Raw genomic sequence first — 144,179 nt, forward strand, 5'->3', positions numbered from 1 at the left:
AATAGGATGAACACAAGAGATGCCAAGATTTAATGTGGAAACCCAATTCGAGAAAAATCACCAATTGTAGCTAGTTACCAATTTTCACTCTTCTATAGTGAGCCCTGTTAGGAGACAATGATGTTAAAGGTTATAAAACACACTGTTAGGTGTGAACTTGTTAGAGGATTTAATCACCCTATTAGGAGTGGCCTTGTTAGAGGTCTTTAGACACTTCAATCTAGAAATGCCACCTTGTTAGAGGATTTATAAATAGTTGTTAAGATAACTCTGTTAAGAGATTTAGATCACTGCTACAATGGTTAGAGAGTAACAATGAGATGGACTGATTTCTTATGCAACTATATTTTTTATTATAGATCTCAATTCTAGCTTGTATACTTGATCCTTTCTGATTTAATGTATCTTTGCAGCTCCATAAGGATATTCTACTTACTCTTTTGATTCACTTCTTCTTAGCATCTTCTATTCTTCCATTCACCTTCGCACATTCAATCCTCAACTTGACCTTATACTTATGCATTTTAAAGTCAGCTTGAATAAAAATTAGATAATTAAAATTCATCTCCTCAATCAACTAGAATCAACAAACAAATCTATTAAACTAAATATGCCAAAACAAGAAAATCCTTCATTAGTCGACCCTGCTTGGTAGACACTAACTCAGAAATGATTTTTTAGTGTTAACCAAGTGAACTTAGTTAACACTACATCTTCACAAACTTTCTTTGGTAACTGAGTGAGCTTGGTTAAATTAGTTTAATCCAACTTTCCCTTCATTAAGCGAGTGAGCTCAATTAACACTCAACTTCTACAAAATTCTGTTTGTCTCCCAAGTGAACTCGGTTGACACTATTTTGTAAACTTGGTAGATATTGGAATGCTTGATAGAAATAGGAAACTATCTTCATCACCCAAGTGATCTCGGCATACACTGATTGGAAAAGATATGACATTTTGTGTAACATCAAAAACAATACATAATTAACCAATTTTTTTCAACAATCTCCTTCTTTGGCATTGATGGCAATACAACATGTCATAATACAATGAAATTTTAGATCAAAATAATAGTAAGGAAAATATCCTTAGTTTCATTATGATTCTCATGCATGAGAACTCCCTCTATTAGTGTAAACTCCCTTTGCCTTCAGTTTCTCCCTTTCTCAGCAAACGTTGTCTTCAACATCTTCTTCTAATAGAAGACTCTGCCTCTTTGATATCACACCAAGTTCTTCTTCTTTGACATCTCTACAAATTCTTCCTTATCACAAAACTCTCTCTTTATAAAATTTTTGTGAATAGGGTAGTAAACTCTCCCTCTTTGACATCTCATGCCAAAGACAATATTCTATGAATATCAATGTAACTCATGTACTAATTCATATGCAATATGTCCTTTTGATACTAAATCAACTTGACTAATCTTCTACATGATCCAATTGATGCATCACTAAACTTCACATAGTGAGCTTCAAATAGAGGAAGAACCCCTAACTTACCTCTTAGATACGAAAGTGCATCTTTAAGCAATGGCTTAGTGAATATGTTTGCACTTTGTTCTTTAGTATTCACATACTCCAATCTTACCTCTTTATCTTGCACCAATTCTCTTAGAAAATGATATTTTATTGCAATGTAATTGGCCTTGGTATGCATCACAAAAAAATTTGATATATTAATTTCATTGGTGTTATCACATAAGATAACCATTGGATTCTTGATCTCTACCTTCATACCTGCTATCAGTTTCTTGAACCAAACAACATTGGAGCAATTAACTGCTATTCCCACATACTATGCCTCTATTGTAGACTGAGAAATATAATTCTACTTCTTACTTGTCTAAGACACTAGTCTCTTACCAAGAAAGAATTCTCCACCACTGGTGCTCTTCCTATCATCAACACTTTCTTCCCATTCAACATCTGTGAAGGATTTCAAATCTAGATTGCCTCCTTTCTTATACCATAATCCATAGTCTTCAGTACCCTTTAGATACCTCATGATTCTCATGATTTCGATCATATGATTTTCATTAGGATTCGCTGAGAATCTTGCCACCATATCAACTGCTAATGCAATATCAGGTATTGTATGCACTACATATTGCAATTTTCCAATCATTGATCTATATGTGGTCTGATCTACCTCCTTCGAATCATAATTTTTGGAAATCTTATGTCTAGTAGATACAAGTGTTCCAATTGGTCTTGAATCTTTCATTCCAATCTTCTTTAGTATCTCCTTAATATATTTGGATTGATTAATGTAATTACCATCTTTCTTTTGTTGAATCTGTAATTTTATCTCTCCAAACATGTACATCTTAAATTCTTTACCCATCTCTTTTGAAAAGGCTTTTCACAAGTCATCATTTCTAATAACTAATATTTCATCCATAATTATTTGTGCCAATACAATCCTCTTGTCTAGTCCTTCTTTGATATATAGGTTGTTGTTATTGTTTGTTCTTTAAAAACCAAACTTCATCAAATAGTTATGAATTCTTTCATACCAGCCTTTGGGAGCTTTCTTGAGACCATACAATGCTTTATACAATTTACAAACCATTTTTTTTTTTTCTAGGATCTACAAAACCTTCAGGTTGTTCTATGCAAACTTCCTCTTCAAGAATTCCATTCAAAAATGTAGACTTCACCTACATTTGATAAACTTTAAATCCTCTATGTACAACATAAGAAAGTAGAGTTCTAACACCTTCTAATCTTGCAATAGGAGAAAAAGTTTCACCATAATCAATATCTTCTTCTTGAGAATAACCTTTGCATACTAACCTTTTTTTTTTTTGAAAACTTCTCCATCTTCATTCAATATATTTCTAAAAACCCACTTTGTGCCAATTACATTCTTATCCTTGGGTCTAGGAAAAAGAGTCTAGGTCTTATTTTTGTTTATATATTTTATCTCTTCATTCATAGCTTCTATCCAAACTTCATTATTAAAGGCATCTTTAACTGATCTAGGTTCAAATTTAGTAGGAAAACATCTACCTTTCAATTTGTTCCATGTCATTGTTCCATCTAACTTGTCTCCAATGATTTGATCAAGTGCATGGTGCCTTCTGACATATTTCTCTAACATAGGTACTTTGGATTTAGAACTTGTACTGTAGCCTCACCGTGATCTTATATATCAAGCTTGGGTTCATTGTCTATGACTCAAGTACTTTAGACTCAATTTTCTCTAGTTGTAACTTGGTGGCCTCTGATTGTGACTTGGGTCCTTCAAACTGTGACTCAATTTGCACTAGTTGCAACTCAGGTACCTCTTGAGATTTTGGGGACTCAAGAGGTGAAGTATCCTAACTTCTAACTAGATTTTGAAATGTATCAAGTTCAAAGTAAATAAACCTTTTGTAATCCTCAAGTTCTTTGTTGATCTCTTCTTCACTCTTTTTTGCAAACTCATCAATTCTCACATGTGCACTTTCTATGATCTTATGAGCAGATAAATTCAAACATTTATATGCTCTACTTCTACTAGAGTATCCTAGGAATATACTTTCACCTTTGACATCAAATTTACCTTTCCTAGTCTCTTTCAGAATATAATATTTTCTACCAAATACTTTCAAGTAACTTACATTAGGTTTGTAGCCATACTAGTTCATAAGGAGTTTGATTTGAGTCCTTCTTTAGCTATACTTTGTTAAAGGTATGCACTATAGTAGTGATTGCTGACTTCCAATATTTGATTGCAACATTCTTTTCTATCATCAAAGTTCTTGCACAATCCATGATAGATCTATCCTTTCTTTTAGCTATACCATTTTGCTGAGGTGTACCGGGGGCTAATATGTATCTTTTGATTCCTCTTTAGTTCAGAATTCATTGAACTCATTAGAGATGAATTCACCACCTCTATCTAACCTCAAACACTTTAACTTATTTTTAGTTTCCCTCTCTACTCTTTCTAGATACCACTTAAACTTTTGAAAATCTTCAGACTTCTCTTTCAGATACACTATGTAGTCATCATTCTAGAATATTTATCAACAAAAAAGAATAAAGTACTTATCTCCACTATAGTTCTCAATTCCAATAGGTCCACATAAGTCAGTATGAACCAACTCTAAGACTTCTTTAGAATGATAGTTCTTTCTTTTAAAACTTGTCTTTCCCATCTTGCCAATTTTGACAATTTTTGCATAGGCCCATATTAGGTTTCCTCAATCTAGGAGTACCTCTCACTCTTTTGTTCTTGCTTATCTTGATAATGTTATCAAAGTTCACATGAAATAATCTTTTATGCCATAACCAACTTTCTTCTACTTGAGCAATGAAACATGAACTTTCACTAACATCTAGGTAGAATAAATTACCTTTAGTTTATTTACCAAACCCAACTAGATTTCCTTTTCCATCTGGCATCTTGGCCTTCCCATTCATGAATTCTACCTTAAATCCAATGTTATTCAAATGTGCCACACTCAGTAGATTATGCTTTAGTCCTTCAACCCAATAAACATTATCACATCTAAGTTCATTGGTTAGTGTGATACAAGTGAGATACAACCTTTTCCCTTTATGCAATATGGTTCATTGTTTCAAATCTCACACTTCCACCATCATAATGTTCCATATGTTCAAACTTTTTTTTTTCACCATTCATATGATGAGAGAAACCACTATAAATAATCCATGTATCATTTTTTCTAGCATGAGAGATAAGTGTCATTTTATCTCCTTCATCATCATATTCATCTTTTACAACAATATAAACCATTTCATCATCTTCACTAGTATATGAATATTTAGTTATAAAAAAAGATTTATTACCTTTGTCCTTGTAGTCCTTGAAGTTCTTGAAATCCTTCTTGCTTTTGTACTTGATGTATTTCTTTTTATCTTTGTCTTATTTGTTTGGACATATTGCAGCAATGTGTCCAACTTCTTCACAAGAAAAATAGATTAAAGGAATTTTACCTTTGTACTTTCCTTTTCTTTTTGAATACCTTCTTGTAAGAAATGCTTCAATGTCTTCAAGATCACTATCAAAACTATTTTCCTCTTCACTTTTAGATTTTTTTCCTTTAGACTTTGAATATTTCTTCTTCTTCAGTGATAACTTGGCTTTGAATGCAGACTTAATATTTCTAGAACTAGGAGTATAATTATCATAATTATCTAGTTCAAATGCAGTCAGTGTTCCAACTAAAGCATCCAAAGTCATCTTTTTATTTAGATCATAGCCCATCTCTTGAATAGTAGACACTTTGATTGCATAGATAGGAAGAAGGGTTCTAAGTACCTTGCTTACCACTATCACATCTTCAATTGTTCCTCCAGAGGCTTTGATAGTACTGACACTAGCTTTGAGTCTCTCAACAAATTTTGTAATGTTTTCATCCTCTTTCATCTTCATCTGATCAAACTAACCTCTCAAGCTATCTACCTTGGCTCTTTTCACATTATCATCACCTCCATAAATAACCTTAAATTTGGTCCACATGTCATGAGTAGTAGCACAACTCTTGACCTCATCAAATTCAACATAGTTAAGAGTTAATACAATGTCAATCATCATAATGTTATGATTTTTCTTTTCAGCAATCTGTTCCACAATCAATGTTCCAGTAGGATCCTTGTAAGCATTTTCCAAATATTTCAAACCTGAAAAACTAATGGTTTCCAAGTGCAACTTTTTAAGTTTCTACCATGCCTTGAAGTTATCTCTATTCAACTTGGGAATCTCTATTCTATAAGACATCTTGATCTTTAGCATAGGTCCTTGAAACCTTCTCTGCAAGCACCAAGAAGATCTAATACCAATTTTTGGAAATATAAGAGGAGTCACTGAGAGGGGAGGGGTGAATTAGTTACCACTAAAATAAATCCCAAATCCCTTAGATGCCAACATAGAACACAAACTTCACTGAAAATACTAATACTTGACAAACACATAGGCACTCGGTTAATACTAATATTATGTTGTAACTTAGTAAAATTCCTAATATGCAATTCTCTTGATATTATCTATAATTAACCTTACTTATCTTAAATGCATACACATAAAATAAATGGCATGAACACAAGAGACACCAAGATTTAATGTGGAAACTCAATTTGGGAAAAACCACCAATTGCAACTAATTACTGATTTTCACTCTTCTGATGTGAGCCCTGTTGGAAATAGATGGAGTAACTAAGAGGGGGGTGAATTAGTTACCACAAAATATATTTTTATAGATCCTTTAAAAGTCTGACAAAACTAATTATTGTTGTCACTCGGTAAACATACTAAAAATGTTGTAACTCGGTAAATGTAGAGTATGTTTTACTTTAGCAGATCTAATATCAATAGTAAGAATTAGTAAACATGAGAGAAAAGGAATGAACATAGAGATACTAGATTTAATGTGAAAACCCAATATGGGAAAAACCACCAATGTAACTAGTTATTGTTTTTCACTCTTCCGAAGTGAGCCCTGTTAGGAGCCAACTTAGTTAAATGTTACAAAACACATTGTTAGGGGTGGCCTTGCAAGAGGTATTTAAAATAATTCAATGGAATTATCACCTAGTTAGAGGACTTACAACTAATTGTTAAACCAACTCTATTAAGAGATTTTGGATCACTGCTACAATGGTAAGAAAGTAACAATGAAATGACCTGATTGAGATGCAACAAAATTATTGATTATAGATCTTTGTTTTGCTTCACAAAAGCTTGATCCTTCCTAATCAAATGTTACTTTGCTGCTCCATAAGGATATCTGACCATCCTTTAAGTTTTCTCACACACTTTCCTTCTTAATCAATCAATACACTTGGATACTCGCACACACTAGAATCTCAACTTGACCTTTCATTTATACCATCTAGATTATCATGTTAGCTTAATTAAAACTTACAATTACCAATAATCATTACCATAGTTAGCTAGAAAACAATACTTGAAATACTTAAACTTCATATCCCAAATAGAAAAATACTTCAATAGCCATCCCAGCTTGGTAAACACTGGTCCTAAGATGATTCCCTATGTTAACCAATAGAAGCTTGGTTAATACTACGAACTTGCAAAATCCTTTGGCAACTAAGTGAGCTCGGTTAATACTAACTCTGTCCAACTTTCCTTCATTAACCATGAGAACTCAGTTAGCACTGCCTTCTACCATAATTTCCTTCAATGCCCGAGTGAGCTCGATAGACACTGTCTCCATAGAGTAATTTCTAGGAATGCTCGGTAGACAAGAAAATTTGTCTTGTTGACCAAGTGAGCTCGATAAGCATTGACTGACAACTAATATGACATTTGTGTAACATCAAAGAAAAAACACAATTAGTCAGTTGTATCCAACAATATCCCTCTTTGGCATTGATGGAAACACATGTCATAGAAAAATGAAATTTGAGAACAATATTTTCTCTAACAGAAATTTTCTCCCTCTTAGATTTTATATCACAAGCTTCTCTTTTATGTAGTAATCTCCCTCTATGAAGGGATTTCATAGCTTCTTTCTCAAAATAAATTTCAAAAATATATGACAATAAACTCTCCTTCTTTGACAACACATGCCAAAGACAACACATACCAAATGAGAATCAATGTACCTTGAGTACTGATTCAAATGCAATATTCCCTTGATTATGCAACATCAACTAATTGATCTTCAACATAGTTCTTATTGATGCATCACTAAAACTTCATTTAGTGAGCTTCAGATAGGGGAATGACCCCTAACTTACCTCTTAGATACAGGAATGCATACTTAGGTAATGGCTTGATAAATATGCCTGCAATGTATTCTTTTGTGTGAACATATTCCAATCTAATTTCATTTTCCTACATTAGTTCTTTGACAAAATGATATTTTATAGCAATATGCTTAGTTTTGGAATGCATTACTAGATTCTTTGATATGTTAATTGCACTGGTTTTATCACAATATATGACAATTGGTTCTTTGATCTCAACCTTCATGCCTTCTAACAACTATTTAAATCAAACAATGTTAGAACAATTTACTGTTGTTGCAACATATTCTACTTCTGCCATGGATTGGGATGTGTAGTTTTTCTTCTTGCTTGTCCAAGATACCAGTCTTTTACCAAGAAAGAATACTCCACCACTTGTACTTTTTTTGTCATCATTATTTTCTACCCAATCAGCATCAATAAACACTTTTAGGTCCAAATTTTCTCTAAGATTACACCATAAACCATATTCTTCAATGCCTTTCAAATATCTCAAGATTCTTTTGATTGCTATCATATGATTTTCTCTGGGTTTTTTCGAGAATCTTGCAGCTATATCAATTGCAAGAGCAATATTGGGTCTTTTATGAACTACGTACTATAATTTTCCAATCATTGATCTATACAAGGTCTGCTCTACCTCTTTTGAATCATCATCTTTGGTAAGCTTTAATCTAGTACACATGGAGGTTCCAACTAGTTTTGAATCTTCCATACCAAACTTCTTGAGTACCTCCTTGATATACTTAGACTAAGTGATGTAGATATCATTCCTGCTCTATTGTATCTAAAGTCCAACAAAGAACTTAATCTCACCAAACATAGACATTTCAAATTCTTTATTCATTTGCTCTAAAAAAAATTGTATAGATCATCATTCCCTTTAAATAAAGTATCATCCACAAATATTTTTGCCAATACAATCTTGTTATCTAGTCCTTGCTTGATGTACAAACTACTATTATCATTAGTTCTCTAGAAACCAATCTGTATAAGGTAGTTGTGAAACATCTCATACCATGCTTTAAGAGCTTGTTTTAGACTATATAAAGCTTTGTGTAGCTTGCAAACCATGTCCCTTTTTTTTGGATCAATAAAACCTTCTAGTTGTTCAATGTAGACTTCTTCATCAAGAATACCATTGAGAAATGTAGATTTAACATCCATCTGATATACCTTAAATCCTTTATGTGTTGCATATGCAAGTAAGGTCCTGACACCTTCCAATCTTGCAACAGGAGAAAAAATTTCACCATAATCAATGCCTTCTTCTTGAGAGTAGACTTTACAAACCAATCTAGTTTTGTTTCTTGATACCTTACCATCTTCATTCAACTTATTCTTGAATACCCATTTTGTTCCAATCATATTTTTCTCTTTAGGCCTAGGAACAAGGGCCCAAGTTTTTTTCTTCTCTATTTTCTCTATTTCTTCATTCATAGCCTCAATCCAACTTTATTTTCCAATGCATCTTTAATATTTCTAGGTTCAAAATTAGCAAGTAAACATGTACCTTTTAGCTTATTTCTTGTCACAGTACCTTCTAATTTATCTCCAATAATCTAATTAGGTGCATAATGTCATCTAACATACTTGGCTAATATAGGTTCCTTGCCTTTTGAATGAATTACATTGGCTTCTTCTTGAACTTCAACTTCTAGCTCTGGTTGCTCAGACTCGATAGGCATTGGCTTGATAGCTTCAGAATGTGACTCGAGTCCTTATGACTTGGTTTGAACTTCTTGCAACTCGATAACTAAGGAAGACTCGGGAGTAGAGGTCTCCTTATTGATAGATGTGTCTGGCAATGTATTAAGTTTGATGTAAACAAATCTCCTGTAATCTTCTAGTTCCTTTTTTCTTTCTTCTTCAATCCTTTCTGCAAACTCATCAATTCTCACATGTGCACTTTCTATAATTTTGTGAGTAGACAAATTTAAACATTTATATGCCTTGCTTTTGTTGGAGTATCCTAGAAATATACCTTCATCACTTTTTACATCAAATTTTCCTTTTCTAGATTCTTTCAAGATATAACATTTACTTCCAAATACTTTCAGGTAGCTTACATTGGGTTTGTAGCTATACCATAATTCATAGGGAGTTTTATATGAGTCATTCTTCAACTGTACTTGGTTTAAGGTATGAACTGCAGTGCTAATGGCTTCCTTCCAGTATTTGATAGCAACATTCTTTTCAATCATTAGAGTCCTTGCACAATCCATGATGAATCTGTTTCTCCTTTCAGCTATTCCATTCTTCTTGGGAGTTCTAGGGGTTGATACCTATCTTTTGATTCCTCTTTCAATGCAAAAGTTGTTGAATTCATTGGAGATAAATTCACCACCTCTGTCTGATCTTAAGAATTTTAATCTTTTCCATGTTTCTTTCTCTACTCTTGCCAAATACTATTTGAATTTCTCAAATGCTTATGACTTCTCTCTTAAATGCATAACAGTCATCATTCTAGAGTAGTCATCAACAAAAAGAATAAAGAATTTTTCTCTACTATAGCTCTCTATTCCAATAGATCCACACAAATTAGTATGCACAATTTTTAAGATATTTTCAGATTGATAGTTTTTTCTTTTAAAACTAGTCTTTCCTATTTTGTCAATTTGACAATTCTTGCATAGTCCAACATCTGGTTTCTTCAAACTAGGAATGCCTATTAGTTTCCTAAATTTTCTTATTTTCACCATATTATCAAAATTTATGTCACATAACCTTTTGTGCCATAACCAACTTTCTTCAACTTGAGCAATAAAACATGAGAAATCACCAAGATTAACATAAAATAGGTTACCTTTTGTTTGTTTGCTTGATCTAATCAGTTTTCTTTTGTCATCCAATACTCTTGCCTTGTCGTGCATGAACTCTACCTTGAATCCAATGTTGATTAGTTGTGCCACACTCAGCAGATTATGTTTTAGTCCTTCAACCCAATAGGCATTTTTACATACAAGTTCTTTGATTAATGAGATCCAACCTTTCCCTTTTATACAACAAGGTTCATTGTTTCCAAACCTTGCACTACCACCATCATAGTCTTCAAAGTGTTCAAACTTTGTTTAATCACCAGTCATATGATGTGAACATCCACTATCTATGATCCATGTATCATTTTTTCTCACATGAGAGATAACTACCATCTTATCTTCTTCTTCATCAGATTCATCTTTTATAGCAATGTAAACTATTTCATCTTCATTGTTATTAGAATCTTTATCCATAAAACAAGTCTTCTTACCTTTTTTCTTGAATGATTTGTGATTTTTGAAATCCATTTTGTCTTTGTACTTGTGACTTTTCTACTTATCCTTGCTTTCTTTTTTTGGGCACCTGGCAGCAATATGACCAATTTCTTCACGTGAAAAATAGATTAGGGGAACTTTACCTTTGTATTTTCCTCTTCCTCTAGAATATTTCTTTGCAAGTAAAGCTTCAACAACTCCAAGATTACTATCAAAAATTTCCTTTGATTCTTCTTCACTTTTTGACTAAATGTTCTTTATTTTCTTGCCTTTCTCTTTAAGTGAAAGCTTGGCCTCAAATGTAGATTCAATATTCTTGGAAGCTGGAACATAATTGTCATAGTTGTCTAACTCAAAAGCTGTTAATCTTCCTATTAAGGTATCCAAAGTTATCTTATGATTTGTTTCACACCTCATTTCTTGAATAGAAGATACTCTAATTGCATAGATAGGAAGCAATGTTTTGAGAACTTTACTTACAATAGTTTATTCCTTGATTTCTCCTCCAAATGCTCTAATTGCACTGACACTGGCTTTGATTATGTTCGCATATTTGGCAATATTTTCATCTTCTCTCATTCTCATTTGATCAAACTATATTCTAAGGCTTTCTACTTTGTCTCTCTTCACATTTTCATCACCACCATAGATGTCCTTTAGCTTATTCCACATTTCAAAAGTAGTTTTGCAGTCCTTGATCTCATCAAATTCCTTATAGCTAAGAGCATATGAAATATCTATCATCATGGTTTTATGGTTATTTTTATCAGTAATATCTCCAATAGATAATGTACCAGTATGAGTTGTGTGTTCTTCATCAAGGTATTTCAAGCCTAAATCACCAATGGAAGCCAAATGAAGTCACATAAGTCCCTACCATGTTGAAAAGTTGTCTCTGTTAAGCTTTAGAATTTCTCTCTTTTAAGACATCTTGATCTTTAGCTTAGGTCCTTGAAACCTTTCATGTATGCACCAAAAGCTTTTATACCAATTTTTGGAAATAGATGGAGTAACTCAGAGGGGGGGTGAATTAGTTACCACAAAATATTTTTTTACAAATCTTTTAAAAGTCTGACAAACCTAATGATTGTTGTCACTCGGTAAACATACTAAAAATGTTGTAACTCGATAAATGTAGAGTATGTTTTACTTTAGCAAATCTAACATCAATAGTAATAATTAGCAAACATGAGAGAAAAGGAATGAACACAAAGAAACTAGATTTAATGTGGAAACCCAATATGAAAAAAACCACCAATGTAACTAGTTACTATTGTTCACTCTTCTGAAGTGAGCCTTGTTAGGAGCCAACCTGATTAAAGGTTACAAAACACACTGTTAGGTGTGACCTTGTGAGAGGATTTAATCACCCTATTAGGAGTGGCCTTGCAAGAGGTCTTTAAAATAATTCAATGGAACTATCACCTAGTTAGAGGATTTAAAATTGGCTATTAAACCAACTCTGTTAAGAGATTTTGGATCATTGCTATAATGGTAGAAAGTAACAATGAAATGACCTGATTGAGATGCAACTAAATTTTTGATTACAAATCTCTGTTCTGCTTCACAAAATCTTGATCCTTCTTGATCAAATATTACTTTGTTGTTCCACAAGGATATTTGACCATCCTTCAAGATCGCTCACACACTTTCCTTCTCAATCAATCAATACAATTGCATACTCGCACACACTAGAATCTCAACTTGACCTTTCATTTATACCATCTAGGTTATCAAGTTAGCTTAATTACAACTTACAATGACCAATAGTCATTACCACAATTAGCTAGAAAACAATAATTGAAATAATTAAACTTTATATCCCAAACAGCAAAATCCTTCAATAGCCAACCCAGCTCGATAAGCATTGGTCTTGAGACGATTCCCTATGCTAACCAACAAAAATTTGGTTAATACTGCGAACTTGCAAAATCCTTTGGCAACTGAGTGAACTTGGTTAATACTAACTCTATCCAAATTTTCTTTGTTAACAATGAGAACTTGGTTAGTACTGCTTTCTACCATAATTTCCTTCAAGACCCAAGTGAGCTCAGTAGACACTGTCTTCACAAAGTAATTTCCAGGAATGCTCAGGAGATGAGAAAAATTGTCTTGTTGACTAAGTGAGCTTGGTAAGCACTAACTAACAACTGATATGACACTTGTGTAACATCAAAGACAACACACAATTAGTCAACTGTATCCAACAAGCCTTGTTAGGAGCCAAACCTATTGAAGGTTACAAAACACACTATTATGTGTGACCCTATTAGAGGATTTAATCACCCTATTAGGAGTGGGCTTGTTAGAGGTCTTTAGGCACTTCAATCTAGAAATTCCATCTTGTTAGAGGATTTAAAAATAGTTGTTAAGCCAACTCTATTAAGAGATTTAGATCACTACTACAATGGTTAGAGGGTAACAATGAGATGACTTGATCTTTGATGCAACTGAATTACTAATTATAGATTTCAATTTTGGCTTGTATACTTGATCCTTTCTAATCAAATGTATCTTCGTAGCTCTACAAGGATATCCTACTTATCCTTTTTATTCACTTCCTCTTAGCATCTTCTATTCTTCCATTCACCTTCACACATTCAATCCTCAACTTGACCTTATACTTATACCTTATGCATTGTCAAGTAGGTTTGAATATGTAACGCCCCGCTCGGGAACCCAAGAGAATTAAACCTAACATGTTACAATGTTTACTGAACTAATTTTTTTTTTTAAATTTAAACAACATCCAGATAACATTAATGCGGAAGCAACATGAACATACACATCAAATACACATTTGCAATTACAGATATAGTTTCAATTCCTCAAGGGTTCCTTTACGTTGAGTCACATTTAATAATTTTAAATTAATTAGTTTAAGTTTCAAGTACAATGTCTCAAGATCATAAAGAAATAATAAATACATAATCGCATAAGCAAATGCATAAGTATACTAATACAATGAATGTACGTCCACTAAATAACATCCACTGCACATGTCGCAGGGTATGATAAAGGTACATCTTCTACAACGAACATCCAACAGCTGGCAATCTGAAGGGGGACCCAAATGGTAAGAAGGCACTACCTCCCGACCACGTGGTTACCTAGTCAGGCTTCCACTCCCACCGTGCAGGGAAGATAATGAATGATCCACAAACGGCTATCAAACATAAAACATTCCTAGGCAAGGTACCCCTAATAGCCAAAACTACCTCAAAGGTAACACATACTACTCAAGAAGATAAAATAAACCAGAAAGAAAGAACACTCAATCCAATACTGACATCACATAACCAAACATCATACACAAACCAAGTATAAACCAAATACCAATATCACAAGATAAAGTCAACGAAAGATAATCATCTCAAGTCAAAAGCCACATGTCAAAAGTACAACATCCATGAATCACCAATCATCCTCAATGAAAGTAAGTAACTATAATAAACACATCTGACAATGGATACACCACCAACAATAAGTACACCACCAGAGGTACACACAAAATCTACAGAGGAGACTCAGGCTACATACTAGGGAGTGTCATCACATGGCTGCTTGAGTTACCCTGGACTGATCTCTTAAGAGACCCCGGACCCTCAAGCATTAAGTTACCCAGGACTAGTTACTTTGAACCCCGGACCCTCAACATCACACATATGGAAAACTAGAAAGCCCTCTCAAGAAGACGAGGCACTCATCTCATTCCCATCCTTAGTCTATACAAGCACTAAAGGCATGGGTAGATCAAATATCTCTAACTTATCTTTTTAGTGTGTTTTCCCCCCCATAAATTTTAATCACTAGGTTATCACTTATTACATAACTTGCATTAGGTTACCCTGGTACTGACCACTTTGGGTCCCAGACCCCTATGCAAGCCACTCCCAAGTCACGTACCTAGACAACCTCTCCTAAGCACATAAAAACACAGTTGTGTCCCATACCACAACACCCATAAAAATCAAACTTGGTTCCTTAATAGGCAACCTGATAACAAGATGGTTCTCCCATTCGAGTACACATAACTGCTCCACAAGATAAACCTCATAAATATAATCTCCAATTTGAATCACATAACACATCATGACAACCAGCCATATAAATAGTATACAATAAATAGTGTACTCTCTAGACTGGTCGACATCTAATCAACACCAAAATTCAAAAGCATAGATAGTACAAGCAACATCACAATTTCATAGTTTGGGTTTGATTTGAAAAGACATAATAGAGTCAAAAATAACGTTTTCAATTTGCATTTAAATGAACGTTTAAGTGTATAAGATTCTCAGTTTATTCCACAAGTCAACTCTACAAAATTACCCCATTTATTTATTTAAGTTATAAAAAAATTAACACTCTACTAATTGTAAAAGAAACCCTCCAATTTTATTAGAATTAATATTATAAATTAAATAAATAAATTCACATCTTCGTTAAATAGCTTTTATTATTAATCATTCTTAATTAAAACAAATTTAATTAAGAACCAATAATTTATTTAATTACTAATAAAACATTATTAAATAAGATTAGATTTAATATTGAAATTTATTAATAAAATGAAACTTGTTCATAATTATTAATAATTTACATATATTAAATTTAATATAAATAGCAATCTAATTCCAAAAAAAAAAAAAAAAATTATAATTGGCCGACGGCATTCTAGCCGTGCGGCCTCTTTTTATATATAAAGGCTATCGCAGGTACTGCGATCTGCAGTACACTACGCATCGCAGGTACTGCGATCTGCAGTACTCTGCGCATCGCAAGTACTGCGATTCGAGAGGTAGGATGGTTATAATAATTTTTATTTATTTTTATTTATTTTTAAATTTAAAATTATAATAATATTTCATAAAACGTTTTATTATTGTTATTATTATAATTAAAACATTTGTATATTTTATAAAATAATTATATAACTTTCTTTTTATCTCATATATATATATATATATATATATATATCATTTTTTTACAATACTTGTTCTAGTTCATTTTAAAATATATATCTATTTTTAATCCATGATTTTAGTCTAATAGGAAAAATAAATCGAACCCTTTGAATTTTCAATCCTAAGATTTTCATTTCCACAAACAAACCCTTTCTAAATTTAAATTTCTAAATTCCAATTTAATTCAAAAGCCCAGATCCTGATTTATTACCAATTTCTTTCAATTGCAGAACGAGGTTATTTAAATAGTTTTTCAATCCGGATTCACAGATGGAATCGAAAAGCAAAAGATGTAGAACGAAGGGTGGCAAGATTCATACAACGAAATTTGAGAAATCAATTTTCAACAAGCACGAAGAAGACAGAGATCCGAAAATATTTCTACAATGGTTCACAAACCCTACCTTGATCTGATGCTAACAACTTGTTGAAACCTTTGCTAATCCAAACCCTTCAAAGCTTTCAAAGATTTCTTTGTTCCCCTTCCAAAAGTGTGTTCCCTGAAACCTGTGTCTGAAAAACTTTCCCCAAATAATGACCCCAAAACCCTCTACTATAGAATCTAATTAACCTTTAGGGTTTCTATCTCCACAACTCTAAAATAATAATTACTTTATTTAATTAATTCATTCATGCACAATTAATTTCCCTTTTAATTAAAATTATTATTTTATTATTCCTTTCATGCACATTAAGTGAATTGTTAAATTACTTTATTTAACTTTCCACTTTACTTTAATAAATTTATAACTTTTTAAATCTCATGTGCACATTATTAAAATATCTTTATTCAAGTTCACATTTTTATCTTTTAATTAATTTTATTTTTAACTCATGCATAAATCATGCGAACTATAATCTTTATGATAATTAAATATCTTTTCACTTTTAATTTCATTTTTTTTTAGAAACTTAATTGATAAAATATTTATTAACTTAAATAACAATAATATTTAGCATTTATTTAAAAATGCACTCTAAATATATTATTATTAAATTAAATAAATATAATCACGTTCTAAATTTAAACTTTAACTTTTATCTCCAATATTTAATTCTTTCTTATTTAATTAATTCATTCATGCACAATTAATTTTCTTTTTAATTAAGATATTCTTTTATTAATCCTTCATGCACTTTAAGTATATTGTTAAATTACTTTATTTAATTTTCCACTTTGACTTTGCTTTTAAAGTTAATTTATAATTTTAATCTCATGCATACTTTATTAAAATACTTTTATTCAAGTTCACATGTTTTTATCTTTTAAATTAATTTCTATATTTTAAACTTATCCATGCAAACTTAGATCTTTTTCATAATTTAATATCTTTCTCCTTTTAATATACTTTTGAACGTTTAATTTGATAAATATTTATTAACTTAAATAACAATAATATTTAGGATTTATTTAAAAATGAACTCTAAATATATTATTATTAAATTAAATAAATATTATCATGTTCTAAATTTAATCCTAAAACTTTTATCTTCAATTTAATTCTTTATATTTAATTAATTTCTCAATTAATTAAATATAATTAAATATTCATAATATCATAATAATTCTCCATTAAATTAAATTATTAATTTAATCTATTAATTAGACTTAATTAATAAAAATTCATCAAAGACTCACAAAACAACATACACACAAAATACTCATGGGTTTAAAAAGGGTAGACAGTCTGTTACGAGTCCTCCTTGCAGGACAAGTATTATAGGCTTAAAGCTAGGATTGGACCTGATCATTATCTTCCCATTCTCACCATTTGAGTATTTGTAATAGGGCATGCTCATCCTGGCAATTTAGGGAAGTCGATGCCCGGTACCTGCATCCTGCATAAAAGATGAGCATGTACTTGTATATAATATATCTAAACTAAACAGACAATGGCGGGGAGTGGTTCATCGTGTAGATCCCGACTAGCAGGTGACTACGACTCCCTCCCTTAACCACATCAAACACTTTAGACAGAAAGATAAAATAAACACGCACACCATACGCATGCAAGTATGGGGTAAGTATCGTAAAAATCACAAATCTAAGATCAAATGCGTACATATAATAATGCATCTCTATCAAAACAACATAATCATCATTAAAGACATCACGCTAACATTTTTATAAAAGAAGTCACATTTACTAACTAGGATCATTAATATATCATTAACAACACATGAATGAAATCAACTAAGCAATAATAACTGATACATTTGTAATCAAAGTCATGAAATAATATCATAATATTACAAATCTAGTATCTCTAAAAGTAATCAATGCATAAAATCAGCCTAAGGAATTTGACAATGATAACAGAAATGTGAACTAGGGGCAGGCACTACAGAATACAACTTAGAATAATTAATATTCATCTCCTCAGTTGGCTGGAACCAAAAAAAAATCTATTAAACTCAATATGCCAAAACAAAAAAATCCTTCATTAGCCCACCCTACTCGATAGACACTAACTTAGAAATGGTTTTCCTATCTTAATCAAGTGAACTCGATTAACACTGCGTCTTCACAAACTTCCTTTGATAATTGAGTGAGCTTGATTAACACTGGTTTCATCCAACTTTTCCTTCATTAACCGAGTGAGTTCAATTGGAAAACACTAGAATGTTTGATAAATACAAGAAATTATCTTCATCACTCGAGTAATCTCGACATACATTGATTGAAAAATATATGACATTTTGTGTAACATCAAAGACAATACACAATTAACCAATTGTTTTCAATAGATTATTATCTATTTTTAGTTTAAGGTTATTTTCATGATGATGTCCAATTATTATATTTTAGTTGATGATTATAGTTACCTTCATAATGATAGAATTCATATATTAGGACATGATATTATTTATATTATAGCTAATAGTTGTACTTATCCCATACTTGCATGTGTATGGTGAACATATCTATTTTATATTTCTATTTGACATGCTTGATGTGGTTATGGGAGGGAGTTGTAGTCACCTAGATTTAGGATCTATACAATGTACCACTCCTCATCATTTTCTATTATATGTAGATATATATTTATACATGTTCATATAATGTGTACTGCCTACCCCCAATTTACATTTTCCTAGTTTACATTTTTGCTATCATTGCCAAACTCTTTTAGGCTAGTTTTATGTTTGATGATTAGTAGCATGATTTTGGAATTATCAGATATTGTTTCAGATTCAGTTGATATATGATGAGATTACTTGGTACTCTATACTTCATGTATGCATAATGATTATTACAATTTTTTTCAGTTATTGATGATGTTTAGTTAGACGTATTATCATATATGTTTTCTTATGGATACTTAGCCCATAGTGCATATGTATGGTGTGCATGTTTGTTTTCTTTATGTATGGTGTTTTTGATGTGGTTAAGAGAGTCATAGTCACCTACTAGTCAGGATCTACATGATGCACCACTTCCTGCCATTGCTTGTTTAGCTTAGTATATATTGTGTATGTAAATGTGTGGATTTTATGCAGTTTACAGGTACCGGGTATCGACTTCCCTGAATTGCTAGGATGAGCATACCCTACCACATTATCTCAATGGTAAGAGAGGGGAGATAAATTCTTAAGTCCAAATCCTAAATCTTTAAGCCATTTGTCCTAGAAAATTAGGACAAGTATCTGAGTCATGTACCCTCTGAATGCATCGGATAATGTCAATTCGTGATTATAACCCTTTAGTTTGATTTTGTATGTATTTTTCTATGATGGGTTTTCATATTTTACTTTATGGATCTTTAGTGAATTTTCTATTAATTAAGTCTAATTAAAAGATTTAATTAATGATTTAATTTAATAGAAAATTATTATGATATTTTAATATTTAATTATATTTAATTAATTGGGAAATTAATTAAATAAAAAGAATTAAATCTGAAGATAAAAGTTATAAGTATAAATTTGGAAAGTAATAATATTTATTTTATTTAATAATAATATATATTTAGAGTTCATTTATAAATAAATGCTAGCTAATATTATTATTTAAGTTAATAAATAGTTATCAAATTTAATGTTCAAAAATAAATTTAGAAGTGGGAAAAGAAATTAATTTATTAAAAATTTCATGATCACATGATACGTGCATGAGATTAAATCTAATAAATTAATCTGAAAAGAAGTCAAGTGAAAATTTAAATAAAGTAACTTAATTAATTAATGAATGTGCATGGAAAAGATAAAAAGAAAGATAAATAAAAGCTAATAAGGAGTTAAGCATTGTGAGCAACGAGTTTTCTCGGATGAACACACAATTAGTGCCTTGATCTTTGGGAGAGAACTCCATATCACAACTTGGGGGCACATTTTCGAATCACCGCAAATTTTGGAGAAGGAAGAAATTTTTAGAAAAGAGGAGGTTCTAAGAGGAAGAATTTTCTCTACAGTTTTCTGGGGTGTAGTGATTAGCATCAGTGTCCAAGTAGACACTTGTGATTTTTCCATATCTTAATATGCTCTTTTCTTTCCTATCTTCATCGTGTCTATTAAATGGTTGTCTGGCTAATTTTGTAATGAATATATCATATTAAGAGTTTCTAGTACTTTCATAAATTCTTTTGTACATGGAACGTTCTTAATTGATCAATAAAATCTTTCTTTCAATGGATTTAAATTTGAGAATTAAACAAGGAAAGGGTTTTGTATTGAAATTGAAAATTTAAATGAAAAAAAAAAAATTTGACCAGTCGGCTGTGTTAAAATTCTTTAGAATAACTGAGAGGGGGGTGAATCAGTTATTCAAAGATCAATAATGTCCAATACAATTTTTTTAATAAAACAGGGGTGAATCAAAAGTACTAGCCCTTTTACTTTCTTGTCAAATCCTTAATGGCATATAATTGAAATTATCATGCATGTGATTAAACATTAAACAATCATGAAAATTAAACATGCATCACCATATAACACAAAGGATTTTGGTGACCCAGAAACCCTCCAGGAATAAGAAGGTAAAACTAGGGTGGAGATGATATCCACAAAATAACTATGCAATTGATTTCAACCACTTCTGATGGTTTTCCCTGTTAAAGGCATGCCCTGTTAAAGGCTTTACACACTATAAAATGTGACCCTGTTAAAGGATTTCTACACCCTATTAGAAGTGTGCCTTGTTAGAGGACTTAAGAACATTCAACTTAGAATGCCACCCTATTAAAGGATTTACATAGAGCTATTAGGCCCACCCAAGTCCATGGGATTTACAGTCACCTTCTCAAAAGAATCTTTTATCCCTCTCTAAGGATCTCATATCCTTCTCCTAAGGATCTCTTATCCTTCTCCTGAGGATCTCTTATCCTTCTCCTAGGGATCTTCTATCCTTTTCCTGAGGCTTATCCACCTAGTTGTTAAGCTAACCTAGCAATATAGGATTTCAATATCTAATACAATGGTAAGAAAGTATTAGAAAGGTTTTGACCTGATAAAGATTGCAACTCTAACCTTGCAGATTTCATATCACTCTTCAATTCTTTTCTTTTCTTGGCTTTTATTCCTTACAGTGCTAATATTTTGTCCACCCTTCAAGATCTATCTCCTTGAGTTCTTCCACTCATTATGCCAATGCACTCTATGGTCACTTGATCAACTCGAAGTCTTGATGCTCTGTGCTTACTCCTCACTGTGTCCTCTGCTTGACACTTCACACTAGCCTTCTCTTGGCTTCTTCACACGACCACACTTATGACCAACTCCCTCTCACACCCACGCTTGATCTCTAACCTGTAACTCCTTATAAAGAAGTTATGTTCTTCATTTCTTCATCAAATCTTCCCGCTCATCAATTTGATTTAATCTTTGAGAAAATGATATTATTTTCCCTCCAAATTGTTTCTTCTAGAAACTTCATGATAAATCCATTAGCATTCACCTTGAATTGGTTTGCATGATTTACATAAAATTCTGTGACATCTACTCATCATCCTTATCATCCAACTAATTCACAAAATTCAATGTAACAAACTTATTGTTACTGATCTGACGAATCTTTTGTCTTAACAAATAATGTAGCATCTCAACATCATTGGTTTATTGATGCTCAGCACCTAAAGTCTTTTCTTGAGTTACTCGGCACTTGAACAATTACTCAACATCTAAACAATTACTCGACACCTAAACAATTACTTGGCATCTAGATATTCTTATGTTACTCAGCACCTGAAGGATTGCTTGACACACACTAAAGTTGAACTTGCTCGGCTTCAACTAAGAATTTGCTTAGCTCTCTCTTAGTTAGGCTTTACAAATGACTTAGTTAAACCTTACATCTTTGATGTGTCTCAGTGTGTCCATCCTCTTAGAGTATGTCATCAATACACTATTTCATCAATGGCTTAGTTGATCCTTATACTTCATTACAACATCATAACTTCAACCTTTCTCTAGGTGCACTAGTTACATCTTATTGATTGCCTCCTCCTTGTCAATCAACCAATTGATAGTATTTGGATCACTTAGGCAATTGTCATTCTTGCAAGTAGCAAGTTTGACATCAATGACAAAACCATGATTGAAAACATTCTTTACCAATTCCATTATTCTTCATTCATGATCTTTTCAATCATTTCCAACAGCTTGTATTTTCCCTATTAGATTACTGCTAGAAATTTTATTAATATATATATATATATATATATAGTTTGCATGAGAAACATTTTTTAGAACTTTTTTTTTTAAATATTTTTAAAAATATAATAAAAAATGGAGGGAGAGGGAATTACCCCGTTACCCCCTGTTGCATCCTACAACTACTACCTATCATCACAGGTACTACAACAATAAGGGTACATAGTACCTGCTGTCACCGAAGGCCCTACAAAAATAAGGTACTGTGGTAGGCCACAAGCCTTTTAATAAACCAACGGGCTATAATTGCTAGTTTAATATTTTTTTGTAAAGGTTTTTAAATTTTTATTAAAATTTTAATTTAATTAAAGTTTTTAATAATATTTATTATAATTTATTTTTTTAATATTATTTTATTAATAAAGTTTATTAAAAGATTTTAATTTATAATAATTAGTAAATGATATTTAATATGGTTATTAATTTATTTAAAATTAATTTTAAAAAATTAATTAAATGTTATTTAATAGACATTAGTTTATTTAAAATTTAATTTAATTTAAATTATCATGAGCATTAGTTAGTAAGATAAGAGAATTACTATTATTCTATCAAAAATCAATAGGAATCTTACCTTAGCAAACTCAAACAAATATAATACTTACCCTTAGTAAATTTTAGAAAATTGAATTCAAAATATGGGGGGTAAATCTTTGTTTTATTTAAACAAATTCATGCATTAACTATAGGGTAAAGGAGGAATCTTTTTAACTTGAAACATACACTGGAATAAAAATGGAAACCTTGTATTTATCCCAACCATGTGATTCAAAATAAACCAAAACATGTACTTGCATCTTCTTTCTATATGCTATCTATATTTTGGGTTTGGGATTGACTAGATTGTGACCAGTTCTAGGACGTCTACTAGAGGCTTGGGGGTTTTGTGAGTGTAGTATCATGCTGACTCGATCTTGATTACTTTTACTTAACCATGGTATGTGATGGTATGCTCTATGTTGAGTATGTTTATATTGTTGTTTACTATTTTTAGTGCCTTGTGGGATGGCAAGATTTATGCTATGAGATATCTGACTTAACCATTTTTTGAGTCCTCGATCAATTATATTTGAGTTTCTTTCTAGTCGCTTTGATAGGACTAAATTGTTTGCTATTTTCTTGATGATTTCATATTGTGACATGTTTGACTTAACCATTTTTAGTCATTGATTAGTATTATTGGGATACTTTCTGATTTCTCATTGAGAACCAATGGATATTGTGATTTACCTATGATGCTTTCTAGTCATTTGTATAGGATTGAGGTGAATTTTACTATGATTATGTGATTTGTGATTTCATGAGCCTAGGGTCAGAAATCTATATGTAGTGTCAGGAAGTGGCTTGCAATGGGGGTTGAGGCCTTAAGTGGTTGCAGAGTAACCCATTGTAAGTTGTTTAATAAGTGAAAACATTACACTAAATGAGAGTAAAATGAACCTAATAAGAGTCTTTGTATGTTCTCACCCATGCCTTGAGTGCTAGTACAAACTAGGATGGGAGTAGAGAGAATGCTTGGTTGTGACCTTGCATCTGTAGTATGCCTTTTCAGTACAAGAGGATACTAGTGGCCGCATAAGGATCACTAGGGGGTCGAGGTCCTGAGAGACTACCAAGGTAACTCTAGTGTGATTCGTGTGATGACACTTGCTCGCTTACATAGTAGGTTTCCTATGTATCTTGTGTGCCTCTAGGTGTAGATGTCAACCTATCTTAGAACCCTTTGAGTTAGAATACTTTTAGGATTTCCTAGACTTAGAGAGTATTTTGGTATTTGATTTGATATCCTATTTGGGACTGGAGACTATCTCCTCAGCGCGATGGGAGTGGGCCATTTAGGTTCCACGTCGTTGGGTGGTAGTGATTTTTCACTCTTACCATTGAGATTCATCCATAGTCACCATGGCTAGAGCTTCCTTGTCTGCAGTTACTTTCATTCTTTCTATGTATTATTATGATGGATGGTTATATTTCATGATGGATGTTAGATCTTTTATGATGGATGGATGTATCATGTATGGTGGATGCTTTCATTTATTTTCATTGTACTTTGTATCATGGATCCAAGGAGGATGATGTATTTCTATTTCCACACATGTATATTCTTTTAAGCCTTTCATACGTTGTGACATGTACAGTGGATGATTGAGCATTCCGAATTTCATTTGCCAAGAGGCATTCAGAACAAATGTATTTTATTTAAATGGATATTGGACTTTATAATTATTCTTTCATATGGATGTGATTTTGATGGATTTAGTATTAGATTAAATTTATATGTGATTCAACATTTTGGGATCCTTAAGAAATGTAACTTGTTATGTATGCTTAATTTGATTGTATGTTATTGCTTCTGCTACTATGTTTTTGATGTGTATGTTATTCTTTCTTCTTTCAAAAATAATAATGCTACTAAACTTAGTAAAACTTTAGATTTTTTTTTTTTGGATCCCTTAGTGGGGTGTTACATATTGTGCATGTTTGGAGGTACTAGATATTAACTTCCTTAAATTTCTAAGATGAGCATTCCCTATTGCAATATCTCAATGGTAAGAGAGGGAAGATAATGTGATAAAGGACACTCCCCTTACTAAAATGAATGCACACAACTTAATAGAGAAATAATAGAAAATTGAAAGCACAATAAATTGACTTCTTATTATCTAAAACAAAATAGAATTACAATATTCAAAAATACAACATGAAAAGCCATGTTTACAATTTCTTTATAGTATTCTACAAGCCAGACCCACATATCATTTCCCTCCAGAATTGTCTTAGACAACCAAATGAGCCTTCTTTATATAATTATAAAAAATCTAACCCTAAACTTTGAGGCCAACCAACACAAAAATATTACTATTCATATTTTATTATGTTAGAGTAGGCCCCATAAAACTTTGAAACTCAAAATAATTTACAACACTTGAATCATGCAAGCTCCAATCAATCAAGGTTTAACCCCCTTTCTAGAGCCTCTAAATCCTTCAAAAATGATTTTAAATTTTTTGTACCTCGTTGTCAATACCAAATATTTTAATATCTTCCAAAGTAGACTTGATCTTGCAATAAAACTTAATTGGTAGGCTGATATATCCAAAGTTAACCTCCAGGGAGGAAATTAGAACATTCCAAGCTTAATTGAATAACTTACTCAAAATAGTAATCTTCTTAAAATAGCAATTTTGTACTAAGATAATCCTTATTGAAAAGATAAACTAGAAAATATATCTAGGTGATGCAATACTTTCCTTACACCCAAGATGCTCCTCCATCAAACACCCAAAATAATTTGAGAAGTGGCCCTATCACATCTTAGGTGTTCAAAGGAAAACAAGGATGGTTAGCCTTATCCCTTGTCATTCATGATGAGTCGTCAATAGTTTTTCCTTTTCATTTTACCATATATATTCTTTATATGCCATGTTCCTTGTGCTTTTTCCAACATGAGTGCCCAAAATATCTTTAATTTATTTTATAGCTGAAATAGTTGATGGAATAATCCACTTCTCTTTTGTGACCTCGTCCTCAACACATCCTTTATGATACTCTATCAAATCTAAAATATTATCGTCAACTTATTATATGTTCCAATTGGAAATATCTCCTTCTTTAAATGAATCATGACTTCATGTCCAATCTAAAATTCATTATGCCTCTTTTTTCTCATCTTCATTAGCCTTATAATAAGTTTTTATTTTTAATATATTTTCTCACGCCCTCATAAAAATTATTCAAATATCCTACGAAGTCTTCATCTTGATCAGCACTACTTGTCTCTCATTTTTCCAACTTCCTTTACTCAAAAATATTTCTAGGACTATTTGTTAGCCCCAAATGATAATGTAATTGGTGATTCTATGAATGTATGTGAAAGATTCATATCATTTGTTATATTGTCATTGATGTCAAAGTCTTAGTTGGTTAGACATCATGCTAAATCCATAGAATGCCATATCATTTAATTGATGAAGAGGATTTGATTGATGAAGAGGATATGAAGTATGATGAAGATAGAATTGATAAGTATGGCATTCAATGGGTACTTGAATGAGCTAGACAATGACAAGGTTAATGAAGGGAGACTATATTCACCGAGTGACTATAGTATTGCTCAAGTGATTTAAAAAGAAAAAGGTAAACACAATATTGTCTAGGTGAGTCTATATTACCCAAGTAAATGTTATTTTTATTGATTAACAATTGGATGATTAAGTTTAGAGATTTGGAATCTAAGGCTAAGTTTTGATAGAAATCTGAAAAGTTCAAGATGCTCTAAGGAACAAGTCAAAGTTTGTTACAAGATCAATGATTGGGAAAATTTGATAAGGATCTAATAATGGAGATTGAAGAAGGATAATGATGGACACAAAGTTCTATGAAAGCTATATTTCTTTAGTGTCCAAACTCATTGTATAAATTTTTGAATCTAGAAATTTGGTATGAATTTGAGATTGATGATTGTGATTAAGCAACAAAATATGGAAGATTATGGAAGTGTGGAGATGAATATTTAAGGAGGAAGTCAAGACAATTTTAAGTTGTTGGTTCAAAGCTAATTTAATAACTGATCATATTACTGGAGTGTTAAGTTATTGTTAATGTAAAGTTGAAGAAATTGAAAGAATATAGTTGAGCCAAGAGAACTAATTAGTGGAAGGAAAAAGAGAAGGTGTTAATTAGTCAGTCAAAAGTAAAGAGTAAGAAAGGAACATAATAGAGACTTGAACAAGAAAAGTTTGTTTCTATTCTTAACATATCTTTTCTACTATTACATTTTAACCACTGCAAAAAAAAAATATCAAAATAATCAAGTGGACCTAACAAGTTTTTAAATTTTTACGGTGAGATCGATTAGTGGTGTTTGTAAGTCCTTTAAATCAAGCCACTCTTTAGCCAGGAACTAGGAGTGAAAAGGTCTAGATGATCTTTTGGTAAAATCACATTGAAAATGTGTATATAACATTTGATAAAGTTGGATCCTAACACAGATCACTTTAGAAGAGTGAATATTGTTGGATTGCTAATTCTCGGTGGTTTTTTCCCTTCACAGGGTTTCCACATTAAAATCATGGATTCAAAAGTGTGAATGTTATTGTGTTGCAAGTTATTTTACATGTTTTATAGTTTACTACAACTCATTAACAAATAAGTTGATGATCAATTATAGCTAAGTAAGTTTACAAATACTCAGCAATGAAAAGAATAGTAAATTAATAGTTTGGAATAAAGTGATCAAAATAGTTAAAGATAACTTTAATTGTTACACCAAGTGATTGGTGTTAAATTTTATAACATTTTTTTGGTATTGAAATAGTTTGAAGGGACTATATGATAATTGGAAATAATTGATTTGTCTCCTCCCCTCTCAGATATCTAACAATTGGTATCAAAATATAGTGCTTGGAGAAATAATTTTAAAGGAACTTGAGCTAAAAATTGAAGATGTATAAGAGAGAGGTACCAAAGTTGAATAAGAAAAAAAATTCATCATCACAAGACCAAATGAAGTTACATCATTCTAGCATTGGAGATAATGTCACACATTGGTTGGGGAATGAATATACTACACCTGTTAGTCACTTGATTGTGGAGAAAATGAATGAGAAAAGAAATTATAATAGTTTGATGATTGAGTTTGCATCTTCTCTCAATGATGTTGAGTACACAAATGTGGGATAAACTGAAACTTGTACATGGAGGAGATGATAATGTTAGAAGAGCCTAAGCTAAAAGTTTGAGAAGTAGGATGATATGAGAATGAAAGAAGGTGAGAATGTTCTACAATATGTGAACTAGATAAAGGATGGTGTAAGTGCATTTAGAGCTTCTGAGGAACCATCATTGATTCTGAAATTGTTCATAAAGTTCTCAAAACTCTTCTTCATGTTTATGCTATCAAAATTTCTACAACCCAAGAAGTAAAAGATATACTTGGAAATGATCTGGCACTTTATATTCTAGTTGTTCAATTGACTATATTTGAGTTGATAAATTATGACAATAGTATGGTTACAATGGGAAAGTCATTTAAGTCTTCATTGACCATCAATAATTCCAAGAAAGAGAATAAAAGTAAAAAAATAAATGGATTTTGAAATTGAAGATGATTTGGATGAGTTTGAAGCATTTCTTCCAAGAAGTTTGTCAAGAGGTACAGGTAAATACAAAGGTAAACTTCTCTTGATTTGTTTCAAATGTAATAAGGTTGGTCACTTTGCTACTCATGTCCCAACAAAAGTAAGTCTGATAGAAATGATAGAAATGACAAGAAAGATTCCAAGTACATGAAGAGAAAGGACTAAAAAGACAAAGGAAAGAAGTCATGCCACATTTTTGAAGAAGAACATGTCGAGTCTAGTTCTAAAGATGAAAAGGAAGTAGTTGAAATGGTTTATGTTGCAATCAAGGAAGATCCAAATGGTAAAAGTAATGAGAATGAAACTGCCCTTTTTTCACATGTTAGTAAGAATGACTCATGGATTATTGAAAGTAGTTTCTCATATCACATGACTGGTGATCTAAGTGAGTTTGATAAATTTGAAGAAATTGATGATGGTGCAATTGTTAAGCTAGGAAATGATGTTCCATGCCCAGTGAAAGGAAAAGGATCATTATTTTTGAATGATAAGATAAGATGTGATGGTGATGGTTCAATCACTTAAACATAATGTTTTGAGTATTGCACAATTAAATAACTCAAGTCACAAACTAAAATTTGAGAAAAGAAAGGTCAAGATCTTTGATGATGAAGGCAATTCGATTAGAATAGGAATACAAACAAAATGTACCTTATCCTGCCTTGATCATACAATTGAAACATGTTTATTGAGTAGAATTGAGGATGTGTGGTTATAGCATAAAAGGTTGTGTCATCTAAACTTTGAGAACATGGTGAAAATTAGTAGAAAGAAAAGAGTAAGAGGCTTACAAAATCTATAAAAGAAAAAGAATTCTATGTGCAAAAAATATCAGCTCAGTAAGATAACAAAGTCTAGTTTTTCTAGAAAGTCTCACACTTTAAATGATATCTTCAAATTGGTGCGTACAAATCTAAATGGTCCAATTGACAATGATAGTTACTATGGTGATAAATATTGCATATTATTTGTTGAGGATAACTCAAGGATGATGATTATGATGTTCATGAAGGTGAAATAACATGCTTTTGATATGTTCAAATGGTATAAAGCTATAGTTTGGTAAATCTTCTAAATATTTAAGATCTTATAGAGGTGGTGATTATATGAATGTTGATTTCACTAACTTTTATGTTGATAAAGTTATTAAAAGAGAGTTATCTACAACAAGGACACCACAATTGAAAGGTATTGTTGAAGGGATAAATAGATCAATTATGGATTGTGGAAGGATATTGATGATTAAGAAGGAGGTTTCTCAAATATTCTGGAGAGAAGCAATTGGTATTCTTGTTTACACTATCAACCGAGTTCAATTGAAGAAAGGAACAAACAAGACTCCCTATAAACTTTGGTATGGTCATGAACCAAATATAAGTTATTTCAAAATATTTGGAAGTAGATGTTATATTCACAAAGACAAAAGGAATGGAAAAATTGATGTTAAAGGAGATGAAGTTATATTTTTTGGTTTTTCATCTAAAAATAAAGCCTATTAATATTTGAAAAAAGCTAATAACAAGATGATTGAAAGTGTAAATGTAAGATTTGATGAATTTTCAAAGAGGAATGATGTGGAAAGTAAGAAGGAACTTGAAGATTACAAAAAAAAAATTATGTCTATAAAGAGGCTCTTGATACTCTACCTGAGTTATAATACATAGCTATGGAGAACCAGACTATAACAAAAAAGTCACATACTTCTATTCCAAAGCACTAAACAATTCAACCTAAGCAGGAAGTTGAACCTCTATACAGTGAAGGAAATGTTGAAAATCAAAGGACTAAACCTATATTGGCCAAATATGTGAGGAAGAATCATTCACCTGAATAGATACCTGGAGATATAAGTGTTGGAGTACAAACAAGAACAAAGTTAAGAGAAGGTGCATGTTTAATAGATGATTTTGAACCAATAATAGTAAAGTTACATTGGATGATGATTATTGGGTTAATTCTATGAATGAGGAGATTGATCTGATTAAGAAGATCAATACCTGAACACTATTACTAAGACCTACTAATAAAAATGTGATTGGAACCAAATGGATTTCATTTTATTTTATTTTTAAAAAGTTAAAAGAGAATGGAGAAGTGGTAAGGAAAAAGGAAAGATTGGTTTGTAAAGGTTATACACAAGAAAAAACAATAGATTATGGTGAAACTTTTTCACCTATGGAAATATTGGAAGGATTAAGAATACTATTGGCTTATGCTACATACAAGAATTTAAAGTATATCAAATGGATGTCAAATCTAAATTTTTGAATGAAAATTTTGAATAAGAAGTCTTTATTGAACAACTTGAATGATTCATTGAAATTGAAAAGAAGAACATGGTCTAGAAGTTGAACAAAGCATTGTATGGACTTAAACAAGCCCCAAGAACATGGTACGAAAGATTGCACTCTTATCAGATTAAAATTGGATTTGCTAGAACAAGTGAAAATAGTAGTCTATATTTGAAATATGATTATAAAGATATGGTGTTGATTTTTGAAATATTTGGAGGAAATGACATATTGAGTAAGACATTTTTTGAACAAATGAATTGTGAATTTGAGATGTCTATGTTTGGTGAGATAAAAAAAAAGTCATTGGATTACAAGTTCATTAAACAAAGAAAGGCATATACATAACTCAATCTAAGTATGTGAAAGAAATCTTGAAGACATTTGGAATAGATGATTCCAAACTAGTTGGTACACATGGTGACTAGAGTAAAACTATCAAAAGAAGACACTACTAGTGAGGTAAATGAAACACTATGCAGATCTATGATTGGAAAGCTATAGTATCTGTGCATAGTAGACTAGATATTATATCACTATTTGTTGGAATTGTTTCAAGGTTTTCATGTAATCCAAAGGAGACTCATATGATTATTGTGATAAGGATATTTAGATGTCTCGATAAAACTAAAGATTATGGCCTATATTATAAGAAAGAGGGTGATTTTAATCTTAAAGTATATATAGATGTTGATTGGGATGCTAATGTTGATGACAGAAAAAGCACAGATGATGGAGCTTTCTTTTTAGGAGAAAAATTAATAGCATGGATAAGAAATAAATAGATTTGTATTTCACAATCTACTATTGAAGTTGAATATGTTCATGCTACAATTAATTTTTCAAATATTGTATGGATTAGGCAATTGTTGAAAGTAATGCAAGAAGAGGTAACTGAGCCTATTACTATTTACTATGATATTACTAGTCCCATAAATATTTCAAATAATCATGTGATGCATGCAAAAAAAAAATCATATATCAATCAAATATCATTATTTGAGAAGCAAAGTTCAAGAGAAACAAGTGAATCTTGAATATGTGAAGTCTAAGGAACAAATTTGATATATTTACCAAGTCATTACCCAAGCATACTTTTGAGTATCTAAGAGGTAAACTAAGGTTCATACTCTATCCAAAATTCACTAGGTGAAGAGACATGTTGCATTGATTCGTGGATAAATTGTAATATATTTAAGGAGTTGATGCATATAGTTCACACTTTAGGAGCATTACTAAATTTGTGAAGTTGATTGTGATGAAATTGATATATATTGTACATGCAAGGTACAAGGATAACTACAAGGTATTATAAGTTTCATGATGAATTTTATAATGACCATTGGCATTGTTGTCAAAGAAGAAGAGAGTAACTAAATAGGAGAATATACTGAAGCGAGAGAAGTTGTCTAAGAGAAGAATGGAGATCATAACCTAAGGGGGAGATATGTTGAAGATGATTTTTATTGTTACTACTAAAGATATAGACCAAGTACATATAATCAACTAGAATGAAGACAAGAGCTACAAAGTTGTATTTTTGTCAATTCATAACTTTTATTATCTTATGTGGTGTAAGTGCTCCAAGAGTTGCTTGCACTACTCCTCAAGAGACCTAGCTTGTCTCTTTTGGGAACCTAGTCCACCTAGGTCCCCGATTGGCTTAGATTATTAAATAACACCAATCCAAACTCTTTTCCAAGAGTTTGACCCTTTGTGCTTACCCTCAAAAGACTAACACACTAGTTTAGTACTCTTCTCTACACACACTTAGAGAGATCTAAGTGCAATTTTCTCACAAACTTCATCCTTCCAGGAAAGTTCATCCATCAACATGAGATCATTTCATTTTCTTCCATTTATGTCCATTTGGAAAGATATCTATACCTTTTCCTTAATGATTTCAAGTTTTTGTCTCTAAGAAGCCTAATTCGGCCTAGTTTTAATTAGCCCTTGGAATTGATTAATTCCTCTTTCTTGCAAAAACTCTCCAAAAAACCTCATTAAAAACTCTATATTCAAGAACCCTTTTGGATTTTCTAGATTATTTTTTAGGTCTTAAACCCATAAGTTTTTTGTACAGGTGATTCCTATTATGTAGGCCAAATAGGACTAAAAGGCCTATTTCCTAGGACTAGTCTACAAACTTGTTTGGAAACTTACCTAAATGGATTGGTCAGACCTCAATCTCTAGGATATATCAAGATATGACTATCCCCTTCCTAAAACTATACTTTTTCTATACAATACTTCTATTCCCTACACTTAATCATTTGTTTCAGCAATGTCAAACCTCTAACCGGGCATTACTAGCTCGCCTAGGGCTTGAGTTTAAAAATAGCTCCCCAAACTTCCAAAATTGCTAATCCTAGATATATGTACACACTAATGACTTCCATAACCTTTCCACTACCCTTAGGTATTTCCCATGGTTATATTTCATTGGAGAGCCATTTCTTTATAGGTTGGTCAACAAAGATCTAGTGAATAGGCTATATGGAAACCGATTTACTAAAGCAACTAAAATATCTCTATACTCAAAGTAAAAAAAATGAAAAACACTTAAAAATAATCCTATTACATGAATCCAATGAAATTTTTACTCCTTCAATCCATGTAGGATTACTCAAGATGAAAATTCTCAATCTGCACACTAATCATAGTCACAGTCACTATTATTTCTACAAAAACTTCCTATAATGCATCCTCTCAACTCAAGATTGAGCCTTCAATAAGTAGTAGATACCTTTATTCTAGTTTTTAGGCCATCTTAGTGGATGATCCACTCCTCATACTTATGGAATCCAATGTAACCAAGTTACACGCAATATTTGCAATAAATTGCAAAAGTTGCATGACAACTTTTTGACAACATTTGGCATCTTTGCATTTATGCCATGATCCTTGTTTCTACAACCTCTAACCCCTTTATGTCAATACATAAACCACATAAATGACCTTAGAGCATCTTTTCCAGCTATTCTATGTGTTAGGACACATTTAAAGACCTCAACTCATTATTTCCTCTACACATTAAGCAATTAAAATAGCAACTAACAATGGCTATTTGTGTGACCTTGGTCCTAATGACTAACTCACCTAGACAACAATACAAATGAACTTCTAATGTCTAAAATAAAACTAACCTATGCTCTTGACTTGGCTAGAGTCAAGTACAAGCCAACAATCATTCAAACAATGGAGGTTTCCTAGGTGTGCTCATGCACCATCCTCCCCAAAATGAAAAGATAAATCCATCCTTGGATTGAGGACATTTGGATCTATCCTCAACTTCTTGAATTCTGATTCCTTTATCCATACAATATCAACATATATCAATCCATACATCTTAATCAAGTGTTTCATGTATTCCTTTGTTCTAGTATTTTTATAGAATCTTGTTTCCAGTCTTTTGTCTAGTCTTGTTGTTGTAGCAGTTGGTAATTGGAGATCTTGTACATCTTTGACCACTTCATGAAGAGTCTAATCCACTTCTTTTTGTGTACCCTTATAATGGACTAAATCTACAATGTTGAATATTTGTGATAGTCCACTATCTTCTAGCAGTCCAGCCTTGAATGCATTATCACCATACTTAGCCTATATAGGACAAGGTCCTATCCTCTTCATCTGCAACTTGTGAGGGACTTCCTTCTTTAGTCTTGACTTGTTAAGATGCACCATGACTAAGTCACCAACATTGAACTCAACTACCCTTCCACTTTCTTCCACCTTTACTTTATGTTTCTCGATGTTTTCTATCAATGTTTTTCTCATTGTCTCAGGAACCTCTTTCATGGCATATGAAAAATCATTACCATACCCACTTGCCTTCACTCCATCTTTCAAATCTCTTAGTTCATAGACACCCCTAGGATTTAGTCCATAAACTATCTCATATGGACTCTTCCTTGTAGATCTATTTATTATGTCATTGTAGACATATACAACTTGTCTAATCAGTTGATTCTACTATTGTCTATACTCCTTTTTCAAGCATCTTAGAATATTTTCAAGGCTCCTATTAACAACCTCAGTTTGACCATTAGTTTGGAGGTGGTAAGCTAATCTAAAGGACAAATTGGTTCCTAATCTTTGCCAAAGAGTCTTCCAAAAATGACTCATAAACTTAGTGTCCCTGTTTGACATAATGTTGATAAGTAGCCCATGGATTCTCACAATCTCTTTGAAGAATAGGGAAGTTGTGTGAGTGGCATCACTAGTGCTCTTCAATGGCACAAAGGGAGCCATTTTGCTAAACCTATCTACAACCACATACACACTATCCATGCCTCCTCTTTTCTTGGGTAACCCAACTAAAAAATTTATGCTTAGACATTCCAATGGCCTAGTAGAGATTGGTAGTGGTTGGCAAAGACCAATATTTATAGAAGTGCCCTTAGTTTTCTGACATATGACACAAATTTCCACATACCTCCTGACATCAAGATTCATTCTAGGCCAATAGTAAAACCTTGAAACAAGATCTTGGCTCTTACTTATCCCAAAATGACCACTCAATGCTCCATTATGCTTTCTTGTATCAAATTCTCTCTAATAGAGCTTTTAAGAACACACAATGATTCTCTTTGAACAAAAGAACACTTTGCAAGGTATATTCAGAATACCTACTATGAAAGTGATTCATGTATTCATCACATACCTTATATATGTTAGAAAATTTCACATCATCTACATATAGATCCTTGAAATGATCTATCCCCAGGCTCTTCAACTAAATTTCTTGGAGTGTGAGTTCCCTTCTAGACAATGCATCTGTCACCTTGTTTAGAACGCCCTTCTTGTGCTTGATATTGAAGGTATATGCATGTAGGTATTCAACCCACTTCATGTGTTTGTGACTCAACTTTTCTTGTGAATTCAAGAAACTAAGTGCTTGATTGTCTGAATACACTATGAATTCCTTGGGAAGCAAATAATGCCTCTAATTTCTTAGAGCTTGGACCAATTCATACATTTCTAGATCATAAGATGATTATTTCTTCTTGGCTTCACTTAAATTTTTAGAATGAAAAGCTATTGGTTCTCCCTCTTGGCTTAAAATAGCCCTAATTGCTACATTGCTAGCATCACACTCAATAGTGAAAAGCCTTTCAAATCTTGGAAACACTAAAATAGGTTGAGTAGCTATCTTCTCCTTGAGTAACTCAAAGCTCTTTTGAGAATGATCATTCCACACAAACTTGGTTTTCATTTCTCCCTTGATAGTATTTAACATAGGAGCATAAATTGCACTAAACTGTTTTATGAATTTCTTATAGTATTGTGCAAGACCGTGAAAACTTCTTACCTCTGTTGTTGACTTTGGAGTAGGCCAATTCATGATAGCTTCAACTTTGCTTGTATCCATTTTTAGTTGACCATGTGCTAGAACAAACCTAAGGTACATGAGCTCTATTTTGATGAACTCTCACTTCTCCAAGTTGATCATCAACTTCTCCTCATGTAACTTCTTGAAAATAATGTCAAGTTGTTCTAGGCATTCACTCCTTGTCTTACTATAGACTAGTATATCATCCAGATATACAATTACAAACTTGCCTATGTAGTCCTTGAGAACTTCATTCATGAGTCTCATGAATGTGGAGGGGGCATTAGCTAATCCAAATGGCATGACAAGCCATTCATATATCCCTTCATTGGTCTTGAAGGTTGTTTTCTACTCATCTCTTTCATTTGGTGATAACCACTCTTCAAGTCTATCTTGCTATAGTACTTGGCTTCACTTAGATAGTCCATTAGGTCTTCAATCCTAGGAATAGTTAACCTATACCTAATGGTTATCCTATTTATGGCTCTTGAATCCATACAAAGCCTCCAAATTCCTCCTTTCTTTGGTGCAAATACAGTAAGTATGACACATGGACTAATACTCTTCCTAATTAGGCCTTGGTTTAGGATTTCTTGTATTTGTCTTTTTATTTCCTTTTTTTTTAAGGATTATCTTGTAGGTTGCTTTGTTAGGTAGGGTAGCTCCCAGGATAAGGCCTATCCTATGGCTTATAGCTCTTTTAGGAGATAAGGTTGATGGTTGTCTATCACTTACAATACCTTAGTAAGCTTGTAGCATCCCTTGAATCTCTTTAGGTAACTCTTCCCTCTTAGTCTCCTTCTCTTCATTTCCCTCCTTTGGTCTCAAAACCAAAGCAAAACCTACACCTTCACTTTCTTCCATGGTTTGTTAGAACTCCTTTTTACTCACCATGAGTACATTTAGAATAGTTGTCTTTGCTTCAGCCTCTTCCAACAATGATTGTATCTTGAAAGTCACACTTTCCTTCTTAAAAGTATAAGAGTTATTTTCTACATCATGGATAGCCATGGTCTACCTAGGAGCAAATGACATGCATCCATAGGCAACACATAACATAACACTTTATCTTTATACCTTCAATTTATAAATCCACCCATGCTTGCTCATTTACTAACACATTTTGGCCTTTGTTTAGCCATGTGACCTTATAAGGATTAGTGTGGAGTATCCTTGTTAGTTTTAGCTTGATGACTGCTTCCTCTGGCACTATGTTGTCAGTAGATCCTGATTCAATGATAAGTCTACACACTTTAACCATCATTATGTACTTTATCCTAAATAAATATCTTCTTTGGCTTGGCTCCTCCTTCACTGGCTCTTTGATCAAAGTTCTCCTCATCATGAGGTTCTCTCCTTCTTTTGAATTCAGTGGTACTTCAGCATGCTTGTCTGTTGTATTAGACTCATCTTGAACTAAGTTTTTCCTCTTGTCACCTCCTTGTGATGGACCACCTTTCTCTGGACAGCTATATGCAGGGTGGCCCATTTAATTACAATGGTAGCACTTCATATTAGCAAATTAGTTACCTCTTCCTCCTTGTCCACCACTCCTTCCTCTAGAGTTAGAGTTTCTTCCTCTACCACCTCTACTTGAGCTTCCCTCTTGCTACTCAATGAAATTTTACCTCACCTTGAGCCCTTGAATCTGATCCTTTTCTACCATAGCCACCTCTTTGACCTCTATTATCCTTGCTCTTAGCTTTACCTTTAGAGGTTTATTGCTTCCTCTTTCTTTTCTCTTCAATCTTCAAGGACATTTGATAACATTGCCTAATGGTTTTGAAATTTAATAGGCTCATCTCTTCTTGAATAGACCATTTGAGGTCATTCAAGTACCTTCCAAGCTTAATGTTTTCTTCTTCAACTACCTTAGACCTTAAACACAATTTTTGAAATTCCTCGACATATGTTTGGACATCCAAATATTTTTTTCTAAGATTTTGTCTCCTCCTATAAAGCTAAACTTCATAGTCATCAAGAAGGTAGGTCTACTTCACCTTGGTTACCATGCCCTTCTAGGTAACTATGGGACCTTTCCCATCCTTCTCTCTTTTAGTTTGCACAAACTTCCACCAAGTAAGAGCTAAACCTCTTAATCTAGACTTGGCCACCACAAATTTTTGTTCCTTAGAGATACCATCACATTAAAAATTATTCTCAATGTTGTCAATCTAGTCCACAACTAAATCTAGATCCATTTTTCCACTAAATAGTAGTACTTCTTCTAGAGCTTTTCCACTCAATGCTTTTAATGCCTTTACGAATGGCTCTTCAGGAAGAACAGGGTCAGGGGTTGGTGCTTCTTCTTCCAACTCTAGTTCCTTCTCCATTAATTCTTTTTCTTCTTTTAGGTTAATCTTCTCTTTGATTGTATCAACTTTGTCTTGGACTTTACCCAAGAGTTGCTCCATTTGAGCTATTCTTTCTCTTTATGAATTGTTATCTTCTTCTTGTTCTTCAACCTTCTTAGCTAACTCAATGTTAGTCACCATGGTTGTGTCTTATACTATTTGAATTGGTGTATTATATCTCATTGATTCTATGGTGTATTATCCTATAACTATAATTATTATGTATAGTTCTTCCATTCCCTGCACTTAATCATTGTTTCAGTACTGCCAAACCTCTAATTAGGCATTCCTAGTTTGCATAAGACTTGAGTTTAAAAATAGCTCCCAAAAGTTCCACATCTCCTAATCCTATAAATATGTACACTAATGACTCCTCTAACCTTTCCATCTATCCTTAGGTATTTCCCATGGTTAGATTTCATGAGGTAACCATTTCTTTACAGATTGGTTAGCACAGATCCAGTAAATAAGCTATATGCGAACCAATTTACTAAAGCAACTAAACTATCTCTACACTCAAAGTAAAAAAAATGAAAACACTTAGAACTAATCTTATTACATGAATCAAATTTAATTTTTACTCCTTAAATTCATATAGCATCACTCAAGATAAAAATGCTCAATCTGCACACTAATCACAGTCATAATCACTATTATTTCTAAATCATGCCCAAAGCCTTACTTAGGAATAGTTAATTAAATCTAAGGATTAATTATCCCACCATGAGGTGCATTTAATTTTTCAACCTAGGGACATATACTTGAAATGGTTAGCATGGTATGTGCACTAGGTTCCCTAAAGAGTCATTATGCTTATGCTGCAGGAAAGTAAAATACATATAAAGAACTTACACTAGTGTTGTAGGAAAGTAACACTCTTAACTCCTTACTAAAATGAATTCTCTAAATGAAACTCTATTCTAACTTATATTTCAACCCAGGCCATCCACTATAACTACTCTTATAGATGTTGCAAGAACATTCATGAAGTACAATGATGCAGGAATAAATTATAACTTCTATTTGAAATACTAGAAATATTGGAAGTAAATCTATAGTACTCTAATCTAATCCACCTCCTAAGTGGGCCCCCTTGGTTAGCTCCTAATAATCTACTAACATAGAATGTGAACCAAGAATTACTTCATTATATTTTTAAAATTCCTTACATAAGGACAATATATAAAACTACACATAACTCGCTATAAGAGACAACAATGTTTTTCCATAAAAATTTTCCAACCTCCTAAAACTATCGATCCAATCTCTATAAATTGAGGATCAACACTTATTCTAAAATAGAAAAGACAAAAAACTGACTAAATATCTACTAGAGAAGGAGAGGGAAATATAATAGCCCGCGGAATAAGCAATAAATTTTGGGCCATCAATTCAACACACTAGTAAACACAAAGGGAATATAGCAATGCTTCATCCCTACATTCCTAGAATAATGGCTCCTCCTTTGTAGTAGTCATGTCTTCTGGTGCCATAATGATTCCTCTGCTACAGCTAGGCCTTGATGCTTCTTCGTGAATGTTGTCGACTACTCTCCAGCTTCTTCCTTTCCTAGCAAGTTAGTTTTGATACAAAAATATTTACGCAAATAAGAATAATCAAACTAAATCCAAATATTAGAGCACACATTTTGATGGTTATATGAAATATTACATTATATGTATAGTATTGGAAAAATATGACATAACTATCTACCCATGGTTTAACAGTTCTATCTAGACTTTATCATAAGTTCAACTGGTTATGAGTTCACAAATGTCCTTGCAATATTAAAAATAGAGTATTAAAATTAATAGAAAATAGAGGCAATAATTGGCCTCATCATCTACCCCCTAGTAAATTTAATGATTTTCCTCAAGAATTGCATCTTTTGGCAATTGATCAAAAGTCTGCAACCTCAGTCCTCCTTCACTTTTTATTCCTAAAAGTGTAGTATAGTCCTCTTGTTCTTTCCCATACTTCCCTCCTAGGATCCTCTTGCAACCTATCAAGTCATTCAAAGTTGATGTCATATAGGGGAAAAAGGAGCATGGGTGGTTGCATCATTAATGGACACCAAAGTTTTGGTCTAATTTTCCTTCCTAGTTGCATGTATTTTGGTGCACGATGAAGGGTTGCCTCTAGGTTGATAGGGTTGTGTGGTTTTGACCTTCTAAATCCCTCAGGTAGTCTACTCCATTTGCTTTTGAGACCAGCCATGGCTCTTTGAAAGAAAAAGTAAGGCATGGTATCATACTCTGCATACAATTTTGTTCTAACCTTGAATATATTTTTTCTTATTTCCTTGTGAACATCTCCATAGGTCAACCTAAACCAATCCCTAAGGATTTCTTCTGGTGTATTTCTTTCTGCTCTTAATGGTAGGGGTTCTATTCTTGCTTGTTCTCTATAATTGTTCAGTTATCTATCATAGTTTTCCTCATTGTGCATCCAAGACATTAAGGCCCTAAGGTGTATATCCCCTATATAAAATTGAGGTTCTATTGGGATAGTAAAATTATGCATATACAATTCACATAGTAAAGTTTGTTGCCATGATGGAAGGGTTTGGTACAAACCATAAAATTCCTAAGCTGACCAAAATTTTGTATCTATATCTTTGAGGGTCATCATCAACTGGAATAAGAGGAATTATTCTTTTAAATAGATGGCATAGATCCTAGGTGGTGGCCTACAAGTAATTATTTGGTCAGCCAACTTAAGGGTACGATCCATCTTTTTCTTGTCTCGCCAATTGCTCTTTTAATTCTATAATTTCTTCACCTTGGTCTGTTATTACCTTCTTCATTTTCTTTAAGTTTTCTTACCATAGGGTTTTTGTTAACACATATTTATCATATAGCTTAAAAATAAGCATTTGTAAGCTAATTGGGCCACTTTCTTCATCTCAGTTATTTTTCTTCCATTCTTCCCTCCATGAGCATTTCAATAATCTTATAAACCATGTTTTCTTATAGAAAACTAGGGTAATTTCTAAACAAGCTAGCTGGTGCATTATTGGGTCTTCTTCTTCTTTATGGCTTGGGGTATCATGTTGGCTTACTTGGGAATAATTTTGGCATTCATTCATCTCAGCTTTAAATTTCTCATTAGGATTCTAGAGAATGTCTAGAATTTAAAGTTGACTAGGGAAATCATCTGGGATAACTTGTACTGGAGGTTCTTCATCAGATTGTTTAGGTAAAGTGGACTGGGTTTATGAGGGCACTTTAGAAACTTGTCCTCTCATTTTAGGGCTTCTTCACATAGGAATTTCTTCAAGCACCACAACCTTTTATTGCTAACCCTCTTTAGTGTCTCTACTGTAGGAGTGGCTGCTATAGGAACCAACTTTATTTCCTTCCATTTTAGACTGTAGACTTTCATTTTTTTGCTACTAAAACTGAAGTTTATTCTTGTAACTTCCATTTTCTTTTTGATTGGGTAGAAGTAGGTACATTTCTCATTTGAGTAGATAAAGGTACATTTTCTTGCACATTTTTAGTTTCTGCACCTTGGGTGCCTTGCTTAATATTTGTGTCAATGGAAATTGCATTATCTTGCCTAGGCTACACATTAGGGGCAATTTGAGTCTGTAGGGTTTTATGCTAGACAAATTCTTCCCATGACATAAGAGAGACATCCCTAAGAGATCTTTCTATGAGAAATTTAATTAGGGCATCTTGAGTAATAAAATTTTCCTTTCCTTTCTTGGTTTCCTTTGCACTAATGCATAACATATTAAACAATGAATTAGGGATATTTACTAGAAAATTTTGCCATACATAACTAAGTAACTTAAAATAATGTGTGTGTAAATTAGAAAATCTTCCTTCATAGGTAAAATACTTGATAATATGGATGGCCAACTCATTGTATGATAGAGGAATAGACATAATTTTGCACCCCTACTTAGTAATCTCCAATAGAGGGTCACCTGGTAGGGAAAATTGGGCCCTAGCTAATCTAGCATTGTACTCATTGGGGTAGTGTTCCCCTGTTGTTGGTAGCCCAATTACTTCTACTATTTATTCCCCTGTGGCAATGACTATCATTCCTCATATTGTTGCTTCACCTTCTTTAAATGTATTTGTAAATTTAGTAGCTGCTTCTTCATCAAACTCTATTAATTTCAAGAAATATCCTAGCAAACCACATGCATTGAATCTTCTTGCTTCTTCTACATCAAAAAGTGAAACACTATGATCTATTGGTTCATGTCGCTACAACTAACCTCCCATTTGTGCTTACTAATATCAACCTCTACTCTATTTTCAACAATTACCCTCTTCCCTTCTATGAATTTCAAACTTCTTTGTAAAACCATGGACCCTTTTCACATTCTTTTGGTGTTTCTATCATGAATAATAATAATGTGGTTTTAATAAAATGAATCATAGATATGTGATAATTTCTTCAAATTTAATTTGAGTCACATCTAATTTAATTTGAGTCACATCTTGGTTTGACAATGAGGGGTTTTTTTGGGAATAAAGGTATGACACTTGACACTTGCGTACTATGGCAACAAGATTTTAATCAAACAAAGGGAAAATATAGATTTTAGGATCTTTAATGAGTAAATTGAAATCTCATTTGGAATTAGTAACCCTCCCTACACCCTACAAAACATGCACAAGTATCCTCACTTGTCATACTTGGTAGGAGGTACAGAATGAGCATAATGTTGCAATGATATATTTAATGTAGTAGTAGATATAACCAACTAAATATATGCACTAAAAATGAATAAAATTTGAAAAGCTTATACTTTTCAATTTGATCATTGCACATGCTAGAAAAAGGTGGTGAGAGTGGAAGAATGAAAGTGACATCATATGTCAATAGACTCACCATATTATTAAAAGCATAGAAAAATGATTATGTGGAAGGTGGATGAGTGGTAGAGAAAGAAATGAAATGAGTTTAAAAAGAAGAATTTAGAAAGTGAATGAGAATTGAACTTTATGTAAAAATAATTTATTTTTTATGGGCATGCTCAAAGGGATTCTTATTGAAGAGTTGCAGGAAGAAGGTTGGCACCCTCTACTGCAAGAAGTGTTACCTGTTGTTCATTTGAAATTGCTACAAGATTTCTTCTTTCATTTGGGGCTGGAGATACAACTTTAGTCGATGTCCACTTACTAATAACTTGAATTTTACTAGATCAATTATGATTAACTGGACTACTCCATTTGCAAATGTATGGCTTATTTCATAGGGACCTAGCCATTGTGTCTGTAGCTTGCCTAGTATTTCTTTGAATCAGGAATCATAAAGTAATGCCCAATCTCCAATTTGAAATTGCTTACTCTTAATGTGGGAGGTGTTCCATTTTTTTCTTTACTTCTATATGATTTTTGTGTGTTCTAGGGTAGACTTGCAAATTTCATCCAAAGAATTAAGATTTAGTAAGCACTCTCTTTATGCTGCAGGAAGATCAATGTTTAACTTCGATGTTGTTCTTAAATTTTTGTGTTCAAATTCAATGGGTAGCATTGCTTCTTTTTTGTACAATAGTTTGAGTGGTGTGAACCCTATGGTGGTCTTCCATGTTGTTCAATATGCCCAGATAGCTTATGGTAGTCTGTTGCTCCAATCTCTGTGGTGCAAATGAACTGTCTTTGTCAAGATGGCTTGTATCTCCCAATTTGTAACTTCTACTTGTCCATTAGTTTGAGGATGATAGGGGCTTAATTTTTGATGTTTGATATTATATTCTATCATGAGTTATATTATTAGATTAGAAGTGAATTGAGCACCCTAGTCAGTAACAAGTTCTTTGGGTGTGAAATATCGAGGAAAGATTTCTTCATACATAAATTTGGCAACTTTATGATCACGGGCATGCTTCATGGCTTTGACTTTGACCCATTTTGTTAGGTAGTCAATTCATATGAGGATGTATGATTTCCCATTGGATGGAGGATCTATTGGACCAATGAAGTCCATGCCCCATTTGTTGAATGATGTTACCACCACCTATGGATTGAGAGGCATTTCATCTAATATTGTTGGTCAGCCCATCCTCTAGCATTTGTCACACTTTCATGTATAATTGGTTACATCTTTATGAAGTGTAGGCCAATAGTAACCAATTGTTAAAATATTCAATGTTGTTCTTTTTGTTACAAAGTGCCCCCACATGGCTCATTATGACTTGCATGTATAATTTCATATGTCTCATCTTCTCGCACACATCTCCTCATAACTTGATTAGGTCCAGTGTAAAATAGTGTGTTATCAATTAAGAGAAATGGAATCTTTTCTCTACAAGCAACCTATTATCCTTGTAAGAGAAATGTGCGGGTATTTTGTTACTTATAATGTAATTAGCTATGTCTTCATACCATGGGGTTTGGACAAAAATATGAAATAAATGCTCATTTGGAAATGTATCATCTATAAAAATAGTATCTTTTTCATCATGGTGGATTCTAGATAGATAATCAGCTACCACATTCACTTTCCCAAGCTTGTCAATGATTGTGATATCAAATTCCTACAAAAGAAGTAGTCATCTTGTTGACCTACCTATGATGGTAGGTTTTTTCATGAGATAATTAATTACTACATGGTTAGTATGAAAAAATATGAGATAACCAATTACATAATGCCAAAAAAAAATTAGAGCATAAAGTACTGCTAATAGTTCTTTTTCAGTCACTGTATCGTTTAATTTTTGTCCATGAACACTCTTACTGATATAGTAGATTGCATTTTCAAGGTTTTGAGAATTTTTTCATAGGATTGTACCTATGGCATAGTCAGAAGCATCTATATGTATTTGAAAAGGAAAAAGTCTAATTAGGACCCCTAAGTATTGGTGCAGTTGTCAACAGTGACTTGAGCTACTGGAAGGAGTCATCACATTCCTTTGTCTAAGAAAATTTAGCCTCTTTGGTAAGAAAGGAATATAGAGGACTAGCTATCTAAATAAAAAATTTGTTAAACCTCCTATAATAGCCAGCATGCCCTAGGAAAAATTTGACTTCTTTTTTCTTTATGGGAATAGGGAGTGTGAGAATTACCTCTATTTTCATAGGGTCTACCTAGATTCTAGATTCAAAGATAAAATGTCCTAAGACCATGCCTTCCTGCATCATCAAAAAGAATTTCTCACTATTGAGAGATAGGTTGTGTTCTTCACATCAGATTAGTACTTTCTCCAAGTTTTTTAGGGCTTTCCCAAATGTGATACCAAACGTAGTGAAGTCGTCTGTGTATATCTCCATGCAATCATGTGATATGTCAACAAAGATGTTGATTATAGCTCTCTGAAAAGTAACAGGTGCATTGTATAAGCCAAATGGTAATACAAAATAAGCATAGGTACCCCAAGGAAATTTAAATGTGGTCTTATCTTGATCTTTTGGAGCAATAATTATCTAATTATAACCAATCAGTAGTACATTTCCCCCTATTTTTCTACCAAAATTTTTGACCAAAGGCCATATTGGCCTATGATTTCATGTTTTTTTAATTTTTATCCCTATGTTGGTCAAAATTTTGACCAAACTAGGGTTCTATGCCTGAGTTGGTTGAAATTTTGACCAACTTGGGTTCATAACAAACAAAAAAAAAAATTTGGCACGGGAGCTTTTTGAGGTAAAACATTCCCTATATTTTTCTAAGGTAGCTAAGGGTTAGAAATTTGAATTAATCCTAGATTTTGGCAATCAATGAGGTGAACTAGGCACTATGGTACCACTGCCTCTACTTTTGATGTTGAATGAAATGTAACTACTTCTGATCGAGTTGATGCCTATGTTGAATTGAATGAACAAATGTTGTTGATGGTACAAAGTGATAAATCTATAGAGGCAACTACCTTAGGCCTTAGAATTTTAGGGAGGGGTGTTCATGTGGGAGTTCCCACACTAGTTGGGGGTAGATTCTTTCCCTATGGACCTTAAGAGCTCAAAAGAAGGTCTATAATGTTGGGGATGTGGGATAGCTACCTCTAGTCCTGATTCTCTCTACTATTATCGCCCTAACAAGTTAACACTTCCATTCCCCTTCCATCCATAATAGAAGTATAATAATGTGGCATTTGGAAGGAAGTTAGGGCCATATTACTTTAAGTCTTCTACTTCTCAATTGAGGAGGAGGGATAAGCGAAAGGGGTATGGAACTCAGGAACAGAGATGGGGATAGGAGCTCCCACTGCTTGGGTTAAACCAAGACTAGTTCGACTAGCCAAATGAAGAAATATCCTACTATCTGGGGTTCGAGTAGATGGGTTTTTCTAGTATCCTAACAAGGGCATTACAATCTTCCTTCTTCAGGTGAGTTTTTAGTTTTTAAGTTCAAGAATTCATTATTTAGATGAAAATTTGTTAGACCCACCTGAGATTTTGAAGTGTTACCTATTTCATGAAAGCAACCGATGGCCTAAGAAGAAATACCCTCTTACAAGAGTTGAACATTCAAACCAACCCTTTAATCATATGCATCTAATCATATATGCTTGATTTGGCCTTAAAATGGGATTTAATCACTTCACCCACCTACTAGGCCAGTGCAGACAAGCAAAAATAGTCTTCATACGAGACAAAGGGCTTTTGCCAAATCCTCATTAATTATTCTGTCTATACCTTCTTCTTCACTTCTTCTTCTATGCCTGATAAAGAAAATCTCTTCCCACGTGAGTATTTGATTACAAGGTTCTTCTTGCACTTTAAGGCATATAAACTTTGAAATCTAAGTCAATCAAGCATACCCATCAAATCTATTACTTGCCACAGATCTTTGTAGTTTTGTGAGTTGTCAAATTTGGGACATGAGAAAACTTTAAATGTTGTAAATTCTTTAGCAGTTTTCATGCATTTTCATAGTCTAATTTTTTTCTCTTGAATTTTAATAGTCTTGACTAAGCCAACATATATTCTCTAAGTATCCTCATTTCAAATCATTTAAACTCTATTATTTTTTGAATTGAATCAAATTCAATTACGTTAGGCCTCAATTCTTTTTTCTAGGGTTTAACAATCGTGCAACTCAATCAAATATGTATTCTTGTGCTCTAAATCATGCAATTTTTGTTAGTTTTGAGGGTTTCATAATCTTGACAACAACACATGGTCATCTGCAACCCTCCATACAAAAACACATTATGCCCCCCCCCCACACTTTCTTTATAACTGGGGCCTCAACCTATGGAAATATTACATTTGGAATGGCCTCGAGATTCCCAAATACAAGAGTTGTTGGTTTCAATAAAATAGGAAATCTCTACAACTATTTAACCAAATGAAATATCATGGATGCCAAAATACACTTAAGTTGATGATTTAGCTTATATAGTGCATGGAACTTTAAAAGTGTGAAATTAAAAACACAAATATAACCATTAAAAACTATAATGATAGTGAAGAGATTTATCAATATGCAACAATATGACTTTATTAATATCTCAATCTACATACATCAGGTTTCAAGACAAGCCATGATCTATAGAACTTTACTCTTAATGGCATCACTCCATATACTTGTTGCATATGTCATTCTCCTTGGCAAAGAAAAACATCTCCAAGTTTCAAGGTTCCTTCACATTGATTACGTTTGGATGATTATATTGTCTCTAAATGTTGATTACTTATTGCCTTACTAGAATAAAATGCCCTTGTTCATTTGATTATGTTCTTCTCTCTTGTTCTATATTATATATTAATGGTCTTAATTTGAACTTGTGAGTACATTATTTTTTACTTACTTGTTGATTAGATTGATGCTTTTAGGGATTTATTTCATGAGATTTTCCTCTCTGATGAATACAATACTTTTTAACACTCTCAATTCCCACATATAACAAACAATAGTATCTTTTTGTTGAGACATTCTAATAGGTGAATTAGTTAAATTTCTTAACATAGTAGTCTTAACAAGCTATTGTAAATCAAAAATTCATGAGATAGGCGGACAGATGGGAGTGCAAGTTCAAATTTCAAATCTTGAGATAGGTGGGAAGTCACAGGGTGGTGGACCTCGACCACCAAGCACACAGGAGGGGATCCAAGCAGGCAGCGGAGAGGAATCAGGAGATGGGGACCCACTTGAGGACATTCCAGGGAATAACCCAAAGTGTTGGGCCTCACTCTTTGGTGTCAAGCCATCTAGTAAGTCCTCTTTCCCTCTGATTAAGGTTGTGTCAGGTCTGGAAAAGGGATGTTGCACGATTGCTATTCCAGATGAGATTGTTGATCATAGCATTGCCTCAATGTCCTCAACACTCATCGGGAAGTTTATTGGCCCAAGACCAAATATTGATGTGGTCCAAGCCTACACTTTGAAAAAATGGAGCTTGAAAGGTCAGGTCAGTGTCACAACAATGGCTAAGGGTTTTCTCTCTTTTGAGTTCACCTATCAAGAGGACATGGCTGACATTCTGTGTGAAAGTCCTTGGAGCTTTGGAAGGGCCACCCTCATGCTTCAAAAATGGACATCTCAATTGGACTTAAATGATTCATTCCCTCAACAAGCTCCTGTATGGGTCAAACTCCCAGAGCTGCCATTAGAGTTTTGGAATGAGGATGTCTTTAAGGGAGTGGCTAGCTCTTTTGGAGAGCTCCTCTCCATCGACCCAATCACAGCTTCTAAGAGTAAGCTGATTTATGCAAGCATCTGCATTGGAGTGAAGGAAGCGAATGATATGCCTGAAGTGGTTTTTTTTCAGTCCAAACTAGGCACTCATATCCAACAGTTGGACTTTGAGAGTGTCCCTTTTGGGTGTTTTCACTATCTAAAAACCAGTCAGAAGGAATTTCAGTGCCCAAAATCTAAGACTTCTAGAAAGAAGAATCCCCCTTCTTCCTCCCAACCGAGGATGAAGAAAGTTTGGGAAAAGAAGACCATAGTACAAGAATAAAAGGGCCTTTCTATGGAGACCTAAATTGTAGCAGAAGCTCCTAAGAGGAAAAGCAAAGAAGGAGAGCTTCTCAAGTCAAGTCCCAGTTCCTCTCTACCTTTAAACAATCCCCAAATGTTTGGGGATGAATAGGTCAAGGAAAGGACCCTCAAGCCTAGAGAAGAGGAAGGTAAGGATGTCTCACAGAAAGGTTTTCAGGAGGCTAGTATGGACCTTTTCCCTAGTGAGGAATAGCCAGTTTTGGGCTCCATGGAAGAGGTTAAGGAAAGAGAAAATAAGGAAATCATTGTCTTTTAGGACCCAGAGTAAAACTTGGTCTCCACCAGAGTAGTAGTGACAGAACAAGAAAAAAGGAGGACTTGTTGAAAGATCAAGACCAAAGGGTAGATCTTCACAGCACCCCAAGGAATGGTAATAAGGCTTCTAGATCCTTGAAGTTCGATAAGAAGGGAGAGATACCTAGGAAGAATCAAAATAGAGATCTATCCAAGGCTTCTCCAGCAGTGACCAAGAGCAGTTGCAAACTAGATGTGGGCTCTATAACCAAAGCAGGTAGAAAATTAGAAAGGGAGTCCAGAGAAGAGGAGACCAGAAGGTTCTTGGTGAATGGGTGCCAAAGCACCCTGAAGGATTTTTCTAAGAGTAAAAAATGAAGATCATCTCATGGAATATTAGCAGCCTAAATGGTGGCCACAAATAGGAAATTATTAGGAATCTGATTAGGGACCAGAGATCAGACATTTTGATGATCCAAGAAACAAAAATGAGAAAGGATTCTTTGAGAAATATAAAGTTCAGTAACATGATGAGCGGTGAGGCTTCGAACTCTGATGGAGCTTCTAGGGGCCTGCTAACTTTATACAAGATAAAACTTTTTAGGGTGGAATCGATTTTCAATGCAGGTAACATTCTTTTATGTAAAATGTTCCATATCCATTCCAATGAATTTTGGTTCTTGCTCAACATTTATGCCCTCAACAACAAGAGAGATAGAAAATCCTACTAGTCTAGAGCAGAAGGGCTGGTATAGAATAGTAACTTGAATAAAGGCATCATTATGGGAGATTTCAATACCCCTCTTCTAGATAAGGAGAAGAAGGGTGGTCTACCTTAGGACTAGGATAGCAAGCATGATCTTTCTAACTTCATCAATGGTTTGGTTTTTCTAGTTCTAGACCTAATGGGAGGTGACTTTACTTGGTCCAATAAATGCTTAGGCAAGCAGTGTATTCAGGTTAGACTGGATAGAGCCCTCATTTCTCCTGAATGGTTGTAGTCCTCTTGCAAGTTAGCTCTTTTTCCTAGAGTTGGGTCCGACCACTCCCCCATCTCCCTCTTGATTGTCCCTTTTGACCCCTATAGACCTCCTCCCTTCCAATTTGAGAAAATGTGGACCTCCCACCCTGGCCTTTTAGAGAGAATAAAGGGTTGGTGGAGGATAGATGTGGAAGGCACTGTTATGTTCAGGGTAGCTATAAAACTTAGTAATGTTAAAAGGATGGTAAAAGCTTGGAATAAGTCAGATTTTGGTCATTTATTCTCTCAGAAAGAGTATCTCTCTACTAATCTCATGTCTATTCAAGCCTCCATTCAAGAAAATGGGTATGATGCCTCGAATAGTGAAGAAGAGTTGTCCATCCTATCTGATTTACATGATATCATTAGCAAAGAGGAAAAGTTTTGGAGGCAAAGATCTAGAATCAATTGGCTCAAGGAAGGAGACTAGAACACAAAGTTCTTCCATTTATCCACTCTCAAACACAGAGCTAACAATAGGATATTTGGCCTGAAGAAAGATCAGGGAGTGTTGACTAAGGAAGAAGATATTTCACTTGAAGCAGCCTCTTTTTTCTTCTCCCTTCTTTTTTTGGATCCTTGTATCTCTAAGGTGGACCAGGATGACATTGTCTCTTGCATCCCTCAGATCCTCCAATTGCACCATAATAATATGCTCTGGGCCATTCCTTTTGATTTTGAAGTGAGAGAAGCTCTTTTTTCTCTTCCAATGGATAAGTCACCTGGACCTAATGGTTTTCCCACCTTCTTTTTCCAAACATACTGGCCTATCATTATGAAGGATGTTGTTAAGGCAGTTCAAGAGTTCTTTGGAGCCAAAAGTATTCTGAAGGAAATCAACTCCACATTCTTAGTTCTTATTCCCAAAGTGCCAGGTGCTGACACTCTGGATAAGTTCAGACCCATCAACTTATGCAACTCATTTTATAAGATCATCTCAAAGGTGCTCACTTTGAGGCTGCTTAAGCTTCTCCCCCTAATTATTTCTCAACAACAATTTGGTTTTGTCCCGAGCAGACAGATTTTAGATTCGATCATTATGGTGCATGAAGTTATTCACTCTATGGAAGCTGGAGAGAGAGAAGGGATGTTACTCAAACTTGACATGTCCAAAGCTTACAATCAGGTGGATTGGTCTTTTTTGGAGGTTGTGTTGAAGGCTTTTGGCTTTTATGTCAAATCATGCAAGCTAATCTCCCAGCTAGTCACCACCCCCTCTCTTGCAATTTTAGTGAATGGATCCCCCTCTGATTTCTTCAAACCTACTAGAGGCCTTCATCAGGGGGATCCTCTATCACCAATACTCTTTATCATCTTGGCGGAATGTATTGGCAGGCTCATGGAGAAGAAAAAGAAAGAAGGGAGGATCAAAGGTTTTAAACCTTCTTCCAAATGCACCCCCTTCATGCATCAGCAATTTGTTGATGATACTATTATGGGTGGAGAGGCCTCGATCAAGGAGGCTAAGGCTATGAAAGACACTTTGAACACCTATTCTAGTGGGTCAGGGCAGCTCATCAATTGGGACAAAAGCTCTATTTTCTCCATCAACACTCCGAAGGAAAGACAGTAGAGAATCTCCAGAATCTTGGGATGTCAGGTGGGGAAGCTTCCTTCTACCTACCTTGGTCTCCCATTGGGTTCAACCCCTTCTAATTCCTTCTAGAATGGCATCATGGATAGGTTCAGTAAGAAGTTGGCTAGCTGGAAAGGAGCCACTCTTAGCCAAGCTAGAAAATGTCAACTAGTTAAATCCATCCTCCAAAACCTGCCAATATATGCCCTGAGCCTTTTCACCATACTTAGGAAATACGTCGAGAGGATGGAGAAAATCCAAAGGGATTTTTTATGGATGGGAACTAAAAGGAATAAAAGGTACCCCTTAGTTGCTTGGGACAAATTTTTCCTCCCTAAGAAGAATGGAGGTCTGGGAATCAGAAAGCTCACTCACATCAACAAGGCCCTCCTAGAAAAGAAAATTTGGCACATCTTTAGTAGCATGTGGGAATGGAGAGACACTGTGGTAAATAAGTATATAAAAAGGCCCTCTATTTAGTTCACTCTATTCAGTGAGGATATCCCTAGAGGCTCAGCTGTTTGGAATGGATTCTTAAAAGCCAGGGACTCGGCTAATTCTAAAGTCTCCTGGAAGCTGGGAAATGGGGAGAACATTCTATTTTGGTCTGACGGCTAGCTTTCCCAGGGCCCCCTCATAAATAACTCTAGCTATGGAGTTTGGGATAATGATTACATCAGCCTTTTTGGGCACAAAGTCAGCAATTATAGGACTGAACAGGGATGGAAGGACCTTTCCATTATCTCAAAGGACCTCAAACCAATTATGATCATGCTTAATTCCTTATCCCTTAGCAACAATAAGGATGAGTTGGTTTGGAGGGATAATGCCAATGGGCTCTATTTCGTCACCTCTGGGTACTCTGCTTTATGGAGCTCAAAAGAGTCCCCCCCTTGGCCAAGGGCCTAGCTCCTGGGCCTAATGCCCAAAGTCAGCATGTTTTTTGGTTGGCACTTCAGGACAAAACTCTCACCCAGGAGAATCTCATTAAAAGAGGTCATATTATGCCTAGCAGATGTGTTTTGTGCAAAGAAGAGTCAGAGACAGGTAATCATTTGTTCGTTCTATGCTCTTACTCTAGGACTATTTGGGGCTTCCTCACCCAGGACCTTGGCCACAGCTGGTACTTTCCTTCCAACCTTTTGGACTTTTTTTGTCAATGGCAGGGCATGTTCAATGGGTCTACCTTGCAGGAAATTAGCTCCTAGCTCCTGCCCCATTTTTGTTGGAGCATATGGAAGGAGAGAAACAATCAAATTTTTAGAGATAGGGAGGAGCAAGCTTTAGTTGTTGGAAGGAAGATCTTCAGTAACATAAAGGAAAAAAAATTTGTGAGGAAGGGGGGAGCTTTTGAGAAAGGAGGCAGGAAAAAGGAGAAGGTAAAAGACAAAGTGAGGAAAAGATAGGAAGCCAAGTGGCTCCTCCCCCTTGAAGGCTAGCACAAAGCCAACTTCGACAGAGCCTCCAAGGGCAACCCTGGATCCTCAGGTAGTGGAGGTGTGGTTAGAAATTAAAATGGAGATAGTGTGTGGCTTTTGCTCTCCTGTTGGGTTTCCAAACAAATCATTTTGCAAAAGCCAACGCAACGTGCAATGTTGTTAAACTAGCTTTTGAAATAGGGGTCACCAATTTATGGCTTGAAGGGGACTCAAATAACATTATTAAGTGCATCAATGGCAATTTGTATCCATCGTGGATGATTACAAATCTCATTAATGAGACTAGAGAGACCCTTGCTAAATTCAATAAATTCCATGCCACCCATACTTTTTGGGAAGCAAACCCGGTTGCCGACAGGTTTGCGAATATAGGGGTCGACACAGACCAAAAAATGACTTGGCTTCCCAAAACTTATTTGCTGGAAGACATTAAATGCCTGATTGACTTGGATAAAATCCAAGGAAGTACGAAGGAAATCAAGTTTTAATTATGAATATGAAAGGGTTAAGAAATAAGGGTACTTTTCATAATAGAAGCATGGAAATTTGTAAATGCAATAATCCTTTATTGATTAATTGCCATGCTTTGTGGGTTGTCTATTGCAATCATTTCAAGGGCAATAACAGGGTTATTTTTCTCTGTTCTTCACTTACTCTCAGTGGCCCATTCCAGTCACAAAGTGAAAAGCACATGAGTAAAGTGGGTGTGCAGTGTGCAGAGATGGTGGGCAAGAGATGTAGAAAGGAGCCAATGGGGAACTTTGAGAAATGGAGAAGTAGGCCAAAAGTGTGGGAAAAGCTTGAAGAGGGTGGGGTTACCAAATATATCATGAAGCTGCATGGTTTTGATCAAGAGGTGACCAAAAGTATGGTGGGGTTTAAGGTGAATGGCATCTACTTTCGAATAACGGAGGAGGTGATTACGGCTATCACCAAAATCCCTATCGAGGGTTTCAAATTCTTCAGGGATAAGAAGCTCTCCGCCAACACGGTTAGGGACTTTGTGGAGAGTGAGATGGAATTGAAGGAATTGAAAAAGATTGACACCTACTATGTCCCTAACTCCATGAAGAAGCGGTGGAGGTATGTTCTGAAAGCTGTCATTGAGTACATTACTCTGGACCCAAGGTTTGGTAGAGCCTGAACCCACCACTTTGTCATTTTGAATCATTTTTGAAAGAAAGCCAGAATTTCTTTCCCTTTTTATCTTTTAACCTCTTTGAGCAAGGTGGTGGATAACTTCAAAAAGAAGCCCATATCTAACCCAGCTCTACACGAGGGGTTGTTGCTACTTATCCACGAGCACTTCAAAGCTCAGACTATAAGCATCACCCCCCTCAGACAGAGATTGTGGAGTTTGGAAGTTCCAGTTACTCCTCTGACTCGAATGAAATTCAAAGCCTCGACTCTGAGAAAGGTGGGATCTCTTCTTCAGGGAAAGTAGTGACTTACCATGCTAAAAAATCCCCCTCCCCCATAACCCCAAGCAGAAAAAGCCCTAGGGATCTTGGGTAGAAGCGGGCTGAGAAGGCTGAGGAGGGAGATAGCGATGATGAGGAGGAACCAGAGTCTAAGGAGGTGGTTAAGGAGACGCAGGAGGAAATAAAGGAGGAAAGTGGAAGGAAGAAATGCAAGAGGGAGAGTTTGGAGGATGTGCACTCTCAATTTGAGGAGGCATCTATGTTGCCCCTTTCTCCTGTCCATCTCCATCTTGAGGAGTAGAAAGAGGAGAAAGTTGGGTATGCGGAAGGGGAAGTGCAGACCAATGATAGGAGGAAAGCGTGGATCAACTTCAATGTCAAGACTGCCAAGATGAGCATCTTCAGGGAGGCCATGAATCCCCAAATCCTTGTAGATAATCAAGAAGAGTAGTGGCTAGAAGAACTAATTGATCCGACGATTGTGGCTATTTCAGACAGAGCTAGGGAGACAGGTATGAACCTCTTAAATAATGCTCGCAATAGTATGATTGATAATTTTAGATCAATCAAATGGCTTTTCCATGAGCTTGAGGAAGTTAAAGATCAGGTGAAACATATTGAGGCTACAAGGAAAGGCATGGATGCCAGCAGGAGGACGGATTCCGCTGACAGGCTTAGTCTGGCTGAAAAAAGGATACACAACTTGGAAAACTATAATCACAACCTTGTAAATTAGATGTTTTCCTTGTTAAGCTCCATTAACAACAATATCATTTCTCTCATGGGTTGGATCAAAGACAGAGAAATGCATGAAGATGAGGATGGAAAAGACAGGGATGAGGCCAGAATGGAGGATGACTCTGCAAAGAACAACTTCATTCCTAATCAGGACCAAGGGAATCAAAGGGCACAACAAATGGAAATGGAGGAGATTCAATTGGCCTTTGAGGCTGCTCAGGTGATGCATGATCTGGAGCAAAAGAATGAGGAATAACTCTCGCCTATTCTTTTGTTTATCTTTGTCTTTTGGCTTTTTGTTTTGGCTTTAGGCTATGGTATCTTTTTCCTGGTCTTTTCTCAAAACTCTTCTCTTTGGCTGGGTTTAATGCTTATTATCAGCCTTTGAACTTATACTTTTTTGGCTGGGCTTTCATGCTTATTATCAGCCTATTTTTGTACTAACTTTTGGGTTTCAAGTTCCCTGTAAAACCTATTTATCTAATCAAAAACAAACAATAGTATCTTGACTTTAACCAAATACTAATGCTATGCATAAGATATAAGAAATTTAGTACTCATTATAGCTGGTACTTGATTACTAATGCTATAATATTCCTTGTTGATTGCATTTTTGTATCTCTAACAACCAACATCATACTAGGATCTTGTTGTTCCATACAAAATTTCATCATATAAAATCATTATTCTAGAGGCAACATCATGAAATCATTCAATTCAAGACACTTATGATAGGTCCCCCAATCCTATCCTTACTAAATTGATAACATTCAAGGTTTATTACCCTTATTTAATTACCATATTCACAAGATCATCAGTCACTATGTTGCAATGTTTCTCAAGAGCATAAGTTCAAAGGGTCATCAACTTAATCATCAATAAATCTTCCTTATCAATAAAATCTCATTCTTTCCATTCAAGGTTTCAAACATATTTATCAATCCAAGATCCTTTTCCAATGTCCTTATAACCTACACACACAAAACCTTTACTCTATTGCCAAGTTTCATTATTAACATACCTTGTCCAAATACCCATTCTAACAAACAAGATTCTTACATTGTTGTCAAAAACCAATCAATGAACTCATTATCATAATGAAATTATAATCTTCATTATATAATACCTCCAATGTTGAATTAGATATCTTTGGGGATCAAGCACTATCAAACTCTTACAATATCATTGAGAAATCAACAGTGAAGTACAATAACATAATATTGTCTATTACTTATAACAAGCAATATATATGCAATGTTAGCATTTGAAGTATGTTAATGAGATTTCATTTAATCTCAGCTTTTGGAATCTTCAACATAAGGAAACCTTAGTCCTTCCAATTCATAATCCTAAATGAATTGGTGAATCAAACTTCACAAAAGAATAATGGTCCAAAATTATTGTCAATATTTGGACAACTAAGCTGAAGTTTTCATGCAAATTATATTGTTTATCTTCATCAAAACATCCACCCAAGAGTATAGAGCACCCATTAAATTTTCCTCTTCCTTATTAACCTATTTTCATTGTTCACAAACCCTTATATAGTATTCTTTTTATTAATAAGACTTGTTACAATTAGAATACATGGATCTTACTATTTTAAGCCACTAGGGCATCGTGAGATTCTCACATGGAACCACTTATCAATGCAAATTCAAAACCAAATGAAAGATTGCTAAGTTTACTATCAAATTCCATAATATTAGAATTTTTGACTAGTTACCTAGCAAGGGTTTCAAAAATCTTACACAAAACATAGATATCTTCCTCATTATTAATGAAATATAATCCCAAAAAAACCACAATGTGAGAACTCAACGCTCTTTCATGCTATGCAAATGAATCTTCATAAATAAGTCAAATATACTATAAAGAGATTATGTAAACAATGCTTTAAATATGCTGAAATAAGTCATATTTATATTTTTTGATAGTTAATTTTATTTTATCTATTCTATGCACTAGTGATTGTAAGATTCTTTATCTTGAATATGTTAGCATAGTAAATCAAAAGCATCTTGGTTTGGTGGCACTAGTTTTCAATTAGTTTTAACAAAGAAATAAGTGATCATTGTTAATTGACAAACCCTTAGGTTAGAGAATAAATATGATTTTCACCTTACAGTGAACTATGGGTACAAAAACCATCTTCCAGTTGTGAAGCATCCTTATTCAAGGGGATCAATATCCTTTCTCTTCAATTGAATCGAGTGCAGAGCTTGTGTTGCATCAAATGGGTATACTACATTATTGAGTGGTATATTGAAATAAAGAAACACAACTTCTGCACACTTGATTCCAATAAAGAGAGAAAGCACATGGATCCTTGATGTTTGATGAAGGTGCTTCAAGACTGAAAGATGGTATCCTACCATTCATACCTAAAAATAAATTTCATGATCTAATATGTCCTTCCAATGCATAATGCTCATCTGTATACATGACTGCCAACATGAGTCATCCTTAGACTCATGTACTCTCATAGTGCATCCACCACATAAGCCATCCCATATTTCCACCATAACTTATATTCAACATCTCATGAAGAGTTACAATGTTCCTTCATAGATCATAGGGAAGATCTTATATGATATCTCAAAAATTCTTTCGAGGCAATGAAGATGGGATACCATCTTTCAATTGTGAAGCATCCTTATCCAAAGGAGATTGATGTCCTTTCTCTTCAATCAAATTAGGTGAAGAGGTTCCTTTACATCTATTGGATATGCCACATAATTGAGTGGTATATTGAAACGAAGCAAAGAAACTTGTGCACACCTGATTCCAATAAAGAGAGAATGTTGTGTAATCTCATAATGCATCCAACCCAAGCTATCCCATACATCCATCATAACATATATCCGATATCCCATGAAGAGTTACAACATGCCTTCATAGCTCTTAAGTTATTTTCAATCAAGACTTGACAACTCATGTTGTGTCTATCTAGATTGACTTAAGATCCATTCTAACTTGTCATAGAACCCATCATATTTTGGGGAGATAAAAAGGGGATAGAGAAAAAGAAGAATAAGAATGAGAGCATAGAGTAAGAGAAGGGATAGATAAAAGATAGAATAAGCCATGGGGGGCAAGCAAAAATAGCATGAGGTCAAAGAGTATCTTGGGTTTGAATCATAATAGGGTCCTAAATGTGCCTTCTTACTTTCCCATAAAAAAATTGTGCAAGATGTAAAATGTTTTTCATTTTCTTGTCTAGAACCTTTGGTTTGAAAAACAACATGAGTGTGATATTTCATGATGTTCCAGTTTTTAATGGTTCCCTTAAGTTCATTATTCTAGGTTTTGAGAAATTATAGAGGTTTTTGTACCCTTTCAAAAGTATTATCTATCTTGTTTCCTTGGTGTTTTCTCTGCCCAAGAACTATAGAATGATTTAGATCTCATTATCCAATCTTGAAAGAGTGCTTTATATTACTAGATAAAATGGATGATTCTATGGGTGAAAAATAGCATGTTGTGCAAAATGTCTTAATCATTGATTTGCTTGTAGTAAAACTCCAAAATAGAAGGAAGCACATGCTAGTTGTTGAATGAATATGGATGTACACAGTACACTGAAACCAAAACCTTCATAAATTTCAAGCATGACCTATCTACAAAGGCACATAAAGTCTCATGACATTGTTCAAAAGCAGAACCTGCATCACAAGAACCAATGACAATTAACATTGATGTGTATGATTTCAACATAAAAATTTAAATGGTAGAATATTCCTCTACAGAATCAAGTTTATGTGCTTTGAAACAATCTCAAGAAATATTCATAACCTAACAACAATTTCCATAGACTTAACTAAAATGCCTCAAGTTCTAAATCATTCTAGAGAAAATAGTAATTCATATTATTTTCAAAACCTCTCACAGATAGGTAAATAATAAATAACTAAAGAGAGATACAGAGTGACTAGCCAAGAAAGAGATTTGGGACAATGTAGATTATATAAAATGATAAAGCTACATAACACAATGGCTAATTAGATAGCATCTTTAAAAAAAATAGAAAAGCTGGTTATAGTGAATTTTAATGTATTTTGAGAGAAGTAATTATATTGCTGCTAGTTTTGGGAAGAAAACATCAACCACTTTCACCTATGATTTCACCAAACTAGATATTATAGGTCCTTAACATGAATTTATTGAACACATTGTTGTTTTGTAGGGAGAAATATGAAAATATTTTCCTTATATATGAAGTTCTATGTTGATAAGACCAATAAACAACAAATAGAAACATATATATATATATATATGAAAAATAGCATAAAATAGCAACAAAACTGAAACATGAAAATAGCATGGCCTAGAGGAACCCAAAATGTGGATAAACTATAATAACCCCAAGTGGTTATAGCCTTTTCTAACTCCAATTTCTTAACTATTCAAACATTTGACATTTTGTCAAACACTTGAGAAGCAAACTTAACACCACCAAAATTAAACCGATCCAACTCTAGAGTCTTATGTTGATAGATTGCCAAACTTATATGCCTTCCTTTCCACTTGTGATTAATGCTTTCATATTTTTTTATGTTGAATTTTATTCTTTCCTACTATATATTTTCTATTTTTGTACCCATTTCTACCTTGTTTTGATAATATAGTTTTCTAGTTGATACCAAAGCTATAAACATTGCTAACTAGAAATACAGGTATAATTGGGTCTCCTCTGTCTAATTTAGGTTAGTTTATACTTTATAGATTAGTTCTATTTTATTTTTCTCTCATTTTTTGGCTCATTATGATTCATTTCCCCCTTTAAAAGATGTTCTCAAATCTTTTTTGATTATTGCATAGTTCTAGGCCCTCGGATTAACATGGATGGAACTTTCAAAAAAAAGTTCTATGAATGACTTTGCCATTTGAAATTGAAGAAAAAATCAAATCCAATTTTATAGAGAAACTAATTTAGTTGGTGCACAGGACTCCTAAGCAGACCTATAGCCAATAGGTAAGTCACACATCAGTTTGTGCAAAAATAGAATTTGAATCCAACTATTCTCATGCCTTTTCTTTAGCCTATTCTCATGTCTTTGCTTCAGCTTGCTCTAGAAACATATGAATTATTTAATGACATTATGCTCCTTTCAGAAAGGCAAATTGTCTATTATGGACCAAGAGAAAATGTACTTGATTTTTTGAAAGTTGTGGATTTAAATGTCCTGAAAGAAAGGGTACAGTAGACTTTTTACAGGAGGTATACATATTTTTAGAACCACAGTATAGTAAAATTTGAACTTTATAAAGAATGGATTTTTTAAAGATCTGATTCTATCTAATTTAGTGATGGATTTTCTTATCCTAGATCAAATTTTCTTTGTTTATGGATTATGTGCTTTTTTCACTGTGGATATGGATGCTTAACCAAAAGATCAAACTAAACCTTTGCAAGGTTTTCACTTTCATTATCTTTCTCCAAGATGTGCATACATGATATACATGAACTTTGCAGGTAACTTCATTAAAGGACCAAGAGCAATATTGGGCAGATAGAGATATACCATATCTCTATATCTCATTAGAGTAGACACCCTAATTAGTAGCAAATGCATCAGGCACACATCATTTTCTTGATTTATTAAGAGGACAAAAATAATGCTCATGAAGCCCTAAGATAGAGTTTTCACTTCGTTCAATCAAGACATGATGTCAAAATCTAATCAAGTTGAGGGAACTTGATGGAAACCTCCTTAAATTAGGATTTGAATGGTATTCAAAAGAAAATTTAAAAGTTTACAATTTATTTTAAAAAGACACTTAGACAATTTTGATGGTTTGCAGTGCTTGTGGTAACATTTCTATGGTTTCATCGAATCCAATCTTGACCTATGCCTCCACCTCATGTTTCTTAATTAATCAATGTTTTCTGTTTAAATTCCTCAACATGTAGACTAATTTGATCAAGCACACATGTGCACTACATATATTTTTAGTGCATACTATTCCTGTGAACATTCATAGCACAGGAGGCCATTGAGTGTTGCACCTATTGTCTTTGCTAGTGTAATGCCTTCTTTGGCAAGTCACCAATGTTGAGAATCCTTTGGGTTATTTAAAACCTCCATTTGCCCCCATTTTTATGCTTCTTGGTTATTAAAATTATTTTTGGAGTTATCTCTACAACTTTCTTGACCATTCTGAGTAGTTTTCATAACTCTTTGTTCATCTTGCATTATTGTTCCACCCTCCTTCATTGCAAAGTAACACATATTGACCTTTATTCCAACAAGCTTTGACTTCTTGGCTTTGGAGGGGAATTTTTCTTGTACTAACTCTTGTAGATTTGAATAAGCATATCATATTTCCTTTATCTTTTCTTCTCATATCTATAATTTTTTATCTAATCATCTTTATCTTAGCTTCTATGGATTTGGAATCATTGAAACATGGGTTTGACTTTGGCATGCTTCTTTAAAAAAAACCACAAGATTTTCCTCATGTGTGTGTGTAGGTTTGAGGAGTGGATTGAAGTGGCACATTGGGAGTTTCCATTGGAGGGTTGCAATTCCTCTCTCCTTTCTCTTATCTTTAAATCATATACTTTTAGTTTGTACTTTGCTTTTTGTTTCATGTTCTTAGTTGCTGATTTATATTTGTTGGTGTAAATAAGTATTTACTTATTACACTTTGGTTCATTTTACTTAGGTTAATGTGTTATTTTATTATTTATTTAGGTGAGACACTTAGGAGTTTGCGTACTCTCATGAGTTTTCATGTTGACAACACTGGAGTAAACATTATTTTATTATTTATTTAGGTGAGACACTTAGGATTTTGCGTACTCTCATGAGTTGTCATGTTGACAACACTGGAGTAAACAACTCTAAATTTAGCACATGGTGTCTACAACACTGGAGTTTGCATCATTAACTAATTTGTCATGTAGACAACACAATTATTCACACTCCTAATTTAGCACATGGTGTCTACAAAAATATTTTGCATGCTACACCATTCTAGGCTTATCCTCTCATCATTGCACTTACTCATGTGCTTAATGGAGGATAACCCATATCTGGTGGACATGTGCCTAGTTGTATGACTTATCATGTTGTTGATTCCTATGCATTGTGGAGGCATTCTAGAGGCCTTTAAATACAAGCACTCCTAGTATACTTACAATCAATATTGAATGAATATATCATCATTCTGATCATACTCTCCTTGGTCTACTATTGTGCTTGTGTTTGAGTTCCTTCATCTTGGGTGAATTTTTCTCTAAGGAAAATTCTTATATGGCATCAGAGCCATGGGAGATTCTCTTCACATAGCCATTTGAGACCATTCTTGCTTCAGCACCTCAACCTAGATTCGGAGAATTCACAAAAATCACGAGCATCTAGAGCCAACATAGACCTTCCCATTGTGTCCAGAATATTAATTTAGTGAAAATTGGCTATAAATTCCCTATGTTGGGACAAAGTTGATTTTGAGGCAAAAAAAAATTACAAACTCGCACCTAAAGACCCAATTTGAAAACTAGGTATGGTCATTTAATCGATCTGTTAATCTATTGTTCAAATCTAAATTTTAATTTCTCTACTTTTTCATCAATTTTTTTCTACAATTTTTGTGGAAATTCTCAAAAAATAATTTTTCCTAGTCAAGCTTGTAGAGAAAAAAAAAATTTAGAACAGGGTAGTGACACCCCAACCCTGCAAGGAATATTCGTAGTTATTTCTATAGAATATTCCTAACTAATCGGTGGGCTTCATCTACAAATTTCTAGTGGCAATTAAATCTAGCATTCATAACACCAGACTAGACTACATATTTTTTAGCAAATATAGTACATAATCGGCAAGCTCAACTCATCACCAACCCTACCATTTTAATTATCTCCTGTTGGTCAACTCTTTTAAACACTTGAAGGGTTCACAACCATGGCAATGTGGTATTTTTAATACCAAAAACCGGCATCAATTTTTAAATTTTTGGCTCCTACACAAAATTTTGACCATCAATAATTCCTCCTGGCCCCCGCTACTCAACCAGACACGTGGAGAGTCCATGTGACAACCTCCACCTACCACATAGCATTAGAAGATTGATCCACCTCTATCGACTGCCACATCATCCTATGTACACACATGGACATATCTACTTGCTTACTCAATGACAATGTACAAATCTAGTCAGCTTTGTATACCACATCAACTAGGACACACCATCCTTTTTTGTATGGTATGTACCATTCCATACATGTTGACATCATCGTCTATACAAGACACACTAGTGTTGACGCCATCCAAGAGGCTAAAATTCATTGACATCATCAAGTTCACTAACCTAAATTTGACGATCATATGACCATCATCTAGGGGAAAATTAGAACTATTATGATGGTCATATGACCATAAAATTTAATTTCATCTTTTTCTGATCCAACCCTCTCCAGGTTTATTTTCAATTTAATAGTTTGACTTTGGGAGGTCATATCTCTATCATTCAGACTCCAAATTAGGTGTAATTTTTTTGATTTTGGGTAGAATTTCCTAAAAAAATTAGTGGTGTAGCTCTTTTCTATTTTTTGGTGCATGGATTTGTCAAAACTTGCATTTTTGGCAACTATACATGTCCAATCCTACATTTTGCAACTTCAAATGCATCATACGGGCTCATCTAGAAATGAAAATAGGTTTTTTTTTTTTGAAAGTTCATTATTTTTCATCTACTTTCTAGATCTACAATTAGATTATTAGTTGTGTGGATAAAAGTATCACTTTTAGAATTAGGTCCTTTTCTGCATTGTAATACTTTGATATATCTTTAGAATTGTTGTATATCTGAGATACATTGTAATGTTCTAGTTTTGAACTCCATAAGGAGGTTGTAAAAGGAAAAATTAGAAGTTTGATATGGCCTAAATTAGTAAGTGGCCATTATAAACGCACTACATAGAAAGTTCCAAAAGCATCTTTTTTAGGGGGGTTTCTTGATTGAGTGAAAAGGGCAGGTGTTCTTGGTGTTGTGTTCCTCTTTTTCTACCACTTTTCTTTCATTTTCTCCATCATGGGAAATTTTAAGTTTCCAAAATTAACTCCACATAACTATGCTACATGGTCCATTAAAATGTGGTGTCATTTAATGCATAAAGGAGTTTCTCAATATGTAGATGGTACCCTTCCTAAACCAATAGCTAATCAAGTATCTGCTAGTGAAATCATTGATTGGCAAACAATGGATAGGAAAGCCCTAGGCGATATTTGTTTGGGGGTTGAAGACAAGATCATATATCAAATTTAGAAGTCTCGTACATCCAAGGAAGCTTGGGATACCCTCCAAAACCTATATGATAAGGTGTCTGAGGAAGATGTTTTCAAAATTGAAGATGAGCTTGTCTCCTTAGATCCTAAGGCATTTGATTCCACATAGGATTTTATCATAAAGGTGAATAAATTAAGAATGAAGCTTGATGATTATGGGAGTCCTATTAAAGATGATAGATTAATCTATCTTATTCATAATAAGTTGCCATCTAAGTACTCCACATTTGTTTCTATTTATAGCACTTCAAAGACTACATTAGGGTCTACCTATCAAAAAGTATCTTTTGATCATCATGCTAAACTATTGGATAAAGAAGAAAAGAAGTTGAAATCAATGGGGATTCTCAATTCACCAAATTCTAAGGCATTGGTAGCAAATAATGAGGGTTCTCAAAATTCAGCTAGTCAATCTTCAAACAAAGGAAAGGGAAAGAATAAGAAATGGAAGAATAACAAATCAAAAGGATGCAACAAAGACAACACCATCATCAAATCAACAAGGCAAGTCTTCAAATTCAAATAAGAAGGGACACAATAATAAGGATAATAAAAAGTGTGCTTATTGCAAGAAATTGGGTCATGAAGAACATGAGTGTTATCATAAAAAGATTGATGAGTTAAAAAACATCATGAAGAAACATAATGTTCCACTACCTAATTCTTACAAAGAGAAAGGATCTTCTTCAGATTTAAAGGGCAAAGGACAAGCACTCATGGAAAATTCAAGTTCTTCAAAGGAATGGATTCTTGACTCAGGTGCCTCATTTCATATGGGTTCTTCAAAAGGAGATTTTTCTTCATTGAAGCAATCAAAGGTACCACACATCTTTGTGGGAGATGATACTAAAATGGAAATTGAAGGGAAAGGAAATGTGGAGATGGAAAATAGAGAATTCAAAGATGTTCTCTATGTTCCTAACCTAAGTTCTAATCTCCTCTCAATTTACCAAATCACTCACCTTGGAGATGGTCACAAACTTGAGTTCCTTTATGACTCAGTAAAGGTGCATAGTTTAAAAGATGATTCATTGGTTGCAGTGGGGAAAGTTAATCATGAAAAAAGGTTGTATTCTTTCTCCCACTTTGTGCCCAAGTCTCCTTCACAAGCCTTGTTGACTCAATCCAATTCTCAAAAAAAATTATGGCATGAGTGGTTTGGTCATCTTGCCTTCCACTATCTTTAGCAACTTTGCTTAAACAAAATGGTCAAAGGTCTACCTACAATCAACTTTTCCCAAGGTGATTTTTCAATAGGTTTAGTGGATATGTATCTAGAGGAGAAGTTACATGAAGGGAAGTCTTCAAGAGCACCATTTGTTCTTTAGTTGGTTCACATGGTACTAGCAAGTCCTTTTGCAGTGACATCAGTCAACCAGGGTCACTACATACTTACTTTCATTAATGACTTTTTATAGTATACTTGGGTCTACTTTCTTCATCACAAGAATGAAGTTTTGGACAAGCTTCTAGCCTTCAAGACTCATGTTGAACAAAAATAGAGGAAAGCTATCAAATTTCTAAGGATGGACAATGAAAGAAGATATGTGAACAAAAGACTAAAAGACTTTTGCAAACTTGAGGGTATTGATCTTCAGAATCCACCAGCATTTAGTTTGCACAAGATAGATGTTGCAACATTGAGGATACAAACTTTTAAGTTAATGGCAAGTTGCATGATACAAGCCAAGTTTTTAGATCCATCACTTGAAGTTGAAGCAATCAACAATGCCAATCACATACTGAATAAGTCTCCTCATCCTACCTTACATGGCAAGACTCCTTTTGAGGCATGGTGGGGTAGAAAACCAGTTGTTAGTCACTTCAGAGTCTTCGATTGTCTAGCATGGTCAAACATATCTTCCAAGGGATGTAAGGCACCACCACCTAGGCCTTGTACTTTTATTGGATATGAAGATGATGTGAAGGCATATAGACTTATGGATCCTGAGACACATGAGATCTTTATGGAGAAGGATGTACACTTTAAGGAAAGTTCACCAAGCTTATTCTCTATTCCTCTCCACACTTCATATATTATGGAAACTAATAGTGACACTAGTGATAATGCTTCAATAGATTCAGATACACGGGGTTCTATCACCAGTTGCAACGAAAGGTCATGACATCAGCACATTCCACATGCATGTATTGCCACAATGATAGGTCCAACACAGAAGGGTACACCTTGTCTTCTAGCTCCAGTAACAAAGGATGACTATATAGCAGATATTTCAGGTTTGTTTGTGGAGTCATACATAGCAGATTTGGGGGACATCATTGATGATATACATCTTCTCTTTGATGGAGAAGATCCTTCTTTAGTCATTATGAGGGCTCACTCTGACCCTCATGTTTATTCTCTACATGATCAATCTTCATAGGTTGATGTGATTATGGATACTTATGTACAGTAGTTGCAGGAGGTCTCTTTATTAGTTGAGAAGATAGTACATTCTTTGGGATAGGTTCTACATTCATCCTTGACAGGGACAATTAAGCAGGTTTCACAGGCATCGGTAATCATCAAGATTCTTTCCACACACAGTGAAAGCATCTCATTTGTACCTATGGTATTGTTTCTTCCAAAGGGGAGGAACACTATTCAACATTCCTTTATTAGCTTCTACATCAGAGCAACTATCAGTGATTGGCACTCTTCATTTGGGGGGGAGACTATCTTGTCTCTCTTCTTCTTCTCTCTTATCGAGGGGAGCTTTTCCTCTTTTGGGATAGTGTTATTCTCACATTTCTCTATTGTATATACTTGATGTATGTCGTAATGGGGGGGTCTTGATTACTCCATGCATCTAGTTTTTTCATCTCTCTTTTTGGGGGAGGGTTTTTCCCATGAGGTTTTCCCTCTTTCTCCACTTTATGAGAGATTGCATTTCATTATGTACATGGGTAACTAACATGGCCTAGTAGTCGGGACCCATTATACATTTCATTCTAGCTTCCGTAAGCTTATGTGCATTCCCCTAAGTTGCACTTAAGGGGGGTGTTGGTGTAAATAAGTATTTAGTTATTACACTTTAATTAAGTTTACTTAGGTTAATGCATTATTTTATTGTATTATTTTATTATTTATTTAGGTGAGACACTTAGGAGTTTGCATACTCTCATAAGTTGTCATGTTGACAACATTGGAATAAGCAACTCTAAATTCAGCACATGGTGTCTACAACACTAGAGTTTGCATCATTAACTAAGTTTTCATGTACATAATACAGTTATTTGCACTCCTAATTTAGCACATGGTATCTACAACATTATTTTTCATGCTACATCATTGTAGGCTTATCCTCTCATCATCACACTTACTCCTGTGCTTAATGAAGGATAACCCATATTTGGTGGACATGTGTTTGGTTGTATGAATTATAATTTTGTTGATTCCTATGCATTCTAGAAGCATTCTAGAGGCCTTTTATATACAGGCACTCCTAGTGTACTTACAATCAATATTGAATGAATATATCATCATTTTGATCATACTCTCTTTGGTCTACTGTTGTGCTCGTGTTTGAGTTCCTTGGTCTTGGTTGAATTTTTCTCTAAGGAAAATTCTTAAAATATTGAACTTACCATTTATAATAGATGCCCTTGTCAATCACAAACCATTTTAATGTATATCCAAGATAGTTTTAGAACCAACAATATATTGAAAACTTATATTCATGTTTCTTAATATGGCTATGGTAGAAATATGGTGATCCAGACATAAGGAAGACCAGTTTCTAAATCTTTATGGACATCTAGGTTGTTAATTGGTGATCAATAACAAATATAGAAATTTCATGGAAGGTTTTGTTAGTCATATATAAAATCAAATGATTCATGGAGAATCCTTTTCTACACCTGTCAGATACATCCAATTACAATTTTTTGTTTTCTAGAAATGTATAGGCAGTAATGGATGTGCATGGTTTGTTTTGTTCCTAAAATGATGTTCACCCTGAGCTTTATTTGAATAGGCAATAGAAAGAAACATAGTTGTTGGGTCAAAGGTGTGGATTGAGGACATAGAGTTGGCATGAGTGGATGGTGAGGTGATTGAAGTTGTAAATGGGTAAGCTAAAGTTCTTTTAAGTAGAGGAAAAATGATAAATGTTTCTACACATTTGATTAGACCATCTTTCTTGGCTTGCATAAATGTGGGCTATGGTCCCTTGATTTATAAAACTTTACTGTGAGTGAATGAATGTCTTTTCCTATGTTAGGATATGCATGATCCTTTTCATCACTACAGAAGTGTCAATTTCTATTTGTAATTATGGATGATATTAAATGCTTTATTGTTGCATATAGGCTCTAGGTTTCCATGATTGGGGTTGAAGAGTTTTTATTTTTTGGTTGTTTAATTTTTGATGCAGTTATTTAGTGCTATTCAAAAGGTTCATCCTAGGGATCTAGATATACAACCTGGAGGGTAGATGATATGACTAAACTGGCGTATTTCAATGAACCAGGTGTTTTATATAGTCTCAAGAGAATATATGGATTGTGTGACATCTATGTGAGTGATATGAATATGTAATCTTTCTTTCTATTGCAACAGAAGAAAAAAATTCTAGCATTCATGAGGTCATGTCAATAGCATTATTTTGTTGGAGAAGTTTTGGAGGCTATTTCCTAGAGGTTCCTAGAAAATAAATTTTATGTTGGTTTTGTAAAATTAGCTTGGAGTGAAATAGTAAATTTTTTAATATTCAATGATGTGTCATCATGGTGAACACTCCTTACATGGCCTTTGTGTGTGCATCTTGATAATTATGTGATTTTTTATTCGTGTCTTGTGAGCATTTAGTAATTAATGTTGTAATGAACTTGTGGTAATAGGCAATCTTATATACCATTGCAATAAATGACATTTAAATTTTTTATTATAATAAATATATAGTTTTTTCATCCCTATCTTGCATGTTTTCATATGGTTTTCTCCATGTCAAATGGCTTCCTAGATGGCTTATTTCTATAATGTCTTGAATAATTAATGATAGAGCATTTTTTGTCTCTAATGATTTCTTTTGCAATGGAGATAGACATATATAGGAAATATCTTAATTGTTGTCAACCCATTTACAAAGCTTCCAATTCTATAAGATGTTCACATGATGGAGAAGTATAGAGATGCCCCCTTTGGAGAATTGAGTGCCCATGTTCTTGCAATTGCTAATGCTTCATATCAGTAAACTTTTCAATAACTGAATGGCATCAGAGACTATGTTTTTTTGGTTGATTATTGATGATAGAAAAGTTTACTTTTATTTTTCTCATTTTGACATTGTTATTATAGGGCAATGATCAATAAACAATGCAGCCAATCAATCCTGGTTAGTGGAGCAAGTGGAGCAGGAAAAATAGAAACAACAAAACTCATAATGTAGTACTTAGCCTATATTGGCAGTCGGTCTATGACAAATCATAGAACAGTTGAACAATAAGTTCTAGAAGTAAGAATTTTTCCTTTATGGATCCATGTTGAAGAATTTTTTCTTTGGACAACAACTAAACCTTTCTTGATAGGAGTTGAAGTTGCCACATATATCTGATCTTCTAGTTCATTATATGCTAAAAGTACTTATGTTGGTTTTTTTTTTTCTCCAGTCAAATCTACTTTTAGAGGAATTTGGCAATGCAAAAACAATTTGAAGTGATAACTCAAGGTGAATCAAGTTCGTATACTAGTTTTGTCTTTGTATTGCACTGCTACCTACAATTATTTTCCAGTTAATAGAGTGAGAAAAACTTGCAACTTAATATGATTTCATATAAAGACTACTTGCAAAGTAACTTTACGCTCAAAGTTTGGATACATTTTGTATTTATTGATGATAACTAATCTTTACAGAGATGAAAGGGTCATTATATATAATAGTCATTAGACAATGTAATTTTGAAAAGTTGCCACCTTTAAAGCACACAAATTGGAAATTTCATCGCACACTGACGCATTGTATTTCTAAAAGCATTGAGAGACATTTGTACTATTGGGATAGGGTGCCACCCGCATATAAGACCACACAAAGAACTCAAAGCTACAATAACAATACCACCTTTTCAGCTATCAAAAATTGAGAATATCCCAACAAAGGAGACACATACCCTTACAATAGTTTTCCAGTGATTGCTAGCCCTACTCACCATGCTTTTTCTTGTCATTTGTGGCTGAATCCATACTAGAAAAATTAACTCTAGTAGTTTTTTTCCTTCTAGAGTGTCATTTAAATATGGAAGAAGAGAATCAAAAAAGAATTTTGCAGCAATAATATTCATTTCCACATAACTGATATTAAAGAAAGTTATGCAAAACAAGCAAGTTATGCGAAAGTTATTTCCACGACCCTTACAACCACAATGTCAACCTCATGGAGATTAGAAACCTTATATTAATTGGTGGCTTTGACCCCAAAAAATTTGGCTACATCTGCATCACTCACATAATTGATGGTGCCCTATGCATAAATGTCCATTTGTTCCATGTTGTATCAATCAAGTGTTTCTTATCCAAGCCATTTAATTTGCAACATTTTAAATCTTTGCAAAGATAAAGTTGGAGTAGGAGAATTTTTCTTTTCAAACATGTCCTCTAATTGTAAAGCATCCATTCCATTATCTGTTGAACAAGATATGTCTTGTTTGTTGAATAGGTAATGGAATGGACTCTTTACAATCAAAGGACACCTTTGAGAAGAAAATTTTTCCTGCTCCAACTTTATCTTTGCAGAGATTTAAAAGGTTGCAAATTAAATGGCTTGGATAAGATAAAATTGCTTGATACAACATAAAAAATATTTTTGACCAAACATTGGTCGAAATTTTGACCAATTCTTGATAGTTTTCTACCAAGAATTGGTCAAAATTTCCACCAATTATTTTTAAAAATTGACCAAACATTGGTGGAAATTTTGACCAATTCTTGATAGTTTTCTACCAAGACTTGGTCAAAATTTCCACCAGTTATAAAAAAAAATTGACCAAACATTGGTGGAAATTTCAACCAATTCTTAATAGTTTTCTACCAAGAATTGGTCAAAATTTCCACGAATTCTAAAAAAATTCAACCAAACATTGGTGCAAATTTCGACCAACAATGACAAATTAGAGCTACCAAAAAATTAAAAAAAATTGACGAACGTATTGATCAAAATTTTGACCAACCTATAGGTTGGTCAAAATTTTGAGGAGAAAAATTCCCATGAACTGCTTAGTCAAAATTCATCAAAAAATGACTTCAAATTTACTAGTGACTGTATCCATCAAGAAATAAGAAGTATTTCTTTCCAGCCAAAGTATCCAAAACTTGATCAATAAAGGGTAAAGGAAAGTGATCTTTGTGGAATTATTTAACCCTCTATAATCTACACATATCCACCACTTACCTCCTTTCTTAGGTACAATAACTAATGGTGATACTCATTTGCTATCAAAGATTGGATAGATGAATCTAGCATCTAACAACTTCTACAACTTAGTCTTAACTATCTCATGCAATGCTAGATTTATTATCCTCTGAGGCTGATGGAGTGACAAGCTTCTATTATTGATGTAGATCCCATGGGTGTAGAGTTTAGGGCTCATTCCTACCATATCCCCATAATCCCAAGCAAAGGATTTTTCATGTTGATTAAGGAGCTTGGTTAACAATCCCTATTGTGATTGGGACAACTTGTTGTTTAAATGGAGATTACGACCAAGAGAAAGTTCCACAATAGTTGTTAACCCTACCATTAACACTTCTAGTACTAGACTTGTAGCTACTTCACTTGGCAATAATTGATCAATTATCTTAGGGTTTGCTAGGTAGACACAGTCTTCATAGGTACATAGCTTTAAGATAGAACTCTCAACAATATCTCTGGCCACTATACATTTATTGGTAAGAATGCTCTATATCACATCATCTTCCTCCTACATTTTCAAAAAAGATTACCTCTAAAACATCATGAGCTAGGCTACAAAATTCAACTCTTCCTCTTTGTCCCCTAAATCTGGAAAATAGGTTCTCTCAAGTCTAGTTGGGGTTGGGTAGGTGGATATAGCATTAGCTTCCTTATGGTTTGACCATTTTAAATTGTCATACTACCTCATCTGCAACTAATTTTAGCATCAGTGGTGGCTAACTAGGGTCTCCCTAATATGACAAGATAGCCAACAAGTTTTACTTTAGGTGATAGGATAAGAAAATCAACAAGGTATTCCCATGAATCTAAAGTCACTATCACATCTTCTATGAGACCATCTGGAGTAACATTTGAACTATCAGCGAGTTATAACATTGTGGGAGTTGTCCTTAAGCCTTCTATGTGTAACATATGCATTGTATCTTTACTCATCACATTTATTATTTCTCCCAAATCAACTAAAGCATTTTTCACAACCTATCCATTTATTATCAAATTAAGTACTTGACTACCAGGATCTAAATAATTTGGTATCACTACCTTCCCTAACATGATATATACTAATTGCTTGACAACATGGACTATTTGAGGATCTTTCTTCTTCTTTTGTGGCTTCTTAAGGCATGCTTCCTTAATAGCCTTTCTATAAAAAGGGACATCCTTGATAGATTAGAATAGAGGGATTTGGATGTGCATGCTTTTTAGCTACTCATCAATAGAAAATGTCTCTTCCTCTTGGGACATAGATTTCTCTTTATTTAGCTTATGTGGAAAGGGAGGATTCACTGAGGCATGGTTAGTAGTCCTCCTAGGTACATCAATTGGTAGGTTCATATTTGGTAGTGTAGCTTCCAGATGTGGTGTTGTAGGAGTGCCTACAACTTCCATCATAATAGGATATTTTTGTGTAGGCAGAGTTGTACCAGATCTCAAATGGATATCAAATATCTCTATTGAATAAGTAGGACATTGTTGAGTATCAGTAGTATACATTTGTTGTTGTTGTTTCTTGTTGTTTGGATTTGGTTGAGATTGAGTAGGCAATTGGGTTGGCTTAGGATAAACATTATTTACTACAGGAAGTGGCATTATTGTAGATGGTTGCACTAGAGGCAGTAGTTGTGGGTCACTATAATTTTGGTTAGGCCACTGTGGAGGCCCCCTCCATTGGTTATTTTGGTGCCAACTTCCTTGTGGTGGTTGCCATTGATTCTGTTGATTTTTCCACTAGTTATTTTGTTGATTAGGCCACTAGTTGTTTTTCTAGTTTTACCATTGATTATTTTGTTAATTAGGCCACTAGTTGTTTTGCTATTTTTTCCAGGGAGGTTGGGAGTACTAAGAAGGATTCTGATAACTTTGGTTTTTCTACTGATTATTGTAAGGATTTGAAAATTGTAGATGATCTTGAGGCATACCTTCTCTTAAAGCCCATGGTCGATGTTGAGCAATGAAGAACACTTGATCATTGTCCCTATTTATCTTCATGTACTCAATTGGAAAATGTTGATTCTCTAGGCTAGCTACTAGCTTACATGTGTAGTCTTGCTTTTGTTTATGATAGTGAGGACAGTACTCTACCAATCATGATTCAGCCTTTGCATGCTTCTTCTTTGCAGTCATGGTGTGGAGATGTGTAGCAACATCATTTATGATATCCTACTTGAAATCTAAGATTAAATTAGATATCTCAAGCTTTGAAATGCCCTGACTAATCCCTTTAGTGTTTGTGGACTAGTACCCTCTGCATTTCTTCATAGTTGACCTTGAGTAGTTAAGACATATTTTTTCTTGAGGTCATCCCAAGAAGATTGGTATATATCACCACTAGCCATTAGGTCTAATACTTCCAGATAATTATCATTTACCCCTCTTAAGAAGATTAGTTTCTAGGAATCCTCTGCTAGTACATGTCAGGGGTTCTTCTACATTGTGTACAAAAAACATGAAACATAGTCTTCTAATATTTCATCCTCCTTTAGTGATATTCTAAAAATGTCATCTCCCCTTGGATCACTCTCCTTGTATTAATCTTTGTATTTCTCTAGAAATAGAGTCTACATCTCATCCCAGGTACCTATTGCATTGGCTCCTAAGCCCATGAACCATTGTAAGGATGATTATTTCAGTGTTGTTGTAAACAACTTGAGCTAGTGGGCATCAGTATTATAGTCAAAGATACAACATAGTGTGTTGAACTCAAACAAGAAAATATCAGGATCCTTAGTTAAAAGGCCATAAAACTTTGGAAGAGTAGCTGGGGGTATATTTTTTAGACTAGCATTGTTTATGAGGCTCAAGAAAAGAAATGGAAAAGTGTGGTGTGTCATTACTAGAGGTATTTGATAATGGGGTTGCTGTTGAAAAGGAGCATTAGCTATGGGATTGCTAACAACAAGTGGATTTGGACCAAAACTATCAAGATGGCTAGCCAAGATTCCAACAAAAGGCTGAAGACTACTTGTATCCAAAGAGTCTACTCTAGAGGAAGATACTACAAGAAAATCAAGACTTGCATCCTCAAAAGACAACTCAACTTCTTCAATTTCATCATTCAAATTAACAAACCCTCATGGAAGAAATTTGCCATATTCATCTCATCATCTTCCTCTTTGATGCATGCAATTGACTTCTTCATGCTTGTGAAGTAATTTTTAGGACTAGAAATCTCTTAAAAACTAGAGATATAAAAAAACTATGACTCAAAAAGATTTTCCTAGCTTGACACCATCCCCAATAGTAGTGCCAAAAATGGTCTGCCTCACAATAGATGTGTGATAATCATGCCCAAAGCCTTACTTAAGAATAGTTTATTTAATCTAAGGATTACTTCTCCCATAATGACATCCATTTAATTTTTCAACCCAGGGATGTATACTTGAAATAGTCAGCACGGTATGTACGCTAAGTTCCTTGAAGAGTCATTATGCTTATGCTGCACGAAAGTAAAATGCATATAAACAACCTACACTAGTGTTGTAGGAAAGTAACACACAATGAAAATCTATGCTAACCTATATTTCAACCCAGCCCATCCACTATAACTACTCTTGCAAATGTTGTAGGAACATTCACAAAGTACAATGTTGCAGGAAGAAACTATAACTTCTATCTGAAACACTAGAAATGCTGGAAGTAAATCTACACTACTCTAATCTAATCCACCTCCCAAATGGGCCCTCTTGGTTGTCTTCTACTAATCTACTAACACATAATGTAAACCAAGAATTACTTCATTATATTTCAAAAACTCCTTACATAAGAACAATACATAAAACTGCAGATAACTTGCTACAAGATACAACAATGTTTTTCCATAAACTTTTTCCAACCTCTCTAAACTATCGATCCAATTCCTATAAATAGAGGATCGACACTTATTCTAAAAATAGAAAAGAAAAAAAACTGATTAAAGATCTATTAATGTGATCAAGTTTCCACAATCCATCATAGTTTTGTGCATCAGTTTCTGGATTAGATTGTGTGAAATATAACAGCCTGTGGAGTAAGCAATAAAGTTTGGGCGATCAATTCAGTACAATAGTAAATGCAGAGGGAATATAGCAACACTTCATCTCTGAATTCCTAAAAATATTGGCTCCTCCTTTGTAGTATTTGTGTCTTCTAGTGCCATAATGATTCCTCCACCATAGCTAGGCCTTGACATTCCTTCTTGAATGCTATTGACCACTCTCTAGCTTCTTTTTTTCCTAGCAAGTTAGTTGTAATGCAAAAATATTTACGCAAATAAGCATAATCAAACTAAATCCAAATATTAGAACACACATTCTAATGGTTATATGAAATACTTTATTATATGTATAGTATTGGAAAAATATGACATCACTATCTACCTATGGTTTAACAGTTCTATCTAGACTTTATCATAAGTTCAACTGGTTATGAGTTCACAAATGTCCTGGTAGTATTATAAATAGACTATTAAAATTAATATAAAATAGAGGCAATAATTGGCCTCATTAGTTTCTACAAAAATTTCTTACAATGCATCCTCTCAACTCAACATTGAGCCTTTAATAAGTAGTAGATGCCTTTCCCCTAGTTTTTAGGCCATCTTAGTGAATTAGCCACTCCTCATACTTAGGGAATCCAATGTAACCGATTTGCATGCAATATTTGCAATAAATTGCAAAAGCTACATGACAACTTTTTGACAACATTTGGCATCTTTGCATTTATGCCATGATCCTTGTTTCTAGCACCTCTAACCCATCTAGATTGATACATAAACCACATAAATGACCTTAGAGAATCTTTCCCACCTATTCTATGTGTTAGGACACACTTAAAGACTCCAACTCACTATTTCCTCTACACACTAAGTAATTGAAATAACAACTAACAATGGTTGTTTGTGTGACCTTAGTCCTAATGACTAACTCACCTAGCCAACAATGCAAATGACCTTCTAAGGTCTAAAAGAAAACTAACCTATGCTCTTGACATGGCTAGAGTTAAGTGCAAGCCAACAATCATTCAAACAATGGAAGTTTCTTAGATGTGCTCTTGCACCATTATGAATATATGTAAAAGAGTCATATCAATTGTTATATTGTCATTTATGTCAAAGTATTAGTTGGGTATAAATTATGATAACTCAGTAGAGTACCATATCATTTGATCGATGAAGAGGATTTTAAATAAGTATGATGAAGACAAAAATGATAAGTATGGTATTCAATAGGTACTTGAATAATTTGGATAGTGATAATGTATTATTGGTTTGATTTTTTTACAATAATTTATTGTTGTAATGTATTGAAGATCATATTCTTAACCAAGTGACAAGGTTAATGAATGAAGATTATATTCATCAAGTGACTATGTTATTTCCTGAGTAATTGGAAAAGAAAAAGGGAAATACAGTATTTTCTGACCAAGCCAATATTAACCGAGTTCTATATAACCTGAGTAAATTTTTTGTTTATTGAGTAATAGCTAGATGAACAAGTTTGGAGATTTGGAATCTAAGGCTAACTTTTGATGGAAATTTTGAAAGTTTGAGATGGTCTAAGACATGAATCAAATATTGTTACAAGATCAACAATTGGGAAAATTCAATAAGGATTTGATGATGGAGATTGAAGAAGGATAAGAATGGACACAAAGTTCTATGAAAGTTATATTTTTTGAGTGTCTAAATTCATTGTATGAAGTTTAGAATATAGAAATTTGGTATGAATCTAAGATCAATGATTGTGATTAAGTGGAAAAATATGGAAGAATATGGAAGCTTGGAGATGAATATTTAAGGAGGAAGTCAAGATAATTTTAGGTTGGTTCAAAGCTAATTTAATTAATAATCATATTAATGGAGTCTTAATTTATTGTAAATGTGAAGTTGAATAAAGTGAAAGAAGATAGTTGAGCTAAGAGAACCAAGTAGTATACATAGAAAGATAAGGTGTTAATGAGCTAGTCAAAAGTACATAGTGAAAGGAAATCCAAGAGAGAGATCAAATAAAGACATGAATAGAATAGAGATCTAACTAAGAAAAGGTAGTTTCTATTCTTAACAAATCATTTTTATTGTTACTTTTTAACCATTATAACAAAAAATATCTAAAGAACCAAGTGGACCTAACAAATCTATAAAATCTTATATTTAGTGGCATTTGAAAGTCCTTTAAATCAAGCCTCTCTTTAGTCTAGAACAAGGAGTGATAAATTCTAGATGATCTTTTGCTAAAATCCTCTAACAAGATCATATTAACAATATGTATGTAACCTTTAACAAGGTTGGATCCTAGTACAGATCATTTTAAAAGAGTGAATATTTTTGGGTTGTTGATCACAAGTGGTTTTTCCCTTCACAAGGTTTCCATGTTAAATTGATGGTGTCAAATTTGTAATTTGTATTTGTCTTGCAAGTTTTTTTACATATTTTACATTTTCTTGCAACTTGGTAACAACTAAGTTTATGATTGGCTATAACTAAGTAAGTATACTGATACTCGATAATGCAAAGAACAGTAATTTTTAGATTAATGTAAAAACATATTTTGAGGGGACTTGAAACCCCTTACAAAAACAAAAGATATGTGAGAAGGATAACTAGGTTTTACAACGACCTGAAACATAAAATTCACAACAAACCATCAAAAAGCTAGGTTTTACAAGAACCTAAAACTATAAAAAGTTTTAAACATAGTGCAAACCTAGGTTTTACAAGGACCTTGAACCTAGAGTTAAAATAGTAAAAAGTTGGAAATGACACAAAAAAATAGAAGACCAAAACCAACAACCCAACCAAAGACCAGACACTTGCAAACCAAACCAATAACTAAATAAGGTCTTTAATAACCTTAGCTAATTCCTTGCCAACCTCCATAGTACTCTAAAGGATATCTTCTACAATGGAACCAAGAGCCTCAATAGTTGCCTTATTGTACTCTATCTCTTTCTTTAGCTTGGACCACCTGGAATCTTGGCCACAACCACATCAAGAGACATGATATCATCATTACTATTTTTCCCTAAACTGGTATCCATGACACATAAGATGAAATTCACCATCTTCATTTTGTTCCCACTATCTTCAACTAGTTTCCAAAGTTCCATTTCATACTCTTTAATGCTCTCAAGTATGTTCCCAACTTGACTTTCCAATTTGGTTCTCTTAATTTTTTCTTGATCTAGTTCTTACTACATCTTGCCCATTTTTTTCTTTAGCACAATTGTTTCATTGTAGAGCTAGGAGTCAACTTGGAGGGAAGCATCTACTTTCAGCTTGGCTTTGTGAAGAAAAGATAGATTCACCGAATTAGTTTCATTTCTAATCTCTTCACCAAGCTTTTCCTAGAATCATTGGTAATTTCTTGGGTTTCCTTAATATGGAGTTGGTTCTTAGTATTTGAACATGTTTGTTCCATTATCTCCTTTTGGTTCTCCTTATTCAGGCACTGATCTTTCATGAAAAGGGATTTTCCTTCATCATTATTTTGTGTTTCAATATCCATTTTTGTGGGTGTAGGCTGATAACTTTGGTTCCCATCATTCTGCCCCAAAGGCCTCAAAAACATTTTTTGACACCATATTCCTTTCTTTACTACTTTCCCCATCATGCTTAACCATAGAAATACCCCTGCTTCCAGAGTACCCATCTAGATTAGAGCTAAAATTTCTCATTTCCGTATTATCCTCTTCATCTACAATTTTCTCAAATTTCATAGCTTCCTCAATATTTTTCTTCTTTTTCTCCCTCTTTTTCTCCTTCTTAGAGCCCTTACTATCACTAAAACCTTCCTTAGTTTTAACCTTTATTTTCTTATCACTTAAATTTTGATGATGGTCACTGCTAAGCGATTTATGCTTCTTTTTTGTAATAGGAAAAGGTTTTATTGTATTATTTTTTATAATAGTTTTCAATTAAGAATCAAAAATTAGTAAGTTGACAATTTTGAATAAAGTGATTGAAATAGTTAAACGATAAGTTGTATTATTACACTAAGTTATTTCTATTAGATTTTGTGAAGTTTTGGTGATACTAAAATAGTTCAAAGGAACTTTATGATAAACTAGACATAATTCATTCACCCTACTAGTTATCTAACACTATTTTCATATACTATATGGAATGGTGATTTATCAACACTCCTATTGATAGAGTTATTTTATGAAAATTCTACTTGTAGTAAAATTAAATCCCATCCCTTTGGCTTACCTCCAACCAAATATATCAATAGGTTCCCCAAACTCATATTCACCACTTACATATATTCCTCAATTCGTAGATGATGTACTAAGCTTGCAAATGGGGTTGCAAGCTTTGGGTTTAACCATGGAGGAAACTCTATAGTTAAGCGTGCTTAGGATAGAGTAGTACTGGGATGGGTGACCTCCTAGGAAGCCCTGGTGCTTCACCCCTATGAGCATCACCTAGATCCAATGAGTTCTAAGTGTTCCATTTATTCTCATGAGGGATGGATTCATGTTGAAACACTACTCATGAAATATGGGTCATGAGTTTGACTCAAAATCACACAGTTAAATCCTGATAGCAATATCACAATTTTACTTGTTGTGGAAATTATCTCCTACTTATCAATTGATGAGCTTAAGGGGCTTTATAATGAATGGCTCATAAGGCACAACACTTGGTGAAGGTTTTTCAAATGGGGTCGCAAGCTTTGGGTTTAACCATGGAGGAAACTATGTAGTTAAGCACCCTCAGGCTGAAGTAGTAATGGGATGGGTGACCTCCTAGGAAGTCCCATTGATTCACCCCTTTGAGCATCACCTAGATCCAATGACTGATAAGTGTTCCATTTATTCTCATGAGATATGGATTCATGTTGAATCACTACTCATGAAATATGGGTCAATGAGTTTGACACAAAATCACACAGTTAAATCTTGATAGCAATATCATAATTTGACTTGCTGTGGAAATTATCTCCTACTTATCAATTAAAATATATTTTTAACTTCTTCCATAATGTTCTCCAAAAGTACAAAACAAGCTTAGTATCTAAATGTGAAACTATGCTCTTCAATAGACCATGTAGTCTCACCACTTCTCTGAATAATATTTGTTCCACGTAAACAACATTATTAGTCATCTTGTTAGGAATGAGATGTGTCATCTTTTAAAACCTTTCAACCACCACAAAAATTAAATCATGTCCTCTTTGAGTTCTTGATAAACCAAGAACAAAGTCCATGCTAATATCATCCTTTGGTTTCTCTAGTATAGGTAGTGGTTTATATAACTCTATATTTTACTTGAATATTGCTAGCCATGTTTTCCTTCCCACCAAAATTTGAGTTTTACCTACCAAAGGTGGCCAATCATGTTTTCAAATATTTAAATGACCTAATGTTATAAAATATAGATTTAAAACCTTGGGTTATATTTTATTTCCTAAGTCTTCATGTGATCGTGTGTTATAAAGATCCGAATGGGCCCACATCTTCTCATCCATCTGATCTTCCAGAATCTATGGTCGTCACGTTGTTGCTATCAAAAGTTCCATGACCATTTTCCATAATGACATAGAAAAAATGGGACATGTGGACATGTGGGACCTTTTACAACTATGGGTCCTAGGCAAAAGGGATGTTAGAATTAGTTTGCGTAAAGCAAGGTTTTGATTGGTCAAGGTACTTGTTGAGCTATCATTTTGTATGATGCTTAATGGCAAGAATCCTTTTGAACTCCTCTCTTGAAAATCTAATATGAGATCAACTCCAAGGTTCTGAGTGATCTTGTGATCTACTAGAATCCACTCAGTTGAATATAAATGTATTTTTTCACAAGAGGTCTTTGATAGTTCGAACGATTCGGATAAGATGTAGAATCTACTTGTTATCTCAAAAGAAGAAAACACATGAAAAGAAATATATATTTTTCTATTTTTTAATGAATGCAATCTAACAATGCAACTATATGAATTCCTAAATTAACCAAATGTTTGTAAAAGCAATAATGAACATAGGGTAACAAGAAGTTTAAGCAAATAACTTTGAAAAGTAAATTCCTAACGGACATAAACTATGGAAACAACATGTTTGCGAGTTAAGCTTTTGAAAAGATCAGTAAATAACCAATGAAAATAGGAGCAGTGCTTCCTTAATTCCACTAGTGTAATCATCGATGAGAATTCAATAACTTTAAGATGTTTCACTTTTCATCAAATCACAAGGCCACAAAAAGTGTGTTCATGTGAGACAAAAAGCTATGCAAGAACAAGATGGATGATCTCTTCTCGAACTAAGTACATCAATAGAATTTTTAGACTTGTAACAAATACCAAAATTAAAATATTGCACAACCAAAATAATTCAATAAAACTATTGGCTCAATTACACTTCATGAACATACATTCACAAAATATAACACACTTAGGTAGGAATCACTATACTCCAAATGCGAGCACCAAAAGTATATATTATTGCATCAAAATAATGGCGGCTCAAAATAAATGTTACATTCCTAAATTTATAAGAGATTTTCTCCTCAATTTGTGTTGAGAGTGAGAGATCTCTTTATGCAAACATATGCTTCTAGACTAATAAAACAAATCTAATTATGTACAAACTAACTATCTAACTAGTGCTAAGTAGGACTCCATCCATATTTATATCATTAAATAGCTACATGAGCCTTTACATGTCTTAAAACAAAGAAAGCATGAAAAAATAAGAAAAATAAATCCTTTAGATGATGTAGGAGTATCTGGAAGTGCCAAAAATAGAAACTCCATGCTCACTAGGCATCTATAGGAGTTAAAGTATCATCACAATGTGTTTCTAATGCATGGAAAGCTCTAAATTTAGAACTGGTAGTTAACTATCGACACACCTCTAACTTCTTCAAAAACCTCTAGCACACCTCTAAAAAAGTGCACCTGCACACCTAATGCACCTACAAACCTAACACACATGCACACCTCGGAAGTAGGTTCAAAAAATGCAAAATTTCACCAAGTGTCAAAACTGAAATTTTGGCTTCTAGGTTTTGTTCCCCTTTTTATCAAAGATATGTTTAGGTATTTGCCCTTGAATTTCTCAATAATCTTAGTGACTTAAGTTGCATCCAAAAAATATAATGCTTCATATTTTTTCTTCAATTTTTGCCCATAATTACCTACTTCAATGTGAGTCTCTATAAAATCTTTGAGTTTCATATCCAAATCTAATAATGCTTCTTCAGTTCTAAATGTTTGTCTAATACCACCATCATTAGAAGCTTCTTCAAAAAAATTCCAGAACTATTCAACAACTAATTCTATAGCTATAAATTTATCCCTTGAATCATCTGCAAAAATATCTAAACATGCATCACTATAATATTTCTCTACCTCCAAAATTTGCTCTTGGGTTTGATCCTTGAGCTTATGAATCTTCACATGTAATATTTTCATTATTTCATTGTCATCTACAATCTTCTCTATCCAATCATCAATTTTATCTAATTCTTCCACTATGAATACCTCCAATAACATCTGATACCTTTGACCCTTGATTGATTGTAATGCATGCAAGTCCTTGCCCCAAGTATGTACTTTGTCTATCAAACCAAAATCCTAATTCAAAATAGCCACTAGCTTATTTGCATTATCTTACACATGGTGTAGTAACTTAAGATTCTACTATATAATATGGACACCTTTTTTCTTCAAAAATCTCTTGCCATTGGTGACAAGCTTTGAAAAATGGGTCTAGTTGTACTGTCTCCTTATCCCTTTTCTCCAATGTTGTATTCAAAGTTTCCTTGGGATTTTCAGGATCTAAAGGACCAACAAGTTCATTTAGATATCCTTTTAGGATCTCATTTTGTCTCTTAAGTGTTATCAATTCTATCTCATCTTGTTCTAAATGCCTAAACACTTCTTTAATTCCAATTGTCATAATCAACTTAGCAGTGTCCAACGTGTGTTTCCCAAGTGTAATCTCCTTCACCTAATAATCTCTTGGAGTTGATCCTTCAATATTTTCATTTGTAGGAGGCATAGAAACATGAGAAAATAAATCTTGGTGCTGATCACTCATGATAAAGGCCAATGCTTGTGCATCCTTTGGTGGTGACTCAGGTTTCTTGAGAACTTTAATCAATTCTATCCTATCTTCTTCCTCAGTAGTGAATTTTTTCCTTTTGTTTCTAATTACTTCTTTCCTCAGTTATCTTAGGATATGCTCCACCAAAGATTTTCCTTTTGATGATGAAGGATTTTTCTCCTCTATGCTCTTCCTCTTATCACTCCTCTCCTGAGTCTTCTCCCTTTGTGAGAGATCCACATTGGGAATCTCTGTATCTATGGAGTCCATAGTTCTCACCTTTGTGTCTTGGGAAGTCTATTGAGGATATTCACTTATTTGTCCTTCCTTTGACACTTCATTGGTAGATACTTATTGTAGATATTCCTCTTGTTCTACTTGAATATGTTCTTCTTCATTATTTGGAGGAAGAGGAGTAGTTGATCCTTTATCCGCACAAAATGTGACTTGAGTTGGTGATGGTGGAGCTACTTCAAGCCCTTGTGGCTCAGGTGGAAATTAACTCCAACTCTCCTATTGAGGTTGATTAGTTGGAGTGTCTATTATTTTGTCTCCCACCAATTTAAGGCCAACCAGCATAAAATCAAAATCTGACATCTTGAAGACATTAGTCCCTTCACCCTCTTGCTCATCAATCCATTGATGCAGTACATCTTCTAATGTAGTAGACTAAATAAGGTGCTTAATAATGGATGATGGCATAATTGTGGAGCTCCTTCTCCATTCTAAATATATGGCTCTAGCTAGATGAGTCCTTTAATTCAAAGGAAGGATATCTTTTTCTTCCTCATCATCCTCTTCTTCCTCTCCTTCTGGGATAACTTATGGGACTAATGGGAAAGGAATAACTCTTTTAATCACTTTTTGTCTCCTCTTAACCAAAGTCTTGATCTTTCTTCTCTTAGGAGAAAATGAGGAGGCTTGTTCTTCTTGTTGTAGTGGAGACACTTCTTGTACTTCTATTTCATCTTCTCCTTGCCCTTGTTTAGTTGGTGGCACTTGAGGATTATCCTAGGCTTGTGTAGCTTCCACATTCTCTAAACCTTGAACATTCTTTGCCCCTTCTTGTGGTGGTGCTTGAATTTGTTCCTCTTTTGGCTTAGCTTGTTCGAGAGAAGTCCTCTTCCTCTTGCCTTTACCCTTTTGAGCCCTATAATATCCAACTTCTCTATCAAGTTGGTGCACTATTTCCAACCTCACTAGGGACTAAGCTATAAAAGTGGGTACTATCACCTTAGCTCCTCAACCTCTTGTTGGGTGGGTTGTAGCATAGAATACTACCTCTTGAGGAATTGGATCCAGTTTTAAAGGCCTCTTAATCCAATCCTTGATCAATTTGATGACATGTCTAGCCTTGTGATTAATATCTAAGATTTCTTCCTTATCAACCTCAACATTCATAATGGGTTGATCACCAATCTTGTCCCTATTGAACAATGGATCAAAGAAATCTTTAGTATCTTGTTACAAAACCTTTAAAGGAACCTTAATCTTCAAAGCATTAATTTCTAGATAGAGAGTCATCCCACAATAATCCCTTATTTGGATGTCATAGTCATCTACTATGCTCATCCAATGATCCTCGATTGCATCTCCATGTTGAAATATCTTACCAGCTAAGTAATGTACTCTTTCGATGTTATCAAAATAGGGCCAAGAAGAATTATATTCATCCAAAGGATATTGATCCCACTTAGACACAAAAGATGGAATATCTTGTCTCCAGACTAGACTGAATGGTCCTATAGTAATGGGCCACACCCAGGTTATCTTATGCTACTTCCTAACTATTTCATATATAGATAAGAGTTATTGAGTGATCTCTGGCAATATAAGTTTGTCACTTGGATATCTAGGGAATTTCTTGGGATTGAGAGTGGTACCTGCTACCCTCAAATAAGTAAATGTTTGATATTGGATGTAGTAGGCTCCAACTTCTGAAATCTTTGTCATTGCCTCCTCTGACATCCTCTTCACATAATCCCCTTTAATGAACTAGATAATTGCAAATATAAATACATCATTCACTATCATGTATTCCTTGTTGTGCTCTAGAAGCTTTTTCTTCACCAACTGGGGATAAACTATATATGGTCATGCATTTGCATCTTGCATACTCCCCTTTTTAAACAATCTCGGATAGTTCATTGCCCTTGTAGCTAATAGGTACACCAAATAAGATGTCATGTAGAACTTACAATTATTCTTAACTGACACTAGATGCTCACCCAAGTTCTCACTAAGAATTGAAGCCCAATCAATTGGCATCTCCATTATTTTGATAGTCTCAATAAAATGCACTATCCATATGTTTAGGTGTCCCAACGTAGGTTACCCCATGACTCCACTTAAGATTATTATAGAATATTTGATATCTTCTTTCATGTAACCTCTCGTCATGTTCAATTTTCTTGCTTTATGCCCTAGAGGAGTCTTCTCAATGAGGTATGAAGACTAGATGATTTTGGATGCTTCCTCTATATGTTCCCTATACCATCTTTCTACTTGGTAATAGGTTAATCTAATGAATTGATCTACCCTTGGAAGATGAAACACCACCTCTATGTTCTTAGGTCAGAGATCTAGGATGATCTCTCCAATTATACTCTGGACAACCCTTTCTTCAGAGACATATTTCTCCACTAGTGTAATGATCAACTCTGAGGACTATACTAATATTGGGTGTGATGTTGTGCTGACTAGTCCTAATTGGATAAGGGTGGATATTATTAGGGACCTTTCCATAGGTTTGTTGCACAATACTAGGAATGCTTTCCAGTTAGTGTGACCAAGTTTAGTGTCTCAAATCTCTAAATAATCATGGTGGAAGTGTGATTTTGTAGGAATGCCTTAAAACTTGAACACCACTAATTTTAGGACCACCTTTGTAGCAAGGAAGGATGGTGAAGATGCCATTGAATCTGTACAAAAATAACATCTATTAGTCCAAATTCAAAGAAAAATCATCTCGTATCAAACCTAACAATGACTCAAAAAAACCTAAGTGTTAAAAAAAATCTAAAACACTAAAATTTTAACCCTCAAATGCAAGAAAAGGGTGCACCAGGTGCACCTTATCCCTTGTTTAAGCTTTAATATATGAGACTACACACCAACACACCTTATGGGGTGCACTTGGTGCTCACCCTATGTCTTTTAAAAGCATAAGTATAAAGGTGCATAGCTATGCACCTTTTCTTAGGTTTTTAGTCTTTAATGGATTCTTAATATTTTTTAAATTTTTTAAGGTTTTTTCAAAGCAATAAGGTGCATAGCTATGCACCTAGATAGGTGCATAGCTATGCATCTTTTAGGTGTTTAACATTGATTGTTATTTGTGTGCAGGTGAAGGCATGGCAATGTAGCAATGCACCTGGGCAGCTGTGTAGGTGCAGGTCACTAAGTCAGAGCAGAGAAAGTGTAAGTGAGAAGGGGTAGGGAGGTCCCTAGGTTTTATAGACCTGGTACCTAGCTTAGCTCTTGGAGGTGCATAGCTACACTGCTATGCACTTTCCAAGAAAAGTGTTTTCATTTTCCAATAAAGTAGGGGTCCCCATTTCTAGGTAAAATAGTGTATGTGTTGTGAAACCACAATAGTACTAACAAAGGTCAATGCATGTTTAGGACTATTAGATTGAAATTGGATCAAGCATCATCATTACGTCACTAACTAAAGATGTGAGACCATTTTCCATAGTGAGATAACAATGGGTTGACACATGTCTTAGCAGGCCCAAGTGGAGAGTAAGTAGGTTTTGTTAAGTTCACAATTTTGCAAGGTTAATAGTTAATTAAGATAAAAAGGTCATGAAGCTATGACTAGGGTTAGGTAAATAGGTCAACATAAAGTTAGAAAGATGTTCAAGGTGGTAGAATATTCAAATGGCATTAGGCCATATGGCAGGGTTAGATGGTCAAGTCTAGTTGACTTGCTAATTTATCTAATTTGGCATGTTGATAACATGGAGTAAAGTAGTTCTTTAATGGTGGATTGATCTTTTGATTACCTACAACCACTCTTCAACATTCCCAATGTCACTTTAATGTAAGGGACACTCCATCACCACCTAGTTATCCATCTACTTAGTTGAAACATTAATGGTCATCATTTTTTATCTTCTCAAGGTCCTATTTAGTGATAGATATGATGTTCTTGCATCTGGATGTGTACCATGATCAAATTCTTTCCCAGATTTGTATTGATTGTCCTCTACCATCTTAAATGTAGTTTTTGTGCTTTATCCTATGGTAGAAGCTATTTGAGTTATGTTGGCACTATAAAAGAAGATTTTGTAACCCTTCTTAGGGTCGGTCATTTCTTCTCTAATTTTGTAACAGTGGTATTTTATACTCTACTATTGTAATTTCCTTTTGTCTATGAGTGAATGTAATCTTCTATTTTACCTCATTCTCCCATCAATATTAGTGCAAAATTTTCTTGCCTTGTTGGTGTTTTGTTTTCATCCTTCAATTTGCATAATAATATCATTAGTTAGGAGTGCAACAGTAGCACATACACCTACAAGATCTCTCTCCACTCCTCCTATTGATAGATTACAACCTATGTTGTCATATTTTTAGTTAAATAGATCATTGTTCCATATGGAACATCCTATAGTACATGTATTTACCACATTTAATGCTAGGAGTCCTCTCCTTTTGGCTAAAGACACGATATTCCAGTGTCCACTCTTAAAAGTATACTTGATTTCACTGGTGAAACTTCCATCTCTCCTATAGAACATACTCAAGAGATTTCAAATGTTTGCAATATACATATTATTATAGAAGATGATGTTGTTGTTAGGTTTCTAACTTCATCCTTAAAGGGAAAAGAATTACAATGGTATAGAGGTTTGCCTCATAATTCTAATACTGATTGGGATGGGTTAGGAGTAGGGATTTTTAAGCATTTTGAGGAAAAAAGTGATCACTGGCACTTTTGGAGCAGCTAACAACTATTAAGAGAACCGCCCATGAATATATGATTGGTTTTAATTATAGATTTCAAAAGACATGGGATAGAATACCCACTGCAGTAAAGCCTTCCCCTAGTAATGCATTCTTGTATTACCTTAGAGCCTTTAACAGTGATATTGCTACCACTACAATCTATGGGAGGGGATACATTACCTAATGCCTATGAAATAGTTATAAGGGAAAAAAATACACTAATACAAGGAGGGAAGTTATCTCCAAGACCTCAAATGCCTTTGTTTGTTGACATGCCCAATCATTAGCCTATCATAGCCCCTATCTCTACCACATCTACAAGTTAGCCCATTACTATTGTCCCTTTAGCCTCTACATCTTCAAATGGAATAGATGAAATTAAAGATATGATGTAGTCTATGATGCAAAATATAGACAAGGAGTTGCAAGGTCAAGAAAAGAAGATAGAGGATAGCTTCTCAATGATACAAAAGATGACTAACAAGGTGGTGACCTTAGAAAAGAAACAAGCTCAAAACAATAAGCCCACCTAACTTCAATATCAGGATCTCATGCATAATAGGCCCCAAAATCAAAATTACAGTCATGTTCCATAGAATCATAATAGACATATTGGCAATGCCCCTACTTCAAAAACAAACCCAAGTAGGGCTTTACTTCCTCAAAATAACCTTGCTTAAGATTAGGAATTTTTCCCTTCTCGTAGCTGTTCCTATGGATATTGTATGTACCAAAAGGCAAAGTCTTACTTAACATTGACTACACTAGAACAAGCAACATGACAACAATATAATGTTAGCCAACCTACTGATGCTTCTCATCTACAATAGTAGGGTGATTGTTCTTTCATGAACCATCATTTAGAGTAGCATTGTCATGCTAGTCATGATGTTATAGCCCATAACACTAAAAGTAAAAGGAGAGTTGTTGAAGATGTAACATCTCCCTTACATAATCAAGCTTCAACTTTAGATATTGCTCCTCATGGGCCAATGATGAATGCACAAATCCAATATTGCTCCCCAAAAAAGGTAGAACATGAGCAATAATAAAATAATGAGCCTCTAACTTCTCAATTTCAATTACCTATCCATTCAACCCCCAAGGTTTTAGTCAAAGAAGTTGGTACTCCTTTCAATGTGGTAGATCAAATGAAAAGTACTAATGTCAATATCTCCATATGGGATGTTGTTTCTACTATACCATCATAGAAGAAGCTACTGTAGCAAGAGCTAGAGGGCATAGAAGTGAAAGATCCACCACCTAGAGAAGAAAATGCAACAAGCTTGGTGCAGCCAATAAAAGAGGGAGAAATAAGTAAGAAAATTGGGTCTCCTCCCTTTTATGTTTTCTTGATCATAGGAGATAAACTAGTTCATAATTGCATGATTGACTTAGAGGCTAGTAGCTCTATAATGTCTAGGTGTATAGTTGATCTCCTTGGCATCAAATATGAGCCAATGGTTAGGGATGTGCTTCAGTTAGATGGTAGTTTTGTCAAGACTATAGGATTCTTTAAAAATGTGGATATGGCATTACATGCTTGCCCTAGTTGCATTGTTACACAAGATATATTAGTAGTTGAGGTCAAACCACATTTTTCCATCTATCTTTCTAGAGATTTTACTACACAAATAAGTGGCTATATTTCATCTAACTGGTGATATATGTTTTTAAGAATAAGATATGGAACAAAATCTTTCATAAGGGTAGAGCCTCTAGCCCTCAAACACATAGAGACCTACACCCCTAGTCCCATAAACATGAATTGCACTATTTTTGAAGAAAAGGATAGGGACATGGCACAAGAGCCTATGACTTCCTTAGCAAAGGTGCATGATTATCTTTTAGATGAGTGGGCCACTTCTTATCAATTTAATCTGGTACAAGAGGCCCTAGGGATAGGCCTTGGTACATATTGCATATCACAAAAGGATGCTCCTATTCCTAACATCAAAAAGAAGGGAAAGAATATTGATGGATTGTGGAGCTATTTTTTGATGGCTCAAGAAATAAAAATGGGTCAGGGGCTGGTGTCATGCTCGTCTCCCCTAAATTAGAGAAGTATTATTATTCTCATAGGCTCTAATTCACCTGCACCAATAATGTAGCAGATTATGAAGCTCTAATCTCAGGTCTCCATCACAAAAGAGAGGAATAAATGCTCTAAGGGTATTTGGGGATAGTGAGTTATTTTTTAATCAAGTAAGAAGCTAGAATATTACTAATAACAACCTCCACAAATCATACAAACATAGAGTTGGGGATTTTCTTGAAGCTTTTCAAGCATTCAACATCTAGAGTGTAAAACAAACATGCTAAAAGGCTTGTAGCAATTGGTGCTCACTATGATGTATCAAATCATGTTGAAGATAAAAAGGAGCAATACATCACAGTGGTTGCAAGGCCTGCAATCCTAGAAAAAAATACCAATTGGCAGATCTTTGACTCTAATGTATAGATTGTCAACTTCTTGCAAAATGGAATAGAATTCTCAGAGAGGAACCAATCCAAATTGCAAGGATAGTATAGTGATCAATTCATGAATCTCATTTCAAACAAGTTACCCAAGGGCCTAATCACTTTGGAGAGTATCTTCAACCCTAATGATCAAGTGAGAAGAAGAGGGTCAAACTTGGCTACAAATAAAGATGATCACATCCTAGTTACCGTTGTTGATGGGAAAAATCTCAATATGGGTAAGGTATGTCGTAAAATCAAACAAAACAAAAAATTCATCCATGTCAAGAGTTTAATGATATATCTTCCTAGAAATATGATGATTTAAAGGGTTTTGACCCAAGTTTGTTTCAACATACCATAGATTTGAGTAATAATGCCAAACCTATTAGACAAAATTAGAGACCAGTCAACCCTAGGATTGAGCCTATGATGAGAAAGGAGCTATCCAAGCTAATAGAGGCTAATATCATTTTCTCTATTAAACATTCCTCTTGGGTAGCCAACCTTATTCCTATTAGGAAGAGGAATGGGGAAATTAGATTGTGTATATTTTAGGGACCTTAATAGGGCTTCTCTTAAATATCACCATCCTCTTCCTTCCATGGAGAAAATCTTGTCCAAGGTTAGTGGTTCAAAGAGATTTTCTTTCTTAGATAGGTTTTCTGGTTATAAGCAAGTGTTAGTCCAAGAGTTTGATAGATACAAGACAATCTTTACTACTAAATGGGGCACTTATGCCTATAGCAAGATGCCTTTTGGACTAACTAATTTAGGTGCTACTTTTCAAAAGGTAATGGATATGGCCTTCAAGAAAATGATTGAGAAATTTTTTTTAGTCTACTTTGATGATGTAACAGTCTACTCCAAGAATGTGGCAAATCATTTTGGTCATCTGAGGCAAGTGTTCATCAAATGCAGGGAATATGGTGTATCCTTGAATCTAAGCAAGTGTGTGTTTTCCACTAATCAAGGGAGATTCCGTGGACATATTTGTGTCTAAAGAGGGTTTGAATATTGACCTAGAGAGAGAAACAAAAAAAAAGGCAATTATTGCTCTCCCACTTCCTACTCATAAGAAAGGGTTGCAAAGCTTCCTTGGTAGAAACAACTTTGTAAGGAGATTTATCCCTTATCTTTCTACCATAATTAAGCCTCTTATAGCTATGCTCAAAAATAACATGGTATTCCATTTTTGAAGAGATTAAAGTAGAAATAGCATTATCAACACCAATTTTGATAAGGATTTCATTCTTTACACCCTAAGGGGTGAGTCAAGCATATCAGTTGTCTTGACTCGATTAAATGGTACAAATGAAGAACAATCTATAGCCTTTTTTAGTGAAGGGCTAAACGACTATGAAGATAAGTATAGTTGTGTAGAGAATTAGGTCCTCTCTGTCATAAGGGCCTTAAAGAAGTTTAGATGTCTTTTGTCACATAACAAGATCCAATTCCTAGTTCCTCATGCAAGTGTGAAGGACTTCCTCATAAACAAAGACATCAATGAAAAGAGGGCAAGATGGGTCGCCAAAGTCATGGAGTATGATGTAGACATAAAGATCACCAAGCTTGTAAGAGGTAAAGGACTATTTGAATAGATGATTTCATCCCAAGAGCCAACTGAGGAGGTTGCTTTTGTTATAGAAAACATGGAATTAGCAGTGGATGGAAATTTGAATAATTAGATTGATGACATGACAACCTTCTTGTTAGGAGGAGGATATCGGAAAGGGTTAAGTAGGGCCAAAAGGAGATGATTTAGATTGTAGTCTATCCCTTTTTCCCTAGTGGATGGGATTATATTTAGAAAATATTTCAATGTAGCCCTATTGAGATGCATCAACGTTGATCAAACTGATAGAATGATCAAGGAATTTCATGATGGTCCTAATGGTGGCCATTTCTCAACTAGAACAACAACTATGAAGATCATGAGGGCTAGTTATTATTGGCCAACTTTTTTCATGACTATTATAAGCATGTAAGAAAATGTGATAAATGTGCCTTCTTCTCAAGAAAACAGAGATTAGCATCTCTTCCCCTACATCCTATTCATGTGTATCAACCATTTGCTCAATGGGATCTAGACTTTATTGGTCTAATCAATCCACCTTCCACCTCTGGTGACAAGTGAATCCTAGCTACAACTAATTATTTTACAAGGTGGATAGAGGTAGTAGCCTTGAAGGATGCCATAGAGACTTTAGTGGTAGAGTTCCTTAATGGAATTGTTACTAGATTTGGTGTTCCTTCAACAATCATATCTGATAACACTAAGTCCTTTGTTGGAACACATATTTGTTCTTGGGTAGTTGATCATGGGATATATTTGAGCAACTCCTCAAATTACTACCCCCAAGGAAATGGTATAGCTAAGTCCCCTAATAAGAACCTGATCAGAATCATGAGGAGGACCATTGAGGAAAACTAGAGGTGTTGGCATTCAAAATTAAAGACTGCCCTTTGGGCTGACATAATTACACCTAAGAGAGCAGTTGGGAACTCTCTTTTCATGTTATTCTATGGAAGAGAAGCAAGGCTTCCTATCTCACTTGAGTTCCCTCTCTTAAATAGGATCATTAATTGGAGGTAATGGAAGATCATGCCATAATAGTCAGGATGGCAGAACTAATGGAGCTAGAATAAAAAAGATAGTAGGCTATGAAAACCCTTGAGATACATCAACAATAGATCAAAAAGAGATTTGAAAAGAGGTCCAAAGCTAGGGTTTCTAGGGAGGGATACCTTGTCCTCAAGTGGGATGTAGATAGAGCCAAACCAAGAAGGAGCTCCAAATTTGATGCTATCCAAAGTGGACCTTATGTGATCACTAGTTGCAAGTAGCTCAATACCTTCCAACTATCTAGGCCCAACAGTGATGTTCTACCCATTCCATTTAATAGGATTTACCTCAAACCCTACTTCTAGAGAGGGTTAGGGTTTTCTGTATATATTAGGTTAACTCCCTATTTTTCCAAGAAGTGCCTAGCATAGGTTGTCTCTCTGTAAGATAGCTAGGTTTTGAGTTTTGAGGTTACGAAGGAGGTAGAGTTTCAAAGTTTTTGCAATTGTAGAAGTTGCAGTTCTTCAATGTTTCTGGTTTTGTAAAGAAAATTTCATGTTTTTTTTATGAATCTATGGCCTAATGGATGCCTTAGGTCACTAGTCATATACATAGTGGGTTGGTATCCCCTCTAAGTCACTAGAATTGTTAGCCATATTTTCCCTCTCACCAAAATTTGAGTTTTGCTTGTTAAAGGTGGACAACGGTCTTATTTTCAAATATTCAAATGACCTAATGTTATAAAAGATATATTTAAAACCTTTGGTTATATTTTATTTCCTAAGTCTTCATGTGATCACATGCTATAAAGATCCCAGTGGGCTCGCATCTTCTCATCCATCTAATCTTCCAAAATCTATGGTTGTCATGTTTTGGCTATAAAAAGTTGCATGACCATTTTCTATAATGACATAGCGATAATGTGACATGTGGACATGTGGGAATTTTTTCAACTTTGGGCCATAGGAAAAAGAGATGTTAGAATGAGTTTTTATAAGGTAGTCTTTTGATTGGTCAAGTTACTGACAAAGGTCAATGCATCTTTGGGACTATCAGATTGAAAGTGGATTGAGTGTCATCATTATATCGGTAACCAAAGATGTGAGGCCATTATCCATAGCGACATAATGATGGGTTGACACAACTCTTAGAGGGCTAGGGTGGAGAGTAAGCAGTTGTAGTTAAGTTCATGGTTTTGCAAGGTTAACAGTTAATAAAGAGAAAAAGGTCAACATAAAGTTAGAAAGATTGATAAGGTGGCAGAATATTCATATGACATTGGGCCATATGGCAGGGTTAGATGGTCAAGTCTAGTTGACTTGCTAATTTATCTAATTTGGTAGGTCAATAACATGGAGTAAAGCAGTTCTTTAATTGTGGATCAATCTTTTGATCACTTGCAACCACTCTTTGATGTTCCCCATGCCATTTTGATGTAAGGGAAACTCCCTTACCACCTAGTTATCCATTTACTTGGTTGGAACATTAATGGTCATTGTTTCTATCTTCTCAAGGTCCTATTTGGTGATAGATATGATGTTCCTACATCTGGATGTGTACCATAATTGGATTCTTTCCTAGATTTGTAGTGATTCTTCTCTATCATCTTAAATGTAGTTGTTTTGCTTTGTCTTAGGGTAGAAGCTATCTAAGTTATGATGGCACTATAAAAGAAGATCTTGTAACCCTTCTTAGGGTTAGTCATTTCTTCTCTGATTCTATAATAGCAGTATTCTATACTCTTCTATTGTAATTTCCTTTTGTCTATGAGTGAATGTAATCTTCTATTTTACCTCATTCTCCCATCAATATTAGTGCAAAATTGTCTTGCTTTGTTGGTCTTTTATTTCATCCTTCAATCTGCATAATAATATCTACTCTTGCCTTTGAATGTTATAGAGTGAAGTTCCTTCCTTGTGATATTTCATTTGGTTTCTAATCTATATGCAACTGTTAGATTAAGATAAAGGTAGAAGTAGTGTATTTTGAGGTTATATTGATAAATAGTGCATTTTTAGGTAGAGATATAACTGAACAAACTATTTTGGTGTATCACCCCCTTTAGATTAGATTAAGTAGTTTTCTTTCATGCATTGCTTCTCCCTTTTCCTCTTAAAGAATAGTTAGGTGCACCCTGATAATAAGGAAGTCAACCTTCTTCAAAGACTTAATCTCATAATTCAAATCCCACAACTTGGAGATTGTTTCCATGTTTCACAAGGTTGCCTTTAGGTAAAAACTTTAAAGGAGGGGTGCAAGCTTTTGTGACAACAATTACTTTTTCCAACTAAAATATTCTATAATTATGTACAATTTCTTTAATACCCTATTATATTTGTGGCCAATCATAATTCTCACTAACTAGAGAAATGGTTTTATCTTGACCAAAATGTCAAGTTAGCCATCCACTATGTTTCTCTTTGATGAGATTCTCACTCATAAATTTCCCTGGAATGCATAACTAACTACCTTTGAATAACATACCATCATGGATTATGAACTCTAACTAGTTTTATCTAGAGTAATAGGTTTTGTAGAAGCTTTTCAAGCTTTTCCAAAATGAGGATCCTCTGGATATAAACCCTTGAGTTCCTTGAGCCCAATAAACTCAATATTCATCTCTATCAACAAAATTTGTCTCCTACTAAGAGAATATCCAACCCTATTAGATTTTCCACTCATTTATTTCAAACTATATGTGTAACTCTATAAAATCTCAACCCATTTCAAATATCTTTGATTCAACTTTCCTTGACTGTTCAATATTGAAAATCTTGATGATTAATATGTATAAAACATTATTTAGGTAAAATGTAATTTCTACTTTTCTCTTAGCATCACTTGGCTACTCACTAATATAATCAACATGTCTACCTTCTTGACTCAAATAATCTCCAATAGCATCACTTCTAGCATCCCAATCTACTTGAAATACCTTAATAAAATCTGAAAGTGCTAAACTAGGTTGTTTTATAACTTTTTGTTACAACAATTTAAAACTCTTGTTTTCTCTTGCAGTCCACTTAAATTATTTCATATCCCCTCTCATTGTTTCATTCAAGGGCCCACATACATTTCTAAAACTTCTATTAATTCTTATTCCAAAGCTATCCAAACCACTAAAATATATTACCTCACTAGAGATCCTTAGAGTAGTCTATTTGATGATAGAATTCACCTTATCTCGGTCCATTTTTAGACCTTATAGTAGGATGAAAAATTCTAGATACACTAACTCCTTCACAAAATTTCACTTCTTTAGATTAATCAATAATTTATCTTCCCTTAACCTCTCTAATACCCTAAAAATATATATTATATGCTCCTCCAATGTCTCGTTGAAGATCAAACTATCACCCAAATAAGCACTGAAAAACTTATCTAGAATCTCATTCATGAGCCACATGAATATTCTCAGTGTATTGGTTAGCTGAAAAGGAATGACTAACCACCTATACAGTCCCTCCATCTTGAAGGTTTTCTTTTGTTAATCCCCTTCTTTAATCTAAATTTTGCAATATCCACTCTTCAAATATATCTTTGTGGAATACACAAATCCACACAAATAATCCATACTATCACTAGTATATTTCCCCTTTTTTTTTTACCTAAATTTTTGACCAAAGTCCATATTGGCCTATGAATTCTTCTTTTTTTTGTTTTTTTTCCCCGATTTTGTCAAAATATTGACCAAATTAGGGTTTCCCAATTTGGTCAAAATTTCACCCAAATCAAGTTCAATAGAAAAAAAGAAAAAAAAGGGCAATCACATTTTCTTTTTTGGCAAAGTAGTTGGTTGGATGCACTCTGTGTGCATGGGAACCATTTGAGGTAAGAAGTTTTCATTTTGGGTTGCTCATTAAATTTAGTCTGACGATCCTTCCTCTTGATGGTGCTGCTAATTGTAAAAACTTATTGTTGAATAACCCTTTGGGCATCTTATTGTTGTGAGAAAGGTTCATTCAAAACTATTAAAGGATCTTAAAGCAGTCAAAAATCTTTGGGCATTTATTTCACATTTACAAAGTGGACAATTTGAGATTCCTTACTTCAATGGCATCATGTAAGGTATGAGCCTTCACAATCTGCACATAGACAATTTTTTTGTTTCACCATCAAAATGCTTTGTATTTATAATTTACATCAGAAACTAATCAAGAAATTTGACATAGTTGTCTTTTCATTTCTCCAAAAATTGTTCAAGGGACAACCTCTTGGCCATCAAAAGATCTACATAACAAAATTTATCCCTCATTTATGTACTATAAAATTGTCTTTCCTACTTCTCAAATATCACAATATTGGGCAGTCACAAAATTGGTTGAAAGACTAGTTGGAATTTAATGTCTTCATAGAGTACCTTTACTTTCTCCCTTTTGAATTTGAAACCCTTGGCCTTAGATTGGTTGTAAGAGCTTCACAAATTTCAATATGTGAATTTAGTAAAGCCAATTGTCCATTTTCCTATTCACCATTTTCATAAACCCTAGTGGATGCTATAGAAACATATTAAGGGTCTTAATTCCTTCACAAACCCTAATCCACTCTCCCTTATGAAAGTTTTTTAAATCAATGAAAAATAATCACAATATCATTTACTCTTAGCTTACATATCACATATTTCAAGTGATCAACAAATTTCCTATAGAATATCAATCTGATGGCTTCTCCTGCGTATTGGCAAGAAATGACTATTTTCTTCTAAGATCCTTTAATAGTTTTGAAGATTAACCTATAATTCAAAATGAGTAAAAGACAATTCGAGATTCCTTACTTCACTTGAAGATATTAATGTTGGCAATTTTAGATCTGATTCTATTTCTAAAAATCTTGACAAGGAGGTTCCATAAAATTTTCTATGTTAAGTATGTGTTTCCACAAGAGTCTTTCTACTTGAGAACCAAATATATTGTCTAGTTGATGTTGCAAAGTAGCGAAGAAAACTAAAAAATATTTATGATAAGCAGTTGCAAAATTTGTAGTTGATAAAGAAAAAGAAAGTTAACAATTTATCACTTTGTTAAATAAGGGACTAGCTTTCAGCTCTATGTCCTCTTTCAGAGTGAAGGCCTTGAATTTATAACTAGTTTGTAGGTGGTTATATGTTGTTTAAGTTGATCTATCAAAATTTAACTAGTTCATTCTTATTTTTTCTAAAGTTAGATGATTCCCATTTTTTCAGGAATCTTTTCATCTCTAGTATCCTCTTTCCATTGTTTATCAAAATCAGCATGTTGATGTCATACAATGTTGGACTACTCATTAAGATGTCCCTTCCAGTTATTTATCTTTTTAACAGTAAGGTAAAAAGATAATTAGGTATGTTCCAATCTAACCTTAGATGGGATATCAATAGATGAGATTGTTCTATGAATTATCTATATTGGGAAAGATTGATGCATTTTTATATATTAATAATGATATTTCTTACCAACCATGACTTAACTTGTATTTGGTAGTCTAATGACTATAGCATGCCAACTTTTTCTATGTAGTTTTATATATTGAACTGTTGTGGTGTTCACAACACACGCCCCATTCCTTACTAGGAATGGGGACCCCCTACTTTTTTTGACTCTCGAACTCATAGTTCGGGAGTGGGGAGAAGAAATTTTGGTTAGAAGTTAGAATTTTAAAGTCAAAAAACCAAAAAAAAAAAATTTGAAAAATCAAAAAGTTATTAAAAAGGAAAAAAATAAAAAAATCATCACTGCACGCGCCACCAAAAGCAACGCACGCTCAAGCACCACGCAGGGCACCACAAAGGGCCCTGTATGCTCCACCAAGGGCAACATGCACTCGAGCACCATGCATGACACCATAAAGGGCCCCACATGCCGCCAAGGGCAGCGCGTGCCCGAGTGCTCTGTGCGGCACCACAAAGGGCCACGTGCGCCACCAAGGGCAACACATGCTCGAGTGCCATGCACAGTGCCACCAAGGGTCGCGTGCACCACAAAGGGCCATGCATAGCCAAAGTGCATGCATGTCACCAAGGGCTGCACATGTACCACCAAGGGCAGCGAGGGCCCGAGCATCGCGCATAGCACCACAAAGGGTTGCGCACGCACGCTACGGCACCAAAAAGGCCCCGTGCACACCTAAGGGCCACGCGTGCCCAAAGGCCCTGCGTCCGCGGGTGCCAAAGTGCCATAACACACCGAAAAGGGTCACGTGCACCATAACGCACCAAATGCTCACTTGCACACTCCACGCATGCGCCACGCCACCCATTCACCTCCGATTTTGTTTGAGTAGCTAGTTTTTGGGGTTTTTGTTATAGTGTCATTAAGGTTTGCCTTAAATGAAGTATTTTTTCATCTCTACAGACTAATGTTTGCCTCTTTTTGTAGGTAAAAAAGGTATTCTTAACTTGTCAAGATCATAACTTTTGACTCAGAGCTTGGAATTCAAAACTACTTACACCATTGGAAAGAAGAACTGAAGATCTAATTTCAATCCCTAAAACAATGAGCCTTCAGTTGCCAAATTTTAGGTACTGATGAAAGTTTCAACTTGAAATTTTGAGCAGAAGACCTCTAAAAAATCCATTTTAAAAAGCCTAGAAAAATCTGTGAAAAAATATGAAAAAGTTTCAAACATTTGATCACTTGGATCACTTGGTTTCTTGCCTGGAAGGATAGGGCTGTTGGAGAGAATACAAAGGTTGAAGATATAGAGGTTGGACACATGAAGTGGAACAGGTTCCTCATCTTATGCAGCTATTAATGGCAAGATTCAACACAGGTGCCTTAGGATTTTAGATCGAAGAAGTAGAGGAAGTTCAAGTTTATGAAAGTGATTGGCTATAAAGAGGGTATAAATCATCAAAAATGGGCAAAGAATATATACAAAGAGTGATCTAAAACCCCATTTGAGCAAAACCCAGAAACTATTTTCAAAATTAACAACTTTGATTTTTCAGTGATTTGAGCTATCGAGGTGTGCAGCTCTGCAAGTACGCAAGTCTGTAGCTTCGCATTTTTGAGCTCTGCATCTATGCAAGTCCATAGCTCTGCATTTTTTAGCTCCACGGCTATGCATTTTTTAGCTCCGCAGCTCTGCAATTCAGAGGTGCGCCGACAATTGATTGCCAATTCTAAAAATAGCACTTTCCATGCATCAAGAGCGCATTCTGATGACAAGTTAACTTCGACACACGTCTAGTGAAGAGGCAGCTTCTATTTTTGGTGACTCCATGCACTTCCACCTTGACTGATGGCTTCCTCCTACTTTCTCTCTCTTGCTTTCTTTGTTTTTGACATGTAAAGGACTCATGCATCCAATTAATGAATAAAATATGGATGGAGTTCCTCTAAGCACCAGTTAGATTGTTAGTTTTTATATATTTAGTTTGTTTAAATGTTTTAAAAGAATTTTATTGCATCAATATATCTCTCACTCTCAACACAAATTGAGGAGACAATTTCTTATAAATACCCCATTGTAAAATGTAAAAGGGTCGTTGTTATTATGCAATAAATTTTGCTTTTGGTGCTAGCATTCAGAGTGTAGTTATTCTTGCTTAAATGTGTCATTGTTTTGTGGATTTTATTCATGAGATTGTGATTGAGCCAAAGGTTTATTGCATTGTTTTTGGTTGTGCGATCTTTTAGTTCTAGTGTTTGCTACAGATATATGAATTTTACTAACGTAATGAGCTTGAGAAGAGATCACCCGATTGTGTCTACATACCTTTTTGGCTCGCATGAGCGCACATTTCGTGGCCTTGCAATTTGATGAAGAGTGAAACATCATTCGATTTGTTAAAGATTCTCATCGATGATTGCATTAGTGGATCCTAGGAAGCACTGCTCCTATTTTCATTGGTTTCCTACCAATTTCTTCGAAGCTTTAACTCGCAGCGTGTTGTGTTTCGTGGCTTATGTCCGTTTAGGAATCTCAATTTCAAAGTCATTTGGTTTCATGTTATTTGCTTTCAATTTTGTTATTTTTTTTGCTAACCCCATGTTAGAGTAGGACCTCATACTAGCTGCATTGTTAGAATTGCATACATTGAAAAATAGAAAAAATACAAAAATATTGTTCTTTTGGTGTGATATTTTGAGACAGCAAATAGATTTTACTTCAATTCCAAGATAAAAGATTTTTTAGAACCAGCAAAGGCCTCCTTGTGAACACTCACATTTATCTTCTACTGAGTGGATTTTGGTACGTCGCAAGACAAACACTGAACCTTGGAGTGGATCTTTAAAAAGATTTGCTTTTCAAGAGAGGAATTACACTATGGATTCCTGCCATTGACCTCATGCAAAATGAACACCCAACATGAACAAGTTGTGCAATGTATGAAATAAGATGAAGACATCTTGGATATGGGCTATGTACTTTGCAAATTTTGCAAGCACGAGTAATGATTGGTCTATTGCCACATAGACCTTCCTAGAAACCACCATTTTCATAATATTTTGCAAATCTTACATGTGCATGTCCTAACCAAATAGACACTTAACTAAGGAAGAGTCACTAAAATGTGCTTTGGTATGTTTTTGATAAGAAAAATAGGTTTAAGGGATCCTGAAACCCATAAGTTTTACATAAACAAGGCTGATAATAAGCCAAAGAAGCCCAGCCAAAACAAAGTTCCAACAGCTAAAAAAAGACTCGAAGGCCCAGCCCAAAACAAAGGCCCACAGAAAGGCCAAAAAACAAACAAACAAAAACAGACTACAGAAAACCTGTCGAAAAGCCAAAAGCCAGGAAGAGAAAAAGACAAAAGATAAGAAAACTAGTCTTCAGTTATCTTCTCCATTTCCTACATAGTCTGAGCTGCCTCGATTATCTTTTGTTGCTCCTTTGCCATTTGATCCTAGACCTTCTTAATGCCTTGATCCATACTGGTGAGAGTACTGATTGTGGCCTTGTCATCATCTGACCTGGCCTTATCTCTGTTATGTCCTCCCTCCTCCACCAGCAAGCCCCTTTCCTTAAGTTTACCTGCAAGGGATTAGATGTTGTCATTCATCGAACTCAGGAGAGAAATCATCTGACTTGCCAGGTTGTGGTTGTAGTTTTCAAGATTTCTTAATCTCCTTTCATTTAAGCTTTCTCTATTTTCCTGGTCCTCCTAGTTGTCATTACCTGTCTTATTCTTAATACTTTCCATCTGGGATACCCATTCTCTAACTTCCTCCAGCTCATGGAAGAGCCATTTGATTGATCTAAAGTTGTCAATCATACTACTACGAGCATTATTCAAAAGGTTCATTCTAGTCTCCCTTGCATTGTTCGAGATGGCCAGGATAGCTGGGTCTATGAGCTCATTGAGCCTAGGCTGCTCCAGATTGTCCACTAGGATCTGAGGGATCATAGCTTCCCTAAAAATCCCCATAGTAGCAGTCCTCGCATTGAAATTTTTCTAGGCCTTAATCCTATTTTTGACCTGCACTTCCCCCTCATTCTCACCAGTGATGACATTCGCTTTTTCTTCCGAAGGAGGCTGAGACTGGATAGGGGAGAGGGGAAGAGGAATAGCATTTGTCCTCTAATTCTAGTCTTAATCCTAGAGACAACTGGCATTACTGATCACCCCCTAATGTACCTAGGAAGCCCCTAAATAAAATGAGGATAGTGAGGATGTTTTAGTTTTTTTTGTAAAATAAGGATGGGGTGGGGACATTTCCTGCCCATTCCCACATTTTTTGAAGAAATTTTGCACTTCACATATGCTTGAAGATAATTGATACTGATAAACTAATACAGGAGAAATAATGCTAACGAAATATTAAAATCAATAGAGAGAAAACAATTGCAAATCCATAATTTAACACAATTTTTTATTTTGGGATTCCTTTTAGGGAAAAATCCTAGATAAGAAAAAAAAACACTCACTATTTAAACTCAACTTTTATTACATAATTAGATTGTTTCACTTCTGCATAACCCTAAATCATCCATTTGCTATTGGCATAGGCACATTAGTATGGAAAGTGAAACCATCAAGTGTTTTTACAATACAAATGGCCATAAAAGTGTCTTTAAAAGGTGTCCCACTAATGGTGGATGAGTATGCAATCTAAATGGAACTTTTCCAGCACACATCCAACAATGCTATTGCATATATGTGGAAATTACAATTGTTTATATCATTTTTACTCAGGTATACAACAATATTTGGTTGTATTTTTGTTCTAGTCTTTTCAACAATATTTATTATGTTTACAATTTTGTGTTTGTCATTTTTGACAATAACATGCTCTTCAAAATTTGATATATGATTCAATTTTAAACAACAACCTAAATTAAATTACTTTTTTGTTTAGCAATGTTTTAGATGTTTTGATTTTGTCATTTTTATTTTTTTATGGTTTTGTTGGGGTATAATTGTATGGATGAATGACTTTATGCTCACTTGGGTATAGGTTGAGGGCCAAGGCAAAGAGGTTTATATCCCTATGAACTTACTACAAATTTGAGGAAGGAATTTTGGATTTTTTAGAGCCTTAAGAGCCCTTGTTTTTTGGTTGTGCTTTTGGCTCAAACATTTTCTATAATGGTTGCCCTGTATACAAGTTGTTGAAGCTCTTTCTTTAATTTAGCTTAAACAATTTGTTAAATGAGTGTCTCAAATTCATGTTGTAAAGTCCATTTTTTGAATTCTTTCTTTAAAAAAATTCAATATGCAAAAAATTCTTTCTTTAAAAATAATGCTAACAAAATATTAAAATCAATAGAGAGAAAACAATTGCAAATTCATAATTTAACACAATTGTTTGTTTTGGGATTCCTTTTAGGGAAAAATCCTAGATAAGAAAAAAAACACTCACTATTTAAACTCAACTGTTATTACATAATTATATTGTTTCACTTCTACATAACCCTAAATCATCCATTTGCTATTGGCATAGGCACATTAGTATGGAAACTGAAACCATCAAGTGTTTTTACAATACAAATGGCCATAAAAGTGTCTTTAAAAGGTGTCCCACTAATGGTGGATGAGTATGCAATCTAAATGGAACTTGTCCAGCACACATCCAATAATGTTATTGCATATATGTGGAAATTACAATTGTTTATATCATTTTTGCTCAGGTATACAACAATATTTGGTTGTATTTTTGTTCTAGTCTTTTCAACAATATTTATTATGTCTACAATTTTGTGTTTGTTATTTTTGACAATAACATGCTCTTTGAAATTTGATATATGATTCAATTTTAAACAACAACCTAAAGTAAATTACTTTTTTGTTTAGCAATGTTTTAGATGTTTTGATTTTGTCATTTTTATTTTTTAATGGTTTTGTTGGGGTATAATTGTATGGATGAATGACTTTATGCTCACTTGGGTATAGGTCGAGGGCCAAGGCAAAGAGGTTTATATCCCTATGAACTTACTACAAAATTGAGGAAGGAATTTTGGATTTTTTAGAGCCTTAAGAGCCCTTGTTTTTTGGTTGTGCTTTTGGCTCAAACATTTTCTAAAATGGTTGCCCTGTATACAAGTTGTTGAAGCTCTTTCTTTAATTTAGCTTAGACAATTTGTTAAATGAGTGTCTCAAATTCATGTTGTAAAGTCCATTTTTTGAATTCTTTCTTTAAAAAAAATTCAATATGCAAAACATTTTCAAGCTTGGAAGCCCTATCATTTGAGCCCATCCTACACAAATTTAGTACCCATTTAGTCATGTTGTCGGTATTTTCTGTAGCAAACTCTAGAAACTAGTAGTAACCCATTTAATTTACATCCTCCCACTATCAAAACTATTCACAGGCTCTCAAACATAAAATAGAGTGTGTTGAATAATGTGCAGGAATTCTACATCATCATCATCCTAATAGAACCAACAATGGAATATGAGAATAACAATTAAAATTTGCAAAAATGTCTTTCAAGATAAATTCTTAAACAAGGGAAATAATATTCATAACCACACCATATCTTGTTGTCCATACTCACATAGGTATGACCCATGATCAAAGGGTAGTGTTGTCCTATTTGTGTCCACTATTGAAACAATGATGGTGATCCATGTATCTTTAGGAACAACAAACTTTTGATCTCTGCTAAGTAGTGCAAGGGCCTAGGTCCTAAGTAAGGTGGTTAAAAACCAAGAAGGAGAATACTGAAGGTCAAAAAGTGTCCAAGATGACACAAGATATTTTAGGTATTCTTATTATGCATATAGGCAAGTTGATTTCATGTTATAATAAGGTTAGAAGCATAGTCAAAGGGTGGTCAACAATTGGTCATACATTGGGAGTTGAACAAAAATCATCATTTTCAAATTCCTTAAATCTTTCAAGTGTTTTGGTGTAGCTTGGTAGGTATTGTGAAGTTTTGTGATTAGATTATGTAAAAATTGTAAAATTGCAAAAAGTTGCAATAAAAGTTGTCATGCAACTTTTGTGCAACTTTTCTTGCAAAAATATAGAAGCCCAATAGTTAGAGATCTATTTGGATCAAACATGAATAGGTGAAGTTTTAAGGTGAAAGGGGAGGTTATATAAATTTTTTACCTTCCACCTAGAAGAGGTTTATGTGATATGTACAGATATGGAATGGTAATATACAGTTTTTAGGAGGGAATTTATACACAGTCGGCAATTATGTTTCCATATTCAATTGCAAGTGATAGTAAGCAACTAATTCCATTCTTAAAAAGTTTTATCTTTTCTCTTAAATGAAGGAAGTGATTTTTTTGTTTGAATATGATAAATCAATAGTTGGTTTTGGATTTTTCCTTATCTGTTGTTTACCCTAGAATGTGATAATGGTTTGTATGTACATTTTGTATTTCTCTTAATATACACAGTGAAACTTCCTGGTAATTGGTTAAAAAAAAAAGGTTTTTATTTGTAAGAAACATGCATGGTGAGGTTCTTGGTGTTCTATACCTTCTTGAGATGCAATAGACATAGTTTGTAACTATTACTCCTATTGTTAACATGTTGATAGACTAAAAATATATCATAGTGATCATTTTATGAATCTTGGAGGTTGGAGCTTTAGTGGAAGCTAAGTAAGGATGATTTTAATGTTGGTGGAGAAAGAAAATACACCTTTGGAATTGAGGTTGTGATCCTATAAGGCTAAACAACATTTTTAAGCCATAAATCCTAGAAACTAGGGCTCAAGAGAAAAGGGAAAATGACTCTCAAAGGCTCTCTAAGTTGGTACAGCCACTCTAATCTAATAATCATGCAAAGTGGAACAAGAATTGGAAAGGAACACAATAAAATATTTCTAGACATCAAATTAAAGTAGAATTATTTTTTTTTAATTATGTAAATCTAGATGACTATAGAATAATGGAAGTTGGAACCTCCTCTAGATACTAATCCATATACTACTTTGAAACTACACTAATCTATATACTTCTATAGAATAATGGAAGATAGAAGTAAATTTATGCATCCTTAAAATGAATATAAAAAATAAATTAGTACAAGAACTAGGTGATAACTTTGAGATTGTAGAGGTGGCATGTACTCTCTTTATAGCAGAGTTTTCCATTTTTGGCTCAGAATATATCTGAGTCAAAGGATATATATGAGTTAGATCATCTTAAGCAACCATTCATTTCAGCCCTACCCATAACAAAAATCACAAGCTAGCTGTTGATAAGAGAAGAAAAACCTTTTTAGTTGCTGAGAAGAGAATAAAAACCTTATCACTATAGCTGATGAACTTTTCCATGACGATGAGCATCTGGGATTTCTCTATTTGAATGAAACAACTTCATAATTACATCAGCTTCTTAGTTAAATGTCCTTGCATGCATCATTGGCATTACTAAGCAATAGAAATCATCTAAGTTATCCAATAATGTTTGGATGATCTTTGTAAGCGATTTTCAAATCCTCTCAACTACCCAAGAATCTTTGGTTGCTCTCTTAAAACATTCATGATTTGTACCTTCATGCATTATGATCAATAATATCCATGGCTCAAAGACCAACAGTCTACTTCAGCCAACATAGACCAAGTACTTTTTCAAAGTGCATAGATTCCACATGTAAAATATTCACCACCATTGAGAAGTTATTGTTACTTATCCTCATAAATGACTTGATCTAGAATGCACATACATTTTAATATAAATTTGATGGCTTAGTCTGGTTTTTCAATGTCAAGTTTGGAAGTATTCTAATGTGAGTTACATATTTTGTGTGTTTTATGTGTTCTATTTCATATGTGCTTTGAAAAACAACTGTATAGATGTCTTGAAGGAATACACAAACCATGGCTTGCAGAACTTGTCATATTCAAGAATAGCCTTGCTTGAGAAACTAGGGTCTATGAAACAATATTTAGTAAGCTCTAACATGAAATAATAGTAAAATCCATATACTAGTCTTTAATTGCCATATTTATATATTATAAAACATAAATTATCTGAAATTTGTATACTGTTGTGGAACAACCAAATTTATTTATAAAAGGTTAACATCACAAGCAATGGACACCTAAAGGAAGTGGGAAAAAAAAAAGTGCAACTATTATTCACATAATTTTTTGTTTTTTGCACAGTGTAAAAGTTGAAGGAGTAGCTTTGTAGTCATTTTTTCATACTAAATCAAGTGAAATTGCCAAACAAAGCATCCATTTTCTACCCTATTATGTTTTCCATAACCAAAATAACTTGAGGAGAAATGATCACAAAATAAATAACCAAACTCCTCAACAACCAAGTGAAAGAAAGAGCTCTATACAAACAAGGATCTAATACTAGGTATGCAATTTTATGTTGTTTGAATAGCAAAGGTACTCTATTTACCAAAAACCAATGATAGTAAGATAATCAAGAAAACTTTATATACCTAGCACAAACCCAATATAGTTCATGCATTAGACATTCACAAACTTCAAAGCCACATTTGTGATAATTGCATTCACACTTGTGATGTCCAACTTTCAAAATTCAACATGATATAAGAAAGCATTTTATTTTTTGGTCGAAGGACAATCAAATCAAATTGATACATATGCACCCACAACATCTCTGTTGAAGATTAAGGTACTTCAAAATAATATTTTGTTATTTTGTCAATTTGTTCTATGAAAATTGCACTTAAAATCTTTTCAAACTAGTTTTATTTCTTTGATGATGCATCTTATAGGAATAATGGCTAATATATGTAACCTTATATTTGTAGGAAGTTAGGCAAGGTTGGGGGTGCACAAAGAGAGATATCTAGAAAAAAAAAGTAGGTGTCAAGCATCTTCCTAAACTAATGAGAAGTATTATGTGTAACTATTAAAGGATTCAAGAGATGTTGAAGATAAGACTCATAATCATTATCAACTATTACCTAGTTAGAAAATATAATTTTCCCTAGAAAATAATAATGGCTACAATTGCCACAAAGACATTGGTCTATGCACCCAACTTAAAAAATGGAAAGGAATACCTAAGTCTTTGGAGAATATATCTATCAAAAAGTGCTCTATAAAATGATTGTAGACATACATTTAATGCTAATTTTCTGAGCAATTTTTTTTTAAGATTTTAGAAATGTTAATAGTTGTGCCTAGTATAGCTAGGAACAATCCCTTGGGTAAAATTTACATCTGTTGTATGATAAGTAGTTTGAGCTCCCAAATCCAATTTGCAAAATATGATAGACATCTATGGAAGCCATGTAAAAAGGATTAATGCATTCTAACTTTGTGTGGGAAGTCATGACTAATTTGATGTCAATATCTCATATCATTAATCATCTAGAGGACACAATCATGTTGCACATCATATTTATAGCATTGGACATTGACGATGTTCCTTTTATTATTTTGAAGGTCACATCTTCCATGTACACTATGGAATTCTTCTGTGACAAGGCTTTGTTAACATTTAGTCAAGTTTTTTATTAGTGACAACACTTATTCAGATTTTGTATGGCTATTGAGCTCATTGAACTGTCTACAAGTGTTTGTCATGCATTTTAGTAGCCACCAAGCACTACAGTTCCTACTAAGCATTCTAGTGTTTACCAAGTGAATTCAGTTAGTGTGAAGTGCAAAAGTTCAAATCGAGTAGAATTAGGTAGTATGAAGTCCAGTAGTTCAACCTAAGTGTTCCAATGGTTATTGAGCTTTGCAATTTCTATCGAGGTAGCAGTTCATGTAAAGCAAAGCTAGTGTTAACTAATCTGTATGGAGATTAGTGTTTACCGAGTGTAGTCATGGTAAACATGTCATATATTTTATACCAAGTTACACAGTATCTACCAAGTCACCAATGCAGACCAAATTCAAGATTACTCTAAGGTGATTAGTATGGATTGAGCTTCTACTTCTACTGAGTGCATGATGATGCTGAGTAACGACAGTGGACGTCGAGTATCAAAACTTCACCTCGTCAATCTTTAGAACCCAAGTATCTACATATGGGCCAACTTTGTAATATTGGTGTTAACTTGTATATTGGCTAACTTTGCAATTATGTAAATTGGATTGATATATATGTATGTATGTATTGTAAGGCCATATCAGTAAAGGAGTAGCAGAGACATATCTATCACACAAAAGGTGATCAGTACTTCAAAGAATCTCTATCAACAATTTAGTTGTAAGTTAGAGATCAATTTTTTCATCCTAATAGGTGAATCAATCCAAATCCTTTAACAAGGTAGACTTAATTGTCTTTTCTTAAATCTCTTTATAGAGTGCATACTTCATTGTGTGTTCGTAAAACCTCTAATAAGGTGGACCTAGCAGTCCTAATTGCTCCTAATAGGGCAGATCATCAAAAGTGATCATTGTAAGCCTTAATCAGCCAACTTTATGCTACAGTATTGAAGTTTTGTGGGTATCATCCCCACCCCAATTTTACTTTCTATTCGAAAGGTTTCTGGGTCATCAAATTATTGTGTTCAAGGGTTATGAATGTTTTATGTTTTTAGTTTCTCATGCATGCAGTTAGATTTTATTTAATGAACTAAATGGTAATTGGATTATTGCAATTAAGATTTGATTTTGGTAAAGTTTTTGAGGTTACTGATTCACACCTCCCCTCTTAGTAACCTAGCTAGTTTTGAATATTTCCAACAATTGGTACCAGAGCTTTATGGTTCTAGAAATGGCCATTGCACAACTCAAGAAAGCTAAGGAGCAACTTTCTCAATCCTTGAAAAGAAGGAAGGAACTTGCAAATCAAATGAATGATCATCAGTACATTGAAGAAAGAATTGAAGACTTTTTCCCTTCAAGTAGTTCAGATGAAGCAAATGATGCAATCAAAGAACTCTTAGAGAAGAATGGTTCCCTGCAAGAAGAAGTAAGAAAGCTCAAAAGAGAACAAGAAATTTAGTCAGTAAGGCTATGTGAAAACTTGGAACAGAGGAACAAAATGAAAGAAGAAATGGATGGAAGAAACAATGAAATTCAAAACCAATCCCTTCAGCATGTAGATCTTATGGATCAAATCTCCAATGAAAATGAGGAAATCATGAGTCAAAGACAAATCAATGAAAGATTAAGAAATGATCTAAATTTGGAAAGAAAAATCAATGAAAGAATAAGAAATGAACTGAGATCTGAAAAGCAAATTAGTGAAAGATTGAAAAATGACCTAAACATTGAAAAGCAAATCAATGAAAGAATGATGAAATCCCAAGTAGACATGAATCAATTAAATCAACTAAATGAGAAAAATCTCTATAGACAAAAAGGTAAAGTGGGAATTGGATACAAAGAAGAAGGTGAATCCTCCAAAAAAGGTGCTCAAAGGAATCAAAGACCTACTTGCAATCACTATGGTAAGATAAGTCATACATCAAACAAATGTTGGAGTAATGGTAAAGCAAAATTCAATGGTTAATGCTACAGTTGCAATCATCATGGTCATAGGGCTAATGAATGCAAAGAGAAACCAAAATTTGAAGACAAGTGTCACAAATGCAAGAAACAAGGTCACAAGGCATCAGATTGTAGAACAAAGTCATTCAATCTAGCAAAGAAAATTGTGAAAGCAATATTCGGTTGGGATTACAAAACTTGGTGTAGCTGTCATTACTATGGATAATATGGAGACATTGGCATGAACTGTGTTAAACATCACACAAGGAAGAGAGATACCACCATAAGATGTTTCACCTATACCAAACTTGGTCATCTAGCCAAAAATTGCATGAATACAGGTAGAGTTGAAGATGAGAAGAAAGAAAAAGTAGATAACATTCGAAAGTAGATGGGGTAGCAATAAATTTGTAATGTCCCCTTTCTAGCATTCATAGCATGATGTTGTCATTAGCCTATTTCCCCACAGTCTCGTAGGCTAACTAGGACATTAAAGGGGCTTAGAGGCCATTTGGCCTAGACATTTTCAGTTGCAGGTCTTTCTGAGGGGTTTTGGGGCAACTTTGGGCATACTTACTATTTATAGTAAGTCATCTTGGACATGGCTGGACATTCAGTCACAGTGGTATGTCGATGGTAATTGTTTAAAATCGACAGGAAAACTTATTTATCATTGATAAGATTTGTTATGCATTGATAAAGCCATTTTATAAAGTTAAATTTAAATATTTAACTTTATTAATGCATAGACTATAGTTTGTGGGAAATATTTAAATTAAAAGAGTTTCCTTTATTTTTATAACACATTGGAGACATAAGGTACATAAAGGGAGTTATGTTTTATCCCACATTGAGAAAACGAAGGATTGAGCTCTTGTGAGAACACTATAAAAGAAATGGAAGAGCTTTTTTTTTTGTATGCTTGGATGAAGATTAATGTTATGTTGTTGGATATCTGATTATCGGGCTTGGAGGATGGAATCCCTCTTTGCTAGCATTCTCTACGCTGTTGGAAGACACAGTCAGGAGGATCAAGGGTGTTTTCACTTCAGGAAACACACTGGGTTTCATTTGGGGCGTTCGCATAAAGAAATTTACAAGGGTTTGAGATGCAGATCTGAAGTTAGTTATTGCTATAGTGTCGCATGAACAGTATTTTGCTACAGTCGGCATGAACAGTATTTTGCTACAGTACGGTGTGAATAGTGTTGGTATCAAGTTTACTTAATTTTTTCAGCTAATTAGAAGTTTGGAGGGCTGCTGACTACATCTGCAAAATACTACGGCAACTAATTCCAGGTTTCTTCTGTCAAATTTTGATACTTTGCATAATAATTGTTGAATACAAGTCTAAATAGTTGTTGCAGCCCTTAAGGCAGCTGTAAGTGCACATCTACATTTAAAAATCACCCTTTATCAGCAGATTGAAAGAGTTTCTAGATTTTTCATATATTGTTGAATGTGTGCCAAGTGTTTGTGAAAATGTTATGATGTGTATTATGCATTTTAATGTCACTTCATAGTTGTTCGTAATCTACTCATTGGAAAGTAATTTATTGAGGAAATCAGCTTTATGAGTTTGCATACAAAGTGTTTGACAATATTCCTCAAGTTAAATTTCTACAAGTCAAAGTTCAAATCAGGGGAGGATATTACAGTGGTATCAGAGCTATAAGTCCTGCCATCCTATGGAGGTCTCATAGGAAATTTGGAACTGGCGGATAGAGAGGAAAGTGTTTGATGAAATGTCAAAACACTAAAATCAGAGCATTTATGTTTGAGCATGCGACAGGGGCCTTATAATTTCCACAATACCAGAGCAAGACAAAGTAGGATTTTAGACCTGCAAAGCAAACAGTCTAGTTCATTCGTACATGGGGGTGTAGAATCCAGTCATACAGACACAACGGAGGTATTCTTTGATCAAGACAGTAATATGGGTGATTGAGATGACAGGAATACAAGATTAGGTGGAGATGGGAATGCCAGTCCAAAGCCTGGAGAGGAAAGATTCTTACAGTTATTAGAGACCTTGGTACAGGGTCAGCGAGTAGCAGAACAAAGGGCACAGGAATAGAATCAGAGATTGGATCTTATGATGCAGATGATGGCTCATCAAATGGGGTTGAATGCTAACATGGGTGGAGGAAATAATCAGAATGGTAACAATCAGAATGGAAATGATCAGGATGGGACACATAATGGAGATGAACAAGTTGGGAACAATTTCGGTCATGCACCCCAGCAAGCTAGGACAGTGAGTTCAAGGCCCATGATTCCTACATTTCCTCTTAGAGCTCAAGAGCAGCTCGTACCAGAGCCCCAGATTATTGATATACAGGACCAGTTGAGGATAGATTGGGAAGCCGAAGGGCCAAATTTTATTGCTACAATTACCTTTAGGGAGTATATGGATGTGCGGATGAAACATATGCCACGTGGACATGACAGGAACCAGAGCTATGAGCTATGGAAGAAAGTAGGGAGACTTGAGTTACCATATTATGATGGCTCAGGAAAGTCTACAGCAAGAGCTTGGGTTCAAAAGCTTGACACATACTTTCAATTGAACCCTATGCTCGAGGAAGAAGCCATTAAGTACGCAGCAATTCATCTGGATGGGTTAGCACACGAGTGGTGGCATCATGGTATGGTCACTATGGGACATGCACACATTACCTCATATGTGGAGTTTACAGAGAGGCTGATTGAACATTTTGATAGGAAGGATCCAGAACTCCATTTCAAAGAGTTAGCTCAGCTTAAACAGTGGGGATCATTGGAAACATACATTTCAGAGTTTCAAAAACTTGCAGTGTTAGTAACAGATGTATCTGAACGGAGGATACTAGTTCTATTTATGGATGGGTTAGCTAATCCATTGAGAGGGTGGATTAAAGCTCTCAACCCTCCCACTTTGCAGGAAGCCATTAAGAAAGCTCATGACATGGATTCCTCTTCATCTTCAAAAAATAAATTCCAGGCAAAGAGTTTCCCTTCAAGGAAAGATAAGGACAGGAAACCTTTTCATAAAGAGGTTCAGCCAGCTAAGGAGGAAAGTAAGAGGTTGGACAATGAGACACTTAATGATCTCAGGAAGAAGAAGCTTTTTTTTCATTGCAGGGAGCCTTGGGATTTGTCACATAAGTGTCCATTGAAAGCAAAAGCTAAGCAGATGGAGTACTTTTCAGCCGAAGAGTCAGTAGATGGAGATTCAGAGCAGTCATCCGAATCATATGGAGATGATGATAGTTCTTCACAGGAGGAAGCATGCGGTGATAGAACAATAGCTTAGTTGTCAAGTATACAGGAGGTCGTCACTTTCAGAGTTAGGGGAACCTTGGATGGACAGAGAGTTGTGGCACTCATTGATACAGGGGCGACACATAACTTCATTGATGAGAAGTTTGTGACACGCAGAGGGCTACATACAGAGGAGCATAGGGGATTTAAGGTGATGGTTGCTGATGGCTTCAAAATTGAATGTACCAAGAAAATCTCCAACTTGCAGCTTCATTTGGGAGATTATGACATGAGAGGAGATTTCTTTGTGGTCAACATTGGTGATCATGATGCTTGGGATGAACTGGATGAAGTCTCTGGTAGAGTTTACATTTAACCTTGAGAAAATGGAAATGAGGTTTGAGGCAAATGGTAAGAAGATAGTGCTCAGAGGTTTGTCAGATGGGAGACTTTGAGTGGTGTCACTCAAGCGGATGCAGAGTTTCTTTAGACATGATCAGGTGCAGTGGGCAGCAGAGTTTAGAGTAATGCCTGAGATGACATAGCAGCATAAACAAGAGTATCCACCTGATGTACAAAAAATAATAACCAAACATACTAAGGTGTTTGGTGAGATACCTCCAGGGAGACCCCTGGATAGGGGAATCGAGCATGTTATTGAATTAGAGGAAGGGGCTAAGCCAGTTATCATCACACCTTACCGCCATCCGAAGAGATGTAAGGATGAAATAGAAAAGGCAATTAAGGAGTTGATCGACATGGGGCACATACGGCCAAGCAAAATTCCTTTCGCTTCTTCAGTAGTATTGGTGAAGAAGAAGGATGGTACAATAAGGATGTGCATTGATTATAGGGAGCTAAACAAGAAGACAATCAAGAACCGATACCCTATCCCGCACATCGATGAGCTTATTGATGAATTGCATGGTGCATGCTACTTCTCCAAGATTGATTTGAGATTCGGCTACCATCAGATACGGGTTAGAGAGGTGGATGTGGAGAAGACAGCTTTTAGATGCCACTATGGACATTTTGAGTTCTTAGTCATGCCCTTTGGGTTGACAAATGCCCCTGCCACTTTCCAGTCCTGTATGAATAGAGTGTTCAGAGATCAATTGAGGAAGTTTGTGTTGATATTTTTTGATGATATACTGATATACAGCCGTACTTGGGAGGAACATTTGAAGCATATTGATACAGTGCTCAATATTCTAGAGAGGGAGTCATTATATGCCAAGATGAGTAAATGTGAGTTTGGGATGACAAAGTTGCTCTATCTAGGGCATATTATTAGTGTAGGAAGTGTTCGGGTTGACCCAGACAAGATTAGGGCCATTCTGGATTGGCCACCACCGAGGAACACTTCACAACTCAAGGGATTTCTCGGGCTTTGTGGGTTATACCACAGATTTTTGAAGGGATTTTCACAGATAGCAGCACCACTTACAGATTTGACACGGAAAGATAGTTTCAAGTGGTTAGAGAGGGCTCAGGATTGTTTTGATAGGTTTAAGGAGCTAATGAGTACATGTCCTGTTTTAGCCATTCCAGATTTCACTAGGCCCTTTGAGCTGCAGTGTGATGCCTCGAGATAGGGCATAGGAGTTGTTCTCATGCAAGACAAACATCCCATTGCATATGAGAGTAGAAAATTACGAGGTGTGGAGAGAACCTACAACATCTACGACAAAGAGATGCTAGCAATCATGCACGCGCTAGCTAAGTTTAGGCAATACTTAGTGGGAAGCCGGTTCACAGTAAAAATAGATCATAATAGCTTGAAACATTTCCTTGGACAGAAGGACCTTAATGACAGGCAACAGAAATGGGTGAGTAAATTACAGGCCTATGATTTCGACATAGCCTATGTCAAAGGGAAGAAAAATATTGTTGCAGATGCTTTATCTAGAAGGCCTCATTTGCTTGTTGTTGGGATAGTCATGGATGATTGGAGAGAGATGATCTTGGAAGAATATGCTAAGGATAGTTGGGCATCTAGCATTATTGAGGGAGCTATTCAAGATAGTCGATACACTGTCGTAAATGATCTGATCATCTACAAGGAAAAGATTTATTTAGTACTCGGGTCTGCTATGACGTAGAAGATTTTGAGGGCATTTCATGATTCACCAATGGCAGGACATCTCGAATTCTTTAAGACATATCGGCAGGTGAGAGAGTGCTTCACTTGGAAAGGACTCAAATCAGAGGTGCTTCAGTTTGTGAGGGAATACCCTATGTGTCAGCAGAACAAATAGAAACATTCTTTTCCAGGTGGTTTACTACAGCCCCTACCCATACCAGAGAAGAAGTGGGATAGAATTTCCATGGATTTTATCACAGGCCTCCCCAAGGCATAGGGTCAGGATTGTATCTTTGTTGTGGTAGATAGATTGACAAAATTTGCACATTTCTTTGCAATTTCGTCTACATATTCAGCAGCACAAACAGCAAAACTATTTTTTTGAGAGGTATTCAGACTACATGGGATACCACGGAGCATAGTCAGTGACAGAGACAGCAAATTTATGAGCCACTTTTGGCAGGAGTTGTTCAGGTTATGTGGAACAGAGCTCACTCCGAGTACCAGCTACCACCCCCAAACTGATGGGCAGATAGAGATAGTGAACAAATGGGTTGAGGGGTACCTTCGAAACTACATTGCAGGAGAGCAAAAGGCTTGGGTGAAGTGGCTACATCTAGGGGAGTACTGCTATAATACCTCTTTCCATATGTCTATTCAAATGTCCCCTTTTATGGCACTGTATGGGTATGATGCTCCTAATTTTTTGGATTTGTTATTTGGGGACAGCAAGGTGCCTAAGGCCAAGGATACTTTGCAGGAGTGCCAGGACATTATGCGATCCTTGAAGGAAAATTTGCAAAAAGCACAAAATTAGCAGAAGCAATATGCTGATCAGCACAGGGTTGAGAGGTCTTTTGAGGTGGGAGATATGGTGTACCTCATGTTACAGCCGTATAGACAGTCCTCTCTCAAGAAGAGTGGAGCAGAGAAATTGAAACCACGCTACTATGGACCATTCAAAGTAATCAAGAGAGTGGGTGAAGTAGCTTATGAGTTGGAGTTTCCTGCAAATAGTAAAGTGCATAATGTGTTCCATGTGTCACGCCTTAAGAAGGCATTGGGTCACAATGTGGTGCCTTCAGTAGTATTGCCACCTCTTGATGATGAGGGAAAGCTTATCTTGGTTCCTGAGGCCATACTTGACTCCAGGGAGAGGGTGCTTCACAGGAGGACTATCAGGGAGTATCTAGTGAAGTGGAGGAACCTACCTGTCGAGGATGCTACTTGGGAAAATGAGCAGATAGTGCAGCATCCAGAGCTGAAATTGCTTGAGGACAAGCAATTTTGAGAAGGGCGGACTGTAATGTCCCCTTTCTAGCATTCATAGCATGATGTTGTCATTAGCCTATTTCCCCACAGTCTCGTAGGCTAACTAGGACATTAAAGGGGCTTAGAGGCCATTTGGCCTAGACAGTTTTAGTTGCAGGTCTTTCTGAGGGGTTCTGGGACAACTTTGGGCATACTTACTATTTATAGTAAGTCATCTTGGACATGGCCAGACATTCAGTCATAGTGGTATGTCGATGGTAATTGTTTAAAATCGACAGGAAAACTTATTTATCATTGATAAGATTTTTTATGCATTGATAAAGCCATTTTATAAAGTTAAATTTAAATATTTAACTTTATTAATGCATAGACTATAGTTTGTGGGAAATATTTAAATTAAAAGAGTTCCCTTTATTTTTATAACACATTGGAGACATAAGGTACATAAAGGGAGTTATGTTTTATACCACATTGAGAAAACGAAGGATTGAACTCTTGTGAGAACACTATAAAAGAAATGGAAGAACTTTTTTTTTTTGTATGCTTGGATGAAGATTAATGTTATGTTGCTGGATATCTGATTATCGGGCTTGGAGGATGGAATCCCTCTTTGCTAGCATTCTCTTCGCTGTTGGAAGACACAGTCAGGAGGATCAAGGGTGTTTTCACTTCAGGAAACACACTGGGTTTCATTTGGGGCGTTCGCATAAAGAAATTTACAAGGGTTTGAGATGCAGATCTGAAGTTAGTTATTGCTATAGTGCCACATGAACAGTATTTTGCTACAGTCGGCATGAACAGTATTTTGCTACAGTACATCGTGAACAGTGTTGGTATCAAGTTTACTTATTTTTTCGGCTGATTAGAAGTTTGGAGGGCTGCCGACTACATTTGCAAAATACTACGGCAACTAATTCCAGGTTTCTTCTATCAAATTTTGATACTTTGCATAATAATTGTTGAATACAAGTCTGAATAGTTGTTGCAGCCCTTAAGGCAGCTGTAAGTGCACATCTACATTTAAAAATCACCCTTTATCAGCAGATTGAAAGAGTTTCTAGATTTTTCATATACTGTTGAATGTGTGCCAAGTGTTTGTGAAAATGTTATGATGTGTATTATGCATTTTAATGTCACTTCATAGTTGTTCATAAATCTACTCATTGGAAAGCAATTTATTGAGGAAATCAGCTTTATGAGTTTGCATACAAAGTGTTTGACAATATTCCTTAAGTTAAATTTCTACAAGTCAAAGTTCAAATCAGGGGAGGATATTACAAAATTCCTAAATCTACTGAAGAATCTAGTTCAAGTAATGATGGTCATGTCACTCAAGAAGTGGGTGACTCCACCATTTCCAATTAAGTTCTTAAGGAAGAACTAGAACTACGTTGTCAAGATCGCATCCAAATAGTTCCAATTGAAAGGTGATAAAGATCCAAATCAATATTCAAGATACAAAAGGATCATCAAGTGAGATTAGTATTTGTTATCACTGATTTGACTTCTCTACCAAGTAAGGTCGAGTCATAGACTCTACCGAGAAAAGTCAAGAGTAACAAGAACATGTTTGATTACCAAATTATGAAGCCTTTACCAAGCAATCAAAATAGATAGTGGATGACAACATTTTGCATATATTGTTGCTCATAATATCAAGCACAATGTCATCATAGCTACCTTTGTACCGAGCCTTAATGGAAAAGTTTTAACAAAAAGCATGAAATCAAATTCATTTTCACTAAGAATTCTAAGTGTTATTGCGAAGAAGAAAATTGCAGAGCGACCAAGCAACTTCAAGTGGAATTTGTAGCTAAGTTCTTCAAAGTTTTCATAGCTTACCAAGTTACCATGGCATCAAGTAGTAGTAGCAAAGTAAGGAAAGGGTCAGAGATGTTGGTCCAAGGAGAAGAATGGAAAGCACCTTATTTCAAACTTGTGTCGGCAATTGTTGAAACCCTCGACCCAAACGGAGCGTAGTCATAGAACCCTCCTAAGGTACTACTCATTAACAACATCTGAACTCATTTCAAGTGTGCAATTTAGGAAATTAGAACCCTAGAAATGGATGATACATTAGGTGAACTGTGTCTGAATGGGATTCTCAAACCTAAGCATAAACATTTGGAAGACAAGGGTTTAATCCACATTCCTCACCTGCCTCAAAGCTTTTAAACAAAATGGATCAAATATATCCTTAGCCAAGTTCACAATGGTTAGTTATGGATTGAGCAACCAGTTTTGATTACCAAGAAAATGATTCATCATATCACCAACCTCCCCACGCTCACCAAAGTGAAAACCACCAAAACCCTAGGTTGGGTGGAGTTGGAAAAGAAAACCCTAGCTGAGCGAGACAATAGAGGTATAAAAATTAGTAGTATAATTAATGCAAAACTAAAATTTGGCATACATGTGATAGCTCACAAGATTTACAGTTCTAGCCATCTAAATAGTGTGTCATGTGAAGCTGTTGACAATAGTATGCAGAAAGGATGTGCCAATGTTATATTAGATTAATGAATATATTTTTGAAATGGGAGAAAATTTTGTTAGCATTATGGTAACTATTTTGATGTCTTCAAGGAGAAAAATAGTGTGTCATGAGTAATGAATTAGGATAAATAGTGTATCATGAATAATAGATTCAGGATACCCAAAAAATTGGTTGAAGACTGCAAAGATGATATTTGTTTCATGGTAGACTATGACAGAGTCTACATTCAGGTAATGAAACCCAAAGTTGTATGGGTAAAACCTCTTCCCTATGAGGTAAACATTGATAAAACCAAATATATAATTGAAGCCTTGATTAATGAGCCTATTGATCCAAAGCAACCACACTTTGGAACATATGATGAGGCCAAGGCAAGAATAGAGCTTGAAATCAAGCTTCCATGGGCGGTTAACAAAGGTAAGAGGAGGATAGTCAAACTCAAAACAAGCACATCTCTTATGTTGACCAAGGGTAAAGGAGAAGATGTTGAAGAAGTAGAGGATGAAGAGGAGTCAGAAAAGGAAGAAGAACCTGTGAAGAAGAAAAGCAAGGTGATCATCACCAAGCCACCTAAGCCATCCACTATAATATTCACAAGGAGGTCCAGGAAGAAAGGTAGTGAAATTTTCTTTAGCAAACCTCTTCCCACATTCCAAGAAAAATTGAAACAATTGGAAGAAGGTGCTGGTATAACAAACTTCAAATCCTTGAAGTATGAAACTAGGATAGAGGTAGAAAAGAAATAGGTTGAAGAATTGGTGTTAACCAAAATATAAAAATGGAAGTATTCGCCAGATCAAATAGCCTCCCAAATCTCTAATGAATTATTAGAGAAAATAAAACCAAGATGGGACTTTGCTATGCAAAATAGCAAAAGATATCTATGCACAAACCCTGAGGCAGTTGCTACCTAGCATGACAAATGCTAAGGTAAAAGAGTCCTTAAAGAAAAATGAAGATAAGATGACTCTTATATTTAATACTTATTTAATTTTGATCAAGGATATAGAGCATGTGGTTAAGAATGCTACAAGTATGTGGAAGAATAGTTATCATTTGCATAAACAAAGTGACTTCCTAGTAGAAGTTAAGGATAATGATAGTGATGATGAGGAAGAAGAAACTTACACTAAGCCCACACATTTTGACAATGAGGAAGTTGAAGAAGATAAAGAGGAAGAAGCTACCGAGGAAGACAAAGAAGATGAGGAGACTGACCCTATGAAGATAGAAGCTGCAGTTATTGCCTCACTTCCTCACTCTCCAAGCAAACCAGTAGCCATATCAAGCTCAAAGATAGCTTTAGCAAGTTTGATTGTGACAACAATAGATAAATCAAATATCTAATCACTCTTCACTCCCTCGTAGCTCAACACATCATTGATAGAAGTGTCTACCACTTCATCTACTGAGCTACAGCCTCCCTCTTCTTTAGCCACTGAGTCAACATCATTAGAAATTGATACAATATGTTCTAAAATTTTGAGCTCTTTAGTAGTAAGTAGTTTAGTTTTGAGTACTACAATTTTGGCTACTATAGTTTTGGACACTTCTATAAGTACTTCAGTTTTGGATTTAGTAAGCATACCAGTTAGTATTCCATCTATTGGCACTATATCAATTTTCACTGCTATCTGACTATCTCTACTATTGTTTCCATACCAGATACAAAGGCATTAAGTACAAGGATAGTTGAACCTAAGGCTCAACCGAGTACAAGATTTTTGAGTAGAGGTAAGGAGATAGAGAAGGATATAGACATAGATGAGGAGATTGAAATTCCCAAATGGGACTTTGATAATATCACTGCAAATCAAATGCATATAGCTAGTCAAATCCTCCAAAAGAAGGCAAAGCAGAAGAAATTGAGAGAGGAAAGAGACAGGGAATATAAAATTATAGATGATACCAAGAATATTTTGACTGAGGTGATAGGTGTTGAAGTTGATACTTCTCAACACATTTTATTGCAATTAGAAGAGGTAGTCCAGAAGTTTAATGAGGACTCCAGTGGTCAAGATAAATTGATTGAGAAAGTAGAAAAGAAATTTGATAATAAAGTGCTTGAGCACATTGCTCAACAAATAGTTATCCAACAAGTGGAGCTTTCCTCAATTTTGACCAATCTTGAAACCTCTTGCACCAATGTAACATCACTTTTTAGAAAGTTGTGTGATGTTATCGAGTTTACAAAGGAGATAAAGACTAAGCTAACAAAGATTGATGAAGATCTGAAGGCTAGCACATAGTAGTTGCAACTTGACTCTAGTTCAAGCTCTGCACATCATATGAAAATTAGATTCTTGTCAGATATGCAGGCAAAGTTGTTGAGAGAAGAAGAAAGGATTCAGTCTACACTAATAGATATTTAGAATATGATCCTTCCCATCATGGATACAATGTAGAAGCATATTGTCTATTCAAAAACATTGATCCATGACAACAACTTCTCCATTGCAGACCACATGATACAACTATCTACAGAAGTGCAAGTTGCTCTACATATGGGCAAAGTTTTGCAAGAGAATTGGGATAAGACATTAGCACTTATTCTCAAGGTACATTTTGATTTTCTTTCTCATATTGGTGTCTCCATGTAAATAATTTTTGAATAAATCTTTGGCATTATTGTCAAAAAGGGCGAGAGACACTTAATATGCCATCTATAGTGAGAGATACTTGTTATACTATGTATATTGTATGGGGGAGAATCATGCAAAGGGAGAAAGTGTATATAGCAAAGAATTTGTAGATATAGTATATTGTATATACTTACAAAGACAATTTTGAAAAATCTCAAAAATAGTATACCATACCGAGCTAGTATCACATTGAGATGTATATAAGTTTTGGCTGATAAGTGTTTTTGTCACTAATGCCAAAGGGGGAGATTGTTAACATTTAGTCAAGTTTGTTATTAGTGACAATACTTATTTAGATTTTATATGGCTACCGAGCTCATTCAACAGTCTACAAGTGTTTTCCATGCATTTTAGTAGCCATCGAGCACTATAGTTCCTACCGAGCATTCCAGTGGTTACCAAGTGAATTCAGTCAGTGTGAAGTGCAACAATTCAAATTGAGTAGAATCAAGTAGTGTGAAGTCCAACAGTTCAACCTAAGCACTTCAGTGGTTACTAAGCTTTATAGTTTCTACCAAGCTAGCAGTTCATGTAAAACAAAGCCAGTGTTAACCGATTTGTATGGAGATTAGTGTTTACCAAGTGTAGTCATGGTAAACATGTAATATAGTTTATACCAAGTTACACAGTATCTACCAAGTCACCAGTGCAAACCAAGTTTGAGACTACTCTAAGGTGATTAGTATGGACCAAGCTTCTACTTCTACCAAGTGCATGATGATGTCGAGTAATGACAGTGGATGTCGAGTATCAAAACTTCACCAAGTCAGTCTTCATAACCTAAGTATCTACATATGGGCCAACTTTGTAATATTGGTGTTAGGTTGTATATTGGCCAAATTTATAATTATGTAAATTGGATTGATATATATAAAATGTATTATATCATATCCAACTATGTCAATAATGTGAAAAAAAGCATGTGAATGTGAATCAGCAACAAACAAAGTGTATTGTAAGGCCATATCAGTAAAGGAGCAGCAGAGACATATCTATCACACACAAAGTGATTAGTACTTCAAAGAATCTCTATCAACAATTTAGTTGTAAATTAGAGATCAACTATTTCATCCTAATAGGTGAACCAGTCCAAATCCTTTAACAAGGTAGACTTAATAATCTTTTCTTAAATCTCTTAACAGAGTGCATACTTCATTGTGTGTTTGTAAAACCTCTAACAAGGTGGACCTAGAAGTCCTAATTTCTACTAACAAGGTAGATCATCAGAAGTGATCATTGTAAGCTTTAAATGGCCAATTTTATGCTACAGTATTGAAGTTTTGTGGGTATCATCCCCACCTCAATTTTACTTTCTATTTGGAAGGTTTATGGGTCATCAAATTATTGTGTTCAAGTGTTATGAATGTTTTATGTTTTAAGTTTCTCATGCATGTAGTTAGATCTTATTTAATGAACTAAATGGTAATTGGATTATTGCAATTAAGATCTAATTTTGGTAAAGTTTTTGAGGTTATTGATTTACCCCTCCCCTCTCAGTAACCTAGCATAGTCTTGAATATTTCCAATAGGCTTTCCTTAAGAGCTCTAATCTTTACTCCTATTTCTTGGATTTCTGAGGAGTAGGTTAATGCAAGGTGGAGTTATTTATTGTCAAAAAATTACCACCACAACATTTATGCATTTCATGATAGACACTATCTTAAACATGGGGGAAAACACCTAAATTGTCCATATTTTATGTAAAATTTGATACTACCACATTTGATCAATAGAATAGTAATATGTTTGGGTTAATATCTAGCTACGGGTGCTTGAACACAAAGCTATACATCATGTACACAAGGAAAGTCAAACAACTACCAAAATGAACCATATATACTGAATACTAAAATAAACAGTCACAACTATGATATCTCCATACTCTACACTAAATACAAACTTTCCCTATTAAACAACCCCAACTCGTGACAAACATGGAGTAATGGAAAGGCTCAATGAAAGTTGTTGAATTTATGTCAAAAAAAGTTGTTGATATTATAATATGGGTGAATTTGAGTGAGGTGACCAAAATTTTCTTTCAAAACCTTATGTGTAGATATAAAAATTAAGTACAACATGTCCAATATTTTTGTAGATATACACATTAATTAGACCAACTATTTCTTTCAAAACCATATGTGTAGATATAAACATTAAGTAAAACATGTCCAATATTTTTGCAGATATACACATTAATTACACCAAATTTTTATTTCAAAACCATATGTGCAGACATAAACATTAAGTACAACATGTCCAATAATTTTGTAGATATATTTTCCTATGAAGAAAGACCACACCTGACAATATGAACCTAGAACAAAATAACAAGAGAATCGCTAGATTATGGTCTGAGTTCTGAAGAAAAGTTGATAAATGTAATTATCCTTGCAAAAAATATAAGGGCTTAAAGAACCAAAGAATTATAATCACAATAGCCTAGCATCATTGTAGGCAACATGGTCATGTTGAAGGGGCCATGATTTTCATCAATTGTTGAATGTGGATTTCCTAATGGAGGAACATGGAGATGTGAATATTAAAGCTGAGGATAACACTCCCATGGAAGAAGATGATAATGTGCCAGAGGACATGATTGAAGAATATGGTATTGGCATAGTTGATGAAGAGGCTTAAAATGATGGTACTAGTGCATCTAATAATGATGATGAAGATGGTATTGATATACCTATACCTGACAAGGCACATGAGCCCCTATATGAAGGCTCTCAAATAAATCTTCTCTCTACTATAGTGTTGTTGGTGAACTTGAAGGTTATGAATAGTTTATCCAATATAGCAATGTCATGTATGCTAAGGCATGCCATTTTTGTCATCTTCAATGTTAGCATATCATTACTACTCATTATATTAACAATTCATATTTTTTTTTGTAGGTTGATAGGTGAGTTTTTGTTACCACCATCAAACATTCTACCCTATTTGTACCGAGAATTATCTATCATTATGAGTCAAATTTAAATGAAGTATCAGACAATACATACATGTCCCAATGATCACATCCTATATCATAAACAACATGAATTTACAACAAAATCTCTTGATTGTCATATTAGTACATATCAGTTAGATAAATAACAAAAAAGGTGTCTCACGAGGTTCTTTAGTACATTCCCATTATTTCACATCTTCAACGATTATTTAAGTGCACTAGCTTGGCACAATTTATGGATTACCATGCACACAATAGAAGTCAAGATGACATTATATGAATGCCTGTGGATGGTTCTACATTTAAAGAGATAGAAGAAACATGACCGCACTTTAAAGAAGAACCTCATAATTTTATGCTTTCATTGGCGGTAGACAGCTTCAGTCCGTTTGGAGACATGAGATTTGTTTACTAAGTGTGGCCTATTTTTGTTATTAATAATAACATTCCTCCTTAGATGTCCAAAAAGAAGGAGTGCATAATGGTGTCAATGATTATACCAAGTATTTTTGCATTTAATAATTATCTAAATTAATTTATAAACAATGCATGAAAATAGTCATAATAATTATGTAATATTTTTGTTCATTCAGTTACTAGGTAATTACCAAGTTAAAGATATGAATGTGTAAATTGAGCCCCTTATTGACAAGTTGTTGAAGTTAGGGAATGGGGTTACTATGTATGACATCTCTAGATCAATAAGACAAAGACAATTTCAATTTCATGCAATGCCTGTATGGACAATATATGATGCCCCTAGGCTAACTCATTTTTGTGGTATGTTATATTGTTAAAGTCACATATTTTTAGTCTATAATAGTTCTTACACATTATTACTGTATTCTTAAGTTGTGCATGATAAATGTACATGATCTTTTAGGTCTTCATACAAAGGGAAATTTTACATATCTAGTTTGTGATCTAAAAATGAAATCTCGTCATTCAAGAAGTTTAGGAAAGTAGGTGTTCGATAAGTTTAGGCACTTTCTCACAATAATAATAAGTATCGAATTACTGAAAATTATTTTTTTAATGGGAAAGAAGAGACAACACGAAGGCCATAAAGAATAACACCTCATCTATGGAAGTTGGAATACGATTGACTAAATCGCCGAGGTAATATCCAATTTGTGGTCTAAATTTTGATATTTATATTTTGATATCGTATTTTATTTAGTAATGATATAATTGATGCTTGTGAAATTTGTCAAGGTGTCAATGGCCAACTTGCTAGAGGAATAAAAAGTTATCCTAATCAATTTAGTAGGTTACCATACTACAAGGCTCTCTCAATCATGCATTTGTTTGATGCTATGCATATTGGAAAGAATGTAACAAAGACACTATGGAAAATATTGGATGGAAGGCATGATAGAGAAAAATTTGTCAAAATTTGTATTAATATTCATGAATCTAATCATGCACGGAAAGATTTCATTTAATCAAATAGCAATGGAGACCACATAAATGCATGTCCTTCCTTGGTTATTAATACAGAAACAAAGTGATGCATTAAAAGAAGTCATTAAAAAAAAAACAAATTCTCACAAGATTTTCTGCAAATATAAGCACTCTTGCATCAAAGAAAGGTGATTTTGGGTGAGGGTTGAAAACACATGATTGGCATACCTTTGTCAAGGTAAGTCGTATTCTCTATTTATAATATATTTGTAAAATTTCATGTACTACCTATTGTATTATTTCATAATATATTGATATGATCATTTTTTAATGATTGCAGTATCTCCTACCTCTATCCCTCCCACACCAGTTTGACAATAGTATTAAACAAGTTATATATGATCTTGGAAAATACATGAGGTTAGAAGTGTTATTTCTTAGATTTGTTGCACGTATATTATATTTATGACTTGCTTTACTTTTTATGTAATCTATTGTATAATTTTATCTAAAATCTTATTTATATGTTCTTGTGTGTTGAATCTCTTTTAGGTGGTTATCATATAAAATATTGGAAGAGAAAAATTCTATAGCTTGTGTGAAATGCAAAAGTATCTACCTTCAACTTTTTTCAATGCTCAAAAACACTACCTCATACATCAAGTTGAGGAGATTTAATTGTGTGGACCTATAAAAAATAGGTCAATGTGGATGGTTGAGAGGCACTTGAAATTTATGAAGGGCTTGGTTCAACAAAGAGCACGTCCTGAGAGTTCTATGGTAGAGGGATATATGGTATACCAGACCATGGTGTACATTAGTGAATATCTTCCAAAGTTTGTTACAAATATTCATGTAGATTGCATTTGGGATCCCAACTCTATTAACAAATCTGAAAGGGAGTACCTAAAGGGGAAAGGTATATTGAGGAGAGTTAGAGGTAATTATAAGTTGTTTTTTGTAGTTAATTCTTATCCATCATCAATATAAGTTGTTTCTATCTGGTCTAGTTATTTTCTTTATAGGTGTTTGTGAGTGGGATGCACTACATTTGTATATTGTAAATAATCTTGATTGGATGATGTTATGGATTCAAAAGTCTTGAGAAAATGGTCACATATTAACATGGGATAGTGTTGCATCATTGGTTAAAGAAGCTCATTGTAATGGAGATCAAAATGTTACACCAATGGTACTTGATCTAGCATATGTCTTAAGAGATAGAAAGGTATGCAAAAGATTCCTAATATGACCCATATGTTTAATATCAACTCACAGATCGATGCAAATAATCTTGACATGTTTGAAAAATTGTAGTTCAAACACTACAAAGTTATGTACTACCATTGTCATAAATTTTGCATAAAAAAGGTAGACTAAATGAAGAAAACTTGTGATTTTGGGATAAGTGTAGTCCTTGCGGTCACCACCATTTCATCTAGAAATGAAATACATCCTCAACAATCTAAAAATTGATACTATGGCATATTGGATGATATACTTGAATGCAACTTTAATTCATTCAAATTAGTTCTATTTTTCGTCAAATGGTATAGGCTACAACTAAATTGAAATGATCCTAATAGGACTCTTAGTGAACATGATAGTAGATTTACAATGATTAATAAAAAGTCATTTGAGCCAGTTGGAGATGAGCCCTATGTTCTTCCAAGAGAATGTGAGCAAGTGTTTTACTTTGGCATTTCACACAAATGGGGTTGGTCATTTTTTGTTAGACATGATCAAGAGGAAGGTCAGTAAAGTATAATGTGATGGAAGAAGAAGATACTGAAGAATCAAAAGATGAAGTAAATGATGATCACAAATGACTATTACATAATGATGAAGAAGAAGATGATGATGATGATGATTATGGTGATGCTGATGATGATGGTCATGATCATGATCATGATCATGCCAATGAAGATGGTGATGGTCAAGGAAATTATTGTCATGATGATAATGGTGATGAAGATAATGATAATGGTGATAAAGATGGTGGTGGTGGCAACGACAATCAAAGTAACAAGTACAATGATGGTGATGATGATCATGACATGGATGAAGATAATGATCAATAAAATGTCTATCAAGGTATGATCAATGTCAAGTATGATGAGGTCATGATTTATTTATAGAAATTTGTTTGACTTGTATGCTTTTATAATTAAGTTATTATGTGTTCAACTCTACTCTCATATAGTATATGCAATGATATTGGATAGATACCACACATAAAGTAGAGATAAGAAATTATAAAGTATACAATGATTTCTATGAATGCATCATGTAATTTTTATCTTCTAAATAATTTATAGTATATAGAGCATTACAAGTGGACAACTTTTCATTCATTATAATATGGGTGAATTTGATGAGCAAGGTGGCCAACTTTTTCTTTCAATACCATATGTGTAGATATAAACATTAAGTACAACATATCTTTATCATCTGGAATAGTGAGATTATGAACATATAACTCACAAAGGAGATTCTGTAGAGCCATCAGAACTAATTTGAATGCTGCATAGAATTCCTAGGGAGTGTGCAAGGAAGGGTTCAACCTCTGAGTAATTCGAGACAATTGAAAATTAATCATTTGCTCCTTTACGAACAGTTTGTAAAATAGAGATGGTGACATGTAATTTACAAGCTCTAGAATTAGCTCCGTAATCTTTGTGACACATTGTTGCAGGACCATAATTTCAGTATCCTTCTCTTCAATTTGTTGTGCTTGTTCCCTGAGAGTTCTGAGCAATTGCGTCCTTTCTAGGTCTTAGTTTGCTTTTTCCCATTGAAAATGTTGGTACAAACTAAAGATGGCTATTAACAGAGTAGAAATGTTAGGTGGTGTATGACGACGGACAACAGGTCTATAATCTTCAAGGTGGTGCTCAGGATGATGGTGTTCAGCAGTGTTGTCATCTTGAGAATATTGACATTCAACAAAGCTATTATTTTGACAAGCAACAGTGTTATCAACTTTTTTCTGAAGGGGCAACGGATGCAGGATAGGGTGCAATAGTTGTTTTAACTTGAAATGTTTCAACAATTTCCTGAACCATTTCTTGTGCAACAGATGGATATTCCTTTGGTGGTAGATTATCAGTTTCCTTCGCTAGCTATTCAAACCTAGACACTATTTCTTCTGAGGACTCTGTGTCACTATCAACATTAATAGGGCTATTTGGCTTTGTGAGAATTTCCTCAAGATCATTTTCATGTTCAAGAGTAAGTGATGTGTACTCCGGTGATTGTGCAGGTGTGGGTACTGGAGTTTCAACATCAATAGGTGGTATAGGAGGCTTAGCAGTTGGCGCAGGAGGTTCAGTTCTCAAATTTACCTGAGACATTCTGGTGACTCGTCGTGGAGTAGAAATTGGGGTATAAATTGGTTTCTTGCCCTTATCGATGGGTTTCCCTTTATTTCGGTTGAGTGCAAGTTCTTGTGATACTGGAGATACTTCTTCTAAACCTTCCTCTACAGCAACTATGTGTGATTTTCTCTTTCTAGAAGTTGAGGCTTCTGTGGGTGGATTTTTCCTTTTTGCAATTTTAGGTACAAAGGCAGAAGTCGAAGCTTCTTGAGCCATTCTATATACTACTTTCCTAACTCCTACAACAATTTTCTCTCTTGTCCCCATTCCTTGCCCTTTAGGTCCACCCCTTTTAGGTCCCTCTGTCCTTAGTTTTACAAAATCCTCCCATGTTTCCAAGTGTTGCCTAGTCAACTCCCTTTCAATTATAGCCCTAATTAAGCAATGGTGGGACACCGACTGGGTTTTTCCTTGTTGTACATAGGTAGCTTACCTTTTGACAATATTATAAAGGAAACTCGAACGATTTATAGGACAATCACCATGCTGCAAACCACTCAAAATTTTGAAATGAATAGCATGAAAATAGGAATACCTTCCTTCATAGGTAAAATATCTTATGATAAACTCAACAGGGTGGATGAATTATAGAGGGAGAGATAATTGTAATATACCTTGCTTTTTGTTTTCCTCTAGCCAAGGATCTCTAAGTACTGAGAATTGCTCTTTTGCTTGTCATGCATCCATGTCCTTTGTCCAACGTTCTCCATTTGTGGGCAAACTAGAAACTTCTGCCACCACTTCTTCGGTGAATTCTATCTGAATGCCCTTAACAGTTGCATATCCATCCCTTAATGTATTATGAAATTGGAGTACAATTTCCTGATCAAACTGCTTCAAACTGAGACAGTAAGCCAGCCAACCTCATTGTTGAAACAAACTACATGTTGTTGGATCTGCCAGTAAGACTCTGTGGTCTGCTGGTTCATGCTGCTAAGGTTCTCCACCCATATTTTTCAACAAAAAAATGCTATTACAGGCAAATTCACTGCAAGTGATTTTGAGAGTATGGGCGGAGATGGCTACAGGGGTTTCAACAAAGGGAATTTTTTAAAAAGAATTACTTCAATACTTTTCAAACATCACATCCTTCAGTAATTCATGATAGCATTTTAATCACCAAACCATAATGAGGATAAAGGTCGTGCTCAAAAACATATGCCATATTAATGAGAGGTTATGTGAAATCATGATTTAATGGTTAGCCTTCTTTACATTATTTCACACATTTTAGAAGTACAAAGGAGCACTAGCTCATTACTTAAATGACCTTTCCCCATACATCCTACATGCCAACTTAAGATTTCTTTGATTTGCATTCATGATTTCTTTCCTTGATTTGCATTCATGATTTCGATTTTCCCTCCCCCCAACCTAGCAGAGACTGGGTCCCACCAGACCGTAAAGATTTCAAATTTTAAAAATTGAAATAACATGCTTTTCTAAATAAATAATAAATTAAATAAATACAAAGGGGTCGAGTGTGACTGACCTGAGGTGCGATAGGAAGGATGGTCCGAGTAGTACCATACGAGAGAAAGTGAGATGGCATGATGATGGAAAGAAAAGAAGGTGGGATGGAATGAGGTGGAAAAGAAATGAATTTCGCATGAGTGGGAAATTTTTATTATGAAAGCCTTGAAAATAAATTCAAGGGGCTACAGGCATCTGAGTGGGAGACTCAGACAGAGTGGCTGTAGGAAGAGACGTTTCTGTTGTGGTGAACTATTGAAGAAATTCTTCCCGGGTTGCTGGTTTATGATATAACTTCAGGCGATGCCCATTAACCAGGAGTTTGAATTTGTTTGGATCAATTGTTGATAGTTGAACTACTCCATTGTTAAAAATTACAATGATTTCATAGGAACCAAGCCATCGAGTCTAAAATTTGCCTTGGTAATGCTGATATTGTGAATCATACAGGAGCACCCAATCACCAACAGAGAATTCTTTGTCTTTAATGAATTTTTCATGCCATTGCTTTCTTTGACTCTGAATTAATTCTATGTTATGAAGATCTAACTTTTACCATTCATCCAACTCATTGAGATGCAAAATGCGATCCTGTTGTGCTATAGGAAGGGTAATATCAAGTTTCAAAGCTATCCGCAGAGTTTTATGTTCAAATTCAATGGGCATAACAATTGTCTTCCCATATAGGATTTGAAAAGGTATAAACCCAATAGTGGATTTCCATGTTGTTATGTATGCCCATAAGGCTTTAGGAAGTCTAGATGCCTAATCTTTCCAATGTAAAGACATTGTTTTAGTGAGTATATGTTCCAACTCTCTATTTGTCACTTCTACCTGTCCATTGGCCTGTGGATGATACAAAGAAGATTTGCCATGCTAAATTTTATATTCCTCCATGAGTGCAGCTATCAGATTAGATGTAAACTGAGGCCCTTGATCTGATTGTAATTCTCTTGGAACACCAAACTTGGTAAAGATACATTCATACAGAAACTTTGCAACATTATTGTCACGAGGATGCTTCATGGGTTTTGCTTCTGCCCACTTAGTAACATAATCAGTGCAAACCAATATGTAAGTTTTCCCTTCTGATGGTGGTTCAATAGGGCCAACAAAATCAATTCCCCATTTATCAAATGGTTCTACTACTATATGTGGTTGTAGGGGCATTTCACCCAATTTTGTCGGTCAACCCATTCTTTGACATTTATCACACTTTTTTGTATACTGAGCTGCATCCTTGTGAAGTGTAGCCCAATAATAACCTGTATTTAGGATCTTTAATGCAGTCTGTTTGTTAGAAAAGTGACCACCACAGGGCTCGTCATGACAAGCACGAAGAACATCATATGTTTCATCCTCTCTAAGACATCTTCGTGTCACCTGGTCTAGTCCAATATAAAACATGAATCCTGAGATCCATGAGAAATTAAAACTCTTTTCTGCCAGCAATCATTTTTCTTTTGCAGAGAAATGTGGGGGAGTTTTCCCAGTAGTTAGATAGTTGGCAATGTCAACATACCAAGGGTTTTGTGCTGACAAAAGAAAGAGATGTTCATTGGGAAAGCTATCTTCTATGGCTGCATGATCATCAGGTGTTTGAAGATGAGACAAGAAATCAGCTACAACATTTTCTTTACTTGGCTTGTCAATAATGGTGATGTCAAATTCTTTCATTAGTAACAACCATCGAGCCAATCATCCAGAGATTATTGGCTTGTTCATCAGATATTTGATAGAAGAGTGATATGTATGTACAAATATTTGGTATCCTGTAATGTAATGTCTGAATTTATTCAGAGCATAAATTACAGCAAGCAGTTCTTTCTCTGTCACAGTGTAGTTATACTCGGCTCATTGAAGATTTTTCCTAATATAGTAAATTGCATGTTCTACTAAATCTATCTTTTGGCCAAGTACCACTCCAATGGCATGATCTGAAGCATCTATGTGTATGTGAAAAAGTAACTCCCAATTGGGTCCTTGGAGCACTGGTGCTATTGAGAGGACTTCCTTAAGCTGTAGGAAAGCTTTTGTACACTATGAATCCCATACAAACTCTGTATCGTTTCGAAGCAATTTATATAAAGGTGTTGAAATTTGATTGAAATCTTTAATAAAATGTCGATAATATCCCACATGTCCTAGAAAACTCCTGACTTCTTTCGATTTAGCTGGTACAACCAATGTGCATTTGACTTCTATTTTTGTTGGATCTACTTCAATTCCTTTAGGGGAAATAAAGTGTCCCAACACCACTCCTTCTTGCATCATCATAAAACACTTTTCATTGTTTAAAGATAAATTGTAGTCTTTGCATCTTTGTAAAACCTTGTCCAAGTTCTCCTTGGCTTCTTCAAATGTTTTTCCATATGTGGTGAAGTCATCCATATGCACTTCCAAACAATCTGCAAATATGTCAAAAAAAATGCTAATAATAGCTCTTTGGAAAGTTGCAGGTGCATTGCACAAACCAAATGGTAGGACAGCATAAGCAAATGTTCCCCATGGACACGTGAATGTGGTCTTGTCCTGATTTGCTGGTGCTATCTGGATTTGATTGTAGCCACTAAACCCATCCAAGAATTAATAGTATTTTTTTCCTGCAAGATTGTCAAGAACTTGATCGACAAAAGGCAATGAAAAATGATCCTTCTTGGTAGCTGAGTTAAGTTCTCTATAATCTATGCAGACTTTCCATTTTCCCCCTTTTATGGGAACAATAACCAATGGTGACACCCATTGGCTATCTAAAATAGGATATATGAAACCAGCATTGAGTAGCTTTTGCAATTCATTTTTGACAGTATCCCTTAATGCTGGGTTTATCCTACACTGAGGTTGTCTCGCAGGTTTGCAATCTAGACTAATATAAATCCTATGGGTATAGAGTGCAGGATCCAAACCTTTCATATCTATATACTCCCAAGCAAAAGCATCCTAGTGCTTTTGTAACAGCTGCAGGGTATTATGATGTTGTGCCTGAGATAAGGACTTGCTTATATTTAATTCTCTTCCTAGAACGATTGTTGTTTTGACTACTTTTTCAGCCATTGAAATTTCCACAATTGGTTGTGAATCTATCTCATGTGGCAGGAGTGAATGCATAAGCTGTGCAGACTCAGAATAATGAAGTTCAGCAGATAAAGGCAGAATGCTTTCTAAGAAACACTCTTGTTTAGAAGATGTCTCAGGTTGTGTTCCATACTCATTCAATATGATAGAAGAAATGACATCATCTTCTTCTTTAATTTTTACAAATGAGTCCCGTGAGATCATCATCAATTGTTGAATAGAATCTATGTCCATATCAGAGTCATCCATATTCGGCCAGACAACTTGATCATCCTGCAGCAAAGGCTGAGCAGGAGAATACAAGGTTAAATTTTTAGTATTCATTCCATCTGAAATAGTCATTTTCCCTGATCGGCATGCAATATAAGCATCTTTTGTTGCTAACCATGGTCGTCCTTGAATGATAGGATATCCCCCAGTACTTTTTTTAGGAGAGAGTACAATAAAATCAACTAGATACTCCCATGAATGTAATGTTATAGTGACATCTTCAAGCATACCATCAGGAATGATGGTAGAACTATCTACTAGTTGCAAGATTGTTGGTGTTTGCCTGAGACCAATGGTGCTTAATTTGGACACTACTTCCTTGGTCATTACATTGATGGATGCTCCTAGGTCTATTAAGACATTCTGCATTTGCACTCCTTGAATGGTGAGGGTCACTACTGGGCTTTCAGGGTCTGCATACTTAGGCATTTTGCAGTTATCAAGCATAAGATTAGAAAGTTGCCCAAGGACATGGATAGTCTTTAGGTCTTTCTTTTTCCTTCCTAGCTTTTTAACACAGGCTTCTTTGATGGCTTTTGAATATATAGGCACTTCCTTTATTGCATCCAACAAGGGAATTTTTACAGTCATTTGCTTGAGTTGCTCAAGCAAATCTAGTGCAGCTTGATTTTCACTTGGCAAAACTTGCTCTATTAACCTACTAGGAAATGGTGGTGTCTTGGCTACAAGAGAAATAGTGGTGGTAGGTTCTTGAACTAACTCAGCATTTGTATCATCTATTTTTGTTATAACGAGTTGCTGAGGTGAGGCAAGCATTTTTCCAGATCGTAGATGGATATCATTGAGGGTGATGGAATAACTTTGTTCCTGGGTTGAAGGTTTTGCACTATTAGGATTAGGTGCAAGTTGTGCAGGTAACTGTGGCTATTTTGGAGGGGTTGTATTGGTTGTAGGAGGCATTAAGGCTTGTTGTTGAGGAGGTTGAGTCAAGGCTGGTTGATGTTGGTGCTATTGCCAGTTATGAGTTTGCTGCCAACCCTGCTGAGGTTGGTGCCAACCTTGGTTAGGCTACTGCCACCCTTGGTTAGGCTACTACCAATTATTATAATTACCATGATGTTGTTGCCATTGTCTATTGCCACCATAATTATGGAGTGGGTCTTGAGGAATACCTGATCTTGGAGCCCACAGCCTTCGTTGAGCAACATAGAGGACTTCCCTATCTTCATCAATTGCCTTAAACTCAGTAAGCACATGGTATGATTCCAAGCTAGCAATAGGCTTACATCGATAGTTGCATTTCTTTTCTCTGCAATAGGGGCAGTATTCTGCCAACATACTATCAGCATCCTCCTTCTTCCTTCATGCTTGCATGGTGTCCAATTGTGTAGCAACATCATTAATGATGTCTTGCTTAAAATCTAACAAGAGGTTTGACAGTTTTGTCTTAGATACTCCTGCCCTAGGAGTTTTATGGAGTAAGTCCCTCAAACCTTGTCCTTTTTTTGTTGTTTCTCTAGAATATTTCAAACAAATATTCTGGATTTCAGCTGACATCTTCTATGTAATGTCACCTCTAGCCATTAAGTCTAAAGCTTCCATACTCCTATCATGCACTCTTTTCAAAAAGAGATGCTTTTGGGACTCCTCATTTAACTGATGTTGTGTGTTGCACTGTAGGTTAAACATGAACTAGGCAACATAGTCCTCTAAAGTCTCATCCTCCTTTTGTGACGTTTTAAAAATGTCATCTCCTTTCAAATCATGGCCTCTACAGTATTCCTTATATTTATTAAGGAACAGGGTACTCATAGTTGGCCAAACTGTCATAGCATTGGCACCTAAACTCATGAACCATCTCAAAGCGGCTTCTTTGAGAGTTGATGGAACAATTTCAGCTTATGGGCATCAATTGTGTAGTCATAACTTTGACAAAGGATGTTGAACTCAAAGAGAAAAGTTTCTGGATCTTCAGTAATAATGCCATAGAATTTAGGCAAGATAGCTGAGGGTATATTTTTCAAATTTTGATTACCCTACTAAGGAGGAATTGGAAAGGGAATGGTAGGCTGAGGTGCTGCCATTTGTGGATGTCTTAGTGGTGGTTGATAAATGACTAGAGCTAATGGATTATCTTGATATTTGGCTCAACAAAAAGATTATTCAAATGGAAGGATTCTTCAGATGTGGTCGATGATTATACTTGTTCTAGTACTTCTACAAATATGTTTTCAAATAGTTCTTGTTCTTCTTCTATTTCTTCTCTCTCTTCTCTTTCTTCAGGGTCAGGATAAAAAAGATCTTCTTGATTGAAGTTGGGAAGAAATCTTCCAAGGTGGTCTCTTCTCCTATGCATGCAAGAATGCTAAAAATGAAACTAAGTGACTCAATAGTGAATACTAAACTGACACTATCCCCAGAAATGGCACCAAAAATATGTCTAATCAATATAACACCTTTTTATTTACAATATTGGACATCCCTTACTACCAAAGTACTATGCTAATTTTCATTAAATGTCAATTCGGGAGTGTGAACTTGAGATGATGTCTACAAAGTATATGCTCTAGTTTTTGCTAAAAGTCACTACTACCTTGAATGCAATAATCATTAAGGAAATATAGTTTATCCAAAGGAAAGATAAATATCAAGTACTTGGAAGGAAACTCTAATTATTTAACCATACGTCTATTCACCTACTGTTGCAGGAACAACATTTCGAATTTTAACTTAGAAAATTGAGTCTAACTCCTACTTATTAAAGTAAACTCCACCTTTCGTGTGGGCCCCCATGGAAGAATGAAGGAAAGATAAGCTTAGATAAAAGTGTAGAAACTTAGCAAAGTCATGTATTCATTCAAATATGCAGTAGTACAATAACTTGGGAAAAACAACAAGATGTCTATCAACTCTGTCTGTCTACTCACTACTTAACCTCATAGATACAGACAAGGTCTTATTTAAAAGGAAGGAAAAACAAAAAACTCCTATAATTACGACTTCCTCATGAAGGAAAGTTAGTTACAACTTAAGGCTACAAGCATGCAATTGTAAAGACATTAGTTATCCCTTAAATTTCCCACAAATATTGATCATAGCAAATGCTAGATCTGCTCTTTTATCTGACTTTAAACAGCTTCCAGGAATCTAGGTATCGTGCTTGCATGTTTAACCGATCACTTTGATGCTCGCTTCCAAACTCGGCCACTTTATCAGGCCCCACTTTGTTATTCATTAAAATAGGTCCCTTCTAACTTTGCTGCCAAGTTTCTAGCTGCAACGGTGTCATAACACTTCTCTTTAATACCATCAATGCCTTAGTGCTATTCCTTCGCAATTTGTTTTTTATTAACTCCTGCTCAGCTTGTATTCTTGTGATCAACATTTAATACACACAAGACTTCCCGCAAACATTTATTTGCATTTATTAGTTTATAAAAAAAAGGCATTAATTATTCAACTAACAGTTTTTGCAATCTCTTCAGCTGCAGGAAGATCTACCCATATCAAACATTCATGAAGAAAGACTTTTACCACAAAATGAACCCCTTTTTAGATATAACTTCGATTATCATTTTTATGCCCTATGTCCACACTTTATACATCAAAATTTCAAAACATTTATACTAAAAGATGATAAAGTTCAGTATGTTATAGACAAATGTTCACAAAAAGGGCAAAAAAGACTTCTATTTCTTCAAGTCATCAACAAGCTATGGAGTGGTTCACAAAATTGACTCCCACTATCAAAACATTTGATGAGCTTGCACACCGCTTTATCTAACATTACTATTATAACATTCAACATCTCGTAACTATGTTGGACTTATGCCAAATTAAACAAAAATAAGGAGATATTTTTGCAACATACCTTCAATGATGGAGATCACTATACCCTAGGTACCCTCAGAAAGTTCCTATAGTTGAGAAAATTGATATTTTTTGTCAACACACTTGTACCTAAGCTATACTTTGACTTAAGAAAATAGTTGTTCACATCCTTTAACGCAATGGTTGAGAGTGCATATTGCATTGAGGATGTTTCTATCAAGAAGGGTGACATCATTGTGAATAAAGACAAAAATAACAATGAAAATGGGAAAGACAAAGGTAAACCTTGGAATAAAAAAAAATATGTTGTCAATGACAGAGTAGTGGACACTCCTAAGACCAAGGAACTTTCCTTTAACCTTTCTAATGCTATATATGCTACAAAATAATAAGAAGGTTCAAAACCACAAACATATGACAAGAGCTCTAAGTTTACCAAAAAATCATGTGTTTATACACCAATGGTTGAGCCTTACGAAGTGGTCTTAAAAATCTTAATTGCAAACAAGCTAGTTACTTTACCAAATAATTCCCGTCCCTATGACCCACCTATCAGACCTGCATGGTGGCAAGAGGATCACATTTGCAACTATCACCAAAGCAAAGGACACAACACTAAAAACTATTTTAAGATTAAAGATGTTATCCAAGATCTCATTGAGGCTAGTAAAGTTTTCACAGATGGTCTTGTTAAAAAATTTGACCATAAAACCTTCAAACAACCTTTAACCTAAATATGAGAAAGGTGAAACTTCCAAGGCTCCTAAAAAGAATCATGATGCCAAGATCAGCTATGCCTATGCTGACACAGACAATGTTATAGGTATGCTTGAGCCTGTTGAGTATCTATGCATGGAAAGTTCTCATTATAATAATCAACTTGAGAATGAAAGACCCAAAGTTGTCCTAAAAACATGAAATTCTTCCCAACACCATAATGATTCTAGACCTAAGGTGGTACTCTAAATAGCCAAATCTTCCTCTTCACAAAGTGAACCACTTAACATCATCACTAGGGGGCAATCTAAAGTTGTCCTAAAAGTTGCACATGTTCCTAAGAATGCTTCATCTTCTAAACAACCAACTACTTCTAGGATCTCCAGTTATGACCTTGTCAGCCAACTGCAACATACATTGGCTCAAATTTCCATTTTTGAGTTGTTAGAATTATCCCCTTTGCACAAGGATATCCTTGAAAGATTTACGTTCTACCAACGTTCCCATGGATATTGATGTGGAATGATTCCAAGCTATGGTGAACCATATCTCTTCACCTAACTACCTCACCTTTTTTGAAGAAGATGATTGAGCTCTTAGTCATCCCCACAACCTTTCTCTCCATGTCAAAGTCCAAATCTTCCATACTCACATTCACCAAGTCTTGATAGATAATGGTGTAGGGTTGAACATCTTTTCATTCAATGTGATCCAACAGTTGGGCATGTCTGAATTTTCCATTGACCCTAGGTGCAAGATCACTATAAAATCCTATGATGAGGTTGAAAGACCTTCCAAAGGTCTAATTGTGGTTCCAATCAGAGTTGGTCTAGTTGAGAAGGATGTCATTTTCCAAGTCTTAGACATACCAGTTGCATAAAATTTGTTGTTGGGAAGATCATGGATCCATGACATGCAAGCAGTACCTTCTACATACCATCAGTGAATCAAGTTCCCTTTCAATGGTATTGAGATAGTTTTCCTTGGTGACAACTCAATGTCTATTAATACACTATCTATTGCAGGCACACTAGTTCCACATAATCACTCTTCTCATGAGTTAACACCATTATTTATAGAGTGTGAACAAAAATTGAAAATGATGAGCCCTGGAGTGGGCAAATACACTCTAGAATCTATTCTTGCTTTACTTGTTTCCCCTTAGTTTTATGGGAAACCTTCTACTGAAAAGAAGCCTTTTGCTTTTGTAGTGACTCTTTTTGGCACCTTTGTGCAATCATCAGTTCCCCGAGAAGCAGAAAAAGAAGAACAAGCAATCAAAGATTGATCTATAGGGAAAAGGAAGAATAGGAGGAAGTCATAGTCAGTACTCCCATTTCTCCTAAATGCTATGGTAAAGGATATAAATTTATTGCAAACATGGGCTATCAGGGCCATGGGCCCTTGACTAGTAACAAAAAAAGCTCTAGTTGAACCTTTAAGTCATACTCAAGGTCATGACACTCAAGATACTACTGGCCTAGGTTTTGGGTTAGAAGATGAAATACCAACATTTAATCGAAGAGCAACCATGTCTAGTGAATCAGAGGATGATGATCCTCCCTTTATTATTTACACTTTGCAAGATGAGGACTTTATGCCTCTAACTTCTCTCCTTTGGGAAGAAGAAACACTAACTACCAATAATAATGATGAAGTTTCCACTTCTTGACAGATGGAACAAGATGAATCTGACCATGAAGACATGAATAGATGATGAATTAGACAAAATATTGCTTGTCTAATTGCTAGAGATTAGAGTACAAACTCTCACAAGTATGAATGGGAAAGCCTGTCGGATGCATCTTTTGAGCTAGGAGTGGATGTCATTCATGCCTATGCAACCCAATTGAATGCAGTCAAAGAGTCTAGTATAGGGTCAAATGAGTTTAGCTTACAACATGCTTTAGTGGATCACGCTAGTCTCTCTAGGTCTATTCTTGATCTGGAATCCTTTATAATATTCACTATAGGCTTGACTTTGCATGTCACCAAAGATGACTCTTTTTGTATTAATAACCTTGAAGCTTCCACATCATTTTCATTAATTCACCTTGATCCCATAGATTGGTCAGTTCAAAATCAAAGACCTAAAATATTATCTTTTCTAAATGATTGAGATCGCTTGTTACCTAAATGACATTGAACCCGTCACTTCTTCCACCAGCAAACCTATAGTTAACATGACAAAATCATATATCAAGTACGTTAGTCATAAAATTAAAAGAAAAAAAAATAGTCAGATGGTCAAAACCACATTGTGGCGGTATCTGAACCTAAAAAAAAAGATGTATCTAATGGTGAAAACCTCCTTGAGGCACCTACAAATGAGGTACTTGATAGTTTTCCAAGCTATTTTTAGGATAGATCTTTTATTCTCATTGAACCTACATAGCCTATCAACTTGGGGACAGAGGAATCTCCTAAAATTATCCATGTGGCTCAATCACTGTCAATAGAGGAAAAGGAGAATTTTGTCAAATTCTTTCAAGTCAAGAAGATCAATTTTGCATGGACGTACTCAGATATGCCAGGGCTTGAGATAGATCTTATCATGCATAATTTATCTATCTCTTCTGGTGTAAAATCTATTAAACAAAAATTGAGAAAGATGCATCTGCATGTAGCCCTCTTGGTCAAAGCAGAGTTGGAAAAACTCATGAGTGCAAACTTTATCAGAGCTATTGACTATGCGGAGTGGATTTCCAACATTGTACCTATGTCTAAACATGATAAATCCATCTGAGTTTGTACTAATTTCAGATATCTAAATAAAGCATGCCCCAAGGATGACTTTCTACTACCAAACATAGATATAATAGTGGACATGATGGTGGGTTACAAAATTTACTCCCTCGTGGATGGATTTTCAAGGTAT

The sequence above is a fragment of the Cupressus sempervirens genome, chromosome 1 (assembly GCF_028749045.1).
Source record: "Cupressus sempervirens isolate cs-2001-9-10 chromosome 1, ASM2874904v1, whole genome shotgun sequence".
Taxonomy (NCBI): domain Eukaryota; kingdom Viridiplantae; phylum Streptophyta; class Pinopsida; order Cupressales; family Cupressaceae; genus Cupressus; species Cupressus sempervirens.